This window comes from Caretta caretta, chromosome 24, assembly GCF_965140235.1.
Source record: "Caretta caretta isolate rCarCar2 chromosome 24, rCarCar1.hap1, whole genome shotgun sequence".
NCBI lineage: Eukaryota > Metazoa > Chordata > Testudines > Cheloniidae > Caretta > Caretta caretta.
The window spans coordinates 12,530,779-12,674,957 of NC_134229.1; the positions used below are offsets into that span (position 1 = coordinate 12,530,779).

At 46.3% G+C, this 144,179-nt stretch overlaps 2 long non-coding RNA genes across 3 annotated transcripts; one reads left to right on the forward strand and one right to left on the reverse strand.

The window, feature by feature from the left end:
* Positions 1-57,332: 57,332 nt before the first annotated feature.
* LOC142069932 (uncharacterized) lies at positions 57,333-107,213 on the reverse strand. 2 transcript variants are annotated; one of them, XR_012665893.1, is made up of 3 exons: positions 107,135-107,213; positions 66,485-66,597; positions 57,333-57,437 (listed from the first exon to the last, which is right to left on the reverse strand). It is a non-coding gene; the product is annotated as an uncharacterized LOC142069932 (long non-coding RNA). The 2 variants fall into 2 exon arrangements; XR_012665892.1 differs by lacking the exon at positions 57,333-57,437 and adding an exon at positions 63,682-64,643 and having other exon boundaries at positions 66,080-66,597.
* A 4,625-nt stretch (positions 107,214-111,838) lies between these two features.
* LOC142069995 (uncharacterized) lies at positions 111,839-114,266 on the forward strand. Its single transcript, XR_012665958.1, has 2 exons — positions 111,839-113,437; positions 113,581-114,266. It is a non-coding gene; the product is annotated as an uncharacterized LOC142069995 (long non-coding RNA).
* Positions 114,267-144,179: the final 29,913 nt, after the last annotated feature.

The window sequence follows — 144,179 nt, forward strand, 5'->3', positions numbered from 1 at the left end:
CCAGGGTGTTGAGCCGGTACCAGAGCGTGGACAGGACTAGTTGGTTAAGCACCAGTGCTCTCCCTCGGAGGGAGAGACATCGGAGTAGCCTCGTCCATTTCCGGAGCCGCTCTATCACCCCGCCTTCTAAATTTTGCCAGTTCTCCAGCGGAAAAGGGTGCGTGGCAGAAAGGTAAACGCCTAGGTAGAGCAGTGGACCTGCGCTCCACCGAATGGTCTGAAGTGCAGGTGGGAGGGAGCTCACCTGCCACCAGTCCCCCACCGCCAAGCCAGAGCTCTTGACCCAGTTGACTCGGGCAGAGGAGGCTGCCGAATAGATGGCCTGGCAAGCCTCCACCCGCGCCAAGTCACCCAGGTCCTGGACCACGAGGAGTACGTCATCGGTGTACGCCGACAGGACCAATCGCAGCTCCGGCTTCCGCAACACCAAACCCTGTCAGCCACCTTCGGAGGAGACAGAGGAAGGGCTCGACCGCCAGAACGTACAGCTGGCCCGAGAGGGGGCACCCCTGCCGTACTCCTTGCCCGAAGCTGACCAGTTCAGTCAGGGTCCAGTTGAACCTAACCAGACACTCCATGGAAGTGTACAGCACCTGGAGAAAACTCACAAACTGACGTCCGAATCCAAAAGCCTGCAGAATGCCTAAGAGGTACCCATGGTCCACTTCATCAAATGCCTTCTCCTGATCAAGAGACAAGAAGGTGAACGACAGACCGTCTCTATGCCCGAGTTCCAAAAGGTCTCGGACTAGAAATAGGTTGTCGAAAATGCTGCGGCCCAGGAAAGTGTAGGTCTGGTCTGAGTGGATCACGTCCGCCATCACGGACCCTAGCCACAGCGAGATTGCTTTTGCTACGATTTTGCAGTCCGTGCTAAGGAGCGAGACGGGACACCAGTTTTGTAAATCGCGGAGGTCCCCCTTCTTTGGCAACAAGACGAGCACTGCTCGCCTTCACGAAAGAGGGAGGACCCCGCCCTGCAAAGACTCGGCCCAGACAGTGGCTAGGTCTGGGCCAAGGATGTCCCAGAACACACGGTAGAACTCCACGGTCAGCCCGTCCATGCCCGGAGATTTATTGGTGGGCATGCGACGGAGGGCTTCCAAGAACTCAGCCAGGCTGAGAGGCAGCTCTAGTCGGTCTCGGTCACCCACGCTGACCATGGGGAGTTCCTCCCAGAGCACCCTGCAAGTGCCAGGATCGGTCGGATCTGGGGAGAAAAGGCTTGTGTAGAATCATAGAATCATAGAATATCAGGGTTGGAAGGGACCTCAGAAGGTCATCTAGTCCAACCCCCTGCTCAAAGCAGGACCGATCCCCGACTAAATCATCCCAGCCAGGGTTTTGTCAAGCCTGACCTTAAAAACTTCTAGGGAAGGAGATTCCACCACCTCCCTAGGTAACGCATTCCAGTGTTTCACCACCCTCGTCCTGAAAAAGTTTTTCCTAATATCCAACCTAAATCTCCCCCACTGCAACTTGAGACCATTACTCCTTGTTCTGTCATCTGCTACCACTGAGAACAGTCTAGAGCCATCCTCTTTGGAACCCCCTTTCAGGTAGTTGAAAGCAGCTATCAAATAGCCCCTCATTCTTCTCTTCTGAAGTCTAAACATCCCCAGTTCCCTCAGCCTCTCCTCATAACTCATGTGTTCCAGTTCCCTAATCATTTTCGTTGCCCTCCGCTGGACTCTTTCCAATTTTTCCACATCCTTCTTGTAGTGTGGGGCCCAAAACTGGACACAGTACTCCAGAGGAGGCCTCACCAATGTCGAATAGAGGGGAACGATCACATCCCTCGATCTGCTGGCAATGTTCCTCCTAATACAGCCCAAAATGCCATTGGCCTTCTTGGCAACAAGGACACACTGCTGACTCTTATCCAGTCCACTGTAATCTCCAGGTCCTTTTCTACCGAACTGCTGCTTAGCCAGTTGGTCCCCAGCTTGTAGTGGTGCATGGGATTCTTCTGTCCTAAATGCAGAACTCTGCACGTGTCCTTATTAAACCTCCTCAGATTTCTTTTGGCCTAATCCACCAATTTTTCTAGGTCACTCTGGACCCTATCTCTACCCTCCATCGCATCTACCTTTACCCCCACTTTAGTGTCATCTGCGAACTTGCTGAGGGTGCAATTAACCCCATCATCCAGATCATTAATAACGATGTTGAACAAAACTGGCCCCAGGACCAACCCCTGGGGCACTCCACTTGATACCGGCTGCCAGCTAGACATTGAGCCATTCATCACTACCCATTGAGCTGGACAATCTAGCCAGCTTTCTATCCACCTTACAGTCCATTCATCCAATCCATACTTTCTTAACTTGCTGGCAAGAATACTGTAGGAGACTGTATCAAAAGCTTTGCTAAAGTCAAGATATAGTTGGAGTGTCCCTGCACCCCTCTCTCTGTCCCTATGTGTCTCTGCACCCACACTGAGCCACCCTCCTCCCTCATTCCTATGTGTCCATGCACCCCCTCCCCCTGTCCCCATGTGGCAGTGCACCATCACTCCCATTGAGCTCCTGCCCTGTCTGTCCTCCACTAGCCCTTCTGAATCTGAATCTGTGACCCCAGCAGCCCCATGTGCCTCATGCTGTTCATCCCCTGCATATCCTGTGCCTCCTCACCTGACCCCATGGACTCAGCACTGTGAGGATGCAGCCTCTTCTCCTCCCTCTCTGCGGCTGGCTGCTCCCAATCGGGAGCGGCTGCCCTCTGATCTGGCACCACAGCAACCCCTGGTGGGCAAAAAGTATAATTGCAGCGCATCTCTGGCAGAATGTATTTTCTGCAGAGAAAAAAATTCTGCAGGGGACGTGAATTCTGCACTTGCACAGTGATACGGTATTCCCCCAGAAGTATATTGTGAGCCAGTGAAGGCCCCATTTCCATACAATGTCAACATGAGGCTGTGATTTAACAGGAGGTCAGCACACCAGGGAAAGGTCTTGGGTGTCATATTGACTCTGGGGATAAAGAATGGTTTTGAAGGACTATAAGGAGAAGGTCAAAGGACTGTCTTTGTCCTGAACCAGTGCAGCAAAGGACAGTACTGTCTGCCTTCATGAAAGAAGGATTTCGGCCCCATCGGCTGGAGAGGGTGGTGGGTTGCTGTAGGTGAGTTAACTACTTTAGACAAGTGTTTAACTGGTAAAAGATAAGTTTAGATGTTAGGAAGTGGATTATATTTTTTGTTTTACATGTAACCATTTGTCTCCATTTTTATCCCTACTCACTAGCTCTCAAATCTTAGCCTTTGATAATAAACATGATTGTTTCACTATAAATATGTCTCAGTGCTGTGATGTTACAGAGGACCTGATCCTGGGTTGTAACACTCAAGCTGTGTGTATACCATGCCCTTGGGCACAGCAAACCTGGTAATTCTGTGAGTATCTAGTGGTTAAGAGCTGGGCACCGCAGGGAACTCTCTGAAGACTCAGGGGTTGTGTGTAACTATCACTAGCCTGCACTGAGAAAGCGAGGCCTGCCAGAGGCTGGTGATTTCAGGGAGCTGAGATACAGCAGGCACAGATTAGATGGCTTCATGCTAAGGGCAGGGGTGGTGAGGTTCCTCACACCCGGGTTACTCTTTGGGAGCATCAACCCCAAACCATTTTTTTAAAAATAAAAATTTGAACTGCCACCAAACTGGAAATCTGTTGCTTGCCCAGCTCCAGCCATAATGCTTTTCTAGCACAAAGTAAGCCTGTGTTACATATCGGAGACTGGCAGCCCCACTCCAACTTTGAAATCTTGGCTGGTAGGAGTGGGTGCTCTGTGTAACTTGCAGGGACAGCAGTGCCTGCTTTAGTTAATGATTTCCATTCAAGCCCATTTTCAGTAGCGCAGAGCTTCCTGAAACTTTTACCATTTGGTTATTTTCCAGGCTCAGACAACTGAAAGGTAAATTCTTTTTAGAAACATTGAGCAGAAATGGTTCAGCCATTTCTGAGGACCAGGAATGTTAACAATAGATATGTCCCCTTAGAAAATAAATCCTGTAACCTTTCTTTGAATCAAAATGGTTGCAATTTGAAAGTTGAAATGTGCCAAGGAAGCAGCCCTCATGGAGCAGCCAGGAATGCCCTGTCCCGGAGGGAATCGGGTTCAATCTGTCAAGTTCTGAGAACTGAAAATCCCACACAGTAGATTTTTTTTTTCATTCATCTCATTTAGAGCCTGAGCAAAAGCTCTCTCAAACCAATGGGAGTCTTTCCATGGATTTCAATGTGCTTTGGATCAGGCCCTGAGTGTGCAGCTATGGGAGGCTGCACCTGCCTGTGTTTGAGACTAACTCAGGTCTAACTAAATATAGCACTGCAGATCAGTGGGAAGAGCTGGAGCTGAGTGAAGCACTCCTGAAGACTTCTCTGGTGGGAAGGAGTGAGGAAGGGTTGTTGCCAGCTCTATGAGGGTGCAGAAGTTAGTGCAAGGGGTTCTGTGAAGCTCTTAAGATGCACAGAAGAGGGCTCCCTGCATTCTTTCAGGGAGACATTAGATTTATGAGTATGCAATATGGATTGGGATGCATGTCCAGAGAGGATAAGTACACTCTAAAGAAATGTAGGGTTTTTAATCTGGAGAAGAGAAGACTGGGGGGGATGGGACATAACAGCTTTCAAGTACATAAAAGGTTGTTACAAGGAGGAGGGGGAAAAATTGTTCTCCTTAACCTCTGAGGATAAGACAAGAAGCAATGGGCTTAAATTGCAGCAAGCGAGATTTAGGTTGGACATTAAGAAAAACTTCAGGGTGGTTAAGCGCTGGAATAAATTGCCTAGGGAGGTAGTGGAATCTTCATCATTGGAGATTTCTAAAAGAAGGTTAGACAAACACCTGTCAGGGATGGTCTAGGTAATACTTAGTCCTGCCTTGAGAGTAGGGGACTGGACTGGAAGAGCTCTTGAGGTCACTTCCAGTCCTACGAATCTATGATTCTATGATACTCTTTCAGACGGTGCAGATTGAATTGTATGAGGGCATCTCACGGGAGATGTGGACAAACCCTTTTTAAATGGAAAATGAGGCAAATACCTGTATGTGATTGTGGTCACCAGGCACAAATGTCCCCTTTGTTCCTTCACTAGGGGCCTGAAGGACATTCACCAGCTCACTGCTGTGGCAATGTGCTGGCTATCAAACTTAGATATAAATTTGGAGTTGTTGCTACCTACCCAAGCCATACAGAAGAAAAAGTAAAAGTGTTATGGCCAGATCTGATGGGGACACTCCACTAGAGAAGTAGATTGCATCATGGAATAGGCCTCCCAAATATCCCAAGAGAATTTTTTTCAATACAGGGAAAAAATACGCAGATAGTACACCCGTAGTTGTCACCTACTACCTCACACTGGAACCCATGAGGGATATCTTTAAACAATTATGACCCATTCTCAATGGGGATCACATCCTGAAAGATTTTTGTCTCCAAACCCCTCTTCTGGCCTTCAAGCAACCCCCAACTCATCATCAGAAGCAAGCTCCCCAAGGAGGAGGACCCACCAACTCAAAGTGGCACCAGACCCTGCGAGAAAACAGATGGAAAACCTAAAGACATAGCTCCACTGCTACAATGGTCAATACCTCCCATAACACACTTTTCAAGATCCATGGGTCCTACACGTGCCTATCACCAGTTGTTGTGTACCTCATCCAATGCACTAAATACCCCAATATCAACTATGTGGGTGAAATTAGACCGTCGTTAGGCTGTTGAATGAACTCACACAGAAAAATGATAAAAACACCCTATCACAGCTGGGTGAACGCTTTTCACAAAATGGTCAGGCTATATCTGGCTTTTCAGTCCTGGTCCTGAAGAAGAGCTCTGTGTAAGTTCAGAAGTTGGCCCAGTAAAAGATATTACCTCACCCACCTTGTCTGTCTCATACCCTGGGACCAAAAACCCTGCAAACAACACTTTGTGTGAATACAGTTTTAAGCTTGGAGTTGTACATAGATGATGGGTCTGATTCTCCATTGCCCTGCACCTTAGGTAGCCTTGGATGATTATTTCCACTGTTGATCACTACCCGTTGAGCTTGACAGTCTAGCCAGCTTTCTATCCACCTTATAATCCATTCATCCAATCCATATTTCTTTAACTTGCTGGCAAGAATCCACCCTCAGTAAATTATTCCAATAGTTAATTACTCTCACCCTTAAACATGTACACCTTATTTCCAGCCTGAATTTATCCAGCTTCAACTTCCAGCCACTGGATCATGTTATACCTTTCTCTGCTACACTGAAGAGCCCATTATTAAATATTTTCCCCCATTGTAGGCACTTACAGACTGTAATCAAGTCACTGATTAACCTTCTGTTTGTTAAGCTAAATAGATTGAGCTCTTTCAGTTTATCACTAGAAGGCAGGTTTGCTAATCCTTTACTCATTCTCATGGCTCTTCTCTGAACCCTCTCCAATTTATCAGCATACTAGTTTGTTGCCCCCAGCTCTCCTGTCGATTTATTTAATCCACCCGCAACACGCAGCTCTCCCGCTGACGTGGCACTGCCCACACCAGCGCTTAGGTTGGTGTAATTTATATCACTTGGGGGGTGGCTTATTCATGACCCCTGAGCAACATAAGTTGCCCATTCAGGGCTGGGGGGCCCAGGGCCAGCTGGCTGTGTTCAGAGGCAGAGCCCCTTTAACCAGCTCTGGTAGAGGGGATTATCAGCCCCAGCTGGGAAGGTGATTCCTATAAAAGCTTAAAGAGCTCTGTTGAGAGGGAGGGTGATTGTAAGTAAGTTTGCTCCTGTGGCCAGCCCTGGAGCTGCAGGGAGAAGATGCAATGGGAAAGGCCTCTGGGCCCTGCAGTTGGCTTTGGTTGGGGGAGTTGGCTGGTTTTGTGTTTGTGTTTGAATAATAAACTGTGCCTTGAAGGCAGGCCCTTTGCATGGCATTTAACTCTTTCTGGGCTGGGGAGACAGGCCAGAAGCCTGCACTGTCACTGCTGTTCAGCTTGTTCTCACCTTTCCCACTTCTGCTGGCTTAAAAAGAGCTCAGCTCCCATTAAAGCACCTATATAATTGTGGACATTGAACCGCTTTGAAAATGTGACCTACAGCACATCTGGGCTCTAGAGCCTGCAAGGGCTTCTTATGGGTAATGCTTTGGGCTTGGGTATCTAAGGGTACCTGTGCACAGCAGCTGGAAGGTGCAATTCCCAACTCAGGCAGACACATGCACTAGCTTTGCTTGAGCTAGCATGCTAAAAATAGCACTGTGGTCATGGGTAGCCTCAAGGTCTAGCTGCCCTAGTCCGATCCCACTTCACACCCTGGGTACAAATTTGGGGATTTGGGACATTCAGACTAGCAGCTTCCAGGCTGGTACTCAGAGCATGCTGAGTGAAGGCTCTGGAATCAGCTTGGTTTCAAAGAACTCAAGTTTGCTGACTGAGTCAGAGCCCAGGGTGCCGTTCAGAGCTGAGGAAAGGGAGGCCCACTTCTGTGTGGGCTGGGCTGGGGAGGGTTGTGAGGTGATTGTATAATTGTATTAATGTACCTCGAGCTGTGATGGGGCATTCAAATCAGATCAATAAATAAAGAAATCCATTCAGCCATAAGAAGCCCATTAACAAGTGTAATATGCAGCTTCAAGGGGAGGTTCCGGCTGTGCCAGCAGCCCAGTCTGTGCATCTGTCCAGGAAACCTCTTCCTGCTGCCAGGAGGAGCTTTCCCCTTCTGGGAGCTGGAGAGGTGAGCTGTGAACTTGACACACGTTGAATTCCCACCAGAGCCTGCTGGCCTCCAGAGCTCTCTAATGCGTTGAAGTCTGTGCTTAATTTCTTGTGACTGGGGGGTGATTGAGTGTGATGTCTGTGCTCTGGTAGGAATCTGGAAGAAGAGATTTTATTTAGAAGTCAGGGAGCCAAATACTTTAGTCCGGAAACTGTCAGAATCTGTTGGGTTTCATTTTCTCATTTCGTAACTAATCAGATCAGTTCCATCTGTCACTCAGTCTGCATGCAGCTCACTGTCAGTCTGTCTCTCCTCTCCCTTAATTTAGTTGGGGATTGGTCCTGCTTTGAGCAGGGGGTTGGACTAGATGACCTCCTGAGGTCGCTTCCAACCCTGATATTCTATGATTCTATGATTCTTAAGCCAGGCACCACCCTGTCAGTTTTTCCTGCTACCCACTTGTGCATCTGTCTCTCCACTTATTGAAATGCATCTGTCTCCTGAAGGAAACCCAGGCAGCAAAGTGGATTAAGCTAGTAGAGCCTGGGATAAAAGCTGGAAATTACACATCATCTCCTCTCAGCACAAGTGGCTTCTCCTCATTATTAATTCATAGTGTAAAAGAGCTCTGAGGTTAACAGGGAGGGGCTGTAGAATTTTGCCATCACTGGCCTGGAGACAACACCCTGAGCAGCGTGCTGGCTATTACGTCACAGTGTCCTGGGCATGGACACGGAAGGAGAGAGCAGAGTCCTAAGCCATCCCTGTTACACTGGGTGTTTGGGGGCTATTCACCCTGCTTCTCCCGCTCAAGGCTGAGAGAACTGCTGCTTCCACCCATGTGAAGGACTGTGTGTTCTTGCCGTACTTGTGGCACGTGGGAGTTGTGGGCAGGAGCAAGACCGGGGCAGAGAGAACCAGGCCGCCAGCCCTCTCTGCTGCAAGAGAGGCCAACAGAGCTGGGAAACAGCACTGTGCATGGTGCTGCATGGGTGTGAGTCCCAGCCCGGGCTATCAGGCAGCTTAGACCCCACCCATCAGTGAATGCAGAGGCTCAGTGAAAGCGTCACAGTTTGGTGACATGGGATGAGCCCTGTGCTATACAGCACAGAGACACAGGTGCTATAGGGGACCTTGGGCAAGTCACTCCCCACTCTCTAATATGCTCCCAGGGGCAGAGGGAGGTATTAAAATTATTAAAATGTGTATCACACAGAAGGGTGCTCTAGAGGGACAAACTCTCAGCTGCTTCATTCCTTATTGCTATCCCTGTAACTATGTTACACATGGGTGAACCTCGGAAACTTCTGTCCTTTGGGTCAGTGCCCTAAACATGTGGAGACTGAGCTGCCATTCTTAATCTGCCCACTGACTGGCAATATGACTTCATCCCTGTCACCCCCACTGCCAATCTCTCTGGGCCTGCTGGAGTTCAGGGTTCACTCCTGGTTTTGTGGCACCTTGTTCTTCTAATACAGGAGCCAGGTTGCTTGTGGCTATTCAGTGACTAGTGCTGAGGTCTTGGTCTGGATGGAATCCACACTGATGATCATTGTCGTTTTATTAAAGTGGCACTCGTGGTGGGCTAGAAGAGTGGGGTCTCAGAGGTGGCCGGGGTCCCTTGCCATGCTCTCATAGATTTGTAAATTCCAAAACCAGAAGGGACCATTGTGATTGATAGTCTGATCTCCTGTATGACACCAGCCAGAGAATTTCCCCAAAATAATTCTGTGATGGGTTGGGTCACAGAGACCCCTTGGGACTGCCACCTGATGTGCTGAGACTACCTCTGAGCCCGTTTTCCCTGCCAGCTTGGGACTTCAGCACCCTGTCTGGTTGAGTCAGACACACCAGCCTGCTTCAAACCAAGACCCAGGTCTGAACCATGTCCCCCAAAAGCTGCAGACTTAACTGAAAACAGCTTAAGACGTGCTCCTGTCTCTAGCACCCAGACATCCAGCTCCCAGTGGGGTCCAAACCCCAAATAAATCCGTTTTACTCTGTATAAAGCTTATACAGGGTAAATTCATAAATTGTCTGCCCTCTATAACACTGTAGAGAGAGATGCACAGCTGTTTGCTCCCCCAGGAATTTATTACTTACTCTGGGTTAATGAATAAGCAAAAGTGATTTTATTAAATATAAAAAGTAGAATTTAAGTGGTTCCATGTAATAACAGACAGAACAAAGTAAGTTACCAAGCAAAATAAAACAAAACTCGCAAGTCTAAGCCTAATACAGTAGGAAACTGAATACAGATGAAATCTCACCCTTAGAGATGTTCCAATAAGCTTCTTTCACAGACTGGACTCCTTCCTAGTCTGGGTCCAGCAATCACACACCCATAGTTACTGTCCTTTGTTCTAGTCTCTTTCAGGCATTTCTTGGGGTGGAGAGGCCATCTCCTTAGCCAGATGAAGACAAAATGGAGGGGCTTCCAGGGCCTTTTCTATTCTCTCTCTTATGGGCGGAAACCCCTTTGTTCTTCTGTGCAAAGTCACAGCAACAAGATGGAGTTTGTAGCCACCTGGGAAAGTCAAATGTCCATGAATGATTCAGCTTTTTGCAGGCTGATGCCATTTTTTTGCACGTCAGTTTGAACGTTCCCAGGAAATCTCAGATGTGGATTGGCATCCCCCAAAGTCCATTGTTAGTTAAGTGTTTCTTGATTGGGCACTTACTGAAAATAGTCCTTTCTCAAGAAGCTGACCAAATGCTTCACTGAGGCTACTTTGAATCAAACACATTGAGATACAAGTACATAGCCAATATTCATAACTTCAAATACAAAAATGATACACACATACAGACAGCATAATCATAACCAGCAAACTACAACCTTTCCACAGACACTCCACTTAACTTCCTCTGTAAAGACCTGGTGCAACCATAGGACCCTGGTTGGAACAATGATCTATATGGTCACAGTTCATGTCAATAATGTCACAAATTCCTAGAGCAGATCTTTTACAAAAATACCCAATCTTGATTTAAAAAATTGTTAGAGGTGGAGAATCCACCATACCCTTTGTAAGTTGTTCCAGTGATTAATTATGCTCACTGTTAAAACTTTATCCCTTATTTGCAGTCTGGATTTGTCTAGCTCCAACTTCCAGCCATTGGATCATGTTATAACTTTGTCTGCTAGACTGAAGAGCCCATTATTAAATATTTGTTCTCAGTTTAGACACTTATGGATTACAATCTTTTTGCCAGAAGCTGGAAATGGGCAACTGGGGATGGATCACTTGATGATTACCTGTTCTGTTCATTCCCTCTGGGGTGTTGAGCATTGGACACTGTCAGAAGACAGGATACTAGGCTAGATGGACTTTGGTCTGACCCAATATGGCCATTTTTATGTTATAATCAAGTCACCTCTTAACCTTCTCTTTGTTAAGCTAACTAGATTGAGGTCCTTGAGTCTATCACTATAAGGAATGTTTTCTAATTCTTTAATCGTTCTTGTGGTTCTTCTCTGAACTCTCTCAAACAGATGAACATCCTTCTTGAATTGTGGGTACTAGACAAGACACAGTATTCCAGCAGTGGACACAGCAGTGCCAAATACAGAGGTAAAATAACCTCTCTACTACTCAAGATTCCCCTCTTTATGCATCTCAGAACATTAATTCTTTGGGCCACAGTATCATACTGGAAGCTCATGTGCAGCTGATTGTCCACCACAACCCACAAATCTTTTTCAGAGTCACTAGTTCCTAGGATTGAGTCCCCCAGATATACATGTAGGAACACAGTATGACCTACATTCTTTGTTTCTACGTGTATACATTTACATTTAGCCATATTAAAACACAGATTGTTTGCTTGTGCCCAGTTTACCAAGTGATCCAGAACCTTCTGAATTAGTGTGCTGTCCTCTTCCTTAATATCACTCCAACAAATTTTAAAAAAACTGCAAACATTAGCAGTGATGATTTTGATTTAAAAAAACCCACCAAAACAAAAAAAAACAATATAAAATTAACATAGCACACATTAAATGGTTTAAAAACTGGCTAGCTAAGTCTCAAAATGTAATTGTAAATGGGTGTGTATCCAGTGATGTCCAGCAGGGATTGGTTCTTGGCCCAATGCTATCTAACATTTTTAACAATGACCTGGAAGAAAACATAAAATGTTAGGTCAAGCATCTTACAGAAGTCTAAGCATATTACATCAACACTATTACATTTATCAGCCAAACTTGTAATCTCATCAAAAAAAGACATCAAGTTAGTTTAACAGGATCTGTTTTCCATAAGCCCATGTTGATTTACATTAATTAAATTGCCCTCCTTAATTATTTATTAATTGAATCCTGTATCAGATGCTCCAGTATTTTGTCTGGGATCAATGTCAGGCTGAAGGGCTTTTAATTTCCTGGTCATCCTGTTTAGCCTTTTAAAAAATTGGCACAACATTAGCTTTCTTCCAGTCCTCTGGAACTTCCCCAGTGCTCCACGACGTCTTGAAAATCAGCATTAATGGTCCAATGAGCTCCTCAGCCAGTTCTTTTAAAACTCTTGAATGCAAGTGATCTGGACTTGCTGATTTAAAAATCTCTAACTTTAGTAGCTTCTATTTAAAATCTTCTAGAGATAATAGTCAAATGGAAACAGTGGTATCATCACCGTATGATGAGACGATATAACCTGTTTTTTCCACATATAGAGAAGAGAAATATTTATTTACCACCTCTGCCTTTTCTGCTTTATTATTCATAATTCTACCATTTCCATCTAGTAATGGAGTAATACCATTGCCGGGATTCTTTTCATTCTTAACATATTTAAAAACTCCTTATTGTCCTTTGAGGCTCTAAGTTGTGGCTCCCATGGGTGACTGTGCCAAGAAAGATCTGATCATAGAATATCAGGGTTGGAAGGGACCTCAGGAGGTCATCTAGCTCAAAGCAGGACCAATCCCCAATTTTTGCCCCAGATCCCTAAATGGCCCCCTCAAGGATTGAACTCACAATCCTGGGTTTAGCAGGCCAGTGCTCAAACCGCTGAGCTATCTCTCCCCCCATTTCTGATAGAAATGGTGACCCCAGAGCTGTGCCCTGCAGTTCTATACACAAGTGTTCAACCAGCACAGTGACTGCTGAGGCCAGTGGGGGCACCATCTCCCCTGCAGCAGCTCTAGCTCTAGCTGTGTTCCCTGCGCCCCCCTCCTCTGGTCACCTGCTGTATTTCAGGGGTAGCTCTGGCTGTTCCATTATTGACTTCCCTGCCAGAGTGCAGGAACCCCATAGAACAGGACTGTGCCTAAGCCTGCCACAGGATAGCTCTCTCCCTGTGCGCCCCCCCCCCCACATAGCCACCCTTTGCAGCCCAGAAAAGGAGGAGAGAGGAGATACTAAGAACCAATAACAAACTCCCTGATTCTGTGCCTTGGATAAGGTCTCTAAGTTCTCTCATCTCCTCTTCTATATCAAAGATTGAAAAGCAGCTGAGAATGAGCAGTTTTGCCTCCCCAGTGATGCTCCTTCTGGCGAAGCTGGATCATCTGAAAAGTGGGGGAGGAACACAGTCCCCACCACCAGAAGCAGATTTAAATGTTCAAAGCTTTGTGAGGAATCATCCCAGCTAGTGTCTTGCCCAGAGCACCCTCTGCAGAGAACGACCTGGATGGGAGCAATTAGTGACCCAGGGTAACAATGGATTCTCTATAGATTGTCAAAAATAGAAAAACAGTTTTGCAAAGCATGTTGAAATGGGGAAGTTGGTTCCATTTTGCAGGTTTGGCAAGGAACCAGTTTGGTTTTGTTTATTTTCAAAAATTTTCACAAAATAGTGTGTTGATATTTCAAATTTTTGATTTTCCTTCTCCATCCCCCTTTGCTCTTTGCCATTGAAGTCAATCGATGGGAGAATGGCCATGGTAGCTTTTTCTTCCCCACTCCCCCCCACCCCCATAACATTTCAAAACATTTCCCACTTTGGATGTCATCAGGTGGCAATGACAGATTTTTCCTTTTGCTGCTCTGTAACTTACCCAGAGTTGGAAACATTTTGAAAAGTGATAGAATGGAAAAAGGAATAAAAGAGGGGAAATAGGGTAAACAAAGAGAAATTAACTGAAAAATTTTCATTTTGTTTTGCCATTTCCCATTAAAGACCCTTTCCTCTGAATTTACTAGTCTCTGTGATTTCAGTAACATGCTGTTTACTCTGTACTTTCAGAGCATTAATGAAGATGCAAACGAAGAACAAACCTGATGCAACTCCCCGCAATACCCACTAAACCTCTGCTCCTATTTGGCCAATTGTCACTTATCATTACTCTTTCTGTATTATTTTTAGCCAAGTCACCCGGCAGGGCCAACCCTAAGCTTTCGTTCTTCAGTCAGGAACCCAGGACCCTCCTTCAGCTCTCCCCTGCATCCCCCTCTCCTATCACCCTCTCCAAATCATAGAAACCAGCAAAAGAAAACACTTATTAGATCATCCAATCAGTCACCTGGTGACCACTGCAGGACTCTTTCCCATAGTTTGTTTCCATTCAGTCATCTCTGAGTCTTATCCACTCTGTGCCACACTCCCCCATTTGTCCTCATTCACTCCCTCCCAAACGCTTCTCTCCTTCTCCCAACAATCTGTTACCCGCACAAAATTCTCTATCACTTGCACACTCTAGAGAATCCCACCTCTCCCTAGTTCCTAGGGCACCAGGCATAACCCAGTTAATTTAGGCACCCTCCACCCTTTCCCAGTTCCTAGGGCTCCAGGTGAAAGGCACCTAACTTTACCCCTCTGTGGGCTCTGGGCTCTACTCCTCCGGGCTCAGGACTCTTCTCCTCCAGGCTCTGGATAAACACCAATTCCCTGTGGACTCGGGGCTTAATCTTTTGCGGGTTTACGAGGTCTTTTACCAGGGATCCTATCCCTACCCTCCAGCGTATCTACCTCTCTGTGTCATCTGCAAACTTGCTGAGGGTGCAATCCACACCATCCTCCAGATCATTTATGAAGATATTGAACAAAACCGGCCCCAGGACCGACCCTTGGGGCACTCCACTTGATACCGGCTGCCAACTAGACATGGAGCCGTTGATCACTGCTTGTTGAGCCTGACAATCTAGCCAACTTTCTATCCACCTTATCATCCATTCATCCAGCCCATACTTCTTTAACTTGCTGGCAAGAATACTGTGGGAAACCGTGTCAAAAGCTTTGCTAAAGTCAAGGAACAACATGTCCACTGCTTTCCCCTCATCCACAGAGCCAGTTATCTCGTCATAGAAGGCAATTAGATTAGTCAAGCATGACTTGCCCTTGGTGAATCCATGCTGACTGTTCCTGATCACTTTCTTCTCCTCTAAGTGCTTCAGAATTGATTCCTTGAGGACCTGCTCCATGATTTTCCCAGGGACTGAGGTGAGGCTGACTGGCCTGTAGTTCCCAGGATCCTCCTTCTTCCCTTTCTGAAAGATGGGCACTACATTAGCCTTTGAGTTTTCAAAGATAATGGCCAATGGCTCTGCAATCACATCCGCCAACTCCTTTAGCACTCTCGGATGCAGCTCATCCAGCCCCATGAACTTGTGCTCGTCCAGCTTTTCTAAATAGTCCTGAACCACTTCTTTCTCCACAGAGGGCTGGTCACCTCCTCCCCATGCCGTGCTGCCCAGTGCAGTAGTCTGGGAGCTGACCTTGTTCGTGAGACCTTAGGCCTTACAATATGGCTACAGGAAAAGGCCTTATCCTTCCAAATCCTACTCTCTAGCCTTATTTTTGTTCCCCCCAGCTCTATTTCTTCTGCATTTTTCAGTTGTCCTAATCACATCTACCCACCCCTTAAAGCCTTTGCACTCCCATATCCGAGCTACCCCATGCACCCCTTCTTGCCTACTCCCTTCCAGACTCCATCTGTGTGATGGCTAAGATTTTGACATGGTTATTTTTAGTAAAAGTCATAGACAGCTCACAGGCAATAAACAAAAATTCATGGAAGCTGTGACCTGTCTGTGACTTTTGCTGCTGCAGCTCCATGGTTTCCCCCACCACCGTGGTGGCTGGAAGCTGTGGGGATTCTCTTCTGCCCACAGCAGCCGGAAGCTGCAAGAGGGACCCCTCTGCCCACAGCGGCTGGGAGCTGCAGGGTGACCATATTTCCCAAAAAGAAAACCAGACACCCCTAGCCACTCAGCTGAGGTGTCCCCTTGCCCCCGCGCGCAAGGCTGCCGCCAGTCGCTGAAACCCTGAGTCTGTCACCTGTGTCTGGAACCTTGCAGGGCTCCCTCTCTCGCTTGTTGCTGCTGTTGCCTGTTGCTGGAACCCTGCCTGTCCCACAGCCCCTGGGGCTGAAACAGAGAATGTCACGAAGGTCTCTGGAAGTCATGGATTCCGTGACCTCCATGACATAAACATAGCCTTAGTGATGGCCAACTTCTGGGCCAACACCAGGGATGGCCCCAGAGACCTAGAGGCTTTTCAGCTTCAGTTAATGAGCCAGGCTTTCTAGCTGGGAGCTGTAACAAACTCATATACTCTGTGGATTGGGCATAGAGGGGGAAGCATGACATACCCTGATAGACCCAAGCACACAGTGGCAGTCACTGGGAAGATGACAATTCCATCTGAGCACTGTCCGCATTGTAGCTTGGCCTGTGCTGCCCAGGGTGCTTGCACCTGCTTTAGCATCTCACTGTGCAGCACGGACCTCAGGATATGCAGCTGCCAAGAGCCCCGCCCAGCCACTGAAGCCTATAAGGGCCTGCAGCTCGGTGTGAAAGGGAAAAGTGCAGCAGTAGGACTTGGTGGGAAACCAAGAACTGGAGAGAAACAAAGAACTTGGACAGGTTTGAAAACATGAAGTCATCCTGTCATCTGATTCCAAAGCCAGGGAGATGTGAGTATTTGAACTGCTGCTGCAGTAGCCGCAGTGATAAATTAGATCATTCGGAGAGCACTTTAGAGCCGGACAGAGAAATTCAGTCCTTCTCATGCCAATTTCATTTTGTAAATGGAATGAGCATCTTAGTGGCACACAAAGTCCCTTGTGTGCAGCCCCATGTGGGAGTTGTGCTCTGTGGGAACACTGGACTCCCAGAAAAGCTGCTGCTCCATACGCAGGGCATAGCAGTAAGGAGGTGGAAGCACCTCTCTATACAGCACTGGTGATACCATTCTTGGATGTGGTGCCCAGTTCTCATGTCCACACTTCAGAAAGGATGTTTACATTTGGAAAGGGCTCAGAAAAGAGCTACAGGGATGATGCATGGTCTGGAAAACCTGCCTGGCAGTCAAAGACTAAATAAATTCAATCTATTAGTTTATCAAAGAGAAGCTTAAGAGGTGACTTGATCACAGTCTATGAGTCTGATGTGGAGAGATGATTTCTGATAGGTGGGGGCTCTTAAATCTATCCGACAAAGGTAGAACAGAATCCACTGGCTGGAAGCTGAAGCTAGATAAAATCAGACTAGAAATAAGCTGCACGTTTTTATCAGTAGGGTAATTAACCAGAGGAACAACTAACCTTGGAATGTGGCAAATTCTTCATCAGGTCCTTCAAATCATAGGTCCTGGAGATAGGGGTGCTGGAGATGCTGCTGTACCCCCTGGCTTGAAGTTTCCATTATATACAGGGTTTACAGTTTGGTTCAGTGGCTTTCAGCATCCCACCCCGCTCTCCTTCTGGTAGTAGCTCACCTTACCTGATCACCCTTGTTACAGTGTGTATAGTAACACCCATTGTTTCATGTTCTCTGTGTATATAAATCTCTCCACTGTATTTTCCACTGAATGCATCCGATGAAGTGAGCTGTAGCTCATGAAAGCTTATGCTCAAATAAATTTGTTAGTCTCTAAGGTGCCACAAGTCCTCCTTTTCTTTTTGTGGATACAGACTAACACGGCTACTACTCTGAAACAGAACATCACAGTGTCCCAGGCAGTTTTGAGCTGGGGAGGTGAAGCAGGAGGAGGGAAGGGCTGCAGGTGCCTCAGGCAAGTCTGGGCCAAGGGGGGTGGTGGTAAGTCAGGAGGAGGGAAGGGCTTTGGGTATCCCAAGCTGTCATAACCATAGGGGTAGCCTAAATTCCTCCTTACCTGTAAGGGATTAAGAAGCTCAAGTAACCTGGTTGGCACCTGACCAAAGGAACCAATGGGGACAAAAGATATTTTCAAATCTCAGGGTGTGGGGGGAGAGGTTTTGTTTTGGGTTCTTTTTTTCTGTGGCCATTCGCTCTTGGGACTTTGCAACCAGTTGGTGAGGATATATGTTCGAGCCTTCCCCAGGAAAGGGGGTATAGGCTTGAGGGAATAGGACTCCAAGTGGTCTGTTCCCTGATTGTTAAATCACTTGGTGGTGGCAGCAATCCCAGGGCAAGAAAGAAATCTGTGCCTTGGGGAAGTTTTAACCTAAGCTGGTAAGAATAAGCTTAGGGGGTCTTCCATGCGGTTCCCCACATCTGTACCCCATAGTTCAGAGAGGGGAAGGAACCCTGACGCAGGCAGATCTGAGCCAGGTGGGTGGGGGGTGAGGTAGGAGGAGGGAAGGGCTGTGAGCGCCTCTGGCAGGTCTGAGGCAGGAAGAGGGAAGGGCTGTGGGGTCTCAGGTAAGGCTGAGCTGGGATGGGAGCAGGAGGAGGGAAAGGCTGTGGTTGCCCCAGGCAGGTCTGAGCTGGGGGTGGGGGTGAGGGAGGAGGAGGGAAGGGCTGTGGGTGACCCAGGCAGGTCTGAGTCAGGGGTTGGGGTAAGGAAGGAGGAGGGAAAGGCAACAGGTGCCCCGGGGCCAGGCAGGTCTGAGTCGGGGGGTGGGGGAGAGGCAGGAGGAGGGAAGGGCTGTGGATGCCTCAGGCAGGACTAAGAGGCCATGAATGAGCCTCCAGAACCTCCTGCCCATTTCACCCCATATCACCATTCCCTGGAACTTGATTCAGAGTGTGCGATGCACCTATCAGAGCCCTTCTGGGGAAGAATACGGGGACCACGTGTGTGTCCCACAGCAGGAGAGAAGTGTCATACCAGTGAGCTTCCTATGGGAGAAGGGCAATGGGCTCTGAGTCCCAGAGATAATTGTGGCAATGAGGAAACATTCAGTGAAGTTGCAGGGGTCATGGAGGAGGGGCACCAGAGCTGTGACAGTTCAGGGTCATTGTGGGAGGAGCACAGGTACCATGACAGTGTTGGTTTATTGGACAGGTCTGCACTGTACCTGTCCTGAGCCTCTCCCCCAATAACCGATCACTGTCACAGCTCCGGTGCCTCTCCCTCAACAACCTGTCATGTTATGGCATCTGTGCCCATGTCCCAATAACCCTGCACCATCACTGGCAGGAGACAGCTGAAGCAATACAGAGGATAGCGATGCCGCTGGGCTATTTATAAGGAGACAAAAATAAAAGAGGACAGACTGCAGCAGGCGTATCAAATGACAACAGTGATAACAGCAAAGGAACCAGCGCATGTGTAAAACCACCAGAGTGATGAACTGAAGGAGCAGTAACAGCTATTTCCTGATCATAACTTTGGGTCACAGCTCTGAAGATCTGGCATTTCTCTGTCCCCTTGGTGGCACCTAAGCTGTATCCTGAAAACAATCCTCTGCCAGACACTTACTGGACCTGGACTCCAAACCTGAGGGGCTGCTGCCACCTCCTCTAAGCTGTCATTCAGCATGTGGCCCACAGCGTCCCAGCCTACCACTCTGTAGCACCAAAATTAAAGGCTGATAATTTCTGAATTATTGGGGTTTGGAGCTGGTTCTTGCTGTCAGGCCCATATGAGCTCAGGAACTGTCTAGTGATTTAAGTTTTTATGTGACTACAACCTCACCACATATTACCAAGTGGGGCCCCTTGGCTGGTTGGAGAATGTGTGTTGCTTCTTTAAGGGCTAGAGAGTCTGAGTGTTACTGGCTATGTGGTGAGGCTGATATAAAGATACACTTGGATGCTTCAGGTTTTGGGGTATGTCACCGAGGCAGGTGGTGTGCCCGGAAATGACCCTCTACTGGCATACAAAAGTGCAGGATATACCATTTCTGGATTTCTTCCCCATTTTGGTGGCAGTGATTATTTGGGGGACTAATAAAATGGTATGTTTCTGGTGTGACAACATGTACCACCACCCTGTTATCAGTTGCCAGTCCTCCAGATCATATGTGCTTATGAGGTTGGTGAGAACATTTGTATTACCATGGTTAAGCGTTAACAGCTGTTTCTTTTCCAACATGTTCCTGGGGTTGATAATGGGATAGCAGACGCATTGTCTCATTTTCAGAGGGACAGATTTCTGTAGCTGGTACCAGGAGCCAACAAGGAATCCCAACGGATACCACAAGCTCTGTGAAATCGTGGTGTATGATGGCAGTCAGTGTAGCACAGAGGCCAGTGGCCCTGTGAACATTTTGGAGCTATGAGAAAAGTTTTAATGATTTTTGTGCAGCTTCTGTAGCTGGAGGGCCTGTCGCTGATATGGCCAATTACAGAGGACCGAGCGCTGCAGCACATGGTCTCATTAGCAACCTGGTGACTGGCAGGGGCACTGGAACAATTTTTATAGTGGGCATGGGCGGACTAGCCTCATGACCACGCCCCTTCCACACAAGTCCCTGCCCTCCACGGCAGGAACCCTGAGTCCCTGACGCCCTCAGAGGAGACTCGGGCTGGCCCCAGTCCTGACCCAAGCCCCAGCATGGCCAGCCAACCCAAGCACCAAGCCCCAGGATGGCTGGCCAACCTGAGCCTCAAACCCTGGTACAGACGGCCAACCCAAGCCCCAGCCAACCCAAGCCCTGATCTGGCCGGCCGACTGGGCCAGCCCGAGCAGCCCCAGCCCAGAGACCCACAGCAGCGGCTCCAGCCAGCGAAGGCAGAGCCTTCCATGGTCTATTATACCCACTGCCCATGACAGTAGGGTGCTGAGAGCCGTTGAACCAAACTGTAAACGCTATATATAATGGAAACCAAATCAAGCCAGGGGGGTGGCAGCACCCTCAACACCCCTACTTCTAGTACCTCTGGCAACTGGCATCATCAAAAAAAAGGGAAGAAGGAGGATCCTGGGAACTACAGGCTAGTCAGCCTCACCTCAGTCCCTGGAAAAATCATGGAGCAGGTCCTCCAGGGATCAATTCTGAAGCACTTAGAGGAGAGGAAAGTGATCGGGAACAGTCAGCATGGATTCACCAAGGGCAAGTCATGCCTGACTAATCTAATTGCCTTCTATGATGAGATAACTGGCTCTGTGGATGAGGGGAAAGCAGTGGACGTGTTGTTCTTTGACTTTAGCAAAGCTTTTGACACAGTCTCCCACAGTATTCTTGCCAGCAAGTTAAAGAAGTATGGGCTGGATGAATGGACTATAAGGTGGATAGAAAGCTGGCTAGATTGTTGGGCTGAACGGGTAGTTATCAATGACTCCATGTCTGCTTGGCAGCCGGTATCAAGTGGAGTGCCCCAATGATCGGTCTTGGGGCCGGTTTTGTTCAATATCTTCATTAATGATCTGGAGGATGGTGTGGATTGCACCCTCAGCAAGTTTGCAGATGACACAGAGGAGAGGTAGATACGCTGGAGGATAGGGATAGGATACAGAGGGACCTAGACAAATTAGAGGATTGGGCCAAAAGAAATCTGATGAGGTTCAACAAGGACAAGTGCAGAGTCCTGCACTTAGGACAGAAGAATCCCATGCACTGCTACAGACTAGGGACCGAATGGCTCGGCAGCAGTTCAGCAGGAAAGGACCTAGGGGTTACAGTGGACAAGAAGCTGAATATGAGTCAACAGTGTGCCCTTGTTGCCAAGAAGGCCAATGGCATTTTGGGATATATAAGTAGGGGCATTGCCAGCAGATCGAGGGATGTGATCGTTCCCCTCTATTCGACATTGGTGAGGCCTCATCTGGAGTACTGTGTCCAGTTTGGGGCCCCACACTACAAGAAGGATGTGGAAAAATTGGAAAGCTTCCAGCGGAGGGCAACAAAAATGATTAGGGGACTGGAACACATGACTTATGAGGAGAGGCTGAGGGAACTGGGATTGTTTAGTCTGCAGAAGAGAAGAATGAGGGGGAATTTGATAGCTGCTTTCAACTGTCTGAAAGTGGGTTCCAAAGAGGATGGATCTAGACTGTTCTCAGTGGTAGCAGATGACAGAACAAGGAGTAATGGTCTCAAGTTGCAGTGGGGGAGGTTTAGGTTGGATATTAGGAAAAACTTTTTCACTAGGAGGGTGGTGAAGCACTGGAATGCATTACCTAGGGAGGAGGTGGAATCTCCTTCCTTAGAAGTTTTTAAGGTCAGGCTTGACAAAGCCCTGGCTGGAATGATTTAGTTGGGGACTGGTCCTGCTTTGAGCAGGGGGTTGGATTAGATGACCTCCTGAGGTCCCTTCCAACCCTGATATTCTATGATTCTATGATCAACCATTTCCACTCACCTGTTGGGCCTTACATTTGTTAATAAGCTGAATGGTTGCCCAGATCCTTGTAGTGGGGTTTTAGTTCGGAGGTTTCTAGCAGTGTGGTCTTGAAGCACTGGCCCCAGGGAAGAATACATGCTTAGGCAGGGGTTCCCAAACTTTGTGCTAGCATGACCTTATTTTAATGAACTAGTACCTCCCAGTAGCCCTGACAGCATGGTGGACACCATTTTGAAGAGCATCCTCCCCACAACGTAGCCTCGCAGGCACCATGCACGTGAGGTCATGGTACACAGAGGATGTCATTGTGCTCTTCAAAATGGCAGCCTCTGCACTGCATGATCTTGCATGCATTTTGTAAAGCAAAATGGCAGCCTCCATGCATTGTATGGTGCAAAAAAGGTGTCTTCCACATACTAGTGATCCCCGTGACCCTTTCTGCTGATGGCATGACCCCATTTGGGGTTAGGAGCCACAGCTTGGGAACCCCTGCGCTTAGGGATCAGGTGCAGATACTAGATGCTATATGTCATTGTGAACAAGAGGAGGCCTTGTTCAGGGCTGCATTCCTGGTAGTATGTTTTGGAGATTTTAGGTTCAGTGAGCTGTACCAGTGTCCTGTACGGATACTTCCAGAAGAGCTTTGGAATTGAGGGGTATACATGGGGAGGGGCGATTGATTATCTAAATCTTGAGGAGGTCAAAGATGGATCAAGAAGCCTGGCTGAATCCATTATTCTATAGGAGAGTGGCGAGCCCAGGATCTGCCCTGTGGGGGTTAGGAGGACATACATGGCAATAAGACCAGGTAGGGATGGACCCCTCTTTATTCGCAGTGATGGGAATCCCATCTTAACATACCAATTTGTTACAGTTTTAAGATGGGGACTGATAAGATTGTAGTTTCCAGCACATGAATTTGGTTCCCACTCATTCAGCATCAGGCTGCAACTGCAACAGCAGCCCTGTTGAGGCTGGGGGCTGGGACACTTCTGGCAACTGGGCATTGGCACATATTCTGAAGCATATAAAATATATGTGAGACCACAGATGGGAAGTCCATGTTAACTTTCCTTTGTGTTTGTATTTCAAGCACTTGTAGACGGCCCAGGCAGATGATGGTGTGGATCTGTGGGCACAGTATTGTTCAGTAGGTGCATAGGTGGGCTTCCAGGTTGTCTGGTGGTTCACAGCTGGGCCTTGGTGATGAAGCAGCCCTGAGCTGACATGAGAGGAGGGGTGTGTTATGGGACCAGCTGATGCCCCTTCTGGACACGTTGGTTGGACATGTTACAATGCAGGGTGTGGCAGTGAGCTGTGAAGCCTCCTCGCGTTGACAAGGTTAGGAGGTACATGAACAGGAAGACATCCAAATTCACAGGTGGCATAGGGGGGTTGGTAATTTCTCATCGGAACACCCAGACAGAGCAAGAATTATGCAGGGAGCATGGGGTCCAGCTTTCAGATTTGGGAGCTGATCCCTTTTGGGCTGATATTAAAGAAGACATCAGTAGATGTCTGGAAACCTGGCTAGGTGTCGGGGGTAGATAGCCAAACTAACTGCTGACACCTCCTTGTGGTGGACACCCAGTGCAGTTACTCCATGGGGAATGGATATGGTTGTTAGAGGGCTTTCCCTTCACCCTCCTACTTCCCTAGTTCTTGTCATGCAGACAGCAAGCAGCAAAAGACCAGAAGTCCGAAGCACAGACAATGCAATGTTTATTGCACTTAGTTTCCAAGCAAACATACTCCGAAGCCCTTCACACCAGTCGGGCTTATCTCTATATGCCGACAGAGTCTCTTCCCCAGTGTCCCCCTTCCCAGCTCTGACACTGCAGAGCATTTACCCTGTGTTCCCCTTCCCAGCTCTGACACCACGGAACGTTTACCCTGTGTCTCCCTTCCCAGCTCTGATGCTGCAGAGCCTTGCCTTTGTCCCTGTTCCCTATTCCCTGTTCCCATTCCCCTCTTAACAAGCATGATTCCAATTTCCCTTCCTACTTCCTGTTTGACCCCAGTTTATATAGTAATATTCTCAGCTATACCTTCACCAATCATTTTACTGAAATCTATCTAACCAATCCTAACATATTGTAACATAATTCTCTAACCAATTATATCCCACTACCCTAATGAACTTACACCTAGCCAAATTAATTATACAGCAGACTGAAACAATTAGAGAACCAGACAGATTTATGTAAGCGGGGGAATAGTCCCGCTATTGTGGGGAACTTTCCTGGCTTCTGCACTACCCCGGTGAAGTGGGCTAGGGAAAGGATCTGAGTCCTCGCTCCCACTTCCTTTACCCAGTGGCCTCCCTGCCCTTGAGGACTCCCCTTCCACTCTCCTGTCTGGCAGAGTCCTCGTAACCCCAGCAAGGCTGGGCCCAGGATTCCTGGGGGGCTCGACCCCCAATCCTGCTGCGGTCACCCAGGACAGGAGCTAGGGTGTCCCCACTCCAGGGTACTCTCTCTGCACTGGGCATTTCTCTGACCCACTGATTATTACATACAATTTGAAGCAAATGCAAGTTATTTAATCAACAATTAATTTTAAAAAGAATAAGGGGAAATGGGAAAGGTTAAAGGAAACACATCACCCCGCTCTGTGGCAGGGAACATCACAAACAGTGTCTCTGGAACGTCAGGGCAGTTCACAGTCTGTTCCTTGTAAGTCCCAGGCCTCCTTCTCAGGCTCTGGCTGTGCTGCAGGGATGCTGTGGGTTGTACACTCACTCTGGTGGTTGCCACAGGCTCTAGGTGGCAGGGCCCTTCTTCCCAGTGTTGCCCCCGCCCTGTTGGGGTTACCAATCCCCCTTCGAGTCTGGCCTGCAGAGCCTCCTGGCTGAGGTGTCTCCCTGTGCTGGGCCCACTGCCCAGGGTCCCCCTCCCTCTCCCCAGCTGCTCACGACACCTGGCTCCGGACTGCTCCAGCCCCAGCTCCACTCTACCTCAGCACGGCTGCTGCTCTGCCTCCAGCTCCCTGGGCTGCTTCTCTGGCCCCTCTGGCTCTGCTCCCAGGACAGGTCTGCTCTGCAGGCTGCTTCTGTGACTCTGCTCCCAGCACTGACCTGCTTCCCAGGCTGCTTTTCTGGCCCCTCTGGCTCTGGTTGCTGCAGCTCTCCTCCCCAGGCAAGTCTGCTCTCTCTGGGCTATGCCTCTGGCTTTGGGGCTGCAGCTCTGCTCCCAGGACAGGGTCTGCTCTATCTGGGCTGCTTTTCTGGTCCCTTTGGATCTGGCACACCTCTGCTCCCCAGCTTTGCTTGGGCCCCTGCTTTCTGCTTAGCTCGGCCCCACTCTGTCTGACCCAGGCAATTCCAGCTCACACAGAGGACAGGACCTCCCTGGCCTCTTGACTCCCTGATTAGCCTGCCAGCCCTATCGTTCAGGCTGACCTGGAGCATTGGCGTCTCCCCATTGTTCCTGGGGGCTGTCAGTCTCAGGGTCCTGATTCCCCATCGACCCTTCCCCTTTTAGTACTTGGAGCTAGCAACTAAAACACCCCCACTGAATGTTAGTAAGGGGGCAACAGTCCCCAAAAATGGGAGTTTTATGAGGGAGTTCTCCAGGTGACGGAGGAGCAACTACGTGACCTTTGGGCATGGGGATGGGTTTGTCTTTTAGTTTGTTTGTACTTGCTGCCTGCCATGTGCCTGCTTGCCTAAAGTTTATAGTTTAGTCTGTTTGGGGGGCCATGTGCTGAGCCAAGCAACCTGCCAGGCTGGGCTGAGAGCTTCTTAACAAGTCTCTAGCCTGCCATCCTTTGATCCCTCATCCCTTTAGGATATGTTAACCGGGTGGGGATGGGGGGCTACTCAGGGAGAACAGGGACTTAAAAAGCCAGTTCCTAAGCGACTGGAGCAGCTAGTGAACAGGTGCAGCAAACAGGAGTTTTACGAGGGAGCGTGAGAGTCAGAAACACGCAAAATTCTCTAAACTCAGGCCAATAAACACCCCTACCCAAAACAAAACAAAAAAGATTCAAGTGTAAAAGGAATGCTGGCAGAAGTCCAGAATCCAAGTGGGGGCTGTCCATTTGATTGCAATAAATGCAGCATGTATGATTACCTGCCCTGTGCCCAGGTGGCCTATGTGTGCACTCAGCGTCAGACACTCACTGCAGAGACTGGATACAGGCTCTTGATGCCTGAGTGGCTGAACTGGAGAAGCTCAGTGAGACAAAGAGGTACATAGATGAGAATTTCCAGAACACAGCAGAACAGTCCCACAACTAGGCTGACAGCATCATGCTGTTGAAGAGAATGAAAGTCTCAGGAAAGAATATCAAACTAGAGCAAAAAGAAACAATCTCGTGGGTGGGATCCTCCTTCCAGATGTCATGGTATCTTCTCACCCTGAGGCTAACACTCTGGGGGAAGGAACCTGAGTTATTAGGAAGAGACAGGGAATAGTAATGGGGGATTCAATCATTAGAAATACAGAGAGCTTAGTTGGTGAGGCCTGAGAGAACTGCACGGTGAATTGCCCACCAGGTGCAAATCTCTCTGGATCTCTCAAGCCATCCAAGACAGACTTATGTGCAGTGCTGAGGAGGAGTCAGTGGTCATGGTACATGTAGGTACCAATGACATAGGGAAAGGTAGGAGGGCAGTCCTGGAGACCAAATTTAAGCTGCTTTGAAAGAGATTAAGGTCCAGGACCTCCATGGTAGCATTCTCTGAAATGCTTCCAGTTCCACACACAGGGCCAGGTAGACAGGCAGAACTGCAGGGTCTCAATGCATGGATCAGAGGAAGTAGTGAGGAGGATTTTAGATTTATTAGGAACTGGGAAACCTTTTGGGAAAGGAGGAGCCTATACAGGAAGGATGGGCTCTACCTAAACCAAAATGGAATCAGATTGCTGGCACATAACATTTAAAGAGCCACAGGGGAGTTTTTAAACTAAGGGCTGGGAGAAAGCTGACAGTTGCAGAGGAGCATGTGGTTTGGACAGAGACAACCTGTAGGGGAGTGTAGCAGGGTGGTCACCCGCTCTGGCCCTGAAAGGGTTAAAGCCAGCCCTGGGAGAGGGCTGGGGCTGCGAGCAAAGGCTAGGCTGATTGGGGGAAGCAGCCACAGCTGGGCCACACCCCAATCAGGCCACACCTGGCCCTGTTATAAGGGTTCATGGAGGAGCTGGGTCAGGACTCTCCTTCTAGCTTCAAAGGGAGAAGGACCTAGCTGCCTTGGAGCTGAGGGTGTAGGCAACTGAGCAAGGCTGGGGAAAGGTGAGAGAAGCAGGGGAGCTGGCAACTCTGCAGGCCTTGTTGAAGGCCAAACCAACTACTGGGGTTGCAGAGGCTGCAGCCCAGGGGCTAGGCAAAGGCAGCAGGTCCAAACCCCTCTTTGCCAATGATGAATGGCTTATACATTACAGTCTGCCCCAGGGAGCAGGGGCTAGATGATGACTGGCAGTAGCCATAGACTGAGGCGAGGTGGGGATAGAGGGTTGGAGGGAGGGGAGACCCAGAGCTGTGTGGTTAGGCAGGGGGCAGAACCCTGCTGTAGAGGGGCACCAGGGTCTTGGAGGGACATGGGGGGCCAGTGGCAGGCAAGACACCGGCCTTCAGAGGGTGCTCTGGGGCGGCAAAGCTAATTCCCAGGATGATTGACAGGAAGTGCCGCCCCTGTGAGTCACCTGCCTTGCTATAGGGAGGATCTATTAACTGAGGTTCTCTCTATCCTAGTAAAGAGGAGAGGCTAGAAGTTGATAAAGCACAGGAAGGAACTGAAGAGAAACAGTCAAATGAAAAAGAGTCCCATTCAATTACATCACATGAAGGCAGACAACTAAATATTGACAAATTTTATAAATGCTTGTGTATGAATGCTAGAAGCCTAAATAATAAGGGTGAACTTTAGTGCCTGGTGTTAAATGAGAATATTGATATAACAGGCATCACAGAAACTAGGTGGAATGATGATAATCAATGGGACACAGTAATACCAGGGTACAAAATATATAGGATTGACAAAGTAGGTCGTGCTGTGGGGGAGTGGCAATATGTGAAAGAAAGCATAGAGTCAAATATAATAAAAATCTTAAATGAATCAAAGTGTACCACAAAATCTCTATGGGTAGAAATTCCATGCTTGAATAATAATAGTATAGGAGTAGGAATATATTATTGACCACCTGGCCAGGGAGATTAGGGAGGTTATACAAATAGAAAACTCAATAATAATAATAATAATGGGGAATTTCAACTCTCCCCATATTGACTGGGTCCATGTCACCTCAGGATGGGATGCAGAGATAAAATTTCTTGACTCCTTTAATGACTGCTTTTTGGAGTAGCTAGTTCTGGAACCCACAGGGGAGAGGCAAGTCTTGATTTAGTTCTAAGTGGAGCATAGGATCTGGTCCAAAATGTGAATATAGCTGAACCACTTGATAATAGCAACCATTATGTAATTAAATTTGGGGGGGGGGACAAGGAAGCCGATCACATTAGCATATAACTTCAAGAAAGGGAACTACACAAAAAAGAGGAAGCTAGTTAAAGGGAAATTAAAAGGAACACTCACAAGAGTGAAATGCCAGAAAGCTGCATGGAAATTTAAAAATCCCATAATTGAGGCTCAGATTACATATATACCCCAAATTAAAATAATAGTTAAAGGACCCAAAAAATTCTGCCATGGCTAAAGAACAGATAAAAGTGGTGATTAGAGGCAAAAAAGCATCCTTTAAAAATTGAAAGTCAGATCCTATTGAGGAAAACAGGAAGGAGCCTAACTCTGGCAACTCAAGTGGAAAAGCATAATTAGTCAGGCCAAAAAAGAATCTGAAGAGCAACTAGCAAAAGAGACAAAAAGTAACAGCCATTTTTTTAAGTACATCAGAAGTAGGAAGCCGGCCAAACAATGAGAGGAGCCACTGGACGATCGACATCCTAAAGGAGCACTCAAGGAAGAGAACAATATTATGGAGAAGCTACATGAATTAATTCTCTGCCTCAGTCTTCGATGCAGAGGAAGATTCCCATACCTGAGCCATTTTTTTAGCTAAAATATTTTACGCACTGTTGCAGAATGAGGTGTCAATAGAGGAGGTTTTGGAACAAATTAATAAATTAAACAGTAATAAATTACTAGGACCACATGGTATCCACTCCAGAGTTCTGAAGGAACACAAATATGAAATTGCAGAACTATTAACTGTGGCATGTAACCTATTGCTTATATCAGCCTCTGTGCCAAATGACTGGAGCATAGCTAATGTAACACCCATTTTTTTTAAAGGCTCCAGAGGTGATCCTGTCAATTACAGGCCAATAAGCCTAACTTAAGGAGCAGGCAAATTGGTTGAAACTATAGTGAAGAACAGAATTATCAGACACTTAGATGAACATGATATGTTATGAAAGAATTAATATGGCTTTCATAAAGGGAAATTAAGACTCACCAATCTTGATTAGAATTTTTTTAGGGTGTCAACAAACATTGAAAATTGTGATCCAATGGATGTAGTGTACTTGGACTTTGAGAAAGCCTTGGCAAAGTCTCTCACCATAGGCTTGTAAGCAAAGTAATCAGTCATGAGATAAGAGGGAAGGTCCTCTCATGGATCAGTAATTGGTTACAAGACAGGAAACAAAGGGTAGGAATAAATGGTCAGTTTTCAGAATGGAGAGAGGTGAATAGTGGTGTCCCCCATGGGTCTGTAGTGGGACCAGTGCTGTTCAACATAATCGTAAATGATCTGTAAGAAAGGGGTAAACAGTGAGGTGGCAAAGTTTGCAGACAATACAAAATTACTCAATATCGTTATAGAGCTGTCTCCCAAAACTGAGTGACTGAGCAACAAAAATGGCAGATGAAATTCAGTGTTCGAAAATGCAAAGTAATGCCGGTTGGAAAACATAATCCCAACTGTACGTACAAAAGTATGGGATCTAAATTAGCGGTTACCACTGAAGAACGAGATCTTGGAGTTACCATGGATAGTTCTCTGAAAACATCTGTCCAGTGTGCAGTGGGAATCAAAAAAGCTAACAATGTTAGGAACCATAAGGAAAGGGATAGATAATAATCCTAATGCCACTATATAAATCCCGTGGTACGCCCACACCTTGAATACTGTCTGTAGTTCTGGTTACCCCATATCTAAAAAGATATATTAGAACTGGAAGAGTTAAAGAGGGGGCAACAAAATTGATTAGGAGGACAGAACAGCTTCCATGTGAAGAGAGATTAAAAAGACTGAAACTTCTCAATTTAGTAAAGAGATAACTAAAAAGGGATTTGATTGACGTCTCTAAAATCATGAATGGTGTGGCGAAAATGATTAAGAAAGTGTTCTTTACCCCTTCACATAACACGAAAATCAGAGGTCACCCAATGAAATTAATATGCAGCTAATTTAAAACAAAAAAAAGGAAGTACTTTTTCACGCAATGTAACCTGTGGAACTTATTGCCAGGGGATGCAGTGAAGGCTAAAAGCATAACTGGGTTTAAAAAAAACTAGATAAGTTCATGGAGGATAGGTCCAAGAATGGTTATTAGTCAAGATGGTCAGGGATGCAACCCTATGCTCTAGGTGTCCCTATGCTTTGAGTTGCCAGATTCTGGGACTGGGTGACGGGTTGGATCACTCAATGATCGCCCTATTCTGCTTATACCCTCTGAAGGATATGACACTGGCCATTTTTGGAAGACAGGATATTGGGCTGGATGGACCATTGGTTTCACCTAGTATGGCCATTTTTATGTTCATACCAGGGGGTCCCATGGTTACTCCAGTTTACAGGGGATGGCCAGACCAGCTTCCCAGTTTTCTAGGGAGGCTGCAATCCACATTTAACATGTGCAGACTTCCTGAGTACCAGAAGGTGGGGATCCCATTTGGCCAGCTGTGGGGAACTGCTCTAGTGAAGGTGCAGACCTGGCCCAGTGACCAGAAGAGTGCCACTGAAAATTTTTTTTAGTGATTTAGCAGATTTATGTGCCCCCCCCCCCCACTCCTGCCAATGAACAGTGTTCTTTGCTCAGGTTTAAAAACCTACTGAGACACTCAGAGACATTGCCAGTAGCCTCAAGTGATTCATAGATTCACAGATATTAAGGTCAGAAGGGACCATTATGATCATCTAGTCTGACCTAGATGATCATGGAGCGGCGGCGAACCAGCTGAGCAGCGGGGAACAGCAGAGCAGCACACAGCAGGAGTTTGCCTGGGATTGGTGAGTATCCGAGTGCATGTTTGCTGAGTAAGTATAGGAGTGTGTGTTTGCTGGGAGGGCAGTGTGAAAGCCTGAGCGAGTGCCTGATTGGCTGGTAGCCTGCAGGGGGCGGGCATTGGGGCTGTCTGTTTGTTTGTTTCAGGGAAGCCTGCCTGTTTCAAAATAGCCAGAGCAGCGGGGAACAGCAGAGCAGCGGGGAACAGCAGAGCAGCACACAGCAGGAGTTTGCCTGGGAGTTCACCTGGAGTGAGCCCAGTGAGGCTTACATCTTGCCAACTTCTCTGAGGAAGCTCATAGTAGGAAGGTGATATGGAAGGGGGGGGGGGTTCAGCTGTTGTGACCTACACTGAATGTGTTTGTCTTTCTTCCACAGGACAGAAGCAACTTTGTACAAAGTGCAAGCTGGTCTCCATACTGGAAGAGAAGATTGAAGGTCTGGAGCAACAGATAACGACCCTGCGTTGCATACGAGAATCTGAGGATTTTCTGGACAAAAGTCAGGATATACTTCTACGGGCACAAAGCTCTAAAGATTTAGAGCAGGTTGCACAGCGGAGCCAAGACGCCAGTGAAGAAGCTTGGGAACATGTGACCTCCAGAAGAAGAAGGGGGAATGTCCGGGTTCCAGCAATGCAGACACAGGTAACTAACCGCTTTCATGTTATCTCCACAGGTACCATTGCGGAGAGTGGACCAGATGATATGTCTGGGGCGAGAAAGCAGAAGGAGACTCCACTGGTTGGAAGGCATGAGATGCACTGTCCTGAGATTGGGGGTTCCACGACCACCACTCCCAAGAGAAGGAGGCGGGTGGTGGTGGTCGGGGACTCTCTCCTCCGGGGGACTGATTCATCTATCTGCCGCCCTGACCGGGAAAACCGAGAAGTCTGCTGCTTGCCAGGGGCTAAGATTCGCAATGTGACGGAGAGACTGCCGAGACTCATCAAGCCCTCGGATCGCTACCCCTTCCTGCTTCTCCACGTGGGCACCAATGATACTGCCAAGAATAACCTTGAGCGGATCACTGCGAACTACGTGGCTCTGGGAAGAAGGATAAAGGAGTTTGAGATGCAAGTGGTGTTCTCGTCCATCCTCCCTGTGGAAGGAAAAGGCCTGGGTAGGGACCATCGAATCGTGGAAGTCAACGAATGGCTATGCAGGTGGTGTCGGAGAGAAGGCTTTGGATTCTTTGACCATGGGATGGTGTTCCATGAAGGAGGAGTGCTGGGCAGAGACGGGCTCCACCTTACGAAGAGAGGGAAGAGCATCTTTGCGAGCAGGCTGGCTAACCTAGTGAGGAGGGCTTTAAACTAGGTTCACCGGGGGAAGGAGACCAAAGCCCTGAGGTAAGTGGGAAAGCAGGCTATCGGGAGGAAGCACAGGCAGGAACGTCTGTGAGAGGAGGGTTCCTGCCTCATACTGAGAATGAGGGGCGATCAGCAGGTTATCTCAAGTGCTTATATACGAATGCACAAAGCCTTGGAAACAAGCAGGGAGAACTGGAGGTCCTGGTGATGTCAAGGAATTATGACATGATTGGAATAACAGAGACTTGGTGGGATAACTCACATGACTGGAGTACTGTCATGGATGGTTATAAACTGTTCAGGAAGGACAGGCAGGGCAGAAAAGGTGGGGGAGTAGCACTGTATGTAAGGGAGCAGTATGACTGCTCAGAGCTCAAGTATGGAACTGCAGAAAAACCTGAGTGTCTCTGGATTAAGTTTAGAAGTGTGAGCAACAAGAGTGATGTAGTGGTGGGAGTCTGCTATTGACCACCGGACCAGGTGGATGAGGCTTTCTTCCGGCAACTCGCAGAAGCTACTAGATCGCACGCCCTGGTTCTCACGGGTGACTTTAATTTTCCTGATATCTGCTGGGAGAGCAATACAGCGGTGCATAGACAATCCAGGAAGTTTTTGGAAAGCGTAGGGGACAATTTCCTGGTGCAAGTGCTAGAGGAGCCAACTGGGGGGGAGCTTTTCTTGACCTGCTGCTCACAAACCGGGAAGAATTAGTGGGGGAAGCAAAAGTGGATGGGAATCTGGGAGGCAGTGACCATGAGTTGGTTGAGTTCAGGATCCTGACACAGGGAAGAAAGGTAAGCAGCAGGATACGGACCCTGGACTTCAGGAAAGCAGACTTCGACTCCCTCAGAGAACGGATGGCCCGGATCCCCTGGGGCAATAACATGAGGGGGAAAGGAGTCCAGGAGAGCTGGCTGTATTTCAAGGAATCCGTGTTGAGGTTACAGGGACAAACCATCCCGATGTGTCGAAAGAATAGTAAATATGGCAGGCGACCAGCTTGGCTTATCAGTGAAATCCTAGTGGATCTTAAACATAAAAAAGAAGCTTACAAGAAGTGGAAGGTTGGACATATGACCAGGGAAGAGTATAAAAATATTGCTCGGGCATGTAGGAATGAAATCAGGAGGGCCAAATCGCACCTGGAGCTGCAGCTAGCAAGAGATGTCAAGAGTAACAAGGGTTTCTTCAGGTATGTTGGCAACAAGAAGAAAGCCAAGGAAAGTGTGGGCCCCTTACTGAATGAGGGAGGCAACCTAGTGACAGAGGATGTGGAAAAAGCTAATGTACTCAATACTTTTTTGCCTCTGTCTTCACTAACAAGGTCAGTTGCCAGACTGCTACGCTGGGCATCACAGCATGGGGAGTAGATGGCCAGCCCTCTGTGGAGAAAGAGGTGGTTGGGGACTTTTTAGAAAAGCTGGACATGCACAAGTCCATGGGGCCGGACGAGTTGCATCTGAGAGTGCTAAAGGAATTGGCGGCTGTGATTGCAGAGTCATTGGCCATTATCTTTGAAAACTCGTGGCGAACGGGGGAAGTCCCAGATGACTGGAAAAAGGCTAATGTAGTGCCAATCTTTAAAAAAGGGAAGAAGGAGGATCCTGAGAACTACAGGCCAGTCAGCCTCACCTCAGTCCCTGGGAAAATCATGGAGCAGGTCCTCAAGGAATCAATTCTGAAGCACTTAGAGGAGAGGAAAGTGATCAGGAACAGTCAGCATGGATTCACCAAGGGAAGGTCATGCCTGACTAATCTAATAGTCTTCTATGATGAGATTACTGGTCCTGTGAATGAAGGGAAAGCAGTGGATGTATTGTTTCTTGACTTTAGCAAAGTTTTTGACACAGTCTCCCATAGTATTCTTGTCAGCAAGTTAAAGAAGTATGGGCTGGATGAATGCACTATAAGGTGGGTAGAAAGTTGGCTCGAATTGTCGGGCTCAATGAGTAGTGATCAATGGCTCCATGTCTAGTTGGCAGCCCGTGTCAAGTGGAGTGCCCCAGGGGTCGGTCCTGGGGCCGGTTTTGTTCAATATCTTCATAAATGATCTGGAGGATGGTGTGGATTGCACTCTCAGCAAATTTGTGGATGATACTAAACTAGGAGGAGTGGTAGATAGGCTGGAGGGCAGGGATAGGATACAGAGGGACCTAGACAAATTGGAGGATTGGGCCAAAAGAAATCTGATGAGGTTCAATGAGGATAAGTGCAGGCTGAGGGAACTGGGATTGTTTAGTCTGTAGAAGAGAAGAATGAGGGGGGATTTGATAGCTGCTTTCAACTACCTGAGAGGTGGTTCCAGAGAGGATGGTTCTAGACTATTCTCAGTGGTAGAAGAGGACAGGACAAGGAGTAAAGGTCTCAAGTTGCAGTGGGGGAGGTTTAGGTTGGATATTAGGAAAAACTTTTTCACTAGGAGGGTGGTGAAACACTGGAATGCGTTACCTAGGGAGGTGGTAGAATCTCCTTCCTTAGAAGTTTTTAAGGTCAGGCTTGACAAAGCCCTGGCTGGGATGATTTAATTGGGGATTGGTCCTTCTTTGAGAAGGGGGTTGGACTAGATGACCTCCTGAGGTCCCTTCCAACCCTGACATTCTATGATTCTATGACCTCCTGCACAACACAGGCCACAGAATCTCACCCAGATGCTCCACTCCAACCAAAAGATAAGAGCTGCCCAGGACCTAGAACACTTCCTGTTCCATGGGACCCACTGGCCAAGTTGTCCATACACATGGAGCAGCTGAGCACACAGATAGAAATGCAGTGAGAGAGACTGTCCAATTGCCTGTCCAATGGCCTGAGGAAAGTTCATTTCAAGGGGGAAGGCCAGGGTAGAGGGCCAATGATCCGTTCGACCTGGTTGGCCAACCCACCTGCTGGGAATGGGGGAAGCTGACACACTGAAAGGAGGTGCTCCCAATAGAGGACAGGTTTAAACAAGAGGTCTCCCGAGCATGGGACTGAATCCCCAAGGGACAACCACTGGATCCATCGCTCAACTGGAAATGATCCAGATTCATCAGCAAGTGCCCAATTGTTCCCAACATCCTCAACAGTGTACGAATGGATGCCCTGCTGGCCACCAGTTTCCAGGCGACTACTGTCCAGAAAAGGACATTTCTCCAGCACTGGCAGCCAAGAACTTATTGAACCCTCCCAACAACTGAATACAACTAGATGTTGGGAACAGGATCAGCATCCCTTATACAGGGTAAATGCTTGCCGACATACAGATGGGCTTGAAGATACTTTGCCAACTGGGGATCATTGTAAGTGACACTGATAACCATGCCCTGCCCACTGATGTTCTAGGCATGAACCTGCTTCAGCACTGCTGGAAACACTGCGGGCTCACGAACCTTAGCTACTTCCTCAGGGAAGAGGGTGTGGCAGAAGCCATTAGACAAATACAGAAATGCTAGCACTTTGCCAACACACATGGCAAAGTACAAGATCATGCATTTAGGGACTAACAACAAGAATCTTTGCTGTATGCTTGGGAATTATAAATTGGAAGTGACTGAAGAGGAGAAAGATCTGGGTGTATTGATTGATCACAGGTTGACTATGAGCTGCCAATGTGAAGCAGCCATGAAAAAGGCTAATGCAGTCCTAGGATGCATCAGATGAGGTATTTCCTGTAGAGACAGAGAAGTGTTAGTACCACTATACTAGGCACTGGTGAGACTTCATCTGGAATATTGTGCGCAATTCTGATCTCCCATGTGTAAGAAAGATTAATTGAAACTGGAACAGGTGCAGAGATGGGCTACTAGGATGATCTAAGGCAGCGTTTCCCAAACTGTGTTCCGCGGAACACTGGTGTTCCACACAAAGTGAATAGGTGTTCTGTGAAAGAATCGTAATTAAAAAAAAGGGTCTTGCACTTGATTTTTTTACTACTTTATACACGCTTTCCAGTTAGAAATTGTTATTTTAAATTTGTATTTTTGCTTTGTTTTATAAAATAAAATATATTTCAGCATAAATAACGCAATTTTTAATTTGAAAACCGAATGACTACAAAATAATATTAGAAGTGTTCCATAAATATATACCAGGTGTTCCGTAACCAAAAAAGTTTGGGAAACGTTGATCTAAGGAATGGAAAACCCATCTTCTGAGAGGAGACTTAAGGAGCTTGGCTTGTTTAGCCTTACCAAATGAAGGCTGAGGGGAGATATGATTGCTCTCTATAAATACATCAGAGGGACAAATATGTGGGAGGGCGAGGAGTTGTTTAAGTTAAGCACTGATGTGGACACAAGAACAAACTGATATAACCTGGCCATCAACAAGTTTAGGCTCAAAATTTGGGAAGCGTTCTAACCATCAGAGGAATGAAGTTCTGAGGCAGCCTTCCAAGGGGAGCAGTGGAGGCAAAAAACCTAACTAGCTTCAAGACTGAGCTTGATAAGTTTATGGAGGGGATGGTATGATGGGACTGCCTACAATGGCATGTGACCCATCAATGACTGCTAGTAGCAAAAATCCCTGATAACTGGAGATGAGGCACTAGATGGGAAGGGCTCTGAGTTACTACAGAGAATTGTTTCCCAGGTGTCTGGCTGGAGGGTCTTGCCCACATGCTCAGGGTATAACTGATCGCCATATTTGGGGTCAGAAAGGAATTTTCCCCCAGGTCAAATTGGCATAGACCCTGCGGGGGGTTCGCTTTCCTCTGCAGCATGTTCAAGTTGCAGTGGGGGAGGTTTAGATTGGATATTAGGAAAAACTTTTTCACTAAGAGGGTGGTGAAACACTGGAATGCGTTACCTAGGGAGGTGGTGGAATCTCCTTCCTTAGAGGTTTTTAAGGTCAGGCTTGACAAAGCCCTGGCTGGGATGATTTAACTGGGATTTGGTCCTGCTTCGAGCAGGGGGTTGGACTAGATGACCTTCTGGGTCCCTTCCAACCCTTATATTCTATGATTCTATGATTCTATGTGGCATGGGTCATCTGCAGGTTTAAACTAGTGTAAATGGTGGATTCTCTGTAACTTGAAACCTTTAAATCATGATTTGAGGATTTCAGTAACTCAGCCAAAGGTTAGGGGTCTATCACAGGAGTGGGTAGGTGAGGTTCTGTGGCCTGCAATGTGCAGGTGGTCATACTAGATTATCACGATGGTCCCTTCTGACTTGACAATCCCTTCTGAACTGACTGGTTCACAATCATGCTGGAAGGATATAACGAGGGATCAGTTCCGGGTCTGGTTCTGTTCAATATCTTCATCAGTGATTTAGATAATGGCATTAGAGAGTACACTTATAAAGTTTGCAGATGATACCAAGCTGGGAGGGGTTGCACGTACTTTGGAGGATAGGATTAAAATTCAAAATGATCTGGACAAACTGGAGAAATGTTCTGAAGTAAATAGGATGAAATTCAATAAGGACAAATGCAAAGTACTCCACTTAGGAAGGAACAATCAGTTGCACACATACAAAATGGAAAATGACTGCCTAGGAAGGAGTACTGCGGAAAGTAGTATGATCTGGGGGTCATAGTGGACCACAAGCTAAATATGAGTCAACACTGTTGCAAAAAAAGCGAACATCATTCTGGGATGTATTAGCAGGGGTGTTATAAGCAAGACATGACAAGTAAATCTGCTTTACTCTGTGCTGATTAGACCTCAGCTGGAGTATTGTGTCCAGTTCTGGGCACCACATTTCAGGAAGGATGTGGACAAATTGGAGAAAGTCCAGAGAAGAGCAACAAAAATTATTAAAGATCTAGGAGGAAAGATTGAAAAAACTGGGTTTGTTTAGTCTGGAAAAGAGAAGACTGAGAGGGGACATGATAACCGTTTTCAAGTATATAAAAGGTTGTTACAAAGAGGAGGGAGAAAAAATGTTTTTCTTAACCTCAGTTAAGAGGTTAGGACAAGATAGGAAATGGGCTTAAACTGCAGAAAGGGAAATTTAGGTTGGATATTAGGAAAAACTTCCCAACTGTCAGGGTACTTAAGCACTGGAATAAATTGCCTAGGGAGGTTGTGGAATCTCCATCATTGGAGGTTTTTAAAAGCATGTTAGACAAACACCTGTCAGGAATGGTCTAGATAATACTTAGTCCTGCCATGAGTGCACGGGACTGGGCTAGATGACCTCTTAAGGTCCCTTCCAGTCCTATGATTCTAAAACCTATGAGTCTGGGGCAAGATGGCAAGGCTAAGATCTGGGACACACACCCTCTGTGAATAGGACCAAATGCTGAGACCATCCTCCTGTGTAAGACAAAGATTGGCATAAGGGGCAAGGATTATATCTCCCAGATGGAGCCATACCCTGATACCCATGGAAACCCAATCATGGTGGCCCACAGCTTGGTCACTGTCAGGAAAGCAGTTCTACCTGTGAGAGCCGTGTACCACACCCCTCAGCCCATAAGGTTGGACTGCAATCAAATCACTGCATCGGTCCTCTGCCTTGCCTGGAAAGATGTGGTGATCCCTGGAGAGAGACCAGATGCTGGGAGTGCCCACATTGCCCTGCAGAGCAGCATTAGCGAAGACTTGGGAGAGGCCTGGCTGCAGGAAATAAACATGAGCAGTTCTCTGGCCATAGTTTGACAGCAAAGAGGGTATTCCCTGAGCTGGAGAAGGTGTGGGTTGAGACTTGGCTGAAGCCCACAATGGTACAGGATGGCCGGAGGTACCTGAGGTTTGTTGGATACTATGGACATTTCATAAAAGATTTTTCTAAGTTAATGGGATGCCTACATGCCCTGTGATGAGGGCTCTCCAAGGGCAGGGCTGTACACAGGGTCCTCTGAACTGAGATGAAGGCTGCCAGAGGGCCTCTGAATGCTTGAAGTCTGCCATGGTGATGACACAGATACTGGCTACCTGCATTACACCATCCCATTCAAACTGTATACAGATGCCAGGAACCAGGGGCGGGGGCCTGTATTCTCCCAGGAACAGGACAGGCATGAGAGAGTGATCACATGTGCCAGCTGGGGAATGAGACAGTCTGAACAGAATGATGAACATTACAGTTCCTGGTCCTGGCCTGGCCAATCACAGAGAACTTGTTAGAGATGTTACCATTTGTGCCAGTTCCCACTGAAGTGGTTTATGCATGCTGCCATGCAGCTGCCGTCACCCCTGATGGTCACGAGAAAACCCTGGAAGAGTTTGAAAAGGGTGAGGATGCCAGGGTCCAGATCCCAGGCTGTAGCCCTGTTATTTGGAGAATATTAGAGATTATCCAGCAGGGAATTTGGCTTTTTGCCACCAACTGCTGTGCTCTGCCCCCAGAAGAAACCCAGCCACTGCAGCAGCAGGGCTATCTATGTGAGGAAGAGGGCAGACTGTATCCAAGATCCTGTCAGTTGCGAACCAGCTGAGCAGTGAACAGCAGAGCGGCTAACAGAGGGTGTTTGCCTGGGAGTACACCCGGGGAGAGCCCGCTGAGGCTTACATCTTGCCAGTTGCTCTGAGTAGTTACTACAACTCCTGAGGAAGCTCGTAGAAGGAAAGTAATATGGAAGGGGAGTGTTCAGCTGTTATGACCTACACTGGATGTGCCATGTGTGTCTTTCTTCCACAGGACAGAAGGGACTTTGTACAAAGTGCAAGCTGGTCTCCATATTGGAAGAGAAGGTTCAAGGTCTGGAGCAACAGGTATCGACCCTGCGTTGCACAAGAGAAACTGAAGATTTCCTGGACAGACGTCAGGATATGCTTCTACAGGCACAACGTTCAGAGCAGGCTGCATTGTGGGGACAGGAGGACGGTGAAGAAATTTGGCAGCATGTGACCTCCAGAAGAAGAAAGGGGAGCGTCCATGTACCAGCAATGCAGATACAGGTAAGTAACCGTTTTCATGTTCTCTCCACAGGTACCATTGCAGAAAGTGGGCTAGACGATACATCTGAAGGAAGGGAACAGAAGGAGACTCCAACGATTGGAAGGCATGAGATGCACTGTCCTAGGATTGGGGGTTCCACGACCACCACTCCCAAGAGAAGGAGGCGGGTGGTGGTGGTCGGGGACTCTCTCCTCAGGGGGACTGAGTCATCTATCTGCCACCCCGACTGGGAAAACTGACAAGTCTGCCGCTTGCCAGAAGCTAGGATTCACGATGTGACGGAGAGACTGCCGAGACTCATCAAGCCCTTGGATTGCTACCCCTTCCTGCTTCTCCATGTGGGCACCAATGATACTGCCAAGAATGACCTTGAGCGGATCACTGCAGACTACGTGGCTCTGGGAAGAAGGATAAAGGAGTTTGAGGTGCAAGTGGTCTTCTCGTCCATTCTCCCCGTGGAAGGAAAAGGCCTGGGTAGAGACCGTCGAATCGTGGAAGTCAACGACTGGCTACGCAGGTGGTGTTGGAGAGAAGGCTTTGGATTCTTTGACCATGGGATGGTGTCCAAAAAGGAGGAGTGCTAGGCAGAGATGGGCTCTACCTAATGAAGAGAGGGAAGAGCATCTTCACAAGCAGGCTGGCTAACCTAGTGAGGAGGGCTTTAAACTAGGTTCACCAGGGGAAGGAGACCAAAGCCCTGAGGTAAGTGAGGAAGTGGGCTACTGGGAGGAAGCACAAGCAGGAGCGCACGAGAGGGCAGGGCTCCTGCCTCATATTGAGAAAGAGGGATGATCAGCAAGTTATCTCAAGTGCCTATATACAAATGCAAGAAGCCTGGGAAACAAGCAGGGAGAACTGGAAGTCCTGGCACAGTCAAGGGATTATGATATGATTGGAATAACAGAGACTTGGTGGGATAATTCACGTGACTGGAGTACTGTCATGGATGGATATAAGCTGTTCAGGAAGGACAGGAAGGGCAGAAAAGGTGGGGGAGTTGCATTGTATGTAAGGGAGCAGTATGACTGCTCAGAGCTCAAGTATGAAACTGCAGAAAAACCTGAGAGTCTCTGGATTAAGTTTAGAAGTGTGAGCAACAAGGGTGATGTTGTGGTGGGAGTGTGCTATAGACCACCGGACCAGGGGGATGAGGTGGACGAGGCTTTCTTCCGGCAATGAACGGAAGTTACTAGATCTCAGGCCCTGGTTCTCATGGGAGACTTCCATCACCCTTATATCTGCTGGGAGAGCAATACAGCAGTGCACAGACAATCCAGGAAGATTTTGGAAAGTGTAGGGGACAATTTCCTGGTGCAAGTGCTGGAGGAACCAACTAGGGGCAGAGCTCTTCTTGACCTGCTGCTCACAAACTGGGAAGAATTAGTAGGGGAAGCTAAAGTGGATGGGAACCTGGGAGGCAGTGACCATGAGATGGTCAAGGTCAGGATCCTGACACAGGGAAGAAAGGAGAGCAGCAGAATACAGACCCTGGACTTCAGAAAAGCAGACTTTGACTCCCTCAGGGAACTGATGGGCAGGATCCCCTGGGAGAATAACATGAGGAGGAAAGGAGTCCAGGAGTGCTGGCTATATTTTAAAGAATCCTTATTGAGCTTACAGGGACAAACCATCCTGATGTGTAGAAATAATACTAAATATGGCAGGCGACCAGCTTGGCTTAACAGTGAAATCCGTGCTGCTCTTAAATACAAAAAAGAAGCTTACAAGAAGTGGAAGATTGGAGGAATGACCAGGGATGAGTATAAAAATATTGCTCGGGCTTGCAGGAGTGAAATCAGGAAGGCCAAATCACACCTGGAGTTGCAGCTAGCAAGAGATGTTAAGAGTAACAAGAAGGGTTTCTTCAGGTATGTTAGCAACAAGAAGAAAGCCAAGGAAAGTGTGGGCCCCTTACTGAATGAGGGAGGCAACCTAGTGACAGAGGATGTGGAAAAAGCTAATGTACTCAATGCTTTTTTTTGCCTCTGTCTTCACAAACAAGGTCAGCTCCCAGACTACTGCACTGGGCAGCACGGCATGGGGAGGAGGTGACCAGCCCTCTGTGGAGAAAGAAGTGGTTCGGGACTATTTAGAAAAGCTGGACGAGCACAAGTCCGAGAATGCTAAAGGAATTGGCGGATGTGATTGCAGAGCCATTGGCCATTATCTTTGAAAACTCATGGCGATCGGGAGAGGTCCCGGATGACTGGAAAAAGGCTAATGTAGTGCCAATCTTTAAAAAAGGGAAGAAGGAGGATCCTGGGAACTAGAGGCCAGTCAGCCTCACCTCAGTCCCTGGCAAAATCATAGAACAGGTCCTCAAGAAATCAATTCTGAAGCACTTAGAGGAGAGGAAAGTGATCAGGAACAGTCAGCATGGATTCACCAAGGGCAAGTCATGCCTGACTAATCTAATTGCCTTCTATGACGAGATAACTGGCTCTGTGGATGAGGGGAAAGCAGTGGACGTGGTGTTCCTTGACTTTAGCAAAGCTTTTGACACTGTCTCCCACAGTATTCTTGCCAGCAAGTTAAAGTAGTATGGGCTGGATGAATGGACTATAAGGTGGATAGAAAGCTGGCTAGATTGTCGGGCTGAACGGGTAGTGATCAATGGCTCCATGTCTAGTTGGCAGCCGGTGTCAAGTGGAGAGCCCCAAGGGTCGGTCCTTGGGCTGGTTTTGTTCAATATCTTCATTAGTGATCTGGAGGATGGTGTGGATTGCACCCTCAGCAAGTTTGCAGATGACACTAAACTGGGAGGAGAGGTAGAGACGCTGGAGGGTAGGGATAGGATACAGAGGGACCTAGACAAATTAGAGGATTGGGCCAAAAGAAATCTGATGAGGTTCAACAAGGACAAGTGCAGAGTCCTGCACTTAGGACGGAAGAATCCCATGCAGACTAGGGACCGAATGGGTAGGCAGCAGTTCGGCAGAAAAGGACCTAGGGGTTACAGTGGATGAAAAGCTGGATATGAGTCAACAGTGTGCCCTTGTTTCCAAGAAGGCCAATTGCATTTTGGGATGTATATGTAGGGGCATTGCCAGCAGATCGAGGGATGTGATCATTCCCCTCTATTCGACATTGGTGAGGCCTCATCTGGAGTACTGTGTCCAGTTTTTGGCCCCACACTAGAAGAAGGATGTGGAAAAATTGGAAAGAGTCCAGCGAAGGGCAACAAAAATTATTAGGAGATTGGAACACATGAGTTATGAGGAGAGGCTGAGCGAACTGGGATTGTTTAGCCTGCGGAAGAGAAGAATGATGGGGGATTTGATAGCTGCTTTCAACTACCTGAAGGGGGGTTCCAAAGAGGATGGATCTAGACTGTTCTCAGTGGTAGCAGATGACAGAACAAGGAGTAATGGTCTCAAGTTGCAGTGGGGGAGGTTTAGGTTGGATATTAGGAAAAACATTTTCACTAGGAGGGTGGTGAAACACTGGAATGCATTACCTAGGGAGGAGGTGGAATCTCCTTCCTTAGAAGTTTTTAAGGTCTGGCTTGACAAAACCCTGGCTGGGATGATTTAGTTGGGGATTGGTCCTGCTTTGAGCAGGAGGTTGGAGTAGATGACCTCCTGAGGTCCCTTCCAACCCTGATATTCTATGATTCTATGACTAACAAAGATATTACTCAGATGGTGCCCCAGATAGCACCCAAGATGGTATTCCAAGCCTACCAATGTGCTTTGCGCAATTTGGCCCCCAAATCCCTGAGACAAATGTATGCAGGAGGTTCTACTGTGAGGGGATGGCCTGAGCCATGCAGGAATGGTATGACAATAGGGTCTGGGGCTCTGTGGGACTGCCAGTCACCAGGTCCAGGGCTCCATGGGACTGTCACTTGTCAGGTCTGGGGCTCCGTGGGATTGGCATTAACATGGCACTCCAGTGGGCCCTTGAATGCTGGCACCTGTCCACTTTGTCACAGGTGAACCAGAAGATTTTTCTCCTGTTTGTTAATGCATCCTCATAGATACTGCTGTTTGGTGATGTGATGTAACTGTTTGTGACAGTGTCATAAGTGATGATGTCACATGAGATGTACAGTGAGTGATAACTGCTTTAACGTGGTGTTAAGTATGAAAGGAGAGCCTACAACTTAAAGAAGTTGTGCCTACATTGCCACACGGAATATTTCAGATGCCTAGAACTGAACGAGTCTGTCCTATTGGGGTCCCTTATGCATGACTGAGAGCTTACCTGCATAGTTGCCTTGAGATCAGCAGAGCTAGTTGTGTAAATGCTCACCAGCATGAGGGAGGATTGCACAACATGACCCACAGTTTGTTGCTCTGAGCTTGTGGCCACACTCTGGATGTCGCCAGTTTCACACTTACCACTGTTTGCTCTATCAGTTTCCCTAGGTTTTGTGGGTCTTTCATACAGCAACATGAAAGGGAGAGAACCCCCTTTTTAATGCCAGGGAACGTGTATGTAAAATACACGTTTGCGTGGAGAATTTTGGAGCAGGGCCTTGATCTCAAATGATTTTTCATCTTTTTTGTTGTGTTTTGACTAGATTTCAAATTGACGGGTTTTTTTTCCATCATCAGGCTTGGAGATACACAAGCTCTTTTCAACTGTTTTTTGGGGCAAGGACTGTCTATCTCTGTCTTGAGTAGCACTGTGCACATTGATGGCTCTGAATAAGAATAACAATGAACAGATCTGTAAGGAGATTGGAACCCAGAGGGAAACAAGTGACGCCCTGCTGGTTGCTTCACAAATTAGCACCAACCATGTCCTGGAGCGGAGCTTCCTTCCTGTTCTCAGCAGGGTAGAAGTAGGCAGCTCAGACAATGGGAGGCCAGTGAACTGGAAAGGAGAAAGGGGGGAGAGAGGACAAGACAGGATTGGACAAGCAGGGAGGTATCTAGTGAAAAGCATGCAATATCCATTCAGGCTCCTTCCCCTGGTACAACTGCAGCCTCTCTTCCTTTGATTCCGAAAGGCCGAATATCCATTACAGATCATTTGTTCAAAGATCCAGCAGCTTGTAAGAATCTAAGAATTTTTCCTGTAAGCAGACCAGACTCCAAGGCGCTATTCCAAATACCTTTCATTCTGGTTGCCGTGTGTGAGCCCTATATCTCCCTTCCTGTCAGAGTAGTAGAAATTGATTCTGGCTTAGATTTATAACAGCAAACAGCACAGCATCTGCAAAAGGAGAACGCACTCTCCCTCTCTCTTCTCTCCAAAAGGAGCCTTTTGCTGCCCTCCTCTGTCCAAGAGGAAGTGGGGAGTGGCTAACAGGCAGCTTCCAGAGATGCAGTCCAGGTTCATGCATTCATGTCTCTGGGTGAATAAAGAAAATTCCACTGTAGTGCTGTTCACAATGAAAGCAGCATCCTCTGTGATGTCTCTAAAAGCAATAGTAATGCCGCACAGCAGGCAGAAGTGCTGGACAGGGCGTTTTTCTGCAGTTTTGGCATGTGTCCCTCTTGTGAGCCCCCAAGTTAGAGTAAGCACTTCAGAGCTGGGACCGATGTGGGCCCTGGAACTACCAGGTGCCTTTGAGTACCTCTGCAATATAAAAGGGCCTGCTGGATCCTGGAGGTGGATGTGCCTTTCAAATCCTCATTTCAGTTGAAAATTCAGCCTTCACTTGGTCGAATCACTCGCTGGGATACGGCACCTCCTGAGCCAGGGGACACTACCCTAGAAAACAGACAAAAAACTGGTCTGTGCTGATAAGAAAGAATGAGGCTAAAAACCAGACTGTCTGGAGCATAATGATAATTTAACAGAAGCCCAGAGGAGGAATTTATCCAGGAGGCTTCAGCTTTAGGATGGAAGTCAGAACTGCCTGGACCTCCCACTCCATGATCTGCAGGGACAGACCCAGATGCCTTGGCCCTGGATCCTAATCTGACCTGAGTCATAACCCAATGTCTCATGTGACGATCCCCCTCCTCCCCCCGAAACCGCAGCAGCAGTCCAAGAAGCAATCCAGACTGTATTGTCACAGATCTGTGGAAGGGGATTCCTACTGTTTCACAGCTTTCGGCAGCCAAAGAAGCTGAAATTCTAGCACCTGAGAAACATGGCAAATTTTGTGAAATTGCAACTAGCAAAAAATTGTAATTTATTTTTGTGACAAAATGGTGTTTTTTCTCAGCGAATTATTGTTTCTGCCTGCAGTTACGGCAACAGCAGTGCCAGGAGGGAACGCTGTAATGGTCCCACAGCTCTAAAATGTGTTGCCAGTTTTGCTGAGAGTGGGAACTTTCTGGGCCAGCTTGAGAGGACTTAGAAAGCTCAGACGGTCCCCTGATTGCAAATGCAGAAGTTTGCTTCACCCCACACACCAGAAACTATGATTCAAAGCATCAATTCATAGACTTTAAATCTAGGAGGGACCATGAGATCATTTAATCTGACTGTGTATCACACGCCACAAAATTCCACTCAGGCACCCTGTATTGAGCCCAATAACTTGTGTTTGGCTAAAGCATCTTCCAGAAAGGCTTCCGGTCTGGACTTGCAGACTCTATCACTTCCCTGGGGAGTTTGTTCCTATGGTTAATCACCCTAGTTGTTAAATGTGTGCCTTATTTCTAATCTGAATTTGTCTGACTTCAGTTTCCAGCTATTGACTCATGTCCTGCCTTTCTCCACTAGATTAAAGAGTACTTTAGGACCCTGCATTTTCTCCCCTTGAACTTACTTGTTTTGTTCAATATCTTCATAAATGATCTGGAGGATGGTGTGGATTGCACTCTCAGCAAATTTGCGGATGATACTAAACTGGGAGGAGTGGTAGATACGCTGGAGGGGAGGGATAGGATACAGAAGGACCTAGACAAATTGGAGGATTGGGCCAAAAGAAATCTGATGAGGTTCAATAAGGATAAGTGCAGGGTCCTGCACTTAGGACGGAAGAACCCAATGCACAGCTACAGACTAGGGACCGAATGGCTAGGCAGCAGTTCTGCGGAAAAGGACCTAGGGGTGACAGTGGACGAGAAGCTGGATATGAGTCAGCAGTGTGCCCTTGTTGCCAAGAAGGCCAATGGCATTTTGGGATGTATAAGTAGGGGCATAGCGAGCAGATCGAGGGACGTGATCGTTCCCCTCTATTCGACATTGGTGAGGCCTCATCTGGAGTACTGTGTCCAGTTTTGGGCCCCACACTTCAAGAAGGATGTGGATAAATTGGAGAGAGTCCAGCGAAGGGCAACAAAAATGATTAGGGGTCTGGAACACATGAGTTATGAGGAGAGGCTGAGGGAGCTGGGATTGTTTAGCCTGCAGAAGAGAAGAATGAGGGGGGATTTGATAGCTGCTTTCAACTACCTGAAAGGGGGTTCCAAAGAGGATGGCTCTAGACTGTTCTCAATGGTATCAGATGACAGAACGAGGAGTAATGGTCTCAAGCTGCAGTGGGGGAGGTTTAGATTGGATATTAGGAAAAACTTTTTCACTAAGAGGGTGGTGAAACACTGGAATGCGTTACCTAGGGAGGTGGTAGAATCTCCTTCCTTAGAGGTTTTTAAGGTCAGGCTTGACAAAGCCCTGGCTGGGATGATTTAACTGGGAATTGGTCCTGCTTCGAGCAGGGGGTTGGACTAGATGACCTTCTGGGGTCCCTTCCAACCCTGATATTCTATGATTCTATGATTCTATGATACTTATACACTGTAATCAAGCCACCGCTCAATCTTCTTTTTGATAAGCTGAACAGATAGAGCTCTTTCAGTCTCTCACTCTAGGGCATTTTCTCCAGCTCTCGAATAATTTGTGTAGCTCCTGTCTGCACCCTCTCCAATTTTTTAGCATTTTTTTTTAAAAAGTGGACATCAGAACTGGACACTGTATCCAGTGTGACTCACCAATGCTGTATAAGAGGTAAATCATCTCTCTTTTCCTACTCGCTACTCCTATGTTTATACATCCAAGGGATCACATTAGTTCCTTTTTCTCCCAGCATTGCACTGGTGTTAGGATATTCAGGCCTGTCTGCAAAGGCCTATACTCTAAGAATGTAGGTGTATTCTTATCACTTAGCTAGTTATAGAGGTATAAAAGAAAGAATCAAAATCACTGTCTGCCGGTGTAAGGGCCTTCTCTTACTGTGACAGTCTGAGGCCCTGTTCTTAGGCTAAGATCTCTGGCTAATAAGCTGGGAAGTGTATGGTCACATCCTCACATTGCCTTATTTCAATGTGACTAGTTTGGAATCTGGGGCTGTTAGAAAGGTGATCTGATCTATCACCTCCAAAGAAAGGGAAGAGCCTAGAGGATGTAAAAGTAAGTTTAGTTTGATAGTTTTCTGTTCAGTAAGAACTCACTTATCAATAGACACAGCTGGGAAACCCTTATGTCTTTATAGATGTAGTTGTGAAATCCTCACTTCTGTATTGTTTTGTCATTATAGTTCCCACTTTGCTATTGTTTATTTGCATGGTCTCTGTCTGGTTTTGTGATTGTTTCTGTCTGCTGTATAATTAATTTTGCTGGGTGTAAACTAATTAAGGTGATGGGATACAATTGGTTAAATAATCATGTTACAATATGTTAGGATTGATTAGTTAAATTTCAGTAAAATGATAGGTTAAGGTACAGCTAAGCAGAACTCAAGTTTTACTATATAGTCTGCAGTCAATCAGGAAGTAAGGGGGGTGGGAATGGGAACAGGGAATGGGGGTGGGGAAATTGGAATCATGTTTTGCTAAGGGGGGGAATGGGAACAGGGACACAGGTAAGGCTCCTTGGTGTCAGAGCTGGGAAGAGGGACACGAAGGAAGGAAACTGGAATCATGCTTGTTGGAAGTTCACCCCAATAAACATTTAATTGTTTGCACCTTTGGACTTCGGATATTGTTGCTCTCTGTTCATGCGAGAAGGACCAGGGAAGTAAGCGGGTGAAGGAATAAGCCCCTTAACAACTGGGAACTCACGTTCAATTGTTAGTCCTCTGTTACCTCTAGAGTCTAGATTCTGCATTCTGCAGGCATGGCCTGCATTCCTTGTTCCTAGCTTTATATTTGGCTATATTAAAATGAATTCTGTTTGAATGAACTTAGGTTACGAACCTATACAGATCACTCTGTATGACTGTGCTGTCCTCCTCATTGTTGACCGCTCAGCCAGTGTTTGTGTCATCCTTACATTTTATCACCAGTGATTTTATATTTACTTAAATACTTGATATAAATACTTAGTAGCATTGAGTCTAGTACCAAGCTCTGCAGAACCCCTCTAAAACCCCTCAGAACCCCATTTGGTGATGATAATGATTCCCCACTGACAATTACTCTATGAGATCAGTTACCCAGTTCTTAATCCATTTAATATGTACTGTATTGATATTGTACAATGCCATTTTAATTAGAATGTTGTGCTAATTCAAATCCCTTACAAAAGTCTAAGTATATTATAGAACCATAGGCTTAGAAGGGACCGCAGGGGTCACCTAGTCTAAGCACCTGCCAAGATGCAGGATTTATTGTGTCTAAACCATCCAAGTCAGATGGCTCCAGCCTCCTTTTGAAAACATCCAGTGAAGGAGATTCCACAACCTCCCTAGGAAGTTTGTTCTTACCGTTAGGAAGGTTTTCCTGAGATTTAATCTAAATCAGCTATGCTGTAGATTGAACCCAATGCCTCTTGTCCAGCCCTCTGTGGCAAGAGAGAACAACTTTTCTCCATCTTTTTTTACGGCAGCTTTTCAAGTATTTGAAGACTCCTATCATGCCTCCTTAATCTGCTCTTTTCCAAACGAAACATACCCAGTTCCTTGAACCTTGCTCATATGGTTTGCATTCCATCCCTTTGATCGTCTTTGTCACTCGCCTCAGGATCAGACATGCCAAACCTGTGAAAAAAACACAGAAATTGGGCTTGTTTTTGGCTTAATTGGCTTGTGAGTTGCTTGTTAGCTAGTTTTTGGCTTGTAGCTTGTTGCTTTTTTTTTTTTTTTTTATCAGCTCCCGGCAAGCAGGGTCAAGGGAGGGAAAGGGAGGGCAAGGAGCAAGCAGGGGCAATGGGGAGAGAAAGTCAGAGATGCACAGCGGATCCACCACAGTCCCAGACTGCACGCCTGGGGGATCTAGTCACACAGAGTGTTGGGGTTCTTAGGGATTGGCTTGTTTTGGCCTTGTTTTGAAATGGGATTAGCTTGATTTTCGGCTTATTGTGAAAGTCGGGGTGCTTATTTACCACGTGAAAGTTGGCAACTGTGCTCTGGGTCCTTTCCAGTTTCTCAACATTCTTTCTATATATTGGTGACCAAAACTGGACACAGTACTTCAGCTAAGGCCTAGCCAGTGCCGAGTAGAATGGTACCATCACCTCTTGTGACTTGCATGCCATGCCTCTCTTAATGCAACCCAAAATTGCATTTGCTTTTTTTGCAACCGGATCACATTGCTGACTCAGGATGAGGTTGTGATCCACCACAACTCCTGATCTTTGTCAGCAGTGCTGCTGCCAAGACAGTAAAACCCCATTGTGTCTTGAGGCCTCCAGGACTCAAGAGAATTCAGTCTATTCCTTACATGTCCCAGGCCTTCATCAGAGGAGCGGTTGTGATGTGGTGGTAAAATCTGACCAGCTAATCTCAGTCTGGGGGCAGATCTGTGCATGATTTGAGCCAAAGGTGTACAAAAATCTGTTGTAAGAACAGGAAGAGTTTACTGACAGCTCTTTTTTTCTGGTCAGTGTATCTCATGAACCCCTTGACCACATGACCCAAACTCTGCACGGCTAACCCTACTTTAGGCCCTGATGAGACACAGCAATTTTCAAGACTATCTGAATCTCCATGCAGATTTTAGAGCACTTTGAAAAGTTGACTGTTGAACAGAAAGCTCTGCTCAACCTTAACTATGGAGTCCTTCATAATCTAGTGCCATCAATCTCTCCTTTTTTCCATTTGTTATATATTGATTTCTTATTTTTGTTGTGGCTTTCATGTCCCTTCTTAGCCCCTCCAATCCGCACAGTAATCTCCAGCCCCACTGCATCCTCCCCTTCCCCCATCCCTGCTATTTCCCATTGCCTAGAGAATTAAGTGTAACCCCCACACCTCCTGGGTGTGGTGTTCTGTCCTCTCTAGTGGCACCAAGACCACTTAAGAGACAGATAAAATGAGTATGCTCTACAGCCTTAACTAACAGCCAGTTGGCTTTTAGCTCATGTGGTAGAGGTTCATGCACTAAGCTCCAGAGACTCCAGGTTTGATCCTGCCTGCCGATGACTGGGGTTTGTCAGTGTTACATAAGCATGAGAGAAAATACCTGCACTGGGGTAAATGTATCTGCATCTGATGTGATTTATATTCAAATATTCTGTTTATGACACTGGAACAGTTGGTTGCTGATTTATAAGAAGATCCCAAGGGCTCTTTATGCAAAAGAAATCAGATGAAACATCTTGGTATATGAATGTTTTGGTGTATGGCAACAGAGCTTGGTATTATCATGTCACTTACCACTTTGTTACATTGCAGAGTTTGTGGGAGCAAGTTACAATGCTGCGTGGACCTTACATATTATGCTGCTGGGTGGTGTAGGGGACATTTAGGTAGGTAGGTAGAAATAACGGCTTTCTATTACAACCCCTTTGTTAATAAACAATTCCTCTGCCCAGAGGGGACCTTTCCTTTTTTTCTGGGAAAGTTTTTCATAGATTTGTAGATTCCAAGGCCAGAATGGACCATTAAGATCATCTAGTCTGACCCTTTGTATAACACAGGCCACAATAATTCCTAGAGCAGAGCTTTCAGAAAAGGTCTGTCTTGACAAAGCCCTGGCTGGGATGATTTATTTGGGGATTAGGTCCTGCTTTGAGCAGGGGGTTGGACTAGATGTCCCTTCCAACCCTGATATTCTATGATTCTATGAAAAAACATCCAATCTTAATTTAAAGAACTGACAGTGATGGAGAATCCACCACCACCCTTGGTCAGTTGTTCCCAGGGTTAATTATGCTCAGTGTTAAAAAAATGTATGCCTTATTTCCAGTCTGCATTTGTTTGGCTTCAACTTCTAGCCATTGGATCATGTTAAACCTTTGCCTGCTAGTTTGAGGAGCCCATTATTAAATCTTAGTTCCCCACATAGTTACTCTGAAATAACTTTGGCCATTTCCAAGCAGTAAGAAGATCAGTGTAAAATAAATCTGGCTCTAATTTTTTTTTAGCTCTAACTCAAAAGTGGGTGAATTTTTAAACTGTTGCATTGTCCCCAATGAGGGATCCATTCTTTGCTATGTTTGAAATATTTTATCATTTTTATTATGATATTAACATTTGAAATGCTTGTCTGGACCATGGTGATTTTCATTATGGTTTCAAATACTCATTTTCAGACAGATGCAGTGCCCAGCTGTTGACTCTGTCTGCTGATCTTTGGGGATCTGTACTTTTGTGCCCACCTCCCACGCTGGGCAAAGGGCTGGGGGATGTTATGTCTTCCACACACAAAGAGCAATCTGTTAACTCAATCTTCACTGACTTTTATTTTAGACTAAGAGAACAGTAAAACAAAAAAGAGACATAATGCACTCCCATAGAGAAACTTCACTTGTGTAGCATCCTTTATATCATGCTGCATTGCCAAACTGTTGCTGTCTCTGCTGACGGAAGGCTCCTTGGACTTGTGTAGATGGAGTGCAGAGAAAAATGTCATATTAGTTACGTGGCATATATACAGCCTTTTCTGTAGGTCCCATATTCGTTTCAGTTTTCCCATGCTCTGGAGTATGCTGCACCATAATGCACTGGGGTAACTGAGATTCTGTTTTCTAATATATTGATGCTAAGAAACCCAGCCCCACTGCAGCAAACTTCTCCGAGTGCCTTTGAAGCAGCCCATTCAGGCTCTTTATTGGGTTTTGCATTATTGCTGCTGTGAGTGTAAAGAGCAAATCTCTCATTCCTTCTGTGAAGCCAAGATCTGGGCTTCTTCCATGATTGTGATGCTCCATGGCTGATGACGATGACTTCAATAGAGAAACCTGCTCTTCACACCACAGCTCTATATCAGTGTCTCCACATCCAACCCTTTGGCTGCTCCTTGAGTTTAGGGAGGGAACACAAACTACTTATTCCAGTAGGAGGCAGCATGCTCTAGGCCAGGAATGCCAAACTCATTCAAAGGAGCAGAAGGAGGTCTATCTTTCAGTATGGTCCATGGGCCAAGTATGTATTCAGGACGATACACTCCCCACAGTGTACAGCAGATACTCACCAATGTCAGCAGGAGCTTTGCACTAAGATCAAAGACAGATCAGAGCCAGTAATGGTGGTGAAGGTTTAGTTATGTATTGTTTGTTCAGTGCCTTCTCACTGCATTTGTCTCTCAGTGAAAAAAACTGATCGTCTTTTGACCAGCACTATCTCTGCCCTGATTTTCTCTGCCTTCCCCATCCTCCTTTCTTTTTCTCTCCCTCTTCCCTGTCTGTATGAGTTTCCTGTGTCCTTCTCTCTGCATTTCCTTCCTTGCAGCAACACCCAAATCCCAAACCTATGGGATTCTCTACCCTGCTCCATTCCATTCACTGAAATGATCAGTGATAGACAGTCAACACTGGCACTGAGGCATCATCACTGTATTTTAAAGCTGCTACTCCAGAGAGTGGTGTTCACCCCTCTCAGTCGTTCTTTTGGGCTGTCCGCACACTGAGGCAGACACCATTGCATCAGTTTCACTAAGAACACATCTGCCTTTTTTGCATTATTATTGATAATTCTACCATTTCCATCTGCAATGTGGTGGATCACAACCTCAACATGAGTCAACAATATGATGCTGATGAGAAAAGTAAATGCAATTTTAGATTTCATTAACAAAGGCATAGCATTCAAGACACAGGAGGAGATAGTACTGCTGTATTCGGCGCTGGTTAGGCCTCAGATGGAGCACTGTGTGCAATTTTGGTCACCAAATGTATAGAAAGGATGTAGAGAAACTGGAAAGGAGCCAGAGGCGAGTGACAAAGATGATCAAAGGGATGAAATGCAAACGATATGAGCAAAGGTTGAAGGAAGAAGGTATGTTTATTTTGGAGAAGAGGAGATTAAGGAGGGAACATGGTAGCATTCTTCAAATACTTGAAAGGCTGCCATAAAAAAGATGGAGACAAAAAATCACGCAGACCAGCAGATCCACTGGTACCGAGCACATGCCTTTCTTTTTGGCCCCCTTAAGTTAAGGGGAACATCAGTTTTGAGACAGTCCTCTGCTCCAGCCCCAGTTCTTGCTAACACCGGGGAGGTTGGAGACAGTGCCAAAACCACATGAATTCTTCACCCTTGGGGAATTGAGATCTCTAGCCTTCCTCTGCTGCCTGTGACTAGAGAGTTACGATCTCCAACCCAGGGCTTACCTCAGTCAACTCAGGCTTCCACCCATTCTCCTATGGTTTATACAGTTACACCAGCTCCAGCGGTACCGCCACTGGAACTGGGGTCCAAGTTCTCATCATTGGAGGAGTTGGATGAAGCTCAAGGGCTGCCCATCCCCTACTGCTGCTACAAGTACCCTAAGGGGCCACCAGCTTCATGGCAGTACCCTCCTCTCCCAAAAGCAGAGGAGCCACTACATGGGGCCAGCCACAGTATCCCCAGATCCATCCTTTTGACAGTAGGGAGGGTCCTGGCCTCAATATCCACTTTCAGAGTCTTCCCATTCAGCAAGAGAGGGTTCACCCCTATCCCTGCTTCAGGCACCACTGAAAGCAGTTCTGGAGAATGAACTGCTCAGTCCAGTTCCAACAGCACCAACTGAACAGGAACGATTCCCATCATCCTCTCCAGATGCTGCTGTGACCTCAGCTTCTCCCTCGCCTCCTGTCATAACCATAGGGGTGGCCTAAATTCCTCCTTACCTGTAAGGGGTTAAGAAGCTCAAGTAACCTGGTTGGCACCTGACCAAAGGAACCAATAGGGACCAAAGATACTTTCAAATCTGGGGGTGGCAGGGAAGAGGCTTTGTTTTGGGTTGTTTTTTTTTTCCTGTGGGCCGTTCACTCTTGGGACTAAGAGGGACCGAACATCAATCCATGTTCTCCAAATCTTTCTGAACAAACTTTCTGAACAAACTCATATTTCAAACTTGTAAGTAACAGCCTGGCAAGGTGTATTAGTTTACCTTTATTTTCTCAACTTGTGAATTTTCCCTTTGCTAGAGGGAGTTTTATCCCTGTTTTGTTGTAACTTTCAAACTAAGACTAGAGGGGGTTCCTCTGTGCTCTTTGAATTTTCTGATACTCTGTAAGGTTAACTACCAGCCTAAGTTTACAGAGGTGATTCTTTTACCTTTTTCTCTTTAAATAAAATCCTTCTTTTTAAGAACCTGACTGATTTTTCAATTGTTCTAAGACCCAGGGGTTTGGGTCTGTAGTCCCTTTGTAACCAATTGGTGAGGATATATGCTCAAGCCTTCCCCAGAAAAGGGGGTGTAGGCTTGGGGGAATATTTTGGGGGAATAGGACTCCAAGTGGTTCTTTCCCTGATTGTTAAATCACTTGGTGGCAGCGATCCCAAGGCAAGAAAGGAATCTGTGCCTTGGGGAAGTTTTAACCTAAGCTAAGTTTTAACCTAAGAATAAGCTTAGGGGGTCTTCCATGCGGGTCCCCACATCTGTACCCCAGAGTTCAGAATGGGGAAGGAACCCTGACACCTCCCAGTGACTTTTATCAGCTCCAGGACCTCTTACGCAGGGTAGCTGAGGACCTTCATATTCCACTGGAGGAAGTACAAGACAAACAGCATCAACTTCTGGACATCCTTCATGTCTCCGTGCTGACCAGGGTTGCTCTACCGAACTATGCCATTCTTCAACTGGCTTGAACTGTTTGGCATACCATGACCACTTGTGTACCTACCCCCAAAGGGGCAGAAAAAAGGTACTATGTATCAGTTAAAGAGTCAGAGTTTCTATTCTTCCACACCCCACCCTATTCCCTCATTATCCAAGTGGCAACTGAGCAGGCCAGGCAACAGCACCCACGCTCCACTCTGGAGGATAAGGAGGACAAATGGCTGGACCTTCTGGTCACAAGGTCTTCTCGTCAACTATTCTCCAATTTCTGATCTCAAACTACCAGGCCTTATTGGCCCCTGGACGATTGAGATGCTAAAGAAGCACTCAAGAACGATAAGGCCATTGCGGAGAAACTAAATGGATTCTTTGCATTGATCTTAATAGCTGAGGATGTGAGGGAGATTCCCAAACCTGAACCATTCTTTTTAGGTGACAGATCTGAGGAACTGTTGCAGATTGAGGTGTCATTAGAGGAGGTTTTGGAGCAAACTGATAAACTAAACAGTAATAAGTCACCAGGACCAGATGGTATTCACCCAAGAGTTCTGAAGGAACTCATGAAATTGCAGAACTACTAACCGTAGTTTGTAACCTATCGTTTAAATCAGCTTTTGTACCAAATGACTAGAGGATAGCTAAAGTGATGTCAATTTTTAAAAAAGGCTCCAAAACTGATCCCAGAAATTACAGGCTGGTAGGTCTGACTTCAGTACTGGGCAAACTGGTTGAAACTATAGTAAAGAACAAAATTGTCAGACACATAGATGAACATAATTTGTTGGGGAAGAGTCAACATGATTTTTGTAAAGAGAAATTATGCCTCACCAATCCACTTGAATTCTTTGCGGGTGGTTAACAAGCATAGAATTGAAGGACAGTAATCCATACCGTGTAGAGTCAAGCACAGGAATGTATTACACACAGTGCTGGCGGAGTGTCACTTTGGTTATTAGGCTCAGAGACACTGCAGAACAATTAATTACAATAGATTGTATAGGGTGCTCATTGGGCAGAGAGAAGTGACGGGGGTGGGTTTCCCAAACCCCTGGATAGGTTCTAGCAGCAAGACAAGATAAGCACAATAGGCCAATGGTCTAAAAGATTACATAATGGCTCCGCCCATGGCCCAAATTAACATATTGCTGACACACAGGTAATTACCCCCAAACTATGCTTATTAAAGTATATAGGTTAAATCCTAATTTTGGAGTCCAGAGGAATGAGATAGCAGCTCTCTCAGTTGACCAACAGGTACATTCCTGGAGATTTAAAGAAAAAAAGCAGTAATTAGTATTTAACAATAACAATTGTTTATAAGTTTACCCTTGCATTTCTGTGGGCTAGGATTGGCATACATCTGTGAGGGGAGGGTGTCATAACTCATGTCAATCATATTAGGCCTCTCCCTGAACTCTGTCTGGAATCTAAGGGGTATTGTACTACTATCTCCTCCCTGAAATAGGGAGTAACTGTGAGGCCTTTCTTAGCACTTCATGTGTCTATAACTCGCAATAAGGATGCCCAATTACATTCAGAGTTATGCCGACTCTGCTCACTGACTAGAAACACACAAGGTTATCTGTTTACCCCAGCTTTCTCTTAGCCATGTATTGTTCTTTGTTAGCTAGTCCTCATCCAGGCCTGTATGAAAAATTCTTAGCAGAAACTGTAGTTAAGATTTTACATCCACAGCAAATGGATTTTGACCCTTCAGAATCATAGAATCATAGAAGATTAGGGTTGGAAGAGACCTCATGAGGTAATCTAGTCCAACCCCCTGCTCAAAATAGAACCAACTCCAACTAAATCATCCCAGCCAGGACTTTGTCAAGCCAGGCCTTAAAAACCTCTAAGGGTGGTGATTCCACCACTTCCCTAGGTAACCCATTCCAGTGCTTCACCACCCTCCTAGTGAAATAGTTTTTCATAATATCCAATCTAGAACTCCCCCACTGCAACTTGAGACCATTGCTCCTTGTTCTGTCATCTGCCATCACTGAGAACAGCCTAGCTCCATCCTCTTTGGAGCCCTGCTTCAGGTAGTTGAAGGCTGCTATCAAATCCCCCCTCACTCTTCTCTTCTGCTGACTATATAAGCCCAGTTCCCTTAGCCTCTTGTTATAAGTGATGTGCCCCAGCCACCTAATCATTTTCATTGCCCTCCGCTGGACTCTCCAATTTGTGCACATCCTTTCTGTAGTGTGGGGCCCAAAACTGGATGCAGTACTCCATATGTGGCCTCACCAATGCTGAATAGAGGGGGATAATCATTTTCCTCAATCTGCTGGCAACGGTCCTACTAATGCATATGGGCAAGGGGGAATCCATTGGATATAGTATATTTAGATTTTCAGAAAGCCTTTGACAAAGTCCCTCATCAAAGGCTCTGAAGCAAACTAAGCTGTCATGGGATAAGAGGGAAGGTCGTCTCATGGACTGGTAACTAATTAAAAGATAGGAAAGAAAGTGTAGGAATAAATTATCAGTTTTCAGAATGGACAGAGGTAAATAGGGGTCTGTACTGGGACCAGTCCTTTTCAACATATTCATAAATGATCTGGAAAAATGGGTAAACAGTAAAGTGGCAAAATTTACAGATGATACAAAACCACTCAAAATCCCAGGCAGACCGAGAAGAGCTATGAAAGGATCTCTCAAAAGTGGGTGATTGGGCAACAAAATGGCAGATGAAATTCAATGATGATAAAGGCAAAGTAATGCACATTGGAAAACATAATCCCAACTATACATATAAAATTATGGGGTCTAAATTAGAAAGAGATCTTGGAGTCTCTGAAAACATCCACTCAATGTGCAGTGGCAATCAAAAAAGAAAATTGAATGTTGGGAATCATTAAGAAAGGAATAGATAGTAAGACAGAAAATATCATATTGCCTCTATTTAAATCCATGGTATGCCCACATCTTGAATACTGTGTGAAGATGTGGTCATCCCATCTCAAAAAAGATATATTGGAATTGGAAAAGGTTCAGAAAAGGGCAACAAAAATTATCGGGGTATGGAACAGATTCCATATGATGAGAAATTAGTAAGACTGGGAATTTTCAGCTTGTTTTCTTTGAGAAGAAGCTATACCTATGGACTTGACAAAAAGTCCTTCATCTCTGAACTGTTTGGGCTCTTACAGGGAAGTGTACCAGATGCAAAGCAGAGATTCCCAGAGACAATCTGGGTACCCGGAATAGACTTTTGGGAAACTGGCAGTTTATTACATCTCCGCCACCATTAGGAATTACAAACTGTGACTCACCCGTGCATATATTTTATCTGCTTTAACCCTCAATAACTCTCATTTCCTTTTTTTCGCTAATAAAACGTTAGTTAGCTTACTATAAAATTGGCTACAAGCATTGACTTTGGCATAAAATCTAGGCACCAATTGATCTGGGGTAAGTGACTGGTCTCTTGGGACTGAAAGCAACCCGAATGTGGTATTATTTTTGGTGTAAGTGACCATTTTATCACAAAGTCCAGTTTGTCTGGGTGTCAAGATAGATTAGAGGGTCTAAGGGACTGTCTGTGACTCTGTGGTAAAACTGGGATAGTGATCCAGGAGTTCACATTTGTCACTGGTTTGGTGAAATCTAATTATAGAACACACCACTAATTTGGGGTGTCTGCCCTGTTTTCTGACAGTCTTCCCTGAGGTGTGCACTCACAGTCAGGGATCCTGGCTAGCAGTCCCCAAAATGATCCAGTGATGCACCATAAGGCCCTGACTAGCAGACCCATTGTTGATCCTGTGGTAGATGATGGAGGCCCTGGCTAGTAAGCCCTGCAATGAGCCAGTGGAGCAGCAAGGGAGCCTCAACTAGCAGGCCTTGTATGGATCCAGCAGTATAGCACAGGGGTCCTGGCTAGCGGATGCTTTGCTGATCTGGTGGCAGAGCACATGAGCCCCGGCTAGTGGATCCAGTGCTGATCCAGTGGAAGAGCACGGGGGCCTCGGCTAGCAGGCCTTGCACTTCAGTTAGGCTCCACCGACATTCAGAACCCCCACCACTCAACTGCCACCCACAGGTGCCCAAGTTTCCACCGCTGGGCATGTGCAAAACCACCTAACTCCTGACACGGCCCCCCAGCTCATGCCTCAGCCCTGGTGTTCCCCTGCCTATCTCCTGAGCAGGACCCGATCTGGTAGGTGTGCTCAGAGCACACCTAACCCACACAGAAGACTGCGGGGGGGTGAGCAGACTGGAAATTTTCATGGCTGCCTGGCTGCGCATGCATGTTCCCAAGAATATGCCGTAGGCTAGTAGTTTGGACACTCACAGGGGATGTAGCAGATCTGATTTCAAATCCCGACTCGGGCGGATTCAGTGCAGGGGCTTGCACCCATGTCTTCCACCTCCTGCATAAGTGCCCTACCCACCAAGTTCTTGCGTATTCTGGTGTGTGTGTAACTCAGTCTGTTGAAGCTGTTCCACTTTGTGGAAGTAATTTATTTCTTGGAGCAGGGACTTGAACCTGAATTTTCTACATTGCAGGGAGCACCCAAATCAGTAAGTTATTGAGTCACCCTCTCACTTCTTCTCTCTCTCTCCTTCTGGCCCAATTATTATTTAACTGTTTACACAAGGTGGAGCATCTTCAACACGAGAGACTGAGAGAGCCCCAGCCCAGACTACCCAATAACCAGGTGGTTACAGCATTCCCCTATGAGTCGGGAGATATCAGAAAGGGGACAGAGGGGCAACTAGCCATGATAGTTGCATGCTCCTGAGATTTTATCATGAATCTCACAGCATTTGGAGTTTTCCTCAAATCCTCAGCTGCTGGAGTCCTGGGATTACAGGAGACTCTCAACATTCAGTAAATAAACAATATGTTTATAGCCCTACTGGCTGTGGAGAGAATCTAGAAAATGTCAAAATAGTGACTGGTATGTGTGACCATTCCTGGACTCAGCAGGAGTAGAGCTGAAGCCCTGAGAGCCCCTCCCCACAGGGTTGAAGCCCTAAGCCCCAGCTCCCAAACTTCTGAAGAAAGTTTGGCCAGCCCTGATATGTATAATATTTTTATATTGCCCCAGTTCCGAATGGATATTCCAGATTCAAATAATCTTGAAACGTAACCCATAATTCCATCTAGATTTTGGGGTCTCCTAATTGTAGATACCAGACTGCAGAATAGTCTTTGCCCAGCGTTTGAGTCTTGTGCACTCAAGATGTTAGTATATTAATTAACAAAGGCATATACCTTTATTTTTACACAGTAACCAAATTCAGTCATATTTCACTGAGAAAGATTTAAAACCACAGGCAAATGAACTCACATTGTTTAATAATATACACTTTAAATACCAGTTAGATCTGGCCCAGCTGGTGGTTCCTAGCTGATTGCATACTTAATTGTCCATATATTGTAGGGTGAGGTCGCTTGACCAGTCTTATTTATAAAGCACTTCATTTTTCTTTTCCTGACGCCTAGGGGTTTCTTTGCCACACATTGATATCTCCTGGTGTCTTAGGTCTATGGTATGGTCTCAAACAGCTTAAGCTGGTTACAATAAAATTGTTTTACATTTTTCTTGTTTTCAGTAACCCAAATTTAATATACAGATTAACTTTGTTTACAGTGTAATATGTCTTCTGTAACATGAGCTATGCTTTTGTTCTGATTTTCCCTATTCTTTAGCACAAATAGACTGTTTTAGATAGTTTTGCAGTTGTTGCATAGACATTCCTTTTCACTTTACTATATTTACTGTGGGGGAAAAAAAGTAAGATATATGCTCACAATCTTCTGTGAGAAGGTGTATTGCTTTTCCCTGCTGAGCACTGTTTTAGCAAAACAGTTGGGTAAAAATTCTGTTACTAAGCTTTTTAGAGTTAATTTGATTGTGATACCAATCCCGTTTTTAACAACGGTTTGGAAGCACAAACTTTAACAACCACTCCTTTTTAAACACAACATAAAAAGGTAATTTTTAAGCTATTAAGCTAAAATTAAACCAAAAATGAAGTTTAAATGCAGGTCTATGCAAACACTTTGAATGTATTAAACTTTTAGGACACTTGGTTGTTCTTAAAGACAAAAGGTAAAAGCCGGTTGAAATTGTTTGGTTAGGTTTAATGTTTTGCAGCATAACCAGACATACTATGTATTGTGATATTTTTGACATTTTAGTTATAATATTCTTATAACATTTTAATATTTAATAAAGGCAAAAACAAGTTTATAAAAGCCAAAAAAGAAATTGACACTTTGTTAATATTACCCTTGCATTAATGTTGAGAGGTCCCATTACATTTTTCCTTTGAATAAAAAACCTGTGATTAATAAAAGAATATTTTTGTTGCAGTTGCATTATTTGTTGAACCAGAAATATATGTACATATTAGGGCTGTCAAGCAATTTAAAATTGCTATTAATCATGCTGTTAAACAATAGAATACCATTTATTTAAATATTTTGGATGTTTTCTACATTTTCAAATATATTGATTTCAATTACACCACAGTTTATATTTTTACTACAACTATTTGCAATGTAAAAAAAACAAAAGATGTATTAAGTGAATTGAAAAATATTAAGTACTGTAGTGCAATTGCTTTATCATGGAAGTTGAACTTTAAAAAAAAGTAGAATTATGTACAGAAACCTGCATTCAAATATAAAATAAAAAGGCCACTCAGTCCTACTTCTTGTTCAGCCAATCGCCCAGACAAACAAGGTTTTTTTTACACTTGTGGGAGATAATGCTGCCTGCTTCTTGTTTACAATGTCACCTGAAAGTGAGACCAGGTGTTTGCATGGTACTGTTGTAGCCGGCGTCGCAAGATATTTATGTGCCAGATGTGCAAAAGATTCATATGTCCCTTCATGCTTCAACTACCATTCCAGGAGATATGCGTCCATGCTGATGATGGGTTCTGCTCGATAACAATGCAAAGCAGTGCACACTGACGCATGTTCATTTTCATTATCTGAGTCAGATGCCACGAGCAGAAGGTTGATTTTCTTTTTTGGTGGTTCGGGTTCTGTAGTTTCCGCATTGGAGTGTTGCTCTTTTAAGACTTCTGAAAGCATGCTCCACACCTTGTCCCTCCCAGATTTTGGAAGGCACTTCAGATTCTTAAACCTTGGGTTGTGTGCTCTAGCTATCTTTAGAAATCTCATATTGGTACCTTCTTTGAGTTTTGTCAAATCTGCAGTGAGTGTTCTTAAAATGAAGAACATGTGCTGGGTCATCATCTGAGACTGCTATAACATGAAATATATGGAAGATGCAGGTAAAACAGAACAGGGGACATACAATTCTCCCCTAAGGAGTTCAGTCACAAATTTAATTAATACTTTTTTTTTTAAAATGAGCATCACCAGCATGGAAGCATGTCCTCTGGAATGGTGGCCAAAGCTTGAAGGGGCATACGAATATTTGGCGTATCTGGCACGTAAATACCTGGTAACGCCAGCTACAAAAGTGCCATGCAAATGCCTGTTCTCACTTTCTGGTGGCATTGTAAATAAGAGGGCAGCATTATCTTCTGTAAATGTAAACAAACTTGTTTGTCTTAGCGATTGGCTGAACAAGAAGGAGGACTGAGTGAACTTGTAGGCTCTGAAGCTTTACATGGTTTTGGTTTTGAGTGCAGTTATATAACAAAAAATTCTACATTTGTAAATTGCACTTTCATGACAAAAAGATTGCACTACAGTACTTGTATGAGGTGAATTGAAAAATACCATCTCTTTTGTTTCTCATTTTACAGTGCAAATTTGTAATATAGACTTTGATTTCAATTACAACATAGAATATATATGTAGAAAAAACATCTAAAATATTTAATACATTCTATTGTTTAACGGTGCAATTAATTTGAGTTAATTGCATAAGTTAACTGCGATTAATTGACAGCCCTAGTACATATATTTATAACTGAAGCCTTTCTGACCTTTGCACAAAAAAGGTATTATGATGGTTCTAACCCAACCATAATATTAAAATAGAGTGGTACCACTTATATATAAAAAAGTATAAACTTGGCTTTTGTTGAAACAAAATAAAAAAACAAAAAATTAGTCACATGACATACACACAATTTACATGAGATACAGAACAAATTTACAATTAAAGAGGAATGGTGCCAAAATTCTATTTATAACTATACAAGATAAGGCATTAAGAGTTTAAAGTTATTAAGGCAGTGCATTTTAGAAAACAGACAGATAAAAGTTAAACATTGAAATAAGCAAGTTATCACCTTTTTATTGAAAACTTAATAAGAATTGATAAAAATTCCTGTGAAGTTATTTGTCCAGTTTGTTGTATTAATTTAGCTAACTTAAGGTAGTTTCCATAACTTCATATTACTTTTATTTTAAGAATAAGATATGTTTCATATATTAGTTAGTAGCTAGGATTAGAAGTAGAGTCTGCATTTCTGTTGCTTGGCAACCACATCTTCAAGAAAGTTAGGAGTATTCCAGCTGTTCATTCCTGTAAAATAATCATTAAAATAATCTATTTACTGGACTTATTTAAAGTAATGTTACCACCTTTAGCCTTTTGATGATTTTTTGTTTTTTTTCCAATTGCTCCATTTCTTTCTGTGATGGAGGTTTCTCTAATAACTATAACTTTTAATTTTTAGAACAAAGAAAGGGCAGAAGTGAGGACAGGGGTGGGAGGTAAAGTGACCTAGGAAGCGAGGGAGACCAGAGCCAAGAGAGATCAGGCAGCAGCAGTTGAGTTGAGCAAACTAAGACGATATAACGGAAAGCTTAATGGTACGTAAAAATATTTGAGAAAGTTATATTAGCAGCTCTGAGTGAGGCTCCGTGGGTTAAAGCAGAGGGCTGGAAACCCATAACTCTGTTTTTTATCCTGACTCTGGAAGGAGAGTGATGGTTGCTACCTGCTCCTGGAAAACCTGAATTTGTCCCCCCAGTGTCTGTTGCTTTTGCCTGCATGCCAAATGGATTACAGGAGTGCTCTCGCCTGCTGCAGTTAATTGTTTCCAGGCAACATGATGCATTAATGCATCCATTCTGGAAGTGAACCCGCTCACTGTTGGTTTATTATGTCTATATTCTTTCATCCAAGCCCCCCCATGAACAAGTCACAGCCTCTCTCTCTTAAACATAACGTTTCCTCCTCCATCTACCAATCTTGTGAAAGTACTGTTTGCTACTTCTTCCTTCTGTGCATTTACCTCTCCTTTCCTAACAGGCACCCATCTAGGTCTCAGTTTAGGTTTTACCAGAACCTGGCTCCGATCATAATGTGGTGGCTGCAGTGTGGTGGCCCCTGCCCATCATCTTCTTGGTGGTTCTTGGTTTGGGTCATCCCATGTTCCATCTTTCAATTTTGCTAGGGCCACCTTTTTCCATTTCAGTCCCCATCCTTCAGGCACTGTATAAATACCTGAAGCCTGTTATTGCACACCAAGATTTATAACGGGGATGGTATGTCTCTTTTTTGCAGATTCTCTACAGCGGTTTCCAATTTTCTATTCTGTTCCTGGGCTTGCTGTAACATATCATGCCTCTGGACTGCTTGCTGCCCTCCCAGCAAAGTTTGCATTTTCCAGGGCTCTGTTGCTTCTTCTAAGTCTGTCTGTTTCTGTTACTTGTCCCCCCCAATTTTGTGGCATGTTGTCTTAACCATCTAACAGCCATCACCACAATACACAACATTCTACATTTCTTCTTCAAGGCTACAGCCTGTGCCCTAGCTTTACAGATTCCAGTGTATGTTTCCCCACTTTCTTTTTTAAATTCCTAGGGACCACCTTTATTCATGACCCAGCCCATCCATTCTTTATCAGACTCTGTGGGGATTTTGGGGGTGGAGGGGGCAGAAAGGGATTTCCTAGATCCGAGTTTTTTACCATCTAAGGTTGCAAGCCAAAGGTCGGGCAGCTCGCCACTTACCAAGTCAGCGGGTGGGGTCGCCAGCATGGCCAGTGCTGCCGAATGTTGTTAGCGCTGCTAAGTTGTTAGAGTTGCTTAGTGCTGCTGTTCTTGTAGCTCGGATGTCAGCTGCAGCAGCAAGCAGCTCAGCATGTTAATTCCGCAGGCATCAATGCTACTCCCTAAGACGCCTGGCCAGGTTCCTTGTCAGCAAGGCACGGTACTAGCACTCTGACCGACAGCTGCAGGGATGCTACCACACGTAGGTCTGTGACAAGGTAAAGGCTCACTCAGGACACCAGGAACCTGTCCCCTCGGCCGATGAAAAGTTGCCTTGCCTATAATGTCTCCTTTTATACCTCGAGACAAACAAGTTACATATTACAATCCAGATGTTAGTTACCACTTGTGACAGAGCACACTTACCTCCTGTGAGCGCCTCCTGTTGGTTGGGTGTGAAACTGCACTCTCTGTCTCATCTCCTGGCGCCCTCTGTCAGCTTTTGCCCTTGTCTGATGAGTCTTCAGTGGCTCAGCCATCTGGACAAGTCACCAGAGGTGAAAGTAAGCCGGTACAGTCCGGTAAGGCATACTGGCAAGAGCCAGTACACTGACAGTACCAGCTTCCCCAGGCCAATGATTTAAAGGGCCTGGGGCTCCCAGCAGCATCCGGAGCCCCTGACCCTTTAAATTGCCACCAGAGCCCCGCTGAAGGAGCCCCCAGGTTAGTGGAGGCAGCCAGAAGCCCCCTCCATCGGCAATTTAAAGGGCCTGGGGCTCTGATAAGGTAGCAGCAGCCAGAGTCCTGTGCCCTTTAAATCGCCACCCAAGCCCCACTGCTAGAGCCCTGGGGTAGCAGCAGTGGCCCGGGGCTCTGTTGGCAATTTAAAGGGCCCAGGGCTCCACTATAGTAGTGGCGGCTGGAGCCCCACGCCCTTTAAATCACCGCCAGAGCCCCAGGGGCTCCTGCTGTTACCCCAGGGCTCCGGCTGAGATTTAAAGGGCACAGGGTTCCTCTGCAGTAGTGGTGGCCGGAGCCCCAGGCCCTTTAAATCACCGCCGGAGCCCCAGGGGCTCCCGGCTGCTGCCGATACCCTGGGGATCTGGCAGTGTGGCTCTAGGGGAGATTTAAAGGGCCCGCCCCTTCTGGTTGAGGCCCTGCCTCCCCTGATCGTCACTCTGGTGTACCAATTAGTCCTTTAAGTTACTTTCACCCCTGCAAGTCACACACAGTCTCTATGCACAAATTAACCCCTCCCGGGGTTAAAATTCCAAGACAGCCTGTCCCTGTGTCCTTGATACGGTCTTTAGCCCTGTCTGTGGGCTCAGTCCTCAGCCCCTTCTGGGCTAACTTTAAGTCTGTCTGCCCTGGTATAGAGCAGTACCCTCAGGGCTTTCTCCCTGGAGACTCTTTAAGTCCTGCCCTTCACTTGTGCCTCTAAACAAGCCTTATCCCCTTCTTGGGGCTCAGGCCACCCTGCCAGTGGGGAGACCCAGGCATGCCTGCTACTCTGGGTCCTGACACAGGGACCCTATAGATAGCAGCCATGTGCTGCTTCCTGTAATAGTTGCTCCTGCTATCCCCTGGGCCACTTCCCACACAGCCCCTTCCTCTTCACCCTGATTATTGTATCAACCAGGCAAGGTACTAACAAGCGTCAACAGGACTTTATTTTCAAAGTGGAAACCTCTTTACCAAGCTGCTGCTGCACCCTCTGTAGCTTTCTTCCAGCCTCTCAACTCCTCCCCCTCCTTCCTGTCCTTTCAGACTACCAACACCCAGTGCTCCCAATTCTAATTGTTACAAACAACATCTAAACACCACACTGACCTCAGGGCTAAAGCTCTCATCGCCTCTCCTTCCTCACCCTTCTGGTCCCAGCCAGCAACTGACCTGCTTAAACCCAGCAGCTCCTTTTAACTGAGCCTGCTGGGCTTTGATTGGCTACTTCCCTGCAGCCTTTCTAAGCAGGCTGGAGGACCCACCTTTACTGCTCCTTTTCTAGAGCAGGGTGTGTAGGCCTGTGAGGCCTCCAGCAGGGGGCCTCAAAGGGCCTGATAAACTCCATCACATCACCCTTACAACTTGTACCTGCTAGTTCTAAGAAAACATAGTCATCCATTGTCCTGTGATCCCATTCTTATCTTACAAGCTTTCGGTGTGTTCCTGTACAACCTCTTCAGAATCTGTTTTTGTAGTTTCTTGAGAACTTTGGGTGTTCTTGTACCATCCTCTCCAGTCAGGAATATGCTTACTTGGTTAGCCAACACCTGGTGCGTTACTATTCTGCCAAGGCCAGGCCTACTCTGGTTCATAGTCTTTGGTTCACATTGCTAGTTATGCCTAGGGCCCCAGCAAGGCCTATAGCAGGATGATCCCAACACACTCCGAGTCCCAGATTTTCTCCAAAAAAACATATGTACTGCAATGTCCAGCCCTGTCTTGGATAGTCCATATATATTAGGTCTCTTGACTCTCTAAGGGAATCAGTATACAACAGTCTGCTACCTTAATGGAGTTACCCAAACAATTAAAAACACTGGCTTAGTTTTAATTAAAGAATACATCAAATTTATTTAACTATAAAAAGACAGATTTTAGGTGAGTACAAGTATAAGGCATTAAATGCAGAAATGGTTAAAAGAGAAATAAGGATAAAGTGTTTTCTGAACTTAACAAACTAGACTTGGTTCAAGGTGAAATTCTTACCACAGGCTCCCAGTAGAGACTTTAAAATGCATTTTCCTGAGCTGAAGAAGATCTCTGTGTAGCTCAAAAGCTTGTCTCATTCACCAACAGAAGTTGGTCCAATAAAAGATATATTACCTCAGCCACCTTGTCTCTCTAGTATAGAAATGTCAGTGAGCATAGTCCCGGGGGCTACACTAATGGGCCATTGCAAATTTTAGGTTGGAGTTGCTTCCCAGCAGTTTGAGGGATTTATCTAGTGCAATTTTGCATCAACCCTAACAACTTGCATCAACCCTAACAACATTTGATTTAGTTGGGGATTGGTCCTGCTTTGAGCAAGGGGTTGGACTAGACGACCTCCTGAGGTCCCTTCCAACCCTGATATTCTAGAATTCTGTGATTCTATGAACTTATTACACTTCAGTCTGGAGAGGACATTAGGGAGAACAATAGGTCTTTGAAGATGATAATCTCCCACCTCCTGAGAAGCTTCCTGGAATACTACAAATGGCCTTTGACTCATGGCTACTTTGACACTGTAGGGACATGTGATCATGTCATCTGCTACTGGATTCCATAATAGAATACCAGTATTTTTCCGCTGGGGGGATGGAACCACACTGGAAAACAAAGGGTTCCCACCATATGTAAAACCTATTTAAAGCTGGGGAGTGACTTAATCAGTGTTCATTCTTCATTGAATCCCCACCCAGAGTGACCGCTGGAAACATCTAAGAGACAAGGGGGGTGGGGTGAAGAGCTGAGCTCAGGCTGGAAAAGGTGTCTGGCCTGTGAAAGAAATGCCTAAAGGGTGAGAAAGTACTACTTGTAACCAGTTTCTTTAGCGTATTAAGCTTAGTTTGCATTTGTTTTATTTGCTCACAAATCTGCTTTGATCTGTTTGCTATCCCTTATAATCATTTAAAATCTACCTTTTTTAGTAATAAACTTGTTCTTGTTTTCTCTGAAATGTGGAATTCATAACTGGGGAGCAAAAAGCTGTGCATATCTTCCTCCACATTGAGGGAGGGGGTGAATTTTATGAGCTTACACTGTACAGTTCTCTGTGCAGCGCAAAACAATATAATACAATTTTGGGTTTACACTCCAGAGTGGGTGTGCACTTGAGTGCTGAGCAATTCCCTAGCTGAGTTTTCCATACAGAGCGGATTTCAGTGTCTCTGTCTTTCTGCAGCTGGGTATGTCCCTACCTGTGTGTGTGCTGGAGGAGGCTTTAGGGCCTGGCTCTGCAGGGCAGTGTAAGGTAGCCCAGGCTGGTGGAATAGGTGAGCTCAGTGGTACCCCAGTATATCAGGTGCACCGTAGAGTGCGGGTAACCCGTCAGAGGCATCTTAAAGAGTTACATGACTGATAGACTTGATCAGCAATGTCAAAGTTCCCCCAAGCCAATGGCTCATTGGGCAGACCAGCTTGGCCTTTGGGGGTGTGTTAGGGGGTGTGGCTTACTAGCTAATCCTTTTCTATCCTTTTGGGCATTCCACATTCTGGAGGACATCACAATTTTAGAAGTTCCAGAATGGCAAATGGACATTTTATTTGACCATCTGGAGTTCCCACTACAGGAAAAATTAGCAATTATCAGCATCCAGGATTGGGCCAAAATTCATGGGGGAATCAACATGTGAAAGGTAACAAGAAGGGTTTCTACAGGTATGTTAGCAACAGGAAAAAGGTCAGGGAAAGGGTGGGACCCTCAATGAATGGGGGAGGCAACCTAGTAACAGATGATGTGGAAAAAGCTGAAGTACTCAATGCTTTTTTTGCCTCGGTCTTCACAGACAAGGTCAGCTCCCACACTGCTGTCCTAGGCAACACAGTATGGGGAGGAGCTGAGCAGCCCTCAGTAGTGAAAGAACAGGTTAAGGACTATTTAGAAAAGCTGGACATGCACAAGTCCATGGGTCCAGATCTAATGCATCCAAGGGTGCTGAGGGAGTTGGCTGATGTGATTGCAGAGCCATTGGCCATTATCTTTGAAAACTCATGGTGATCGGGGGAGGTCCGGGACGACTGGAAAAAGACAAATATAGTGCCCATATTTTAAAAAGAGAAGAAGGAGAACCCAGGGAACTACAGACCGGTCAGCCTCACCTCAGTCCCTGGAAAAATCATGGAGCAGATCATCAAGGCAACCATTTTGAAGCACTTGGAGGAGAGGAAGGTGATCAGGAACCATCAGCATGGATTCACCAAGGGAAACTCATGCCTGACCAACCTGATTGCCTTCTATGATGAGATAACTGGCTCTGTGGATATGGGGAAAGCAGTGGACATGATACATCTTGACTTTAGCAAAGCTTTTGATACGGTCTCCCAAAGTATACTTGCCAGCAAGTTGAAGAAGTATGGATTGAATGAATGGACTATAAGGTGGATAGAAAGCTGTCTAGATTGTTGGGCTCAACGGGTAGTGCTCAACAACTCAATGTCTAGTTGGCAGCTGGTATCAAGTGAAGTGCCCCAGGGGTCGGTCCTGGGGCCAGCTTTGTTCAACATCTTTGTTAATGATAATGATCTGGATGATCGGATGGATTGCACCCTCAGCAAGTTCAAAGATGACACTAAACTGGGGGGAGGGATAGCTCAGTGGTTTGAGCATTAGCCTGTTAAACCCAAGGTTGTGAGTTGAATCCTTGAGGGGGCCATTTAGGGATCTGGGGCAAAAAAAAGTGGGGGATTTGTCCTGCTTTGAGCAGGGTTTGGACTAGATGACCTCCTGAAGTCCCTTCCAACCCTGATATTCTATGATTCTATGATACACTGGAGGGTAGGGATAGGGTCCAGAGTGACCTAGACAAATTGGAGGATTGGGCCAAAAGAAATCTGATGAGGTCCAACAAGGACAAGTGCAGAGACCTGCATTTAGGAAGGAAGAATCCCATGCACCGCTTGTCACAGAGATTGGGGAGTCAGGGCCCTGTACCCCCACATTATGATTCATCATGACTCTCAGCTAGCCAGTAGAACAGAAGGTTTATTAGAGACTGTCATAAATATAAAGGAAAGGGTAACCACCTTTCTGTATACAGAACTATAAAATCCCTCCTGGCCAGAGGCAGAACCCTTTCACCTGTAAAGGGTTAAGAAGCTAAGATAACCTCGCTGGCACCTGACCAAAATGACCAATGAGGAGACAAGATACTTTCAAAGCTGGAGGGGTAGGGAAACAAAGGGTCTGTCTTTCTGTGTGATGTTTTTGACAGGAACAGATCAGGAATGCTCTTCATAACTCCTCCTCTCTCTGCATCATGGCTGGCCTGTTCCTTTGGGACTCCTCCCTGCTATCCCCTGACCAACTGTTCACAAACTCGTCGGCCAGCTGCCCTGCATGCTGCAGGTTCTCTGGCTTTTTGTCCACCAACCAGAGCCTCAGGTCAGATGGGCACCACCCATACAGTTGCTCCAGTACGATTAGGTCAAGCCAGGGCCGGCTCTAGGTTTTTTGCTGCCCCAAGCTCTGAGAGCGCAACTGCCCAAGCCAAAAAAAAAAAAAAGGATGGCCGGAATGCCGCCCCTGGAATTGTGCCGCCCCAGGCACGTGCTTGCTTTGCCGGTGCCTAGAGCCAGTCCTGGGTCGAGCAGGTCCTCCTTAGTTTGGGCCCCATCTGCCCACTTGTGGGCATATCCCTGCATCTGGAGGGCAAGTTGTAGATATGAGCCCTCAGGGGCTTTACGCTGACTCCGAACCTTCTCCTGTACATCTCGGGAGTCAGCCCAAACTCAGGGAGCAGGGCCTTTTTGAATAGTTTGTAGTCCCCTGCCTCCGCCCCTTCCATTCGGCTGTACACCGCCAAGGCTTTGGGGTCCAGTAAGAAGGTGAGAAACTGGAGCCTGTCTGCAGGGTCAACCCTGTGCATCTTGCAGGCATTCTCAAAGGCATTCAGGAAGTCATCTATGTCCTCCCCTTCCTTATGCTGGGCCAGGAGGCACTTATCAAAGCTCCATGCAGTCCTGAGTCCCCGCTCACTCATCACAGCCGGGGCTTCGGTGCTCCTCAGCCTTGCCAATTCCAGTTCATGCCGATGCTGCCTTTCGTGATCCTCTCGCTCTTTTTCACGATCTTCCAACTCAATTTTATCTCCCTCTCTCATTCCAGCCGCCTCAGTTTCAGGGATGGGGAGCTCCTCCAGGAGGATCCCCTGCTGGCTGCTGGGGTCAGGGTGCCCTCAGTATTCGCTGGGCTCCTTCCAGCCCCTCCCCTAGGCATAGGTAGGAGGGGTCTCGGGATGCCCTCGGCAGCAATCTGACCCCTCCCCGCCCAGTCAGGCTCCAGGGCCCACGCTGCGTCTGCTGGGCTGCTTCCCTCAGAGGCAGGTATCAGTGCATCTGAGCAATCCTTTTCCTCCAGCTGGGCAATCAGCTGTTCTTTGGTGAGCCTCCCAGTGCGCAGCCCCCTCTGCCGGCACAGCTCCACCAGGTCACTCTTAAGGCACTTAGCATACATCTTCCTGCTGGCTACTTGCAAGACTGTGTGCTCGCAGCTGTTACGAATTACACCTGAGAGGACACGCACACAACTGCTGCGAATTATACCTTGTAGGACACGCACACCAATGCTGCGAATTACACCTGATAGGTCACGCACAGTTCGAATCTAGGCTGAGGCACAGAAACAAAGTCCACAACTGCAGAGTTCCCAAAAGACACTAAGATTATTACGCTCGAGCGTGATGCCCCCCTGCTAGCCAGGAGGAGACCCTGAATACAGATTATACAAAGGTTATATACTTTTTAGCAAAGCATGTTGCCCTCGTGCATCGGAAACCTTAGCCAATAAACAAACCCTTGTCTTATCTACCACCTGTCCCTGCTTGGTGCATTCCTCGTGCTATACCAGTATGTTAATTACACAGCATGGTCCTAAAGCCATGCATCAGTAACTTTTATTATCAGGATGGGAGGCCTCACATCAAGGCCAAAAGACAGGGAGTTAGAGACTGACAAAAACCAGATACTAGGAATCAAGGCAGGCTGGAGACAAGGAGGAGGATTTTCACAGGGATTCAGTATCTAAGGATCACTCCTCCTGGTGTATGATGTGCTGGCATTTAAACAATGGTGGGCCCCAAACCAAAATGGAGTCACATGTGCTAGCTTTTCCTTAACAGTCCTCCCTTTCTTTTTGTACGTCAGTAAGCTATATTGGGGCTGAGTAACCGCGCTGCAGGGTTAGCAACTGCCGACAGCACATACTGCAGCATTGTAGGCATACAAAAAATAACGCAAAAACAATAACAGACAAAAAAAGTAAATACAAAATACACCGTCCCCAAGTCCCCACATCCGGTAGCCATGAGGTGAGCCAGTCCCAGACCTCCTGGAATCCAGCGCTGGTAGTGTCGAGGCTGAAGTTGTGGAATAGGGCTGCCTGTTGCTTGAGGATGTGGATGTCAGTTTCCACCCTATGGTGCTGATTTACAAATACACAACAGCTTGAGTTGACCAGAGCACAAACCCCGCCCTGATTTGCAAGGAGATAATCCAGGGCTAGGCAGTTTTGCAATGTAGTTTGGGATAGCTGGGTGACTTCAATTTGAAGGGCAGATAGAGCATCTGCAGTAGCATTTGCCATTAGTTCCAAAGCAGCTGAAATGTTAACTATAGCTTTTTCCAGCTTGCTTACTCCCAACCATGGCAGAAACCAACGCACAAAGGAGTGAAAACCTTTGGGTCGATGAGAAAGCGGGTTTAAAGGAATACTTCGTCGGTCCCTCCATACTAGATTGCGGATCTCTCCCCGAGTCAGGTTCTGGTGTACTGTCACGGCGGGTACTATAGCCCCTAAGGTACATATACCACACCATCCTGCTGGGAGAACCTTATAGACTGTGTGATTGCATAACCAATACCAGCCAGACCCCTCGGGGACTGGCCACAGGGTTCTGGAGTAGGTAGAGGGGCCTCCCGCACCAGAGCTGATTTGGGTGGTGTCCTTGCACCCCACAAAATTCCCTACAAAAACTGTATTTTCTATGCCCTTACGTCGTGACATACATAAAGCATAATTACCCTGGGCCACCATATCAATAGACCATATTTGGATTGTAACATTCCAGTTAAATGTAGTGTTTGCCCATAGCTTAGCTTGGAGTGTTCGATTAAGGGGGATAGGTACCCCTACCAACGGGACCCCCTGACCTAAATATGTGGGGGTATGAATACAAATCCAACACTGCGTTCTATTTACACCCTGTTCGATAGCGCGGATTAAATTCAAGAAGCTATTGCCCTCCCATCCTTGTACTGGACTTGGGAATAGGGAGAGGACCCCCCAGTCAAACCATACCAATGTCGACATCCTCCCCTGTACCATACAAAAAACACTACCCCCAATGTAAGTCCAATAAACAGGAACACAAAAAGTCCTGGTGAGCTGTGAAGGTCCCAGTAGCTGGAAAGCTCAGTCCATGGGTTGGTTGTAGTGTTCATTCATGAAGTGGCTCGTCTGCTGGCTCGCCAGGGTCAGGTGGGGGTCCCGTCACCAACTTGACGTAGCTATGGTGAATCCAGGAACCTTTACCTGCAGACTGGGGGTGGTACGGGGTGTGTAATTGTCAGATAATCCCCAAGCACCGGTACAGTTCCCCCAAAATTTTTACAGTAAAGTGTGAGCCCCGATCTGAATCAATGACTTCAGGGACACCAAACCTGGGTACAATGTCTTTCATTAAGAACTTGACCACAGATCTTGCATCTGCCTTTCTGGTTGGTATTGCTTCAGGCCCTCCGGAAAGTTGGTCCACTTATCGGAGCCCTCAGATCCCTCCCAGCATTTCCAGTTGTGCAGCTCCTCCAAGGATACGTCAGCATACAGCAGCGTCCAGTCAGCAGGTGGGAAGGACACATCCGGGGGAGGGAAGCCGAAACCAGAAGGGGCTGTAGAGCTGCAGCCTTTGCGGCTGAATCAGCTAATGCATTGCCCTGAGATACAAAACTGTTAGACTGCCTGTGCGCATAACAATGAACCACCGCCACCTGATGAGGGGCCTGAATAGCTTCCAAAAGGGGAGAGATTAGAGGGCCATTAGCAATTTTTGTGCCTGAGGAGGTTAAAAATCCTTGTTGCTTCCAGAGCTGGCCTGTAGCATGACAAACCCCAAAAGCACACTTAGAGTCCGTATAGATGGTAACAGTTTTCCCTGAAGACAATAAACAAGCCCTGGTAAGCACATGTAACTCTGCGCCCTGGGCGCTGAAGGAAGGTGGTAGGGGGGCAGCCTCGATAACGTCTGCCTGAGAGGTAACCAAATAGCCCGAGACCCGGTGGCCATCTAAATAGCACGAGGACCCATCTGTGAAAAGAAGTAAATCGGGCTCAACTAAATGGGAGTCCGCTAAATCCGGGCGGGGCTTACCATCCCGCGCGACGACATCCATGCATACATGGTGAGGGGTACCGTCCTCTGGGAGGTGTAGCATTGTGGCTGGATTGAGGACGTTACAGTGGTGTAAAGTAACGTTGTCAGCGGCCAACAGGATTAGTTCATATTTGTGAGCCTGCTGTGGAGACAATGCCTGTGTAGAATGCTGTTTTAAGAAAATTTCAACCTCATGAGGGACCCAGACAGTCAGAGGGTGCCCCAGAACAATAGGTCGTGACCGTTCAATCATGACAGCAGCAGCAGCAACAGACTGTACACAGGAGACAGAGCCCTGAACAACGGGGTCCAGTTGTACTGAGTAATAGGCTACGGGGCGTGGGCGATCCCCCAGGTATTGCAAAAGGACACCGCTAGCCACCCCCTGCCGTTCGTGAGTGAAAAGAGAAAATGGTTTACCGTAATCCGGGAATCCCAAGGCGGGCGCAGAGATCAGAGCCTTTTTGATGGATTTAAAAGCGTCTTCCATTTCCGGGGTCCAGGAGACAGGATCGAGGGTCAGTGTTGTAGTAGCTCGAACTAACGGTTTCACCAATTCCCTGAAAGCCACGACCCAGGGTTGGCAGAACCCGCAGCCCCCAGAAAAGCCCGTAACTGCTTTTTGGTAGTCGGATGCGGGTAATCCTGGATTGCCCGCACCCTATCAGGGGAGAGTAAGCACTCCCCAGGCCTAATTACAAAGCCCAAATAAATTACCTGATCTAGGCACAGTTGCAACTTGGATGGAGATACACAATGACCCTTATTAGCTAATGCAGTAAGCAAAACAACAGAGTCAATTAAACATGCGTTATGATCTGAGGCAGCAATTAACAAATCATCTGTTAGGATATAGATATTCAGGCCTGTCTGTAAAGGCCTATACTCTAAGAATTTAGGTGTATTCTTATCGCTTGGCTAGTTCTAGAGGTATAAAAGAAAGAAATCACTGTCTGCCGGTGTAAGGGCCTTCTCTTACTGTGACAGTTTGTGGCCCTGTTCTTAGGCTAAGGCCTTTGGCTAAGCAGCAGAGGCAGCCATAAGCTGGGAAGTGAACGGTCACATCATCACATTCCAAACTAGTCACACTGAAATAAGGTGCTATTGGGCTGTTAGGAATACAGTCCTGTCCTGATAGTTCCTATCACCTCCAGAGAAAGGGAAGTGCCTAGAAAATGTAAAAGGAAACTTAGTTTGATAGCATCCTGTCTGGCAAGAACTCACTTATCAATAGCTGGAATGTGAAATCCTCACTTCTGTGTTGTCTTGTCATTGTAGTTCCCACTTTGCTATTGTTTGTCTGTATAATCTCTGTCTGGTTCTGTGATTGTTCCTGTCCGCTGTATAATTAATTTTGCTGGGTGTAAACTAATTAAGGTGGTGGGATATAATTGGTTACATAATCATGTTACAATATGTTAGGATTGGTTAGTTAAATTTCAGGAAAATGATTGGTTAAGGTATAGCTAAGCAGAACTCAAGTTTTACTATATAGTCTGTAGTCAATGAGGAAGGGTATGGGTGGGCATGGGCATGTGGGAAAAGGGGAGATGGGAACAGGGAATGGGGGTAAGAAAATTGGAATCATGTTTTGCTAAAGGGGGAAATGGGAACAGGGAATGGGAGTAAGGAAGTTGGAATCATGTTTGTCTAAGGGTAGGAATGGGAACAGGGACACAGGTGTAAGGCTCTGTGGTGTCAGAGCTGGGAAGGAGGATACTAAGGAAGGAAACTGGAATCAGGCCTGCTGGAAGTTCACCCCAATAAACATCGAATTGTTTGCACCTTTGGACTTCGGGTATTGTTGCTCTCTGTTCATGTGAGAAGGACCAGGGAAGTAAGTGGGTGAAGGAATAAGCCCTCTAACATCATCCACATACTGAACCAGGACAGACGAACTAGGCAAGACAATGTCTTTTAAATCCTCTGTGAGAATCTGGGAAAAAATAGTGGGGGATCCTGAGAACCCCTGGGGAAGACGCGTCCATGTTAGCTGCTGACCCTTCCAGGTAAATGTGAATAAATATTGAGAATCAGGGTGCAAAGGGATACTGAAAAATGCTGCACACAAATCTATGACAGTAAAGCAAGTGGCTGACTGAGGAATCAGTGTTAGAATAGTGCTCAGATCAGGGACAACTGGATGGGGGGCTATAACATAACCATTTATAGCCCGTAGATCCTGAACAAATCGATAGACTGGACGCCCGTCTGGTCCCGATTTAGGCTTCCTTACTGGAAGAATGGGAGTATTACAGGGTGAACTGCAGGGGACTAAAACCCCCTGAGTCAAATAGCTGTCAATAAGAAGTGAGATGCCTTCTTCCGCCTCCCTCGGCAAGGGGTATTGTTTTACGGACGGAGGCGGTCCACCCCTTGTTTTCAGACTCACTGGAATTGCTGATTTAAGAAGACCCACATCAGTAGGATTTGTGCTTCACAAAGTGTGGGGAACACTGGACAATTCAGAGGGCACACCAGGAATAGGGGTAACTGATGCCATAAGAGAAGCAACCGCCGAGTCCGGAACGGACATGTGGAGCCCCTCGGGGGTGCAATATATGTGTGCCCCCAATTTGCCCAGCACATCCCGCCCAAGGAGGTTTGTGGGGCACTCCGGCATTACAACAAACCTATGTGATAGCTTTAAAGAACCAAGCTCGATAGGGACAGGGTAGGATAAAGGAGCCGGGCAGGGATTGCCTTCTATACCCTGCACCCAAACCTTGGTATCGGACAGAGAGCCCGGAACAAAAGTTAAAGTGGAGAGGGTGGCCCCAGTATCTACTAGAAAAGGCACAAGGTGTTCCCCAACTTTCAAATACATTTGTGACTGTAACCCCAAGTCCCATTCCAACTCTCCCAAAGTCCCCAAAACCTCCGCCTCTAGTCACTGGGGGTTAACAAGGTTCTGGGGGCATTAGGGGGAAAAGAAGGATTAGCCTCTACCTGGCTCTTCCAAGGAGCCCCTCGGGGAAGCAGGGGACACTCCCTCCTCCAGTGCCCTGGTTGCTTACAATAATTACAATTTCCGTCCCTCATTTTACCCCAACCTCCCCCTCCTCCTGTCCCCCGTCCATGCCCCCTTCCCCTCATCTCTCCGCGCCCTTGCCAATGCTGGTTTCCTGAAGGAGCCTGCAAGGCAGCAGCTAACATACTTACCTCCTCCTTCTTCTGTTTACGTTTTTCCCGTGCTTTCTCCTCGTTCCTGCCGTTAAACACAAAGGTGGCCAGGCAGACTACCTCTTGGAGGGGTTTTCCTGGCCAATCGGGCACATGCTTAGAAAAATATTTTTTTATATCTGATGCTGCCTGATCAACATAAAAGGAGACCATCATAGGACGGTTTTCCTCTGCCTCAGGGTTTATACCGCCCCCATATACACGAACTTGTTTGGACAACCGGGCCAAAAAGGCGGAGGGGTGCTCAGTAAGTTCTTGCCGACATTCGCGGATTTTAGACCAGTTAGCCGTTTTACTACCAGCTTTGCGTATAGCTTCTAAAAGGCCGTTTCTACCCGCCTTTAAAAGGCCCATTTGAGTAGGCGCATTAGGATTCCAATTGGGATCAGTCAGGGGCCAAGAAGCCCGAGTACTGTCCTCCCCTGCCCAGCGCCTATTAGCATCCAGAATGGAATATTTCTCGTCAGGGGTAAAAAGTGTGTCCAGGATTACCTGGACATCTGCCCATGTAGGATTAAATGCGGTAAATACAGACCGAATGGTTTGCAGAACCTTCTCGGGATTGTCACGCAGGCGAGGCATCTGCTGTTGCCATGTTACTAAATCGCCTGGGCCAAAGGGGCAGTGAACATAAGGGAAGGCTAGCCGTTCACTCCCGTCCATACTATGAGTAACAAGGGGTTGCTGAATGAGGGGAGCTTGCAGAGTAACCGGTGGGTCAATGGTGGGCCCGTACGGGCAGGGGGGTGGCGAGCAAGGAGATGATAGGCATAAGTCAGAAAGCCGAGGGTAAGCCAGGGGAGGGGCAGAAGCAGGCCAGGGAGGAGAAGAAACAGGCATAGCACAGAGCGGGGCTGAAGACCCCTGAGATAGATAGGAAAAGGAGGAGGAAAGAGGACGTCCTTTCGCACAGGCATAAGCCCAGTTGTCCCATACATACCAATAATCCATCTGGGCTGGAGCTTTGTCCTCCAGCCTCCTCCTAAGCGCTGTTAATGTATCCCCAGCAAAGGACCCGTCCGGTGTCCATTCAATAGATGTTTGAGTTGTTAGTGCTGACCACTCAACCTTATATAAAATAACAGCTTTCTTCCTACCTAACCCATGGGTGCCAGAAATATTCCCCCAATTCTCGAGAATTTCAGCCAAAGGGGTCCCCTTACTTACACTCTGCCCAGAACCCATAATGGGCTACCAAAAGGACACAAAATGTGCCACCTTATCGCCTAAGCGACGGCTCACAGCCCCCCCTCCTCGGAGTTCTCAAAGGTGAACTCACCCTGTGCCGGCTGGAGCTGTCCGAGAAGAGTGTAGTCTCGCTTGTAGGGGCGAGCCTAGAGTCCCTTCGTGGTCGCCAAACTGTTACGAATTACACCTGAGAGGACACGCACACAACTGCTGCGAATTATACCTTGTAGGACACGCACACAAATGCTGCGAATTACACCTGGTAGGACACGCACAGTTCGAATCTAGGCTGAGGCACAGAAACAAAGTCCACAACTGCAGAGTTCCCAAAAGACACTAAGATTATTACGCTCGAGCGTGATGCCCCCCTGCTAGCCAGGAGGAGACCCTGAATACAGATTATACAAAGGTTATATACTTTTTAGCAAAGCATGTTGCCCTCGTGCATCGGAAACCTTAGCCAATAAACAAACCCTTGTCTTATCTACCACCTGTCCCTGCTTGGTGCATTCCTCGTGCTATACCAGTATGTTAATTACACAGCATGGTCCTAAAGCCATGCATCAGTAACTTTTATTATCAGGATGGGAGGCCTCACATCAAGGCCAAAAGACAGGGAGTTAGAGACTGACAAAAACCAGATACTAGGAATCAAGGCAGGCTGGAGACAAGGAGGAGGATTTTCACAGGGATTCAGTATCTAAGGATCACTCCTCCTGGTGTATGATGTGCTGGCATTTAAACAATGGTGGGCCCCAAACCAAAATGGAGTCACATGTGCTAGCTTTTCCTTAACACAGCTCCCCACAATTTCCAGGAGGAACCCCTACTGTGCCAGCTTTCTTCAGGTCACTACCTCTCTCCCAGGGTCAAGCCGCAGACTCCTCCACCCCTGAGACTGCTCACCGCAGTGCCCAAGGGGACCCTGTTATTGCAACAGTCCTTCTCACTTGTCACACACTCCCAGGGGTTAAGCGTAGCTCCTCCACCCCCTGAAACCACTCCTCTCTGAATCTTCAGCACGCCTGGTCCCCGTCAATCCCCCTTCATTTTACTGCTCCCCAGTCACTTACTGCAGGAAGCTCCATCCACGGCGTGCAGTAGATCTCACCACTGCCACCAGTTGTCACAGAGACTGGGGGAGTCAGGGCCCTGCACCCCCACTTCCTGTGATTCACAGTGACTCTCAGCCAGCCAGTAGAACAGAAGGTTTATTAGAGATGACAGGAACACAATCCAGACCAGAGCTTGTAGGCATAAACAAGACCCCTTAGTCAGGTCCTTCTGGGGGGCAGGGAGATTAGTCCTCAGCTCTAGGGGCTCCCTCCTCTTCCCCAGCCCACTCCAAAAATAAAACCCCCTCCAGCCGACTCACCCAGCCTCCCTCCAGCTCCTCCTCCAGCCTTTGTCCAGTTTCCCAGGCAGAAGGTGTCACTTGGACCCAACCCCCCTCCCAGCTCAGGTTACAGGCTCAGGTATGGTCCCAGACAGTGAAGTCACCACCCCCTGCTATCTCATCACTGATGCAGACAGTCCCAGTAAACTCCCCTGCAACATTCCTAGGTCAATCCACCCCACTCATTCTCTGCTGCGTCATACCGCTACAGTCTGGGGACCGACTGACTAAGCAGAGGTTCTGCAGAAAAGGACCTGGGGATTACAGTGGATGAGAAACTGGATATGAATCAATAGTGTGTCCTTGTTGCCAAGAAGGCTAAAAGCATTTTGGGTTGCATTAGTAGGAGCAAAAAGAAAAGGAGTACTTGTGGCACCTTAGAGACTAACCAATTTATTTGAGCATAAGCTTTCGTGAGCTACAGCTCACTTCATCGGAGCTTATGCTCAAATAAATTGGTTAGTCTCTAAGGTGCCACAAGTACTCCTTTTCTTTTTGCGAATACAGACTAACACGGCTGTTACTCTGAAACCTGTCATTAGTAGGAGCATTACCAGCAGATCAAGGGAAGTGATTATTCCCCTCTATTCAGCACTAGTAACGCCACACCTGAACTCCTGAGTCTAGTTTTGGGCCCCCCACTACAGAAGGCATGTGGACAAATTGGAGAGAGTCCAGTGGAGGGCAACAAAAATGGTCAGGGCCCTGGGGCACATGATTTATGAGGAGAGGCTGAGGGAACTGGGCTTGTTTAGTCTGCAGAAGAGAAGAGTGAGAAGAGTGATAGCAGCCTTCAACTACCTGAAGGGAGGTACCAAAGAGGATAGAGCTCAGCTGTTCTCAGTGGTGGCAGATGACAGAACAAGGTCTCAGGTTGCAGTGGGGGAGGTCTAGGTTGGATATTAGGAAACACTATTTCACTAGGAGAGTGGTGATGCACTGGAATGGGTTACCTAGGGAGGTGGTGCAATCTCCTTCCTTAGAGGTTTTTAAGGCCCTGCTTGACAAAGCGCTGGCTGGGATGAATTAGTTGGTGTTGGTCCTGCTCTGAGCCGGGGTTTGGACTAGATGACCTCCTGAGGTTTCTTCCATCCCTAATCTTCTATGATTCTATGAATAGGATGCTACATTAGTGTCCACATGGATTACTGCCTTCCTACACCTCTTGATGCAGGTTGCTCTGAATGCATCTACCCAGGGACTACATGCAAATACACATGGTTATATAGGATTACACAGGTATTTTCCTGCCCCCAGAACATTTCTGAACTGCATACTACCTCAGCCATACTTTGGGCATTGATTCCATCATCTGTAAACTACATTTAACCTTCCCCCATGCCTGGGCAGTGTACTGTTTACAGGCAGCTCATTATGTTGTGGCATGCGCTGTTTGTATGGTCTCACATACTAAAAGGGAAGGCAATATAAGGTTCTTACTTTTAATACTCCTGTCTGTTGTTTTGTCTTTGTAAGAATGTGCAAGTGTCCAGTAAAAAGTTAATGATAAATGCTTGCTTCACTGTTGTTTGCACTTCCCAGTCTCCATTCCGAATTCCATGTGGTCATTATGTTGGGGTGACAACCAGGCGCCGGTGTGCAGTTCACCATTAGCAGATATTCTAATTAGCAGATACAAGCTGCGGCTTCTAATAAATTTTGCATTGGGTCATAAACCAGAAATCCATCCCATTCATGCCATAAGAACAACAGACGTGGAGTCTGAAACATACCAGGCTGAGAGGCCACTTCTGCCTCTTGTGTTTCTGTTGCTGGTTCCATTGCAGGCTGCTCCTTTGGGAGTCATCAAACACTGAGTAGGGGCCCTAGATGTGCTGCAACTGCTCTGGTCCTCAGGAACCAGTGTGAGCACAAGAGTCATTTCGGCAGCCTGATCTGGCTCTTGCTGGCTCCTCTCCCATGATATCCTGGATTCTGGGGGTCAGAAGGTCACCGTCATGGCTTCCCAGGCTGTCATGAAGCACTGGTGGCTCAATCCTCAGCACAGTAGCCAGCACTTGGTCAAACTAGAGTGGTCACTCACGCATTATTGGAATACCAGCCTTTCCAGTACCTCTGTGAATGACACATGTCATGCTCCTGTACCAGTTATGGACTGGCTACGAAGCTTCCTTCCAAGCAATATACACACCTGATATGTTCACTGTAAGGTCCTTTAATGCTCTGCCAGGTATGGCTAAAGTTACTTTAACTAACTCTTTGACGCTTTTACAGATCCAGACTAACACGGCTACCCCTCTGATGCTTGACACCATGCAAGGCACTGCATTTAGCTGTGTGGAGTGGAAATCCATCAACCTCATGAAGAAACTTGCACAAGTACGGACAGATATCATCTTCCTTTCCAAATGCAAACGGATGGACATCATACCAAATGGACTGAAGGTGAAAAATCCATTGCTATCTACATACTACACAGACCACAGTGAGAGATTATGCCATACACTATCAAAGAAACTGAGGAACCACCTGATCAGCATCCTATACAGCAAACAGGAAAACATCAAAAAAGAGTTCTCCAACCTGGAGACTCTCATAAATAACCAACCTTCCATACAAACGGACTTTACTAAAATAAGACAGGAGATCTACATTACACACTTCACCTCTCTACAAAGGAAAAAGGACTGTAAGCTGTCTAAAATCCTACCTGCCACATGGGGCCACAACACTGGTACCCCTAACTCACCCAGCAATATTGTCAATCTATCCAGCTACACACTCAGCCCAGCAGAAGAGTCTCTCCTATCTCGGGTACTCTCTTTCTGCCCCACCACCCCCACAAACATGATACAGTTCTGCGGTGATCTGGAAGCCTACTTTCGCCGTCTCCGACTCAAAGAATACTTTTAAGATAACACTGAACAGCACACTGATACACAGATACCCTCCCACCAACAGCACAAGAACTCCACATGGACTCCTCCTGAGGGTCGAAATGACAGTCTGGACCTATACATAGAATGCTTCCACTGATGTGCACAGGCAGAAATTGTGGAAAAACAACATTGCTTGCCTCATAACCTAAGTCGTGCAGAACGCATTGCCATCCACAGCCTCAGAAACAACCCTGACATTGTAATCAAAGAGGCTGATAAAGGAGGTACTGTTGTCATCATGAACATGTCTGACTACCAAAAGGAGGCTGCCAGACAACTCTCCAATACCAAATTCTACAGGCCACTTTCCTCAGATCCCACAGAGGAATACACTAAGAAACTGCACCATCTACTCAGGATACTCCCTACACTAACACAGGAACAAATCAACATACCCTTGGAGCCCCGACCGGGGTTATTCTATCTACTACCCAAGATCCTCAAACCTGGAAACCCTGGATGCCCCATCCTCTCGGGCATTGGCACCCTCACTGAAGGACTGTCCGGATATGTGGACTTTCTACTCAGGCCCTATGCCACCAGCACTCCCAGCTATCTCCGTGACACCACTGATTTCCTGAGAAAACTACAATGCATTGGTGATCTTCCAGAAAACACCATCCTAGCCACCATGGATGTAGAGGCTCTCTACACAAACATCCCGCACACAGATGGAATACAAGCTATCAGGAACAGTATCCCTGATGATGCCACAGCACAACTGGTTGCTGAGCTCTGTAACTTTATCCTCACTCACAATTATTTCATATTTGGTGACAATAGACACCTCCAGACCAGTGGCACCGCTGTGGGCACCCGCATGGCCCCACAGTATGCCAACATTTTTATGGCTGACCTGGAACAACGCTTCCTCAGCTCTCGTCCACTCACGCCCCTTCTCTACCTACGTTACATTGATGACATCTTCATCATCTGGACCCTTGGGAAGGAAACCCTGGAAGAATTCCACCATGATTTCAACAGTTTCCACCCCACCATCAACCTCAGCCTGGACCAATCTACATGGGAGGTCCACTTCCTAGACACCACGGTGCAAATAAGTGACGGTCACATTAACACCACCCTATACCAAAAACCCACCGACTGCTATGCCTACCTTTATGCCTCCAGCTTCCATCCCAGACACACCACATGATCCATTGTCTACAGCCAAGCGCTGAGGTACAACCACATTTGCTCCAACCCCTCAGACAGAGACCAACACCTACAAGATCTTCACCAAGCATTCTCAAAACTACAATACCCACATGAGGAAATAAGGAAACAGATCAACAGAGCCAGACATGTATCCAGAAGCCTCCTGCTGCAAGACAAGCCCAGGAAAGAAACCAACAGAACTCCACTGGCCATCACATACAGTCCTCAGCTAAAACCTCTCCAACGCATCATCAGTGATCTACAACCCATCCTGGACAACAATCCCTCACTTTCACAGGCCTTGGGAGGCAGGCCAGTCCTCGCTAACGGACAACCCGCCAACCTGAAGCATATTGTCACCAGCAATGACACACCGCACCATAGTAACTCTAACTTAGGACCCAATCCATGCAACAAACCTCGATGCCAACTCTGCCCACATATCTACACCAACGACACCATCACAGGACCTAACCAGATCAGCCACACCATCACCGGTTCATTCACCTGCACGTCCACCAATGTAATATACGCCATCATGTGCCAGCAATGCCCCTCTGCTATGTACATCAGCCAAACTGGACAGTCCCTAAGTAAAAGGATAAATGGACACAAATCAGATATTAGGAATGGCAATATACAAAAACCTGTAGGAGAACACTTCAACCTCACTGGACACACAATAGCAGATGTAAAGGTAGCCATCCTGCAGCAAACAAATGTCAGGACCAGACTTCAAAGAGAAACTGCTGCTGAGTTTCAGTTCATTTGCAAATTGGACACCATCAGCTCAGGATTAAACACAGACTGTGAATGGCTCCCCAAGGACAAAAGCAGTTTCTCCTCCCTTGGTGTTCACACGTCATCTACTAGAAGAGGGCCTCATCCTCCCTGATTGAACTAACCTCGTTATCCCTAGCCTGATTCTTGCTTGCATATTTATACCTGCTTCTGGGAATTTCCACTACATGCATCCGACAAAGTGGGTATTCTCCCACGAAAGCTTATGCTCCAATACATCTGTTAGTCTATAAGGTGCCCCAGGACTCTTTGCCGCTTTCACAGATCCAGATTAACATGGTTACCCCTCTGATGCTTTAACTAAGGAGTTTTACATGCATCGCCACCTAGTGGCTGAACAGTACAAGACAGTTTAGCATTCCATTAAAGGGTGGGCCTGCCCCCGCTAGCATGATCTTACAACAACTACACTGCACAGGGGATGCTATTTTGAAGAGCGTGCCACTCCGCCCCACCCAGCATGACCTTACACTCATTGAGATCATGCCAGTGAGATCAGAGTGGCACACTCTTCAACATGGCATCCCCCATCTGACACTGGATATGTAACCCTTCTGCCAGGCCAAGTTGATAGCAGCAAGGGCCGGGTTCAGTACACAGAGGTTCCCTCTCACCAAAGCAAATGCAAAACTGGCTCGAGCCCCCACCCAGTGACCTGGGAAAATCTTACACACCCCCTGGGCACCTCAAAGAGGCAATACTTCCCCTCTCGCAAGCACAGAGTCTTGGTGTAGTAGAGAATCTTTAATAACATGAGGTAAACAACATCAGCATTAAATTGGGGAAACACCACAACTAGTGTTCATTAACCAAACCATGAGCAAAGACCCACCCCAAAAAATTGGGCCACATCCTTTCCCTTGGGATCTTGAGTCCCAGAACCCAAACGTCTCTTGAGTCCAGCAATCCACAAATCTCCCAAAGTCCAAAAAGTCCCGCCCCAGAGTTCAAAAGTTCATCTGCAGAGTGTTACTCCCCAGTCTGGCTAAAATGTGCCTGTGTGTGGGGAAAAGAGGTAAGTGGCACCTTACGTGTCCTGAAGCTGACTGCCCCACAGGGCTCTGCTCCACCACGACCAGCTCTGCTCTGCACAGCTCGCCGTCTCATGAACACACCGCTGTCTCACGAACAGCTCCACTCTACCACGACTGGCTCCGCTCAGCTCACCGTCTCACGAACACTCCGCCAGCTTATCCACGAACAGCACTGCTGCACTCTAGATCTTCCGGCTCCCCACTACTTGACACAGCTCTCAGTGATTTCAGCTCATAGTAGTGGGAGCCTTAGTGCTGGTGCACCACAAGGCCAAAGTGAATGCAGCACAGTACCTGTAGCAAGATTCTTAATAGACCCAAAATTAGCTCTGACATTCCACAGTGGAGAGAGACAGAAGTGCAACTGGTGCTTCAGGCCCTCACAAAGGGGCCCACACTACCAGGTACTAATACCTGCCCCAAGTCTCTCTCAATTCACAGAGTTTTGGAACCCATGTCCCTTGCCTAGCGAGTGCTACTCAGTTGATGGTGAGTCCCTCCATCATAACAAAAGGCCAAGTACAGTTCCAAGCACAGTTCCCATAATCAGGGTAATAACAATTTATTCTTTCCGCCCCAATAACAGAGACACTGGGGAATCCCACAACAGCCAAAGTGACCATTTGGGCAGTTATGGCCTCATTCTATGTGGGGTGGGTGTGCCTATGCAAATGAGATCAGCCCCTGAAGTTCTTTTCCACAACTTGCCACACCTCACCACTAGATGTCAGGGTGGAGCCCATCCTGACTCTGCTTACAGATACAACCATGCCTGTTTTTGTCTCAGTATGGGATGGGGAACAAGCCTTAGAAAAGCAGAAGTGTTCATTTTAAACCTGGACAAATGGCTTGCCTAGGTCAAACTCCTTGTTTGAAGATGACAGAGAGTTCCCAGGGGTGCAGTTCTCATCCCTGGTTTTCCAGTAGTTGTTTTTGAACTGCTTATGCTACTTCTTGCACTGGCCACCAGTCTGGTGAATCACCAACACTACCAACATCCTCACTATTTCCTGGTATGCATGGTCATTCCTGGAACTCATGCTAACGACAAACGGTTTGCTTGCCTCACACCAGAGATTAACCAAAATATGGCTGTGCGCCCAAGACCAGCTAGCAACATGCCTTGCAAAGGGCTTCTTCATATCAGTGGCCATTACAAACACAGGATAAGGTTCACTCTGCTTGCAGCTCAGCAGTCAGAATAGAATGGAAGTTAAACATTGAGCCACTGTACTTGCACCTGGGCGGCTGCTTCCATTTCCTGGGAGTCGATTAGCTAGTCTTGGGACACAAAGGACAGCGTACCATGGATTGTGGGATAGTGTTGGCAGACTCTCAGGACCCATGTCTAGGGGTCCTGGGCTCAAGCTGCATCCACACTGGATAACGATGGATGGGACTGGGGCTGCAATCCTCCCGTCCCTGCGTGGACTGCAGCACAGCACAGTGGGCTGCAAGCAGGAGGTGTGGGGGCAACTACACATATGCAGCAGGAGGACGTTGCAGAGGGGACATAGGGGAGACTTTGGTCTTTATAACCCTGTGCTGCACTTAGGGTGACCAAGTGTCTGGTTTTCGACCAGAACACCCAGTCGAAAAGGGATCTTGGTAGCTCTGGTCACCACCACTGATCGGGCTGTTGACTGGTTGGCAGCACCACACCGCGAGGATAGCAGGCTCCCTGTTAGTCTCTGCACCACACCGTGCAGCTCCCGGGAAGCAGCCGGCATGTCCCTCCCCTGGCTCCTATGCCTGGGGCAGCCAGGGGGGCTCCACACACTGCCCCCACCCTAAGTGCCACCTGGAACCGCGGCCAATGGGAGCTGCAGGGGCGGCACCTGTGGACAGGGCTGTGTCTCCATGGAGGAGCTGGAGGGGGGACAGCCCGCTCCCATACTCCAAATCCCTCAGCTCCACCCCCAAGCCTGGTTCCCCCTCCTGCACCCCAAACCCTATATCCCTGTCCTCACTCCAGAGCCCACACCCCCTCTCGCATCCTAACCCACTGCCTCAGCCTGGAGCCCCCTCCTGCTCTCTGAACTCCTCATTTATGGTCCCACCCTGAAGCTTGCACCCCCAGCTGGAGCCCTCACCCCCTCCTGCGCCCCAGCCCCCTGAGCCAGCCCAGTGAAAATGAGCGAGTGAGTGAGGGTGGGGAGAGTGAGTGACAGAGGGAGAGATGGAGTGAGCCGGGGGCAGGGCCTTGGAGGTGGGGGGGCAAGGGTGTTCGGTTTTGTGCAAGTAGAAAGTTGGCAACCCTAGTTGCACTGCCCCTGAGGACTGAGCTAGGAACTGTTGCCTGGTTACTTTATTGTTGTTTAAAGTTATTGTGCTTGATTTATGTGCACATTTTAGTCACTGACAGTCTCTGTTACTCAGAATGTGCAAGTATTTATGGGGACTGGGGCCTCTGGAGCCAAGGGCTGGGAATGCCTGCAATGCCGGCCTCCAAGTTTTTGGGACACCGAGGAACCGCCAGCCATCAGAAGGCTGGCTATCTGCAGGGCTCACAACCGCGCCCTGCAGTAGGGTCAGTTTCAATGCAACAGGCTCTGTTTTCATTTTTACATTTTGTTCTTGTTTGTAAGAAGCTGCAAACTTCCTGCTGAATGTGGTTCTGAGTCTGATGTACAATTAGTGCCCGTATCAGTGGCAGGTTGAAAGAGTTCAGTGTGTGTGTGTGGTTCTTCTGCTGTTGGCTTTGCCTGCAGCCATGCCACCTTATGCTGTGACCCTGTGAGATCTCGTAAGTTAAACAGCTTTGGGGATAGCACAATGGTTAGATGAGACACTCCAAGGAAAACTTTTTTAGGTCAAAGTTGCTTGTATTCCTTGGCTATGGAATTGCACCCTGGTGATTTAATCAATCCATCATTGTCCACTGGCCATGGTTAAACTTAACATTCCATTAAGGATTGTCCATGATAACAAGTTAAACATAACTTATCTCTGTCTCTATCTGATGTAAAATAAAGAAATCTGGACTAAAAGGTATTTGTATTTCTTACTTTGCTTTTGTATTCTACAATTTTCATTCCAAAATTGATAAATTTAGCAATTTGCTTATAAAAAGCTCTGCTGTACAAGGTAAAGTAAGAGCCTTTCAAAAAAGGGCTTCAAGTTTGATAGATTTCAGAGTAGCAGCCGTTTTAGTCTGTATTCGCAAAAAGAAAAGGAGGACTTGTGGAACCTTAGAGACTTATACAAATTTATTTGAGCATAAGCTTGATAGAGTGATCTTTACAACACCAGAGGTTTCAGAATGAATGACGAGAGACCACACTGTCTTAAAATCCTGCGGTGCTTTACTGAAGTCACAGCTGTCACACAGCACTGCTCACTTAGGAGAAGGCAGCAGGCAGCACCATACAGAATTCTCAGTTTCCATTCCCCAGACCCTCTTTCATACCACACTCACCTGCCACCCCTTTATTGGGGAAATCACATTGTACTTCCTGCCCCTACTTGTACCCTGTCTGCCCCCCTCCAATTCATTGCAGTGAGCGCCCCTTCCTGGGATATAATACACATTCTACCCCTCCCCAAAACATGACATTGCCCACCCTTCCCCTAATCCACAAACATGATGCTCTGTCCTCCCACAACAGTTAGACATTCCAGGCTAGGCATTGTTTCTAAGTCTGGGCATTGGTTTGTCATGTCTGTAGGTCAGCAAGATCCTTTGTTCCTGTTAGATCTGAACAATATGAGCAATTCATGGTTGGGCAGTGAATTCTCTGGGTATTGGGGGCTACTCAGCACATACATCAGCTGAGAAAACTGGCATCAGCATATTTGCCCCCTCACTATAAGGGACCATTGCATAGGCGGTCTGGTCTAGCAGACACAGTGGGGCTAGGATGCACACATCAGGGACAGTAATCAGTGAGCAGGGGTTGGAGGAATTGCTAGAGCCATGTTCAGTAAGCAAGAGTCAGAGCCAAAGTTAGGTCAAGGTCAGAGACCAGGTGAAGTCTGGAGTCACAGCAGGCCCAAAGTCTGTATAGTTGCCAATACAAACTTCCTGGTGCACCCTCCAGGGTTAAAAAGGGCACTTGGCTAACCAGAGAACCAAAGGGAACTGTCATTTTGGTTCCCTTGAGTGGTACTTCCTGTGACACCTACTCTCCACAGTGTTCCCTGGGTGTGGTGCTGTGTGGCACTGTGGGAACATCAGCTGTCCCAAGATCTGCAAACTCAGGTTCTTGTCCCTGTATCCTTACGTTACTGCCCCCCCTCCCTCTAGGGCACTTCCTCTGAGTGGGCACTGGGCCTCGTTTATGTGGGAGATCTTGATGAAAACTTTTTGCCAGGGTGTGGGCACAGCAGGTTCCCAGGGAAATTCTTCAGGGCCATAGTTCTCCCAATTGATTAGGAGTACAGCTTAGCACTGAAGATAGCATGGCCTATATATTCCTCATGCCCTATTATCTGGACTGGCTAGGGCAGCTGTTGGGACTGATCAGGAAAGGGGCCCTCTGTGTAAGATATAAGGAGAGGTACATGGGACATAGGATGTACCTTAGGGGATTGAGAGAGCTGCAATTGGAAGATGACAGGGTTGATTTGTTAACAAATCCAGAAGGGTCCGAGGAACTGGTGCTCTAGCTTGTGGGATGGTCTGTTCTTAGTAGGGTAACCTGACAGCAAATGTGAAAAATTGGGAAGGGGTTGGGGGGTTGTCAAGGTTCCTCCCCCACTCTGAACTCGAGGGTACAGATGTGGGGACCTGCATGAAAACCTCCTAAGCTTACTTTTACCAGCTTAGGTTAAAACTTCCCCAAGGTACAAATTAATTTTATCCTTTGTCCTTGGAATATCCACTGCCACCACCAAACTCTAACTGGGTTTACTGGGAAACGTAGTTTGGACACGTCTTTCCCCCAAAAATCCTCCCAACGCTTGCACCCCACTTCCTGAGAAAGGTTTGGTAAAAATCCTCACCAATTTGCATAGGTGACCACAGACCTAAACCCTTGGATCTGAGAACAATGAAAAACATTCAGTTTTCTTACAAGAAGACTTTTAATAGAAATAGAAGTAAAGGAATCACCACTGTAAAATGATGATGATGAGATTACTGGTTCTGTGGATGAAGGGAAAGCAGTGGATGTATTGTTTCTTGATTTTAGCAAAGCTTTTGACACGGTCTCCCACAGTATTCTTGTCAGCAAGTTAAAGAAGTATGGGCTGGATGAATGGCCTATAAGGTGGGTAGAAAGGTGGCTAGATTGTCGGGCTCAACAGGTAGTGATCAATGGCTCCATGTCTAGTTGGCAGCCGGTGTCAAGTGGAGTGCCCCAGGGGTCGGTCCTGGAGCCGGTTTTGTTCAATATCTTCATAAATGATCTGGAGGATGGTGTGGATTGCACTCTCAGCAAATTTGCGGATGATACTAAACTAGGAGGAGTGGTAGATACGCTGGAGGGCAGGGATAGGATACAGAGGGACCTAGACAAATTGGAGGTTTGGGCCAAAAGAAATCTGATGAGGTTCAATAAGGATAAATGCAGGGTCCTGCACTTAGGATGGAAGAAAACCAATGCACCGCTACAGACTAGGGTCCCTATCTGAGAGGTGGTTCCAGAGAGGATGGTTCTAGACTATTCTCAGTCGTAGAAGATGATAGGACAAGGAGTAATGGTCTCAAGTTGCAGTGGGGGAGGTTTAGGTTGGATATTAGGAAAAACTTTTTCACTAGGAGGGTGGTGAAACATTGGAATGCGTTACCTAGGGAGGTGGTAGAATCTCCTTCCTTAGAAGTTTTTAAGGTCAGGCTTGACAAAGCCCTGGCTGGGATGATTTAATTGGGGATTGGTCCTGCTTTGAGCAGGGGGTTGGACTAGATGACCTCCTGAGGTCCCTTCCAACCCTGATATTCTATGATTCTATGAAATCAGGGTGGTAGATACCTTACAGGGTAATTAGATTCAAAACATAGAGAATCCCTCTAGGCAAAACCTTAAGTTACAAAAAAGACACACAGACAGAAATAGTCATTCTATTCAGCACAATTCTTTTCTCAGCCATTTAAAGAAATCATAATCTAACCCATACCTAGCTAGATTACTTACTAAAAGTTCTAAGACTCCATTTCTGGTCTATCCCCGGCAAAAGCAGCATACTGACAGACACAGACCCTTTGTTTCTCTCCCTCTTACCAGCTTTTGAAAGTATCTTGTCTCCTCATTGGTCATTTTGGTCAGGTGCCAGCAAGGTTACCTTTAGCTTCTTAACCCTTTACAGGTGAGAGGATTTTTCCTCTGGCCAGGAGGGATTTTAAAGGGGTTTACCCTTCCCTTTATATTTATGACAGGGGTAATAGGAGCCTACATAAGAAAAAGACCCAAAAATCAGGACTGTCCCTATAAAATCGGGACATCTGGTCACCCTAGTTCTTAGGGAGTAGTTTTGCTGCAAGCCAGATCTTTTGACCCACCATGAGAGCTGGACCTTCCTGGCATAAACAGTCTGTGTACCACTTGTTGTCTCTTCGCATCTTCATCCTTAAGCTCCTCTTGGATATGGTGAATTTTTGGATCCAGTTGGTGGCTGTTTGCTTCGGGGAGTCTGCTGGCAAGGCCAGGTGGAAGCAAGGGTGGAATACATAATTTGCAAAGAAGGGACTCTACCCCATGCAGCTGTGGTCGGCATTGTTGTATGAGAACTCAGCATAAGGAAGGAAGGAGAACCAGTTATCTTGATGGTAGATGACAAAGCACTTTAGGTGTTGCTCTAATACCTGGTTCACCCTATCTGTCTGCCTATCTGTCTGGGGGTGATACATGAATGAGATAAAAGCCGGAGTGCTTCATGCCAGAAGTGTGAGAGAAATTGTAGGCCTTGGCCTGAGGTGATACAGTCTAAAAGCCAATGAAGATGGATCACATGCACCAGTGGGAGTCAAGCCATTATTTCAGCAGAAGACAAGCTGTTACGGGGCATGAAGTGCACCATTTTGGTCAATTAGTTTACAACAGTCAAGCCCATTATGTGCCATCAGAGTCAGGGAGTTCCACTATAAATTCCAGGGTGACCAAGGCCAAGGGTCTATGTGGGGTCTCCAGGGATACTATATCACTGAGGGCCTTGGTGCATGCACACAGGTCACAAGAGTCAACGTAGTCCTGGACTTCGGCTAGCATATGGGGCCACCAGAAGAAACAGGAAGCCATGCAGAAAGTCTTAAGGCAGCCAAAGTGGCCTGCCAATGGAGTGTCATGGCAGAGATGGAGCACTTCTAGCCAGGGACTCCCCACTAGAATGTGCATGCACTCACCGAGGTAGATCATCACATCCTATCTGGAGCATTGCATTTTAGTTCTGACTTTCATTTTCTCAGGCTGTTCTATCACCTCTTAGGGTAACTGATCACCCCACAAAGCAGATCAGATTAGATCAAGTAGGTCTTGGTGTATTGTGTCACTAAGGAAGTTGCAAGGTTTTAGGTGATTCTTGGTTTGGCTCCTCGCCTTCTTGGTAGTATTCCCCCTTTTGGGATAAGGCATCAGCTTTCCCATTCCTGGTTCCTGGATGATAACTGATGATGAAATTGAACCGAGAGAAGAACAATGTCCTCCTGAGCTGCCTTTGGTTCAAGGCTCACGCCTTACACAGATATTCAAGTTCTTATGGTCAGAAAAGACTTGCACTGGGTGTCGAGCTCCCTCGAGGTGATGGTGCCACTCTGAGAGGGCTGATTTAATTGAGAGTAATTCCTTATCTAATATCTCGTAATTCTGTTCAGCAAGGGCGAGTTTTCAGGAGTAGTAGACACAGGAGTGCAACATTTGTTTGGATCATGCCTCTGAGAAAGTATGGCCCCAATGGCTACATTGGAAGCATCGGCTTCCACTATGAACACCTGGGCTGGAGCTGGGCGTGCTAGAATGGGAGCGGTGGTGAAAGCAGCCTTGCGCTGTTCGAAAGCATGGTGAACTTTCGGTGTCTAAACAAATTTGGCAGCCTTGTGGAAGAGACTGGTCATGGGGGCTATTTGTGCTGAGAAACCTACAGTGAACCATCGGTAAAAATTCACAAAGCCCAGGAAGTTCTGGAACTCCCGGGGCATGTGGGCATTGCCCAGCTGCAGATAGCCTCCACGTTCCGGGGGTCCCTCTAGATGCCCTCTGCGGAAAGGATGTAACCCAAGAATTCTGTGGAGGACTGGTCAAAGGTAACCCCCTATTTCAGTGTGTTGCATATCCTCCTCTAGAAACTAATAGTCTTAGCCAGAAATGAGGTTATTTTAGGCCAAGTGGTACAGAACTGTGCTGCAGTGTTAAAGGGTTAGGGGTCAAATCCCACTCCTGGTTCATAATGAAGGGAGGGGCTTGCGCATAATAAAATTTGCTCTTTGCCTATTTTCTTTTGTAAGAAACCTATAATATAATATTACCTGTGAAAAACAAGGTTAGAAGAATGGTTTTTGGTTTGCAAATGCAGGCACTCAAACGTTAGGATACACCAGAATGTTTTGGGGTCTGACCCCGACGCTCACTAAAATATAAATAAAAATTTGCATGCCAAACCAGTGCTTCTTCATACACTAAGTATTTTCATACTAGGATGTGATCGATCTTTCTGCATTGGGTTTATCATCCTACGTTTTGTGGGTTTTGCATAGCAAAAAAAAGGCACTAAAAAGATAATGGGGTCTGTTAGAAACCTCAATGTTTGTCAATGGGGAAATTGAAAGTACACTTCCAAGGTCTTTGGGAGATCCCAAATATGTACAAACATTTTAATAAAATGTGAGAGGCAAAACACTGCCTCTTTTTTCTTTAAGTATTCTCAAACTATGAGGAGGACAACCTGTTAGCATGGTTTTGTCTGCATTCCTGTTGTGGTTTTAGTGTAGCAGAAAAGCCACTCAAAATGTATTGGGGTCAGTTAGACCCCAAATTAATTATCCAGGTATTCCAGCATCTGCTTGTTTATATTTTGAGGAAGCAGTTATAACATGATTATGTGAACCTTTCAGCATTGTTTTTATCATCATAATTTCAGTGGTTTTTGTTTTTCACAAAAATACAATCACCAAAAGTGTCTGTGAGATCCCAGATGACATTTTCCTCATGTATCAACACAATTGTCTAGCACATTGAGTTTGTTTGAAAATAACACTGTCAAATTAAATTTCTGGGAACCTACACTTGCTAGGAAGAGTTTCTGGGGAAGCCACAGTTGTCAGATACATTTTCTGGCAAGCCCACACTTGACAGATGCTGTTGCTGGGGAAAAGACTTGCTTTTGACAGAAGCAGTTTCAGTTTAACGCCTCTTGCCCTGTTACCATCAATGGCAGTGGCTGTGTTTGAAAGCTCCACTGGCTGTGTATTTTGCTTCTGAGTGAGACAAAATGACAAGAAAAGTTCCTGGGAATTGACACAGAGGAACCCGATGGTTCTGACATGGTGCAGGTTAGCAGCGATGACTCTGACTGGGAGCCTGGTGTTGTGGCACAGGGTGGTGGCGCGGAAGCAGGGGAAGATGAAATCACTGAGGAAAATTACTCCAGTGATATTGCTGTGCAGAAAAGTCGGGATGTGCCTGCACACATTTACCTGTCCAAGAGCAAAGCTGAAAAATGGGGAAAGACAGAACAGATACCAGCAAAACCTCCAACCAGAAACAGTTCTCTGTAGTAACTCAGAACCCTCCCCATCTAGTGCCCCATCTCCAGACATTTGGGACATTTACAGTCGCAGATTGGCAATATGTCACTGTAGGCAGTCTCAGCATATCATCCCCTCCATAAAGTTATCTAGCTCAGGTTGGAGCCAGTTAGGTTTTTTGCTCCCACTGTTCCCCTTGCACGGCTGTTGCAGAATTTCACTCCTCAGATGGTTAGAAACCTTTATTTAATTTCAGGTCTAATCTCACTCTCCAGAATTCTAACAAGTATGGGGCTGAGTTGCTTGGGAGTACTTGGCGGCCAATACTAGATACAGAACTTCATGCCTATTTGGGACTGCTTATTTTAGAAGGTGTTTATAGATCTATCTGTGACCATGGAAAGTCAGAATTCAGAGCCACCATTTCACTCCATCAATTTCAAACTTCAACAAGCGTCCTGCGTTTCGACAACAGAGAAGCACGCAGAAGTCAAAATGAGACCATTAATCTTGCTCCTATTTCAGAGACATGGGGTTTGTTTGTTAGTACTCTACCCAGGTGTTTGGTTTACCTATGAGAGTGTCACCACTGATGAACAGCTGGTGGCTTTCTGTGGTCGCTGCCCTTTCAGGCAGCATATGCCTTCAAACTCACCCAGGCACTGCATCAAATTCTGGCTATGCCGTGACTCTACAATGTCTTATGTTTTAAATACTGACATATAGACTGGCAGAGAAGGGAATGCAACAGCAGCAAAAAATTTGGCAAGCAATGTGATTAACAAATTGGCATAAGTTTTAGAAGAAACAGGGAGAAATATCACAATGGATAATTTTTTTCACCAGTGCTGGTCTTGCAAGGGACTTGCTGCCCAAAAAAAAACAAACAAACAAACAAAAAAACTTACTTTGGTTGGCACAGTGAGCTTGAACAAGCCTGAAATTCCTGCTCAGTTCCTTCCCCAACAGCAAAAACCAGTCCCCTCCGGTTTGTTTGGTTTCCAGGAAAATATGACCCTTGTGAGTTATGTACCCAAAAAGAGGAAAGTGGTAATACATCTGGGGCTGAAGCAAAACCAGACATCATTCATTTTTATAACAAAACAAAAGATGTGGACACTTGTGACCAGATGATTGCCTTATTGACCACAAAACAGATGGGCACCCCCAGCTGGAGCTCTTACTCCCCTCCCCCGTGCCCCATCCTCCTGCCCCAGCCCTGATCCCTTCCAGCCCTCCGAACCCCTCAGTCCCAGCCTGGAGCATCCTCTTGCACCCCAAACCCCTCATCCCCAGCCCCACCAGAGAGACTGCACCCCCAGCCAGAGCCCTCATGCCCCACCCCGTGCCCCAACCCCCTGCCCCAGCCCTGATCCCCCTCCCAACCTCCAAAACCCTTGGTCCCAGCCCAGAGTACCCTCTTACACTCCAAACTCCTCATACCCACACCACAGCCCACGCTCCCAGCCGGAGCCCTCACCCCCTCCCATACCCCAACCCCCTGAGCCAGCCTGGTGAAAATGAGCAAGTGAGTGAGGGTGGGGACACTGACCGACAGCGGGAGGGGAGATGGAGTGAGCAGGGGGTGGGGCCTTGGAGAAGGGGTGAGGCCTCAGAGGAGGGGTGGGGTAGTGGCTGGGGCAGTTTTGTGCAAGTAGAAAGTTGGCAACCCTAGGGGATCACCCACGGTCCCCTCAGGCAGGGGAAACAGTCAGAGATCGCCTACACTCCACTCAGGCAGGGAGCAGCAGCTAGGAGGTAATTCATACTTTCTCCTCTCACTCCCCTCTCCAATTGGCTTAGTCAGCTTCCTGTCCCCCCGGGTTCCCTCAATCACCAGGCACAATACCCTTGGTGAGGTGAGCACACTGCTGTCTTCCCTGTCTCTTGTTTACTGAGCAACAAGCTTGGCTCCCTTTTTCATCAGGCCCGTAACCCAGGTTACACTTGGATAGAAATTCCATGCTTGACAAATAAGAGTATAGCACTAGGAATATACTACCAACCACCTGACCAGGATGGTGATGGTGACTGTGAAATGCTCAAAGTGATTTGAGAGGTTACAAAACCAGATGACCCAAAAAAATGGGAGATTTCAACTATCCCCACACTGACTGAGTATATGTCACGTCAGGACTGGAGGCAGACATAAAATTTATCGACATCATTAATGACTGCTTCTTGGAGCAGCTAGTTCTGGAACCCGCAAGGGAAGACACAATTCTTGATTTAGTGGAGCACAGGATATGGTCAAAGTGGTGAATATAGCCGACAAGCTCAGTAATAGCGATCACAATGTAATTAAATTTAACATCCTCAGGGGGGAGGGGAAATACCAATGAAACCCAACAGAGTAGCACTTAACTTTAAAAAGGGGACCTACATAGAAAGGAGGTGTTGAGTTAAACAGAAATTAAAAGGAATAGTCACAAAAGTGAAATGCCTGTGAGCTGCATGGAAAATATTTAAAACATCATAATTGATGCTCAAACTAAATGTATAACCCTAATAAATACTAATAATAATAATAATAATAAAATAAAAGAGGAAGACCACCAAATAAATGCCACCATGCCAAAACAACAGAGTAAAAGAAATGGTCAGAAGTAAAAAAGCAGCCTTAAAAAAATGGAAGTCAAATCTTCCTGAGGAAAGTAGAAAGTAGCATAAATTCTGGCAAGTCAAGTGTAAAAGTATAATTAGGCAGGCTGAAAAAGAATTTGAAGAGCAACTAGCAAAAGGCACAAAAAGGTAACAGCAATCTTTTTTAAAGTACAGCAAAAGCATGAAGCCTGTCAAGGTGCTAAAGGAACACTCAAGGAAGACAAGGCTGTTGTGGAGAAGCTAAATGAATTCTTTGCATTCAAATTCACAGCAGAGGATGTGAAGGAGACTCCTAAACCTGAGCCATTCTTTTTAGGTGACAAGTCCGAGTAACTGTCCCAGGCTGATATGTCAATAGAGGAGGTTTTTGAACAAATTGAGGGACCTCAGGAGGTCATCTAGTCCAACCCCCTGCTCAAAGCAGGACCAATCCCCAACTAAAGCATCCCAGCCAGGGCTTTGTCAAGCCTGACCTTAAAGACTTCAAAGGAAGGAGATTCCACCACCTCCCTAGGTAACGCATTCCAGTGCTTCACCACCCGCCTAGTGAAAGTTTTTCCTAATATCCAACCTAAACCTCCCCCACTGCAACTTGAGAATATTACTCCTCGTTCTGTCATCTGCTACCACTGAGAACAGTCTAAATCCATCCTCTTTGGAACCCCCTTTCAGGTAGTTGAAAGCAGCTATCAAATCCCCCCTCATTCTTCTCTTCCGCAGACTAAACAATCCCAATTCCCTCAGCCTCTCCTCATAAGTCATGTGTTCCAGTCCCCTAATCATTTTTGTTGCCCTCCGCTGGACGCTTTCCAATTTTTCCACATCCTTCTTGTAGTGTGGGGCCCAAAACTGGACACAGTACTCCAGATGAGGCCTCACCAATGTCGAATAGAGGGGAACGATCATGTCCCTCGATCTGCTGGCAATGTCCCTACTTATACATCCCAAAATGCCATTGGCCTTCTTGGCAACAACGGAACACTGTTGACTCATATCTAGCTTCTTGTCCACTGTAACCCCTAGGTCCTTTTTTGCAGAACTGCCTAGCCATTCGGTCCCTAGTCTGTAGCCGTGCGTGGGATTCCTCCGTCCTAAGTGCAGGACTCTGCACTTGTCCTTGTTGAACCACATCAGATTTCTTTTGGCCCAATCCTCTAATTTGTCGAGGTCCCTCTGTATCCTATCCCTACCTTCCAGCGTATCTACCTCTCCTCCCAGTTTAGTGTCATCTGCAAACTTGCTGAGGGTGCAATCCATGCCATCCTCCAGATAATTAATGAAGATATTGAACATAACCGGCCCCAGGACCAACTCTTGGGGCACTCCGCTTGATACCAGCTGCCAACTAGACATGGAACCATTGATCACTACTCGTTGAGCCCAACAATCTAGCCTGTTTTCTATCCACCTGATAGTTCATTCATCCAGCCCATACTTCTTTAACTTGCTGGGAAGAATACTGTGGGAGACCACATCAAAAGCTTTGCTAAAGTCAAGGAATAACACATCCCCTGCTTTCCCCTCATCCACAGAGTCAGTTATCTCATCATAGAAGGCAATTAGATTAGTCAGGCATGACTTGCCCTTTTTATTGTTTAATTATTATTAAACAATAATAAGCCACAAGGACCAGATGGTAGCACGCAAACATTCTGAACGAACTCAAATATGAAATTGCAGAGCTACTAATTGTAGAATGTGATCTATCGCTTAAATCAGCCTCCTATATCAGATGTCTAGAGGATAGCTAATGTAACGCTGATTTTTAAGAGAGGCTCCACAGGCAATCCTGGCAATTACAGGCCTTTAAGCCTAACTTCAGTATCAGCAAATTGATTGAAACTATAGTAAAGAACAGAATTATCAGACACATAGATGAACACAATATGTTGGGGAAGAGTTAATATGACTTTTGTTAAGGAAAGTCATGCCTCACCGATCTATTAGAATTCTTTGAGGGTGCCAACGAGTATGAGGACAAGGATTATCCAGATGATATAATGTATTGAACTTTAACAAGGTCCCTCATCAATGTCTTTTAAGCAAAGAAAGCTGTCATGGGATAAAAGGGAAGGTCCTCTCCTGGATCAGTAACTGGTTAAAAGACAAAGGTTAGGAATAAATGGTCAGTTTTCACAATGGAGAGAGGTACATATTAGGGTCCCCCTAGGATCTATACTGGGACCTGTGATGTTCAGAGTATTCATAAATGATCTTGAAACAGGGGAGAACAGTGAGGTGGCAACATTTGCAGATGGTACAAAAGACGGTTAAGTCCAAAGCCTAATGTGCAGAATTACCTCACTAAATTGGATGACTAGGCAACAAAATGGCAAATGAAATTCAGTGTAATGCACATTGGAAATTCAAAGTAATGCACATTGGAAAACATAATCCCAACTGTACCTACAAAATGATGGGGTCTAAATTGGCTGTTACTACTCAAGAAAGAGATCCTGGAGTCATCATGGATAGTTCCCTGAAAACTTTTGCTCAATGTAAAGCGGCAGTCAAAAAACCTAACAGAATATTAGGAACCATTAGGAAAGGGACAGATAATAAGACAGAAAATATCATAATGCCACCATATAAATCCATGGTATGCCCACACCTTGAATACTGTATGCAGTTCTGGTTGCCCCATTTCAAAAAGATATATTAAAATTGGAAAAGATACAGAGAAGGGCAACAAAAATAATTAGGGGGATAAAACAGCTTGCACTGGAGGAGAGATTAAAAAGACTGGGACTGTTCAGTTCAGAAAAGAAATCATTAAGGAGGGATATGATAGAGGTCTGTAGAATCATGAATGGTGCTGAGAAAGTGAATAGTGAGGTGTTATTTACCCCCTTCACATTACACAAGAACCAGAGGTCATCCAATGAAATTAATAGGCAGCAAGTTTAAAACTAACATAAGAAAGTACTTCTTCACACAAGGCAGAGTCAACCTGTGGAACTCATTGACAAGGATGTAATGAAGGCCAAAAGTTTAACTGGGTTCAAAAAAGAATTAGATAAGTCCATGGAGGATAGGTCCATCAATGGCTATTATCCAAGATGGTCAGGGACACAGCCCCATGCTCTGGGTGTCCCTAAACCTCTGACAGCCAGAAGCTGGGACTGAATGATAAGGAATGGATCACTCAATAATTGCCCTGTTGTGCTTTTTCGCTCTGAAGCATCTGACGCAGGCCACTGTCAGAAGATGGGATTCTGGGCTAGATGGTCCATTGTTCTGATACATTATGGCCATTCTTACGTAATTCATCTGGCTTCTGAGCTTTAGGCTACATATGTAGCTAAACTCTTTTTGGAATTCTGTTCTCAATTTTGTTCCCCCAAAAGGGCACTGGGTGCCATTCACTAGTTGGGGTAAATACCTAGAGATTGAGACCATTTTGACCAGGATCAGAGTCATGGGTTGACTTCTAGAGCTGCACAAAAAAACATTGTCAGAGTTTCCAACCTCAAGAAAAGCTCCTTTCTGAGAGGGCTAAATCTCAGGACTCCTTGGTCCAATGATTCCAAAGTTGGATCACTAACTCTACCCTATGCCTCAATGGGCCACAGCAAATTCAAAGGCAATCTGAATATCCATATGATTTTAGAGTACTTAGAAGACTCAGCCTTTAAACAAGAAGCAGTTCTGAATCTTAACTATAGCAGATCTGGAGCTCTCCTACAATTGAATAACTCAGTATTAACTGGGCCTGTCATAAATATAAAGGGAAGGGTAAACCCCTTTAAAATTCCTCCTGGCCAGAGGAAAAATCCTCTCACCTATAAAGGGTTAAGAAGCTAAAGGTAACCTCGCTGGCACCTGACCAAAATGACCAATGAGGAGACAAGATACTTTCAAAAGCTGGGAGGAGGGAAAAAAACAAAGGATCTGTGGCTGTCTGCATGATGCTGTTGCTGGGGGCAGAACAGGAATGGAGTCTTAGAACTTAGTAAGTAATCTAGCTAGGTATGTGTTAGATTATGATTTCTTTAAATGGCTGAGAAAATAGCTGTGCTGAATAGAATGAATATTCTGTCTGTGTGTCTTTTTTGTAACTTAAGGTTTTGCCTAGAGGGATTCTCTATGTTTTGAATCTAATTACCCTGTAAGGTATCTACCATTCTGATTTTACAGAGATGATTCCTTTTTACTTCTATTAAAAGTCTTCTTGTAAGAAAACTGAATGCTTTTTCATTGTTCTGAGATCCAAGGGTTTGGGTCTGTGGTCACCTATGCAAATTGGTGAGGATTTTTACCAAACCTTCCCCAGGAAGTGGGGTGCAAGGGTTGGGAGGATTTTGGGGGGAAAGACGTGTCCAAACTATGTTTTTTCAGGAACCCAGATAAAGTTTGGTGGTGGCAGTGGAAGTCCAGGGGCAAAGGGTAAAATATTTCGTACCTTGGGGAAGTTTTAACCTAAGCTGGTAAAAGTAAGCTTAGGAGGTTTTCAGGCAGGTCCCCACATCTGTACCCTAGAGTTCAGAGTGGGGAAGAAACCTTGACAGGGCCAGAGAAAGAGTGAGAATAACTCTGTAGTCCAGTGGTTAGGGCACCCACCCACAAGGTGGGAGAGTCAGGGACACAGACCTCCTGCTCCAGTGTCTCTTTAATTATATATCCACAGTTGAACACCTCTCACAGGAGAGACTGAGGGCTCCGCACACCAGAATATCTGAAAGCTCAGGGGCTAGAACATGCTCCTGAGATGTGTGGAGGACCCCTGTTCAAATCCTTTCTACACTTCAGGCAGAGAGCAGGGTATTCAACCTGCGTCTCCCACATCTCAGCTGAGTGCTCTAACTGCTGGGCTGAAAGTTAGAAAGTGGCACCTCCTCTTCTGGCCAGATTTTGAATGGGACTTATCTGGTAGGCATCTTCAGGCCACCTACTGGATTGGGCCCCACATGTGAAGTAGCCAGAGGAGTGCCTGTCTTCCCCGGGTTCATGGGTCACACTGGAACTCAGGCTGGAGACAGGGGTTTGGGTGCCTAGAGTGAGGCTGCAGTACATGTGCCCAGAGACAGAAATACAGGGAATTATTTACAACAAAAATTTTGGTGCTGAGTGAGTTTAGATGTCTACAGGGTTAGGTGGCAGCCACACAGGAGATCTGTGGGTCAGGGTGGTGTCTAAATCTGAGATTTAGGTGCCTGAAACTGGGCTTTAGGTGCCTAAATCCCTTTGCGGATCTGCGCCTCTCTGCCCACACCCTAAACAGGTGGTGAGCTCATACCACTCAACACCACCAGCACCCCACCCTAACCACTCACCCGCACAGTGGTGCTGGAACACTTTTAATAGTGGGGGTGCTGAAAGCCAGCCCCCTTACCTCAATCCACTCCCCCCTAGAGCTGAGGCCAGGACCCTGGGCACACAGGGCTGGCAGCTGGAACCCCAGCCACTATGGGGCTGGCAGCCAGGACCCCAGGTGCAGGGCTGGCAGTCAGGAGCCTGGGGATACTGCAGCAACCCCCACACCCCTAGTTCCCGCGCCTATGCACCCTCACCCTCCCAGCTTTTCTGCCTTCCCTCCTTACTCCTTGGCCTCTGCTTTCAGGCTGACATGTTTCAGTTTGTTTATCTGTTTCAGATGAAAACTCTACAAACTCCTGCAAACTGTTAATATGCAACATTAGCTGCATCAAATTATTCCTATTCTATGAAACTCTAGTAATTACCTCCCAGCACTGCACCCCAAGAAGGGTGCTGACAGAGAGAGCCAAGAAACCTGCCAGTGTTAATCAGCAATTTACAAGGCCTGTGAAGAGAATTTCATTTTCTTATCCAAATTAAAACTTTTTTGATTGATAATCTCACTAAATAATTGCTGTTGAGAGTAAGCTGAGCTGATTTTGCTGGTGCCTGTGAAGCGAAAGGCATTTGTTCAATTATTTACAGACTTGCTCAGTGAGCAGAGTGTGCGCCAGCAATGTAAAGAGTACAATCACAGGGAATCTCTTTAAAGATTTTTCACTGTAAGTAAAAAGTGAACAAAGATAGGAGGGAACACTCTCCTGAGTAGGGAAAGCTGCAAATTCTCTGTGTGATAAATAGAGCTGTCACTGGGTCCTGGTAATCACGTCCATAGTATGCTTTTCCCCAGACACCTCCCCTCCCTAGCATCCCCAGCAGGGAGCAGAGGTACCATAACTCCCTCACACTAGGAACAAAAGGGGCCTGATAAAGGTCTGGCTCAAGCCATGGAGCTATCAAGGCCTTAGATGAGAGAGACAGGGATCTTAGTTCCAAGTGAGTTGGTAGTGTGGGGCATGGAGTCAGTGGCAGAATCATTTTCCTCACTACAGGGGAGAGGTAGTGAGAAACACATGTGCTATTTCTGTGGCTCTGGGAAAGACAGCTAGGATTGGGGGCTGGAAGGGTGAAGGGATAGCTCAGTGGTTTGAGCATTGGCCTGCTAAACCCAGGGTTGTGAGTTCAATCCTTGAGGGGGTGATTTGGGGCAAAGATTGGGGATTAGTCCTGCTTTGAGCAGGGGGTTGGACTAGATTACCTCCTGAGGTTCATTCCAACCCTGATAGTCTAGTCTAAGGGAATGTCTACGCTGCATCTGGGAGTGAACCTCCCAGCCCAAGTCCACAGACACATGGTAGCTGTCAGGGTTTCCTCCCTACTCTGAACTCTAGGGTACGGATGTGGGGACCTGCATGAAAGACCCCCTACACTTATTTCTACCAGCTTAGGTTAAAAACTTCCCCAAGGCACAAATCCTTCCTTGTCCTTGGATGGATACTGCCACCACCAAGTGAGTTAGACAAAGATTCAGAAAAAGGACCACTTGGAGTTCGTGTTCCCTAAAATATCCCCCCAAGCCCCTTCACCCCCTTTCCTGGGAAGACTTGAGAATAATATACCAACCAAATAGGTAAACCAGATTCTTAAAAAACAGAACTTCATTATAAAGAAAAAAAGTAAAAGAAGCACCTCTGTAAAATCAGGATGGAAGGTAACTTTACAGGGTAATCAGATTCAAAACACAGAGGATTCCCCTCTAGGCAAAACTTTAAAGTTACAAAAAACAGGGATAAACCTCCCTCTAAGCATAGGGAAAATTCACAAGCTAAAAACAACAGATAATCTACTGTGCCTTGCCTTATTTACTTACTCTTTTTGCAATATTGAGACTCATTTTAGGAGAAGGAGTTTTCTGACCTGATGCTTCTCTGCTTCGCCAGAGAACACACAACACAGAGCACAAACAAAGCCTCCCCCCGCCCCAGATTTGAAAGTATCTTCTTTCCCCATTGGTCCTTTTGGTCAGGTGCCAACCAGATTATTTGAGCTTCTTAACCCCTTACAGGTAAGGAGGAATTCTAGGCTACCCTTAGCTGTATGTTTATGACAGTAGCGCTCTAAAAATAGCCAGATAGAATGTGCTTTGACATTGCAGCTTGGGCTACATCCCCCACTCTCTGGCCAAACTCCAGCCCAAGCAGCAACTTGTACACAGTTATTTTTAAAGTGCAAGTGTAAACCCTGCTAGCATGAGTCTGTGAACCTGGGCTTGGAGACTCGCTCCCAGGTGCAGTGTAGACATGCCCGAAGAGAACTGAGTGTAGGGTCTATGCCGGGGCAGGCGAACTTTTTGGCCTGAGGGCCACATCGGGTTTCCAAAATTGTATGGAGGGCCAGTTAGGGGAGGCTGTGCCTCCCAAACAGCCAGGCATGGCCTGGCCCCTGACCCCTATCTGACCCCCCTGCTTCTTGCCCCCTGACAGCCCCCTGGGACTCCTATCGCATCCAACCCCCCCTGTTCCCTGTCCTCTGATGGCCCCCCTGGGACTCCTGCCCCATCCACCACCCCCTGCTCCCTGTCCCCTGACCACCCCTGGACTCCCCACCCCTGACTGCCCCCCACTGCACCATCCAACCCCTCCTCTCCTTCCTGACTGCCTTCCTGGGACCCCTGCCCCCATTCAACCCCCCTGTTTCCTGCCCTCTGACTGCTCTGACCCCTATCCACACCCCCGGCCCCTGACCACCCCTCCAACTACCCTGCCCTCTATCCAACCCCACCACCACCACCACGCTGCCCTGAGCAAAGGTGGCTGGCGGCGATACAGCCACACACCACGCAGCACAGAGCACCGGGTCAGGCCGGGCTCTGCAGCTGTGCTGCCCCCGGAGCTCGCAGCCCCCCGCCCCCACCCCCAGAGCATTGGGCCAGCGGCGCAGTGAGCTGAGGCTGTGCTGGATGGGGAACAGCAGGGGAGGGGCCAGGGGCGAGCTTCCTGGGCCAGGAGCTCAGGGGCCGGGCCAGAGGGTCCCACGGGCTGGATGTGGCCTGCAGGCCATAGTTTGCCCACCTCTGGTCTATGCAGATCCAACCAGTACCAAATATAAGTGTAAGCAGAGTCAGGATGAGCTCTACCCTGACATCTGGTGGTGAATTGTGGCAAGTTGTGGAAAAGAACTTCAGGGACTGATCTTGTTAGCATAGGCACACCCACCCTGCCTAGCATGAGCTCACAGCAGCCCAAATGGTCACTTTGGCTGCTGTGGGATCCCCAGTTTCTCTATTATTCGGGCAGGAAGAATAAAGTGTCATTACCCTGATTATGTGAATCAAAGACAGTGGAATTGTTTTATGACAGAGGGACTCGCCATCAACTAAGTAGCACTCGCTAGACAAGGGACATGGGTTCCAAAATTCCACTGAATAGAGAGAGGTTGGGGGATAGGTATTTGTAGTGTGAGTCTGAAATACTAGTTGTATTCTCTCCTCTGTGGACTAGCAGAGCTAATTTTGATTCTGTTAGGAGTCTAGTTACAGGCTGCTGAGCTGAATTCACTTTGGGCCAGTAGTGCACCAGCACTGAGGCTCCCTTATTACAGGCTGAAAGCACTAAAGAGCTGAAAGCACTGAGTGCTGTGTTAAGTAGTTGGGTAGGGGCTATATTGCAGAGTGGCTGGTAGAGCAGTTTGTGGGGCAGCTGGAGTGGCTCATGGGATGGCTGGTGGAGCCGAACAGTTTGTGGGATGACTGATGGAGCGGAGTGGCTTGCGGTAAAGGCTGTAGCAGAACCCCATGGAGAGGCAGGGCAGTTGGCCTTGGACCACATAAGGAGCCCCTTAACACCCCTCCATTTCCACCCAGGCTGGGAGGTAAAACTCTGTAGATAAACTTTTGAACTCTGGGGCTGCACTGACTGCAACTCTTTGGGTTATTGGACTTTTGGGACTTTGGGTGATTTTTGGGTTGCTGGACTCAAGAACCAAAGGAAAAAGGACACAGCCCAATTTGCTGGGGTGGGTCTTTGCTCATGGTTTGGTTTATGAACCCTAATTGTGGTGTTTTCCCAATTTAATGCTGATGTCCTTTACCTCATGTTGTTAAAGATTTTCTGCTACACCGAGACTCTTTGCTAGCGAGAGGGGAAGTATTGCCTCTTTTAGGTGCCCAGGGGTGTGTGTAAGATTTTCCCAGGTCACTGGGTGGGGGCTCGAGCCGGTTTTGCATTGCATTGTTGAGAGGGAACCCCTATGTACTGAATCCGGCCCTTGTTGCTATCAAATGGGCCTGGCAGAAGGGTTACACAAGGGAGGAAACAAGGAGACTAATAGTGGCAACTCAATGATGGTGCACAGAGGAGAGATTCCATTTGTGCATTACACACTTTAGAATATACGCACCTTGGGGCAAAGATTAGCATTCGTTTTGTGCTTCTTCAACACCTGTTTGACAATTAGAGAATGAAAAGGCTATACCGGAGCATTATCCCCTGCCTCTGGCAGAAGAATCTACAGTGCATTTCAAGGGTTCAGATTTATTTTCAAAGGTAGAACTCAATAAGGTGACACTGGTTTGTGTACAAACATTAGCCCATTTCATTTACTTCACAAGAAGGGATGTTCTAGCTCTTTGGATCATGTCCAGCACCATGAAATCATGATGCCCTTTCTAGCAGGCTTTCCACGGGAAGGGATTAAAATTTCTGATCTAAATTATTTTCTGAATATTTTAAAATTAACTTTCAAGAAGACATAAAAAAAAGAAACAAATGGTATTGTTGGGGACACTGGGGCATGGCCACTAGGTAACTCGAGGGGATGGAAGACCACGAGTGTCGATGAAGCCCCCTCGCACTAGGCCCAGGTGTCCTTGGCCCCCCCTCCTGCCTGGAGGCATTTGCAGCAGCTCTGCGTACTAGGCCCAAGTGTCCTTGGCCCCACCGCCTGGAGGCACACACAGCAGTTATGCTGAGAATCTGCAACAGTATGTTGCAGAGTCAGACTGCCTGAAACTAAGCAAGGCCAAACAGGGGAGATATGGAAGAACAATGCTGAATAAAGCAGCTTTATGTATAGTTTAACAAATGATACAGAGAATCAGGGAACTAGCTGGGAACTGGATTGGCTGGCTATATGGATACTTGGGGCAGCTTGCTATTGGATAAGTATGCTGGGAAAAAGGATGTATAAAAGCCTGTGCAACTTCCTGCTCTGTGTGCAGGATTTGAGATTTTATTTTCCCTGTACCTTTTTGCAGCTGCAAATAAACTTTTCTGCTTCTCCACCCCGTTGTGATTATTGGGTGTAGCACACCGGGTAACGAACCAACTCAAGCTGTTGTTCAGCCTCTCGGCACTGGGTGCCGGCAACAGCTTTTGGCGTCCCTGGGTGGGCGACGAGGCTGCAATTTAGCCTTGCCGGGACCCCTCCTGGAGGTCGAGGATTGCGGCGAGAACCGATGCCCAGCGCGCACCAGTGAGTTCATTGGGGGCCTCGGAGGAGATGCGATTTGATCGACCCCAGAGGGCACAACGGTGCAACGCACTCATATAGTGGAGAAGCTGTTGTGGACGGCGGTGAAGAACCGGTCCCTTAGACATGGGGGAGGAGCAGCTGCAGGCCACGGTGAAGAACCGGTCCCTTGGATAAGGTAGGAACCTTTTAAAATCTGGATTATATGCTCTGTTGGAACCTGGGGACGCCCAGAGTTACCCTGTAGGTATGGGACAGGGACAGAGCTCAGGGGTTAGGGCACGGTGTACGCCCCTAGAGTGCATTCTAGCAAACTGGAAGGTATTTGGTGCGGATCCAATGACTAAGAGCCGATTAAAATGATTCTGTACAGTTGACTGGCCTCAATATCAACTAGAGGACCAGGAGTGGTGGCCACCAGGAGGGTCAATTAATTACAACACGATCCTCCAATTAGTTTTGTTTTGTCAGTGAATGGGTAAATGGAATGAATATTTGTATGCACAAGCGTTTATGGCTTTAAAAAATAAAACAGAGCTGTAATTCTGCAAAGTTGTAATTTGACTCCGACTGGTTCGGTAGTAGCTAATGTTAGTCCCCAGACCCCCAACCCCCACTGTAATGGCAGAGCCGGTGTCCCCTTCGGCCCCCACACCCCCACCGTATAAGGGTAGGATGCCTCGGGTTACAGAGATTGCCCCCTCGGTGGGACTCTATCCTTTGCTTACCGAGACCGTTGTGGCTTGCCCAGGGGCAGACGGACGTCAGGCTACCACTATGCAAGTTTACACCCATGTGCCATTCAATCCAATAGCCTTAGCAGCTTTTAAAACACAGGCTGGGGAATTCTCAACGAACGCAAGCAGGTTTATTTCAGTCTTCGAGGGGTGCCTCAGTAGTCACAAGCCGATTGAGACGACTGTAATATCCTCCTGAGAACCCTGTTGTCTGAGGTGGAGAGGGATCAGGTTACAGCTAAGGCAAGGGGAGCGTCAGCTTTCAAGCGAAAGAAAGGAAGCTATCTGTCAAGTTCCTACCCCAAGTAACCGTAAGCGGCTCAGGGCATTTCTGGGTATGGCAGGCTTTTGCAGGATATGGAAAACCCCGGTACGACTGTGTAAAAGGAGCAGATCATGACCCCTTCTATTGGACCCCAGAGGCTGACAGGGCATTTAAAATCCGGAAAAGAAAACTTATGGAAGCCCCAGCTCTGGACCTGCCAGATCTCTCTAAGCCGTTTCAGTTGTATGTACATGAACGAAGGGGGGTGGCCCTAGGAGTGTTCACAAAGCTGTTAGGAGCATGGAGACGTCCTGTGGCTTATTTTTCTAAGCAACTGGATCAGGTTGCAAAGGGTTGGCCGGCATGTTTACAGGCGGTCGCAACTACAGCCCTAGTGCTTGAGGAAGCCGAGAAGCTAACATTGGGAGGGGTTATGCAAATCTATACTCTCCACATGGTCCGAGCCTTATTGGATGCAAAGGGAGGGCTTTGGCTCACCCAGGCTCGGATTGCTCGGTACCAGGCTAAGCTGTTAGAGAACTCTGAAGTCACCTTACAGCCTTGCCCCTCCCTTAACCTAGCCACTCTCTTGCCAGAAACAGAGGAACAGAAACATGACTGTTCAGAGATCATAGATGTCCAGTACTCCAGCCGTCCAGATTTAAAAGATGTACCCCTCCCAAATGCAGATTATGAGTCGTACACTGATGGTAGTAGTACTGTAATAGATGGGCAAAGGAGGGCGGGTTATGCTGTTGTGACCCTCCATGACACTGTGGAAGCTGAAGGTTTGCCTGCTGGGACCTCTGCCCAGCTTGCCGAACTGATAGCCCTGACCCGTGCACTTGAACTGTCAAAAGGAAAGCGGGTCAATATTTTTACTGATTCAAAGTATGCTTTTGGTGTGCTGCATGCTCATGCTGGCCTATGGAAGCAAAGGGGAATGCTGACAGCCCAAGGCTCCCCAGTCAAGTATGGGTCAGCATGGGTTTCACCCCCAGAGGCCCTCCTGGAAGGCAAATGTGTAGCAATCAGAATAGGTATAGCACAGGGGTTTTCAAACTGGGGGTCGGGACCCCTCAGGGGGTCGTGAGGTCATTACATGGGGGGTCGTGAGCTGTCAACCTCCACCCCAAACCCCGTTTGCCTCCAGCATTTATAATGGTGTTAAATATATTAAACAGTGTGTTTAACTTATTAGGGGGGTTGCACTCAGAGGCTTGCGATGTGAAAGGGGTCGCCAGTAAAAAAGTTTGAGACCCACTGGTAAAGCACAAGACTTTAGGTGGGAACCCTTGATCTCTGGAGCTCAACAGTTGGCCAGTCAGCAGCACTGCCCCAGGGAGTCTGATCACAGCATGGAAGAGGTGGTTTTGATTCAAGAGCACATTTCTCAGAGATCATGAAAACACTGAGGGAAAACGTGGCCTCCTTCATTACCTCCATGAGAAATACAGAATTTGTTTTAGCTCCAAAGGTGCTTGGTTGTCTGCAGATGCAGTCTGGAGGAGGAGGAGGAGGGAAGTGCTGAGGGGAGCCCTTTGGCCCTGCCATTGATGGATATGCTGGAACCTGATCCCGAGACCCAAGCACTTGTGAGGCAGACTGACAAGTGTGATGGCTGCCCAGCGTCTGCCCCTGTGGAGGAAGGTACCGTGGGTCACCAGAGTCGGACAAAGTTAATGAAGAAGATGCTGATCAGGTAAATAGACTATAAAAAGTGGCAGTCAAGGATGGAGTACAATACGGTAGAAACTGACCTGGGGTTGCATAAATCTAAGAACAGTGGACTTACAGCTGTTTCTTTTCTGAAAACCTCTCAAAAGCTTGTCTGTGCCTTTCTAGGGGACCCAGAGTGTTGCATCAGACAGCGAGGGTGAATAAAGCCCAACTTGGTTTTGCTCTACACCAAGACAACTTGTTCAACAGGACACTGTGCACAGGGAGGATGATAACCGTATGGATTTAAGAGAGGCCCTTGGCATAAAACTAACTGAGCCTGTGGCATGTCATGATCGTAAAAGAGTCATGCAGTCTATTGTATGCATTTCTGTTTATGCTGTCCTTAATCACTGTCTTAGGGAGAAGGTTTTGAAGACACTGAGGGCTGTGTTATAGACACACCAAGCCAGCAGCATCATGATTGTGTGAATTGGACTTCAGAGGACAGAAACTGCAAGCTCTGGGCCCCGTGTGCTGACTTGTGTTTGGAAAGCTTATTAACCAGTGTTATTGCCATAGGTTATGCAATGCAATGTTTGTGCTTAACCCAAGAAAATTTAGGACAAGAGGTAACCTCGGTTAATGCTGTGCAAAGCACTTGAGATCCTAACAGTGTTTTAAACAAAATTAGTGCATTATATTGATTGTTTGATGATTGTTTGATCCTCACAAGAAGTTAGAGAACACTGCTTAGGAAAAAGACTGTAAATTGAAAAGGATTAAGTTGGAGTATGGTGAGGGAACAAGCATATGATATAAAATATAATAAAACTTGCTATCTGTAAATAAAAATATGTATTGAAAAGGTCTTTGTGACTATCTGTGTTTCTGTTACAAGGTCTGTCTGGCAATTAAATAAGATGAAAGTTTTGATGGAGCATCACAGTTTGTTTGCAAGGGTTGTATGTCTCTTAAAGAAAAATAGTTTGTGAGAAACCAGCTATTGTGTCTTTGAGAAAAGAGACATAGTCACAGCAAACAGCTGAAAAGCGTGTAATAAAATCCTGGGGCAATTAAAAAAAGTGTTTAAAATTAAGCAAAAAAACCCCTCCTATATTTTGTGTAAAACATGGATGTTTGAGGTGTGTTTGAGTAAAATACAGCTGGCTCAATATCACTGAACTGCATTGGTTTAACCCTAACCTCTTGAACAAAATGGGGTTGTACGGAACTGTTGCCTTCAGATGTAATCACACACCCATGTCTCCTTAGCATTTCTATGGGGTTAAAGATACTTTACCATTAATTAGGTTTGATGGGTGTTCACCCACAGTAAGGGGTGATGGGTGATGAGCTCTGTTTAACATTAAATGAAATAAAACCTCAGAAGTTTGTAGAATGCTTTGGGTCAGTCTTTTTTAGCAACTCAAAGTCATTAAAAGGTTAAAATTAACATATTTTTCAAAAGTAAACTCTGCTGTAGCCCATAACACATAAAGAGTGCCCCACCTGAGAAATGGCAGAAGTCCAAACAGTGTGTAAACATTGGCTACATACCTCAAACGTTAAAATGTCTAACGTTAATAGGTGAAAATAAAAGGATAACTAGGGAAAAGGCTGGAACTATGGCTTGGTAACAAGTCTAAGTGTCCAGTTGTATTTCTGTTACAAGGCCTGTGTGGGGTTTTAATTAAAACGGGGGTTTGAAGGGGTTTGTATGTTTTTTAAATAAAAATAGTTTGTGAGAACCCAGCTATTGTGTCTTTATAGCCATTTCAGCAAAAAGCTGAAATGCATGTAGTAGAATCCTGGGGAAAACAAAACATATTTAAAATAAAGTAAAAAAGTTCCTATATTCTGAATAAAACATGCATGTTTGTGACCTATGTTTGAATACAATAGAGGGGATGCAACCCTGTTGAACTGATTTGGTTAACCACCCCCTACTGAAATGGTAGGGGTGATTCTGTAAGCATAGGTCTAGATGTGATTATTCACCTTTGTTTCCTTAATGTGCAATCAGGATTAAAGATGCCAGTTATCAGTAATTAGGTTTAATAGGCATTCACACACAGAAAAGAGGTGGCTGGGGTTGGTGAGTTCTGATTAATATTACATTAAATAACACCTCCAGAGTTTGTAGAATACTATGGGTCAGTCTTTCTAGCAACTCAAAGTCATTAACAATTTAAAAATAATATATTTTCAAAAATAAACAATAGTCTAACCCAAAATTGAAATGTGGCAAGGGTTCACAAACCTTCACAATATATATAAAATAAGAATATGCTGTAAGAACAACTGAACATTTAAAAGCAATGGGGCATATGCAGAAAATAGGTGAGGGTTTCTTGAGAAGTATTTTGTTACAAAGTGGCTTTGTGAGCGTTTAAAATACTGGATTTTTTACTCTGTGCAAAATGTGGTGTGGGTTTTAAAATGGTTAAAAAGTTGGTTTTGATGTTTAAATTGTTTGTGATTTAGGGGTATATGCAGGAGATATTGCAGGCGACCAGCTTGACTTAACAGTGAAATCCTTGCTGATCTTAAATACAAAAAAGAAGCTTACAAGAAGTGGAAGATTGGACAAATGACCAGGGATGAGTATAAAAATATTGCTCGGGCATGCAGGAGTGAAATCAGGAAGGCCAAATCACACCTGGAGTTGCAGCTAGCAAGAGATGTTAAGAGTAACAAGAAGGGTTTCTTCAGGTATGTTAGCAACAAGAAGAAAGTCAAGGAAAGTGTGGGCCCCTTACTGAATGAGGGAGGCAACCTAGTGACAGAGGATGTGGAAAAAGCTAATGTACTCAATGCTTTTTTGCCTCTGTCTTCACAAACAAGGTCACCTCCCAGACTACTGCACTGGGCAGCACGGCATGGGGAGGAGATGAGCAGCCCTCTGTGGAGAAAGAAGTGGTTCGGGACTATTTAGAAAAGCTGGACATGCATAAGTCCACGGGGACAGATGAGTTGCATCCGAGAGTGCTAAAGAAGTTGGCGGCTGTGACTGCAGAGCCATTGGCCATTATCTTTGAAAACTCATGGCGATCGGGGGAAGTCCCGGACGACTGGAAAAAGGCTAATGTAGTGCCCATCTTTAAAAAAGGGAAAAAGGAGGATCCTGGGAACTACAGGCCAGTAAGCCTCACCTCAGTCCCTGGCAAAATCATGGAGCAGGTTCTCAAGGAATCAATTCTGAAGCACTTAGAGGAGAGGAAAGTGATCAGGAACAGTCAGCATGGATTCACCAAGGGCAAGTCATGCCTGACTAATCTAATTGCCTTCTATGACGAGATAACTGGCTCTGTGGATGAAGGGAAAGCGGTGGACGTGTTGTTCCTTGACTTTAGCAAAGCTTTTGACACTGTCTCCCACAGTATTCTTGCCAGCAAGTTAAAGAAGTATGGGCTGGATGAATGGACTATAAGGTGGATAGAAAGCTGGCTAGATTGTCGGGCTCAATGGGTAGTGATCAATGGCTCCATATCTAGTTGGCAGCCGGTATCAAGTGGAGTGCCCCAAGGGTCGGTCCTGGGGCCGGTTTTGTTCAATATCTTCATTAATGATCTGGAGGATGCCGTGGATTGCACCCTCAGCAAGTTTGCAGATGATAGTAAACTGGGAGGAGAGGTAGATACGCTGGAGGGTAGGGATAGGATACAGAGGGACCTAGACAAATTGGAGTATTGGGCCAAAAGAAATCTGATGAGGTTCAACAAGGACAAGTGCAGAGTCCTGCACTTAGGACGGAAGAATCCAATGCACCGCTACAGACTAGGGACCGAATGGCTAGGCAGCAGTTCTGCAGAAAAGGACCTAGGAGTTACAGTGGACGAGAAGCTTGATATGAGTCAACAGTGTGCCCTTGTTGCCAAGAAGACCAATGGCATTTTGGGATATATAAGTAGGGGGCATTGCCAGCAGATCGAGGGATTTGATCATTCCCCTCTATTCGACACTGGTGAGGCCTCATCTGGAGTACTGTGTCCAGTTTGGGGCCCCACACTACAAGAAGGATGTGGAAAAATTGGAAAGAGTCCAGCGGAGGGCAACAAAAATGATTAGGGGACTGGAACACATGAGTTATGAGGAGAGGCTGAGGGAACTGGGGATGTTTAGTCTACGGAAGAGAAGAATGAGGGGGGATTTGATAGCAGCCTGAAAGGGGGTTCCAAAGAGGATGGCTCTAGACTGTTCTCAGTGGTAGCAGATGACAGAACAAGGAGTAATGGTCTCAAGTTGCAGTGGGGGAGATTTAGGTTGGATATTAGGAAAAACTTTTTCACTAGGAGGGTGGTGAAACACTGGAATGCGTTACCTAGGGAGATGGTGGAATCTCCTTCCTTAGACGTTTTTAAGGTCAGGCTTGACAAAGCCCTGGCTGGGATGATTTAATTGGGGATCGGTCCTGCTTTGAGCAGGGGGTTGGACTAGGTGACCTCCTGAGGTCCCTTCCAACCCTGATATTCTATGATTCTATGATAGGTGTGGGGGTTTTTTAAGTATTTTGTTGCAAACTTTGTTTTGGTGTACATGGGGGAAATGTGCTTGCATTAAAAATGTCTGTGTATTGGAGAAACCCTAATGATAGAAACAAACCAAACACTCATGTGGGTATTTGTTTTGCAGCCTGAAATGGATTTTGTAAACCTATGACTTTTAAATAGAAAAAAAGCATCCTTAGTATTTCATTTTTAAATTTTACAAGACTGTTCCATGTGGTTTTGTAATAATGTTGTCCCACACAGTATGTTCAAAACAAGACAGACTCTAGACCAGAGTGTAAACAAGCTCAGAAGAAAAAAAAAAGACACAATGGAAAAGAAGAATTCTCCAGCATCAACAACCGACAGACATTTGAACCCTAGTAAATATATTTTGTTTATTTGTTTGGTTGTTTAAACAGTTTTGTTTTTAAGCAAAATACATAGGTGTGGGTGGACTTTGGTAAGAAAGAGAGAGATTACAGAGTTAAGTTTTGTTTGTTTCGTGTGTGTGTGAGAGAGAGAGAGAAAGAAAGAGAGTGAGCTTGGTAAAATGTTTTAATACTTAAATTGGAATATCTCTGTTTTCCTAAACAGGCCTGTGCAACTCACCTGATGATGCCATAGTCAGAGCTACGGAGATGAGACACTGCCAACGCAACCAACAAAGAACCAGAAATCTCCTCTGCAACCTTGTGCTGGGGTGTCTACCCCATACAAGTCCTGAAGGGGTTAAGGTGGCTAGGTGGCAGCTGGAGAAGGAGTCGGGGCAATGAGGATTAATTAGAGGTGAAGATCAGCTGGACAGGAACAGAAGGAGCCAGTATAAAGCCCAGTAGCTGGGAGCAGAAAAGGGCTGCAGAAAGGGAGGCTGCAGTCAGTCTCAGAGTGAGTAAAGGCAAGGCAGGAAGTAGCCCAGGAATACAGCAATAAGGTTTAGGACTGTGCAGACCTTGATTTCTTGTTGTAGACTCCCTGGACTGGAACCCAGTGTTGAGGGTGGGCTTGCGTTCCCCTACTGGACACTGGAGAAGAGACACCATTAAGAGAGCAGTGAATGGAAAGACTACCTGGGACAGTGGGGTCCCAAGAGACTTTGATATATGCACTCCACTGGAAGGAGAAAACTATAGTGACCTGGCTGGAGGGCCAAGCAATGAAGTGGGAGTAGTTGAGTCCTGAGTGAGTGAGACACAGGGAGAGTGATGGAGTGTGGAGCCCTGAAGCAGGACTAGGATCCCGAGGACCCACTGCCATAATAGCAGGAGCGGGCAAAATGTACTTTGTTGCGGGTGGAATTGGGTGGGCAAAAAAAAACACTGCTGAAATTCTATTTATGACAAACTGACAAGAGATTTAGTGTTTTCCCACAAATTACTGCAATGTAAAACAAGATTTTCCTTTTTTTTTTTTTTTTACAATAAAGATTTTAATACTTAAATTTAATCAAGAGATTTGATGTCAATTATAACAGCAGTTAATGTATTTGTACATGGTTTAAGCAATATTTATTTTATTCTTTTAGTGGTAAAAATTGTGTCTGAATTCTGTTTATATATATATTAACTGACCATTTTGTTGTTGTTGTTAGATCGCTTAAGTAGCATGGGGAAACCTGTCTCTCTTGGAGGATTTGTGAGAGCTAAGGTTTTTGCGGATGGGAATGGGATAAAAATGCAAAAAACAATGTGGGAGAAGGTGGGAGTGGGTATCGCAGGGCAAGACAGGAGTGTGATTAAAAATAATAGCCCCACACAGGGCTCTAATGGAGTGTAATCAGAGAAAGGGGTGTCAGCCTGGCAGAGCTAATCCCCAGACATGGCCAGAAGGAGGAGCTCCAGCAGTGAGTCGTGCACCATCGTGACAGATGGTTAACAACAACGCCAACACAAAACAGAAGAAGAGCACAGATGAAGTACCAGGACAGTCCAAAGCTCAGATGCATCAAACAGAAGGACAAAACAAAAGATGGTGGTAAAAAGCAACAATGGAAACACAACGCCAGTTCCTCAGTGGTCAACACCACACCAAACCCCGAGAAACTGAGAGAAAACATGCAGAGTCACAAACCTGGAGCATGGGCTTTAGGGATTGTGAATAAAAAAATGAGGATTGAAAACCCATGTGACCCAGGTGTATCTCTTTATGGAGTATCTGAAAATTGATATGAACTATTCTTTCTTCAATATGCTAGGCATAGCTCTTCAGTGTTCTAAAAGAATCTGGGAAAAACGTGACACTTCATTCAGAAAAACTGATAGCCAGAATATCCTCAGGGGTTATAAAAGAAAGGGTGACTAGAAACTACATCAAAAATGCAAAAGTTCTTGTGGCTGACTTTGAAAAATATTTCAGTTTTCCAGAGGGTGGCTCCAGTTCTGAGAAGGCATGTCTAGTTGTGGAAAGGGGGACAGCTGGAAGTGACATCCTCAAGGGTACACATAAGAGTGGTCAGCGTTTGGGGGACCAACAGAGTGGTCCAAAAAGTTATGGGCCAGGGTCATTGTAAAAATTTGAAACAAGGCTAAAGAGGTGATGAAGAGAAAAAAAATGCCAAAGAGCTGCCCCCTACTGGAGGCTCTCAAACTACTGTGTCTGAGAACAGGGAGGCCAGATCTGACCCTGGGCTCCTCTGCAGCGGTGGTAACTCTCACATAAAGTCTGATTCAGAAAATTCCACAGCAGACTCCATAGAGGGGTTCCGATCTACTCCTGATAAGCCTTGTGGGAGGTTTTCTGTCAAATAGTATCTGATGCAGATGACACAACTGATGGTTCTGTAGAGGAACCACCAAACAACCCTGAAAACGCAGATGCAGACACACACCCCCCAAGAGATGTGTATATGGAGCATGTGAGAAGTTGGTAACAGGAATTGCCTAGATTTAGGGGTGAAGTGTAGGGTGAGGAATTTTATTTTGTCAGTCTTGAGCGAATACATTCAACCCGGCAGGTTGTTGAAACCATACACATGGCAGATTAGCCACTGGTCCAAGGGGCCTCAGACAATTGGGGGGCCCCCCAAAATGGGCACTCTCGCATCCTGACCCACTCCACCCACCTGGCACTTCTGCCAGGGAGCAGGGTCAGGACACAGGAGTTTGCACCACTCTGCCCACCCTGCGCTCCCTGCTCACCTACCTCACTCCCTGGCAGGAGTACTGGGCAGGCAGGGCAGGGCAAGACCCCACTCCCTGGAAGGAGTGCCAGGCAGAGCGGGGCAAGCCCCCGCGCCCAGACCCCATTTCCCCAGCAGGAGCATGGAAGGTATGGGGGGGGACTGCAAGTGAAAGGGGTAGGGAGGGTCCCCACTTGCTCTGGCACAGGGCCCCACAAAACCATAATCCACCTCTGGATACAGTCACTTCTCAATGATGTTAATGGTAGGCTAGCCCCAGATAATTCTGTTCAGTTACATCCCGAGAGACGAAATTTAAACAGCCCTTTGTTTTCAGCAAGAAGAACTAGGGATGACCTGTCTATTGAAGATTTCTTAAATTAGGCCACTCAACTGCAACAGAGTAATAGAGATAGATATGTTGATGGAACACTACACCTCCTTGTAGCAATTGCAAAAACCATTTGCAGGGGTGGCTGTACAGTTTTAAATTCTATCCTCAATAGTTAAATCGTCCATTAGAAGAGACAGTATTTATTAGACCTGAATTACACCAGCACTAATCTATGTTTTATGGATGGCCTCTTGGTCATCATGTTCAATGATAAACCTACAGATGCAGAATTGTTAGACGGGACGAGAAAGCTGCATGAGAAACTGAAGTCAAATCAATAAAAGATTATGCTCAGTGACGTAACAGTGTTTGAACAACATTTACAAGTCAACATACAAGTGGTGCTTTACGTGGAGAAAGGGGAGTATTTATTTTAAAACAGGGGACCCAGTGTATCCCAAAACTCTTTTCAGAGCATTATTATGGGGTTCTGCATGTGAAATGTTGTTTGGTGCAAAAAATTATTGTGAGTTTTGCCAAACGTTGTACAGTCACAAACACTCTTGCAGGTATCAGTGTTGCCTCTGCTTAAATATGTGAGCTGACAGTACGGGTGTACAGCTGAGATGTCCTAGCTGTAGACTGTATTTCAGGTCCAAAATGTGTTTAGACAGACACATAGGCATGGCATCAAAAAGACAAGGTGATGTACAGAGCCAGCTGTATTTTATGGACAAACTTAGAAAGTCTGAATCATCAGAAAAGTATATTTTTTATTATTTTGAATGCACGCAGGAGACAGGGTTCCATGTGCCCAATTGCATTCTTGCTATGTCCCTAAAGTCAGAAAAATCCTGGGAATTTAAGGGCGAAGAGTGTCTTTCTACCTTTGTTAAGACCTTTATTGGCAAAAAGTTCTAGGACTACACATTCATAGCACACAATTCCAAAGCTAATGACGTGTACTTTGTTGTCAGAGAGTTACTGAAGGAAAAGATGTGCATAGAACTGATAACTTAGGCTACTAAACTGATGTATGTGAAAGTTAAGGCCCTGGGCACTTGTTTTATAGACTCTTTAAACTTCTTGTCTGTGAAGCTTAGCAAGCTCCCAGAGGAGATAGAGTTTGAAGGTTGCCAAGGTTATTTCCCACACTTTGTTAACACTTAAAAAAACAAAATTATGTGGGGCCTCTGGCAGGGGTGGAGCACTATGGCATTGACAGCATGACGCCTGGGGAGAAAACAATATTTCTAGAGGGTATCATAGAATCATAGAATATCAGGGTTGGAAGGGACCTCAGGAGGTCATCTAGTCCAACCCCCTGCTCAAAAGCAGGACCCATCCCCAATTAAATCATCCCAGCCAGGGCTTTGTCAAGCCTGACCTTAAAAACGTCTAAGGAAGGAGATTCCACCATCTCCCTAGGTAACGCATTCCAGTGTTTCACCACCCTCCTAGTGAAAAAGTTTTTCCTAATATCCAACCTAAACCTCCCCCCCTGCAACTTGAGACCATTACTCCTTGTCCTGTCCTCTTCCACCACTGAGAATAGTCTAAAACCATCCTCTCTGGAACCACCTCTCAGGTAGTTGAAAGCAGCTATCAAATCCCCCCTCATTCTTCTCTTCCGCAGACTAAACAATTGTATTGTGGGGCCCAAAACTGGACACAGTACTCCAGATGAGGCCTCACCAATGTCAAATAGAGGGGAACGATCACGTCCCTCGATCTGCTCGCTATGCCCCTACTTATACATCCCAAAATGCCATTGGCCTTCTTGGCAACAAGGGCACACTGTTGACTCATATCCAGCTTCTCATCCACTGTCACCCCTAGGTCCTTTTCCGCAGAACTGCTGCCTAGCCATTCGGTCCCTAGTCTGTAGCTGTGCATTGGGTTCTTCCGTCCTAAGTGCAGGACCCTGCACTTGTCCTTGTTGAACCTCATCAGATTTCTTTTGGCCCAATCCTCTAATTTGTCGAGGTCCCTCTGTATCCTATCCCTACCCTCCAGCGTATCTACCACTCCTCCTAGTTTAGTATCATCCGCAAATTTGCTGAGAGTGCAATCCACACCATCCTCCAGATCATTTATGAAGATATTGAACAAAACCGGCCCCAGGACCGACCCCTGGGGCACTCCACTTGACACCGGCTGCCAACTAGACATGGAGCCATTGATCACTACCCGTTGAGCCCGACAATCTATTGGTATCGGGACAACCAATATAAGATATTTGACTTGCAGCAAGAGCTTATGTATTATTGTCAGCAGGATGTCAAAATTTGACATGGGCCAGTATCCTGGACAGAGATCATGAAAATGATAGAGATGGGAGGTATTGTAGAGAAAGGTCCTGATAAATTTGTAAAGGCAAAATTGTCGATAGATCCTTTCCAGCACATAACAATGGGTGTCTGTCTGCATGGCTATGTTTATGTTTATGTTTTTACAGCTAACGCCATAGCACTTCTCCCTCCAGACAAGTGTCAAAGACAGAAAAAGAGATATTCAACCCTGGCTATTCAGTGGCTATTGTATACTGCTCACAAAGAAAATTTACAAATATGAGTAACAAGAGTAACAAGTCACCTGAGTAACAAGAAGGGTTTCTTCAGGTATGTTGGCAACAAGAAGAAAGCCAAGGAATGTGTGGGCCCCTTACTGAATGAGGGAGGCAAACTAGTGACAGAGGATGTGGAAAAAGCTAATGTACTCAATGCTTTTTTTGCCTCTGTTTTCACTAACAAGGTCAGCTCCCAAACTGCTACGCTGGGCATCACAAAATGGGGAAGAGATGGACAGCCCTCTGTGGAGATAGAGGTGGTTAGGGACTATTTAGGGTCCATGGGGCCGGACGAGTTGCATCCGAGTGTGCTGAAGGAACTGGCGGCTGTGATTGCAGAGCCATTGGCCATTATCTTTGAAAACTCATGGCGAACCGGGGAAGTCCCGGATGACTGGAAAAAGGCTAATGTAGTACCAATCTTTAAAAAAGGGAAGAAGGAGGATCCTGGGAACTGCAGGCCAGTCAGCCTCACTTCAGTCCCTGGAAAAATCATGGAGCAGGTCCTCAAAGAATCAATCCTGAAGCACTTGCATGAGAGGAAAGTGATCAGGAACAGTCAGCATGGATTCACCAAGGGAAGGTCATGTCTGACTAATCTAATCGCCTTCTATGATGAGATTACTGGTTCTGTGGATGAAGGGAAAGCAGTGGATGTATTGTTTCTTGACTTTAGCAAAGCTTTTGACACAGTCTCCCACAGTATTCTTGTCAGCAAGTTAAGGAAGTATGGGCTGGATGAATGCACTACAAGGTGGGTAGAAAGCTGGCTAGATTGTCGGGCTCAACGGGTAGTTATCAATGGCTCCATGTCTAGATGGCAGCCGGTATCAAGTGGAGTGCCCCAAGGGTCGGTCCTGGGGCCGGTTTTGTTCAATATCTTCATAAATGATCTGGAGGATGGTGTGGATTGCACTCTCAGCAAATTTGCGGATGATACTAAACTGGGAGGAGTGGTAGATACGCTGGAGGGGAGGGATAGGATACAGAAGGACCTAGACAAATTGGAGGATTGGGCCAAAAGAAATCTGATGAGGTTCAATAAGGATAAGTGCAGGGTCCTGCACTTAGGACGGAAGAACCCAATGCACAGCTACAGACTAGGGACCGAATGGCTAGGCAGCAGTTCTGCGGAAAAGGACCTAGGGGTGACAGTGGACGAGAAGCTGGATATGATTCAGCAGTGTGCCCTTGTTGCCAAGAAGGCCAATGGCATTTTGGGATGTATAAGTAGGGGCATAGCGAGCAGATCGAGGGACGTGATCGTTCCCCTCTATTTGACATTGGTGAGGCCTCATCTGGAGTACTGTGTCCAGTTTTGGGCCCCACACTTCAAGAAGGATGTGGATAAATTGGAGAGAGTCCAGCGAAGGGCAACAAAAATGATTAGGGGTCTGGAACACATGAGTTATGAGGAGAGGCTGAGGGAGCTGGGATTGTTTAGCCTGCAGAAGAGAAGAATGAGGGGGGATTTGATAGCTGCTTTCAACTACCTGAAAGGGGGTTCCAAAGAGGATGGCTCTAGACTGTTCTCAATGGTATCAGATGACAGAACGAGGAGTAATGGTCTCAAGCTGCAGTGGGGGAGGTTTAGATTGGATATTAGGAAAAACTTTTTCACTAAGAGGGTGGTGAAACACTGGAATGCGTTACCTAGGGAGGTGGTAGAATCTCCTTCCTTAGAGGTTTTTAAGGTCAGGCTTGACAAAGCCCTGGCTGGGATGATTTAACTGGGAATTGGTCCTGCTTCGAGCAGGGGGTTGGACTAGATGACCTTCTGGGGTCCCTTCCAACCCTTATATTCTATGATTCTATGATTCTATGGCATGTGTTACAGGGTGGGGAATTACAGGTAGGACCCTTCTTTCTAGACCGTTATGACATCATTGATGGGAAACATACGGCCTTTGAATTTAATGGGTGTTTTTTTCCACAGCCGTGTCACCTGTTATTGTGAAAAAATGCAGAACTCTATGATGGGGACAACTTTTGAGTTTCTTTATTACAAGACACAGCTCAGGACTGATTATCTGAAAAGACGAGTATATGTGGTCAGGACCCTCTAGGAGAACGAGTGTGTGGTGATGATAGAAACAGAGCTTGTGGATTTCTCAATAAAAGCCCAACTGCCTCAACCTCTGGTGCCGAGGGAGGCACTTTTGGGGGGCAGGACTAACCCTCTTTGCCTGTATTACATACTTAACCCCAACCTCATTGGACACACTGACATCATTCATGACAAATTTGGACCCCTCACAAATTATTTTGGAATTGCAAAAGTTAAAGTTTACCCCTTACGAGACCTCTTTTTCCTGCTGCTACCTGTCAGAGTGGGTGGCAAACTTATGTTCCCACTATGCCAGACCTGTGTAGAAACCAAGCAGCAGCTGCCATGCACCCATACTGAATAGGAAAGGACCATCCTGGGAACATGGTACACAGTGGAATTGAACGTGGCCACAGTGAAGGAGTATGTGGTGGTGAAAATGTATGAAATCTGGCATTTTGAAGAAAAATCAGACAAACTATTTTCCGAGTATATAAAATTTCACCTCTGTCAGAAACAAGAGGCTTCAGGGAATCCCCACTGGTGCACAGATAAAGAAAAACAAAATAATGTTTTCTACAAGAAAGAAGGCATGGATTTACAGTAACACAAGATCATGCTGAACCCCACAAAGAGCCAAATTGCTAAACTGTTTTAATATTCTCTGTGGGGTAAATTCAGCCAAAGAACAAACCTACTCAATACCAGCACTGTGAGAGACCCTGACAAACTTTTTCAGTACTTATTTTCTTCCAATTATGAGGTTTCATCCTGCAAGTTTATCGACGATGAAACAGCTTGCATGTCTTGGAAGCTTGCAAAAGAACACTACATGGTCTCTGGCAATACAAACATCGTCATAGCTTGTTTCACCATTGTGACAGAATACACCCCTGCATTCACACCCTACACATTATTGTAATAATCTTTGTACAAGGTATACCTTGTAAGGTTGTCATAAATATAAAGGGAAGGGTAAACCCCTTTGAAATCCCTCCTAGCCAGGGGAAAGCTCCTCTCACCTGTAAAGGGTTAAGAAGCTAAAGGTAACCTCGCTGGCACCTGACCAAAATGACCAATGAGGAGACAAGATACTTTCAAAAGCTGGGAGGAGGGAGAGAAACAAAGGGTCTGTGTGTCTGTCTGTATGCTGGGTCTTGACCGGGGATAGACCAGGAATGGAGTCTTAGAACTTTTAGTAAGTAATCTAGCTAGGTACGTGTTAGATTATGATTTCTTTAAATGGCTGAGAAAAGAACTGTGCTGAATAGAATAACTATTTCTGTCTGTGTATCTTTTTTGTAACTTAAGGTTTTGCCTAGAGGGGTTCTCTATGTTTTTGAATCTAATTACCCTGTAAGATATCTACCATCCTGATTTTACAGGGGGGATTTCTTTATTTCTATTTACTTCTATTTTTATTAAAAGTCTTCTTGTAAGAAACTGAATGCTTTTTCATTGTTCTCAGATCCAAGGGTTTGGGTCTGTGGTCACCTATGCAAATTGGTGAGGCTTTTTATCCAACATTTCCCAGGAAAGGGGGGGTGCAAGTGTTGGGAGGATTGTTCATTGTTCTTAAGATCCAAGGGTCTGGGTCTGTAGTCACCTAGGCAAATTGGTGAGGCTTTTTACCAAACCTTGTCCAGGAAGTGGGGTGCAAGGTTTTGGGAAGTATTTTGGGGGGAAGGACGCGTCCAAACAGCTCTTCCCCAGTAACCAGTATTAGTTTGGTGGTGGTAGCGGCCAGTCCAAGGACAACGGGTGGAATATTTTGTACCTTGGGGAAGTTTTGACCTAAGCTGGTAAAGATAAGCTTAGGAGGTTTTTCATGCAGGTCCCCACATCTGTACCCTAGAGTTCAGAGTGGGGGAGGAACCTTGACAAAGGTATCATCTGAAATCTCATAAATTGCTGGTAAAATATGTGTGGCAACATTGTATATGAAGTTATAGGACTCCCCTGTATGGTATTAAAACCCCACTGCTCTGCCCAAACAGAAGTTGGCAAAACAGGTCTGCCCTAAACAAAGGAATAGGTGCTCTGCTTAATTTGCCTTTAAGCAGTAAACAGAGTCTTCAAGCAGGAAGGGAAGACAAAGGAACTTGAAACAGGTGAAAAAAACAGCAGGAAACTCCTTCAGCATGGACTTTTTGTCTCCTAGTGTCCAGCAGGAAATGTTTTTTAAGAGGGGGAGTGAAACTATAAAAAGAAGGGGCAACTCCCTCCCCAAAGCACCCTTCTCTCTCTGTCGGCTTATCTCATTCACTGAACCCAAAGACACAAAGGAAGGAGGCATTAGACTCAGAGGGAAGGGTCCTGACCCACAGGGTTTGGTCAGTAGGACTTCTGAAAGCATGTGGAGAGAAATGTTGCTTGAATCTGATGGAGTTGGTTAAGTTAGGCATTAGTAAACATCATATTTATTTTTCTTGTAACCATTTCTGACTTCTATGCCTCATGACTTGTACTCACTTACAATCTCTCTCATTGTATTTAATAAACTTGTTTTACCGTTTTATTGAATCCAGTGTGTTTAAATTGAAGTGTCTGAATAACTAGCATATTGTGCCCTTTCAGGAATAATGGACTTAATATACTTGAACTTTCCAGGAGAACAACAAAGGGCATACATTTGTGGGGGAAATCTGAGACTGGGGGTGTGTTGGGGTCACCCTGCAGTATAACCAAGGCTGGTGAGAGCCAGCATGTAACCCAAGTGTGGCTGGCTGCAGTCACAGACACTCAGGGTGTGGCTTGCATGCTGGACAGCTGTTTGTGAGTGGCCCAGCTGGGAACTGCTTCAGCAAAGTATAGCGTTGCAGGCAGAGATCACACAGTCCCCCACTGATCTGGACTGTACCCTGGTATGTCACAACCACCACTTACACCCACTTAGAACTAGACAGCCTGCTAGACAGGTCACAAGAGCAGTGCCTGTACCATGACATGGACTCAGTGATATTTGTGAAAAGGGAGGGAGATTGGAAACCCCTTCTGGATCTGGGTGATTATTTAGGGAACTTCACAAGGGAGATCCCGAAAGGTCAACACATCACAGAGTTTGTGTCAGCAGGTCCAAAAACATATAGGTACAAGCTGTCAGGAGGGAAGGCCTGCATGAAGGTCAAAGGGATTACCCTCAACACAGAAAACTGTAAAATGATCAACTTGGACAGTTTGAAACATCTAATCCTGGCAGTGGTGCCGGAACAGGAGGGTCAGAGGCCTGGCCCGTTCCCTTTTCGACAGGGCCGACACCACCCCCTTCCCCTCCTCTTCCCCCCAAGGCCACACCCCCCCATCCAGACCAGTGTGGAGCCTAGCAGGTAGCTTGGGCAGTTCTGGGAGCCACGTGGACCCTCCACCTGCCCAAGGTGTGAGGGGGCTGAACGCTGCCCCCAGCCCATGTCCCCACCCCCTGGGCTTCCCCCTTTGCCCGGGCCTGGTGGAAGGTCTGTGACTCTGTGCCAGCTCCCACAGCTTCCCGTGCGGCTCTCTCCAACCCAGCCAGGGGAGGGGCCTCAGACCACAGCCCAGCCATGGTGAGAGCCATGCAGGCTGCTGTGGGGAGTCACGGCATGGACCCTCCAGCTGCCCGCATGGCTCTTATCATGGCCAATCTGCAACTCTGAGGCCTCCCCCCAGCCGGAGCCAGGTCAGGGACAGAGCCATACAGGCTCTGTGGGCAGGGGGCGGGGCTGGGAGATTTGGGGGTGGGGACATGGGAAGGGGGCTGCTTTCAGCCTACTCCCATCCCGAGCAGGGGGGAGGAGTTCTCCCCGCCCCTGCTCTGACTTCCAGCTTTGCTGGGGCGGGGCCTTTGGAGGAAGAGTCCTGAACTATAGCATAGAACCAGGGGAGAACACCCCCAAAAAGACAGAAGTGCAGCAGCCCTCTATGGTAAGGAACAAAAATCAGTGGAAAATAGAGACAAGAACCCTTAAGAAAACACAGAAAGTCTTTTACAACAAGAGGGTCCTCCTCAGAGAAGGGTTTAAAACCCTGCTCTAGACTTTTGAAAATAGATATGCATAGAAACACTCTTTTTCTGTAATTCTTGCAGGGTCAAGCAACTGTTGGAAAAGTTACTTTATAAAAAATGTGTTGGATAACGCTCAGCAAATGTTGACAACAGGGCTGGAGCACCCACTGAGAAAAATTAGCAGGTGCTTAGCACCCACCAGCAGCCCCCACTGATCAACTCCTCCCCCTCCCTCCCAGCTCCTCCTGAATGCTGTGGAACAGCTGTTCCGCGTCCTGCAGGAGACACTGGGAGGGAGGAGCGGTGATGAGATGTGCTCAGGGGAGGGGGCAGAAAGAGGTGGGGAAGAGACAGGGTGTGGGTGGAGCAGGGGTGGGAAGAGGAGGGGTGGGGGTGGGGGCTTAGGGGAAGGGGTGGAGTGGGGGTGGGGCCTGGGGCTGAGCAGGGGTTGAGCACCCCCAGGAAAAATTAGAAGCTGGTGCCTGTGTCTGTTATGCCTGAGAATATTGTGGGGTATAACAATTGCTGGCAACCTCTGTATAAAGAACTGCTTTGTAAATATCCTTTGATCAACATTGTGGACTGATGCTTTTAACGATGACCAGTTGTTTCCTACCAATAAAGTAAATGGGATTATTGTAGACGATTTGATCAACTCTGCTTGTGAAAGTGATGAAATTGAGAAAGCCTTTACCAAGTATCAGAGTAGCAGCCATGTTAGTCTATCTGCAAAAAGAAAAGGAGTACCTGTGGCACCTTAGAGACTAACAAATTTATTTGAGCATAAGCTTTTGTGGGCTACAGCTCACTTCATCGGAGGCATGCATCCAGTGATGTGAGCTGTAGCTCATGAAAGCTTATGCTCAAATAAATTTGTTAGTCTCTAAGGTGCCACAAGTACTCCTTTTCTTTTTACCAAGTATGTGCATCACAGGAACCTGTGCATTATGTATATTGTTCAGAACGAATTTTGACAGGGAAAAAAGAGTCACACGATTAACCTGTACACAAAGTATGTGGTTCTGTTCAAACCCCAGGGATAAATTACAAATCGCTATGCTTGCTTGGCAAATGTGCCCCAGCAAGGTGCAATTCTTTCTAGAAGCTTTTGAGGATGCTACCAAAAGACCTTATGGCTACCTGGTGGTGGATTTAAATGCTTCTATCCCAGAAACTTATAGATTAAGAATCAGGCTTGTTCCTCCAGACTGGCCAGCGGTTTATACTTTGAGAAAAACAACAGCTGGATATAAAAAGAGATGAATTATCGGCAGGTTCTTTTTAACAGCAGGGGCTGCCAACCAAAAACATGTCTGTATGAAGAGAAACCTGGTCCTTTTAAAATTACCTAACAAATCATCCTCTGCAACAAAGGAAGGCTCTACTGTGTTCAGCATCTGATGATTTAGTAATGGCCATCTCAGAAATGAAAAGGAGTACTTGTGGCACCTTAGAGACTAACCAATTTATTTGAGCATGAGCTTTCGTGAGCTACAGCTCACTTCATCAGATGTATACCGTGGAAACTGCAGCAGACTTTATATACACACAGACAATATGAAACAATACCTCCTCCCACCCCACTGTCCTGCTGGTAATAGCTTATCTAAAGTGATCATCAGGTGGGCCATTTCCAGCACAAATCCAGGTTTTCTCACCCTCCACCCCCCCACACAAATTCACTCTCCTGCTGGTGCTCAGAAATAGTGCTCAATACCTTAAAAGAAAATGCACCTTTGAAACAGAATCAAGTTCATGTGCAAAAAGACACGCATTTAAAAAAACTTAAAAGAGAGATGCATCTGGTGAAACAGTCCAGGAGGTTTATCGGACCTCTGTTAAGTTTTACTATCCCTCTGATAACAGGGCTTTTGACTAACCAATAATGGAGTATGCAGAAAAAATGCACCTGGTGCCTAACCACCACTTGGAGCGATTCAGTGTCCCCCCGTCCAGCAGAGGAAAATATCAGAACAACTGCTACTCGCTTACTGGATGCTGAAATGAAGTCAATTCTTCAAAGGACTGACTTAGCTAAATATGAAAAGGCTAATCTTTATGTAGCTGTGCTTCAAAGCTACCTAATGAACATGAGGAAGAGTGATGTGGATAAAAGAAAAATAAGTATATTTCTACCAGAACAGGAACAGAGCATGTCTTCCAAACTCCCAGAAACACCAAAGAACTCTGATTCTGTTGCTCAGGAGGTGTTGGATAATGTGAATAGGCATCACAAGAAAAATGCATTAGTATAGCTAAATAAGCTGGGCCAGGATAAAAACATCTCTTCACAGAACAATAAAGGGGCTTTGTGTACAAAGGCTTGGTGGTTAGCAGTCCTAACATGCTCGATTTAGTCAGGATTGTCTCCCAGACACACTCAGTTCCTAGCAGACACACACCTAAAGGTTGGGATGTGTTTATGAATGACTTGGTGAAGCTGAATGTACCATCATCTGTCCTGGGCAAAGCGGCCGAAAGAGATCTTTTGGAACACCAGAAGGCCTCAACCCCAACACCAGGGAACTCTACAACACTACCATCCCCTTTTTTGGCTCCTAAAAAGCAAAAGTTCTCTAAAAGACCTGTATGGCTCAGTGGATAATGTTTTTCATGCTTTAAAGAAGTAATTTTTAAAATGGCAATGTTTTGCTTTAAATACATTTGCTTTCAAAAAATTTTAATATCTATGTGCACTTTCTTTGAAATGGCCATTGCAAAAATCAAATGAACAAAACAAACAAATCCCCACCAGCCATCAACTGTCTTTAAACCCCCTACCTCAGGGTGCTTTATGGAGAAACATGGTTATGAAAGTCTTTGCAAGATACACATGTTTGGGCTTCTTGAAACATGTTTTCAGCTATTAGAATACAAATTTAAAATCTGGCCAAAAGATAAACCCTGCTATAGTGATGTAAGAAAAACATGCAGTGATAGCTACAGGTAGCTACAAGCAAGGGGGTCTCGTAATTATCTAGAGTGAAACACGTAGTGGCATTTTATTTAAAAATGTTATAATGCTTCGAGAAAAGAACACACTAATTGGGGAGTATCCATATGAGTCAAAAAAACTCTCCGCAATCATGATCCACCGGGCACAAGGCAAAGCAGTGTTCACCCGCTTGGTTGCATGTAGTGTCTGTTGACCACCAAACCAAGGGCTCTGTCAAGGTTCCTTCCCCACTCTGAACTCTAGGGTACAGATGTGGGGGCCTGCATGCTAGACCCCCCTAAGCTTATTCTTACCAGCTTAGGTTAAAAACTTCCCCAAGGTACAAACTTTGCCTTGGCCTTGAACAGTATGCTGCCACCACCAAGCAATTTAAACAAAGAACAGGGAAAGAGACCACTTGGAGACATCTTCCCCCAAAATATCCCCCCCAAACCCTAGACCCCCTTTCCTGGGGAAGACTTGATAAAAATCTTGAGGGAATCCCATTGCAGCAAAGCCATCCACTATGACCTGCACATTTTCCAAAAGTCACTACCCTTGATATCAGCAGCTCAGTGATAGCGTTGGCTACTTGCATCACAGCAGCCTCCACAGTAGATTTGCTCACTCCAAATTGATTCCCGACTGACATTGAAAGCTTCCACAGGGCTATCGCCACTCGCTTCTCAACTGTGAGGGATGCTCTCATCTTGGTATTCTTGCACTTCAGGGCAGGGGAAAGCCAGTCACAAAGTTCCATGAAAGTGCCCTTATGCGTGCGAAAGTTTCACAGCCACTGGGAATCGTCCCACACCTGCAACACTATGCAGTCCCACCACTCTGTACTTGTTTCCCAGGCCCAGAATCGGCGTTCCACACCATGAATCTGCCCAATTGACACCATGATGTGCACATTGCAGGGGCCCGTACTTTGAGAGAAGTCTATGTCCATGTCCTCATCACTCTCATCACTGCACTGCCTCCTCCTTGCCTGGTTTCACTTTTCTTGCAGGTTATGGTTCTGCATATCCTGCTGGATCACGCGTGCGGTGTTTATAGTGCTCATAATTGCTGCGGTGATCTGAGCGGGCTCCGTGTTCCCAGTGCTATGGCGTCTGTGCTGAAAAAAGGCGCAAAATGATTGTCTGCCATTGCTCTGATGGAGGGAGGGGCAACTGACAACATGTCTTACAGGGTTGGCTTACAGCAAATTAAAATCAACAAAGGGGGTGGCTTTGCATCAAGGAGAAACATAATGGCCCCCTCAAGGATAGAACTCAAAACCCTGGGTTTAGCAGGCCATTGATTTCATGGAGGGAGGGAGGAGAAAATGAATACAAAACAAATCTGATCTATTTCTTGTTTTGATCCACTTCATCTATCTTTATACATCTTGCTGGCAGCAGACGGTGCAGTATGACTGCTGGCCATCGTCATCTCCTGGGTGCTTGACAGAAGATGGTGCACTATGACTGCTGGCCATAGTCGTCTCCTGGCTGCTCATTAGAAGACAGTGAAGTAGGACTGCAGGCAGGACTGAACTGCCATGAGACAAAACTTAAAAAGAAAATGACCTGGCTGAGTCACTCCCATGTTTGCCCAGGCGCCCCTGACCCACCTCACCGAGGTCGGCTAAAAGAGCACCCTGGAGTACGGCAACAGTGGCTACCAGTCATACTGCACTGTCTGCTGCCAAAAGGCAATGAGCGGCTGCTGTGTAGCAATGCAGTACCGCGTCTGCCAGCACCCAGGAGATGTAGGGTGACAGTGAGCTGAGCGGGCTCCATGCTTGCCATAGTATGGCGTCTGCATGGGTAACCCAGGAAAAAAGGCGCGAAACGATTGTCTGCCGTTGCTTTCACCGACGGAGGGAGGGAAGGTGGGGGCCTGATTATATGTACCCAGAACCACCCGCAACAATGTTTTTGCCCCATCAGGCATTGGGATTTCTACCCAGAATTCAAATGGATGGTGGAGACTGTGGGAACTGTGGGATAGCTACCCACAATGCAACGCTCCGGAAGTCAACGGTTGCCTCGGTACTGTGGAAGCACTCCGCTGACAAAATGCACTTAGAGCATTTGTGTGGGGACACACACAATCAACTGTATAAAAATGCTTTCTACAAAACAGACTTCTATAAATTCGATCTAATTTCATAGTGTAGACATGGCCTAAGAAATTCTCTTTCATGTAAGGGGCTGCTGATAAAACATGTGATAGCTGTGTGGTGTCCATGTTCACATGTAGTCAAACAGAACGTTCCTCCTCTGATTTATCTCTATGGCGTTGTCAGAAACCTCATACACAATCATATTGATGCTGACCATCAAAATCTTCACAAAACATATTTCTCCTTTCAGGTTCCCAGTTTTAATTAGGGAATAGTGATCAGTGCATTCCTGGACAGGAGACAGGTCAAAGGCAAACATGGTGTAACTCTGTGCAAATTCCTTCCAGTTGATTAACAGCGAACGATCTTGGATGTGTTCACCAGCCATGTACCAGATGTACTCTCTCATGCAGGGCTTTGAAGTCTGGTTGCAGAGGTGTGACGTTATTGACATAATCTGGGATCGTATAGATCATTGTTGCAACCAAGGTCCTGTAGTGGCACCAAATCTTGTATAAAGGGGGTCAAATAAGGTGTCTAAGACAAAGTTATGGTTTGCTGGTTATGATTATGCTATCTGTATGCATGTATCGTTTTTTGTATTTAAAGTTATAAGTACTGGCTCTATACTGTCTGTAGTTCAAACTTGTGCTATGCTTCTGGTTGACACCCCAGACAAGTTGGTGTCAGCTCTGTCTAGCCTGCTTGATGGCCCATTAAGAACCATCAGCTATACAATTGACCCACTGAGAGAAGGCAGACATGCCTTGTGACTCCACAAGGTATGCAGGGACATGCCTATGGACAGAACTCTGAGGTTTTTCCATGCCATGTGATGGGCAGCTTGACCTTGGGACAAAGAAAGCAGAGACCACATGGCAAGAAACTATAAAAAGCTGCTGCAGCTCCTCCATCTTGTCTTCAATCCTGCTTCATACCTCTGGAGGGACTTTGCTACACTGAAGCTTTGAACAAAGGACCCATCCCAGCTGTGGATGTACTCCAGAGACTTGATTTGAACCTGCAGTTTATTCCATCACTGCTGCAAGTGTTAGGGGCTTATTCCTTCACACACTTACTTCCATGGTCCTTCTCACATGAACAGAGAGCAACAATACTCAAAGTCCAAAGGTGCAGACAATTCGATGTTTATTGGGGTGAACTTCCAGCAAGCATGATTCCAGTTTCCTTCCTTAATGTCCCCCTTCCCAGCTCTGACACCACAGAGCCCTACCTGTGTCCCTGTTCCCATTCCCCCTTAGCAAAACATGATTCCAGTTTCCCCAGCCCCATTCCCTGTTCCCATTTTCCCCACCCACTCACCCACTTCCTCATTGACTGCAGACTATATAGTAAAACTTGAGTTCTGCTTAGCTATACCTTAACCAATCATTTTCCTGAAATTTAACTAACCAATCCTAACATATTGTTACGTGATTATTTAACCAATTATATCCCACCGCCTTAATTAGTTTACACCCAGCAAAATTAATTATACAGCAGACAGAAACAGTGGGAACTATAATGAAAAACAATACAGAAGTGAGGATTTCACAACTACATCTATAAAGCCATAAGGGTTTCCCAGCTGTGTCTATTGATAAGTGAGTTCTTACTGAACAGAAAACTATCAAACTAAACTTCCTTTTACATCCTCTAGGCTCTTCCCTTTCTCTGGAGGTGACAGATCGGATCACCTTTCTAACAGCCCCAGATTGCCTTATTTCAATGTGATTAGTTTGGAATGTGGCAACAAAAATGATTAGGGGTCTGGAACACATGACTTATGAGGAGAGGCTGAGGGAGCTGGGATTGTTTAGCCTTCAGAAGAGAAGAATGAGGGGGGATTTGATAGCTGCTTTCAACTACCTGAAAGGGGGTTCCAAAGAGGATGGCTCTAGATTGTTCTCAATGGTAGCAGATGACAGAACGAGGAGTAATGGTCTCAAGCTGCAGTGGGGGAGGTTTAGATTGGATATTAGGAAAAACTTTTTCACTAAGAGGGTGGTGAAACACTGGAATGCGTTACCTAGGGAGGTGGTAGAATCTCCTTCCTTAGAGGTTTTTAAGGTCAGGCTTGACAAAGCCCTGGCTGGGATGATTTAACTGGGAATTGGTCCTGCTTCGAGCAGGGGGTTGGACTAGATGACCTTCTGGGGTCCCTTCCAACCCTTATATTCTATGATTATATTCTATGATTCTATGGGGCTGTGACCATACACTTCCTAGCTTATGGCTGCCTCTGCTGTTTAGCCAAAGATCTGATCTAAGAACAGGGCCTCAGACTATCACTGTAAGAGAAGGCCCGTAAACAGGCAGACTGTGATTTTGATTCTTTCTTTTATACCTCTATAACTAGCTAAGTGATAATAATACACCTAAATTCGTAAAGTATAGGCCTCTGCAGACAGCCCTGAATAGCTATATCCTAACAACAAGCCTGAACCAAGAACTTTGCCATTACTGTATGTAATTGATTCCATTTAACTGATTCTAGCTCTCATCTATAACTTTTTTCCTTTTATGAAGAAACCTTTAGATTTTAGATTCTGAAGGATTGACAACAGCATGATTTGTGGGTAAGATCTGATTTGTATATTGACCTGGGTCTGGGGCTTGGTCCGTTGGGATTGAGAGAAACTTTTTTTCCTTTTACTGGGGTATTGGTTTTCATAACCATTTGTCCCCATAACAAGTGGCACTGGTGGGGATCCTGGGAAACTGGAGTGTCTAAGGGAATTGCTTGTGTGACTTGTAGTTAGCCAGGGGGGTAAAACCAAAGTCTTCTTTGTTTGGCTGGTTTGGTTTGCCTTTGTGTGCAAAGGAACCCCAGCCTTGGGCTGTAACTGTCCTGCTTTAAGCAATTTGTCCTGAATTGGTATTCTCAGTTGAGTCCCGCCAGAACCAGCATTGTTACAAGAGGCTTAGCTGGTATCTGTTCACCATCAACATACAAGGCCACAAAATTAATACTGTAATGTTTAAAGTGAAAGGGGGTTTACTATAATTTTCACTTAAAGCATCATTATCCACAAACCCAAGGACAAGCATTTTGGGTAACTGTCCCAAGAACAGGTTCTCCTGGTTACTGACCCTGCTGCCTGCAGGGATGATAAACACCTTCATTCCCACATGGTCCATGGGGTAGTTAGCTTTAGCATGTGCCCCAGATGGAAGCCCAGGGCCACCAATACTTTCATCACTAAACGGGATGCTGATATAATCCATAGTTTAAAGCCTTGGTTTGCCTCACCCATTAAGCAGAAAGCATCTTTACTGCATGTTAGTTTAATTTTCACATCCACGCCATTCAACAAATGTTTTTCTTGAAAAAACAGGTCACTCTGTAGATGACTCAACAGCGCTGTCCTCCTTGCTGGGTTGTCTGGTTTGCCTGCCTCAAAAAGCCTTGACGCTCAGTTGCTTCATGCTGGACGGGAGTGTCTTTGTAAAACAGGCCAGCGGAAAATTGTGTGGTGAGGGTGTCATCCCTGTAATTGAACACTGATTCTATAAAGGCCATGTAAGGGTAACAGCTGTTGATTTGGCTTTTGAGGTGGTCTTCCAATGTGGCTTCCAACTGACTGAGAATAGACACCATGGGCTAATTCACCAGGCCCACCTCAGCCTCCTGTTGATGGCAGGTCCATCTTCTTTTACAATCTTGCAGCAAAGGTACAACAGCATGTTGTTTAAATCCATATAATCTGTGCCATTCTCTGCTATAAAAGACTGATGGGACAGCCTCCATAATGGCTGAGAGAGACGGCACCTCAATGTAGATGCTTTTCTCTGTGCTAGTCTTTATAGTGGCTATTTGGAACAAGTCTAGTTCGGATTTGGTGCACTCTTCAGACTTGCAGTGAACAAAAGCCATGTTGATTAAAATAGATCTCTTTTACCAGGTGGAGAGTGTCTCTTCTTTCTCTCAGTCTTCCCCTTGGTCTTTCACTTATGACTGGTTCTGCATGCCAAAGTCCTTCTTTTAAAGTGTTTTGGGACCCCCTATGTCACAGGTATGACGTATTTCTCTTTCTCTTCCTCCTTTTAATGTATCTCAATCCTGATCCCTTCTGTATAGCTGGATTACTCAGCTTCTCCAGAAGGCATCGGGAGACATGGCCGACCACATCTCTGGCTCTGTTTTGATTTGCTGTTTTTACATGGGGTTTAATAATCTCTAGCCCCTCCTCAGAAGCTTTTTGAAAGAGCCTGCGGAATAGTCCACCCACACCAGCCACATACATCAAAGGGGCCATGATATCCATGAAAGGCATATCCAGCCTGGGCTTTGTAACAGTTTCTGTAGGTGGTAGGTCCTTGTAATTTTTTATGGTCACCACAGCTTTTTGCATTTAAAACACCTGCTCTCTCCAGAAGCACACTGCAGTTTGATGATCACCTTGCCAAAGTGAAATGAGATGTGTTTGTTATGATCTGACTTTATTTCAGTGTGGTGTTTACTGACAGGGACATAATGTAGTTTATCATATGTGACGGTGACAAACTCATTGTTCCTTCCTTGGATGAGGACGCAGAGTAACAGGGTATGGAAAAGGCCCCCACAATTCTATGATATCCATGTATGCATACAAGGAGCAGAAACCCCCTACAATGTCTGCTGAGAGGAGGATCTTTTTGACATTGAGGTTGGGGCCCAAAGCCAAAATATTAGCTCCCCACCAGTTATTAGGAAGAAACAAGGAATAGTAATGTGGGATTCAATATTTATCAATATGGATAGTTGGGTTTGTCGTGACTGGGAGAACTGCATGGTGACCTGTCTGCCAGGTACAAAGGTTATGGCTATCACAAGCCATCTAGACAGATTTATATGCAGTGCTGAGGAGGAGCTGGTGGCTGAGGTACATGTAGATAGCAATGACATAGGAAAAGGTAGGAGAGAGGTCCTGGAGGCCAAATTTAGTGGCTAGATAAGAGATTAAAGTTTAGCACCTCTATAGTAGTATTCACTGAAATTCTTCCAGTTCTGTGCATAGGGCCAGTTAGACAGGCAGAACTGCAGGGTCTCAATGTGTGGATGAGAGGATAGTGTTGGGAGGAGAGATTTGGGTTTATTAAAATGCTCATGGTGATTAGAGAAGCTAAAAACTAGAAAACCCAATAATAATGGGGGTTTCAACTATCCTCATATTGAGTGGGTACATGTCACTGCAGGATGGGATGCAGAGATAAAATTTCTAGACACCATTAATGACTGCTTCTTGGAGCAGCTAGTCCTGGAACCTACCAGGGGAGTGGCAATTCTTGATTTAGAGCACAGATCCTGGCACACAGGACCTGGTCCCAGAGGTGAATATAACTGAGCTGCTCAGTAATAGTGACCATAATGTAAATACATTTAATATCCTGGGGGGGGGGGGTATCAAAGAAGCACACCACAGTGGCATGTAACTTCAAAAAGGGGGAACTACACAAACATGAGGAAGCTAGTTAAATGGAAAATAAATGGAAAATAAATAACAATAGTGACATGCCTAGAAGCTGCAGGGAAACTATTTTAAAACACTAATATAGGTTCAAGCAATATGTATACCCCAAATCAAAACACAGTAAGAGCACCAAAAAATGCCATCATAGCTAAACAGCTGAGTAAGAGAAGTGGTTAGAGATGTGGTGCTGGGGAGAGAGAGCTCCTTACCCCATCCCACCCCCGCTACTCTACATAAACCTGATTATCTGGGGAGGAGTGCCACTCCAAAACAAGGGCACAGAATTAACTCAGGCTTCTGGGAGGATGTGAGCGAATGAGCAGATGAGGGGTGGGGACAGGAGATCAGCCTGGGAAGACTCTGGGAGAAAACAAAGAAGTGGGTGTAGGAGGCAGGAGCCCTGCACTATGGCACAGAGGGAGCTTCTTGGAGGAGGACCAGTGGCATGCAAAAGGGGACTGTTATAAACCTGAGCTTGGAGCTGACGGTATGCCTGAGACCATGCCCCAGGACTCACCATTCTGAACTCACACCACCTGCCATAATCAGAACACATGGACAGGTTGGACTGACCCAAAGCGGGGAGGGGATTGATGTAGAGCAGTGAGTCTGTGTTTGTCTCGCTCGGCATGGGTTAGTGGTGGGGGTATTGCTGTTTGCTGTTCTGTGGCAAGGGGGTCTGGGTAACCTCTGCTAGAGATCCTGACCTGGGCCTGCGCCTGGCTTTGCCTGGGTTAGAGTGAAGTGTTGTTCTGTTGTTGAGTGGTGTTTGTTCCAAGGGTTAACTCTGACCTTCCCAGGAAGGAGGGCTGGAGTTTATGCAGAGGCCTGGGACCTCTTTCCCAGCCTTGGGAACCTCCCTCCTGACAGAGGCAAAAAGGCATCATTTAAATATTGGAAGTCAAATCCTACTGAAGAAAATAGAAAGGAACAAAACCTCTGGCAAGTCAAGTGTAAAAGTATAATTAGGCAGGCCAAAAAAGAACTTGGAGAGCCACTAGCAAAAGACTCAAAACCTAACGGCAAATTTTTTTAGGCACATCAGAATCAGGAAGTCTGCCAAACAATCAGTGGGGCCATTGCACAGTTAAGGTGCTGAAGGAGCACTCAAGGAAGACAAGGTTGTTGCAGGGAAGGTAAATGAATTCTTTGCATCAGTCTTCACTGTGGAGGATGTGAGGGAGATTCCCACACACAAGCCATTCATTTTAGGTGAAAAATACGAGGAACTATCCCAGCTTGGAGTGTCAATAGAGAAGGTTTAGGAACAAATTGATAAACAGTAATCGGTCACCAAGACCAGATGGTATTCACCCGATAGTTCTGAAGGAACTCAAATATAAAATTTCAGAATTAATAACCTTAGTATGCAACCTATTGCTTAAATCAGCCTCTCTACCAGATAACTGGAGCATAGCTAATGTAACAATGATTTTTATAAAAGGCGCCAGAGGCAATACTGGCAATTACAGGTTAGTAAGCCTAACTTCAGTACCAGGTAAATTGGTTAAAATTATAGTAAATAACAGAATTATCAGACCCATAGATGAACATGATATGTTGGGGAAGAGTTAACATGGCTTTTGAAATGGGAAGTTATGCCTCACCAGTCTATTAGAATTCTTTGAGGGCGTTAACAAGCATGTACAAAAGGGTGATTCAGTGGACATAGTGTACTTGGATTCTCAGGAAACTTTTGACAAGGTCCCACAACAAAGGCTCTTAAACAGAGGGAGGACCCCGCTCTGCAAAGACTCGGCCCAGATGGTGACTAGGTCTGGGCCAAGGATGTCCCAGAACACGTGGTAGAACTCCACGGTCAGCCCGTCCATGCCCGGAGATTTGTTGGTGGGCATGCGGCGGAGGGCTTCCGAGAACTCTGCCAGAGTGAGAGGCAGCTCTAGCCAGTCTTGGTCACCCGCGCTGACCGTCGGGATTTTGTAGGAGTACCACAGTTGTCATGCAAGGTTAAGCTGATTTGGACTTAAACTAACATTCAGTTGCTAAAATGTTGCAGAATCCCCTATTCCTAACAGTTGTTCTCAAGAGGTCTCTGGGGACCTGAAAGATGGGGCCCTACAATCACAGACCAAGGTCTTACAGATTATGGGGGCCCATGAACTACCCTTCAGGGCTTGGGGAAGTAGAACCAGAGTGCATAGAGGAAAGTATGGAATTAACAATACAAGCAAATGTAACTAAACAATACAAATGTATCAATAACAAAAATCAACAACAAAATGATTATTAGAGAACCTAACAAAAAATAAACCTGATGCATTGGGGATCAAAGTCTTTTGGACAGAGGTGTAAGTGATTGATAATTTGGCTGGATATGGGGGAAGTAGAGAGAGGAAAAGGCATTTACCCTTTACCTAGTATAGTATCCCCTCTCTCTCTGGACTCCCTGCTAGCACAGGACCCCCACCAAAGACAGACACAGAACATGCAACACAGAACATGTAACACAAACACAGACTTTGTCATGACACTATAACCAGGTGTTTTATAACTCTTCAGCTGGTTTGATAACTCTTCCTGATGTTCTGGTTCAGAGGCTGAAAGATAGAAGCTTAGAAACAAATTAGCACAGTGCTCCCACCATGGCAGACCCTGCTCGGTCTCTGCCACAGTGTGTCCAGTACTTGGGGCTGCACAAATGCTCATTAAGCGGTGCATTTCTTGTGAGTTTAAATCCTCCCTTTCTCCCAGTAAAAGGGCATTAATACTCCATCTAGAAAAATCTTCCTGTTTTAAAATCCCCAGCCACTTTGCCATGGCCTGGAGATCTGAGGCAGAAACAGGCATGGTGTTACTGTTTCACTTTCACCACCCTCTCTCATGGTTGTGGTGGTTTTCTTTGTTACTGTTGCAATGGCATTTTGGCCCTGGGAGGAGGAATCTACCCAAATATCCCCTTCCCAATCTCCAGAGGGGTCCCAAAAGTCTGCCCCTTCTGGGGTCTCAAATGTCCCTTCTCCTGAAGTTACTGCTGCAATGTTTCAAATATTTCAATATTTCAAATCCCAATTTTTGTTCCAGTTGTTTAATGAGTGATTTACAGTGGGTATGGTCAGCAGGGGCTCTCCCCTGTTCTAAAGTTAACTTTTTGACCATTCCCTGTGATTCCTGATTTTCTTTTTCAATTTTCTCCTTTTCTTTTGTGTGCTCCTGTAAGATCTGAGAGTGCTGTTTTAACTCTCTGTACCCACCCTTAAGGGCATCTAACTGGGTTTGGGTACTAATGGACATACATTTCCATTTCTCTGCTTCTGCAGCAGAGACTTGTAAATCTTGGTGCAGTTTCTTGTTTTCATTTTTACATTCAGCCAATTGAAGGAATACCTCATTTCAGGTTTTCCATAGAAGCCAAACTGCAGCTGCTTCCTTTTTCATTGGAGTTGAGGGTTTATATATGAATAAGTACCTAGCCAATTTGTCTTCTAGGTCTGAAATTGTATGGACATCAGCTAACACTTGACCAGACCAAGGGCTGTGTCCGAATTTTTGCAATATTAGTTCAAAAAGGTATGGGTTCTTGTACAAAAGGCAATATTTTCTGTTTTTCTTTAAGGATATCTTTAGATTGTGTTTCTTAAACATTTTCCCCAACAATTGTGAGCAACAACTAACCACAATGCAAAACCAAAAACCAACACTATAACCTCCTCATTCCTGAAAGAGCAATTTTCCCTTTTTAACTCCTGAAAGAGCAATTTACAACTTAACCCTCTCTGGGCCAGA